The sequence below is a fragment of the Apteryx mantelli genome, chromosome 14, assembly GCF_036417845.1.
Source record: "Apteryx mantelli isolate bAptMan1 chromosome 14, bAptMan1.hap1, whole genome shotgun sequence".
In the NCBI taxonomy this organism is placed as follows: Eukaryota; Metazoa; Chordata; class Aves; order Apterygiformes; family Apterygidae; genus Apteryx; species Apteryx mantelli.
Window position 1 is genome coordinate 2123204 of NC_089991.1, and position 124807 is coordinate 2248010.

The window sequence follows — 124807 nt, forward strand, 5'->3', positions numbered from 1 at the left end:
GGGTGCTGAACGGGGTGCATCAAAAGCAGCATGACCCCTCATAAAAAGGGACTATGACAATCCAGGGCTGCAAATCTTTTGCTCCATATCTTTTCAAAAATTAGAAACGTTGTGGCTTTGAGAAGAAGGAAAAGTGATTCTGAAATAGCAATTCATATAATTATGAACACAATGTTTGTGGACAGGATTCTACTTGTCACAAGTGTTTATTTTCTGTTCAATAGCAGGAAAGGTAATAAAGATCTAACAGAAGAAAGCCCTGAAGCTGAACACAATGCCAAGCAAAGGAACGAAGATCCTGTTTCTAAGGGGAACCAAGTCCTGAATAGGAGTAGAGACGGCACGAATGACCTAGATGACATCACGTCCAAGAAAGTAGGTAGATGACCATGAAAGGAACAATTGTTTCTTCACTGTGACAGTTATTAATATCACATATACTGTTGTGGACACTTTTATTCATGGCTTTTATGCCAGTAATATTCTTTCACAGATAACTCTGAGTCAATTTTTTTTCAGTAGGTAACAGTTAAAGTCCTGACAAATTGGTATACTGATCATAAATGGTGGTATTTAAGTCCTGTCTGGTTTTATTCAAATTCCTCCTCCCACAGACTTATCTTCACCATGTCATCGGGGATGGGATGTACTGAAATAAGCAGCAGAATTGGTTATGTGTTTCCTTGCAAGACCAGCTCCTGTGCAGGAGCTGACTCACAATTTAACACTCAGATCTGGTCTGAAAATCTGTAAAAATTCATTACGACTGGTAGTCTAAATTAGAAATGTGTTTTACAAGAACTGGCAGCAGTTTCTACTGCTGCACTACATTTATCTATTCACTTCCATATATGCAGAGAATAAAGTCAGCTTGGATATAGTTGGATTACAGTTCTACTAATAGAAATATGGTATCTTGGAAGAGTAATATGTAGCTTTGAAGAATTTTTTTTTTTTTCTGTAGAAACCTGGCCATATTCCATCTCAGGTAATTACAATCTGCCTTCCTGAAATTCTTCCTGCTGTGGATGTGGTGATATTTTTCATTGCACGTTGTTGAGACTGCTGCTCCTGTTCACGTCAGCATTGGCTGATTTCCATAAAAGCTGATACATTTGTTCTCCCATTCGGATCTCTGGGCCTTTTTCCATATTAACACTTCTGTATCACTTGGCCTCCCTCACTTGGTTTACTACACAGGATAATTTGGCTTACCTGAATCTCCTGTGAAATCCCCTTTTTCTGCGTAGATTACAAATGAAATTTCAGTCAGTTCTTATAAAGTTTAGTACGACAGAGCTGTGACTTCATGCTCATGTCTTAGAGCATAACCATTGTAATCATGTCATAATCTTTATTCTAGTTTATTCTTAACTCTGATTGGAAGCTTTCTGAGCTAGGGACTGTATCTCCAGTTTAAGATGATTACTTGCTCTTCAGAGTTTGAGAATTAAGTATACTTTGGAAAATCCTTCCATTGTTTTTCCTTCCTAGAAGCTTACAATTATTTTAAAAGTCTAAAATTTGGTAGAGATGGTGTGAGGAAAACCCATTCTCTTTAAGTAATTTGAATTCTCTTTGGCAGTAACAGAGTTTTCTGTGTTCTTTTCCCCTTTGCAGATGGAACTCATCTCGAGCCTCCAATCAAAACTGCAGACCCTGTGGGAAGAAAGGGAGCTTGTCCTCTCCGAAACCAAGGAGTATGCACAGCGTGGCAAAGAGCTTGAGGCAATGGTGCAGGACGTCTGCAAGCCCAATGAGTTTGAGCGCTACATGATGTTCATTGGTGACCTGGAGAAGGTCGTGAGTCTGTTGCTCTGTTTGTCTAGCCGTCTTGCCCGGGTCCAGAATGCCATGAGGAAGATTGATGGAAATACAGATGCTGAGGAGAAGGTGAGTGACAAGAGAATTTAATTTGTTTTGTTCACCTCTTTCAAGGTGGCACTATGCTTGCCTCGTTTGTCTGACAAATGGATAAATTATACTTAAATCTGAACCAGCCGTTGCTTAGCCAGTTAGTAACAAGCCATATTTCCACAGTTGAAGCAGACCAGGCCTGTGGTAGGGGCAGCTGTGCAGTGTTGGAGAACAGAAGCGGATGTGCTGCATGCAGAGCGTATTCTGTTCTCCAACCCTGCATGAGGTTATGGCAGGAGCAGCAAAACCCTGGAGAGGGTCTGAACTAGAGAGGTGGCTTTTGAATGCTCAAACTGCTCCCTGGGAAGCAGTTCAAAACCTGTGCTTCAGACTTTTTTTTTCCATTGGTAACTTCAGTGTGGTAATTACTACCTTTGAAATCTTATTTCACTTAATAGACTTGTCTTCACTATAGGGAGTAGGAGGAAAGTATTGTTTTAACTTGAGATAAAATTCCCCACAGCTGAACTCAACTAGCCAGTTCTGCTGGAAAATTAGGAATTATCTCATGTCACCAGGAAATCTTTTCAGATCTGAAATATACTTTTTTTTATAGAGAAGACAAGCCCAATTTATCCCCAGAATGATGCATTTCTGCTGTCCTTATTGCTTTTAAACAAGTTTTTCAACACAATGCCTGCTGTGCTAACTTCTCATTCAGAAATCAGAAAAGCACAGAGTTACTACTGGGATTGCATGGAGCTATGCTGCTGCCGATCTCAGGGCGCTAGAGGATTATCGTAGTTCAAATTCAGAAGGCCACTGAAAGAATCCTACCATACGATGCAGTATGGAGACTCAGGATCCACCTGCACTGAAATGTCCGTCATGTTAACGTGAATAATTTTTAGGCAGTATTTTACATTAGCTTTGGCTTTATATTTTGTGGTTTGCGAGGGGAAATTGTTTCTTGAGGGTAATGTTTGTGCTCTTCATAGTAAATACATTAAAATAATTTATTCAATACTTTGAATAACATGCTCAATAAAGACTTGTTTACATGCCATCATTTTTATGAATATCTCCCAATCACTGCAATTGCCCCAATGTTAGCAAAACCAGGAGTTCCAGTCTTTAAGTCCAACTGCCATTTTCAGCATACATATGGTTACAATAGCTCTGTGCCGGTCTTATTGACATGGTCCTGAAACTGGGAATTTTCTGACAGTGCTATCCCTACAAAAATCCTTACAGCTGAAACAGAACTAGCTAAAATGTGAAAGGTATTAAAATCCTGTAGAACAGGCAAGGCTTGATTCTTGTGGATTTGTTTAAAAGAAACCTTTGATGAACAGTTACCGTCCGTATCAGGGTTGTTGCATTGCATGCAGACTTTAATAGCAGTCATATTCTTTTTAATGTGGCATTGGCACTCTGATCACATGCAGCTCACAAAATACAAAAATTTGTGCCTAAAAGAGCTTCTAATTGAAAAAAAGTGGATACAGGCTACTCTAAAATTACCAGAATTTTAAGTATATTGATTTTTTTTATCCTGAGGACAACATGGAAGAAGTGAGCTTTGATGGGATTTACTGGTGTCTTTACCTTACAAGCCACTGTAAGTGAGTCGTGAGTCATTCAATCTAGAAAAAACTCATGTGGGACACAAAGCTCACAACAGGAAGTAGTTAAACTAAATGGACTGTGGCTTCCAAAAGAAGATCTAGGGTCTGCCAGGAATTATGAGCTTTCATACTGTGATGCTTTGGTTTTTTGTTATTTTTTCCTATTAGCAATCACTGAATGAACGACACAAGCTCTTGTCTAGACAGCGGGAAGATGCAAAAGACCTGAAAGAAAATCTAGATCGTAGGGAAAGAGTGGTTTCTGGTATCCTTGCCAAATACCTGACTGATCAACAGCTCCAGGACTACAGACACTTTGTTCAGGTGAAGACCTCCTTACTGATCGAACAGAAGGACCTCGAAGAGCAGATTAAATTTCTCGAAGAACAATTAGAAAATCTTGAGAAAAGCATCCATCTCTAATACCCAGCAACAGATCATCTACTTTTACACATGGTGATTTGTGACATTTTCCTGGAAATCCATATGTATTCATTGAACTTGGCTCAGTTTGATGAATTCTCGCAATCCTGTTAGTGCCACAGTATTGACAAGTGCTTAGATGATCTAGGCACATGCTGGAAATGCTTTCCCCTTTGCATAGACCAGCTGACAAAATCTTACCGTATGTAGCAGATTGCATTTTGGAAATGACTGATAGGATGTGTTGTTCCTATTAATTTGGCATATTTCCCCCCCGTCTCGTTGTCTGTCCATCTGTTCCCAGATTGACATAATCTCAATAAAACAATGATACAAATATTTTCCTCTTGTGGGTGGGTTGAGTGTTTGAAATGAGAAATGATGTGGGTGTTCGAATCTGAACCGGAGATTAAGTGACGCCATAGTACAATGCTATGGACCATTTCAGTGAAACTCTTGTGCTCATTTAATGTTACTAGTCTATTTTTTATATGTATAGCACACAGTGAAAGAATATACTGTCACGGAAGAAAGCAATCACTTCCTTTGCTCAGTAGCTGCAATCTGTGAGTCCTTCCTGGCTTCGTGTGACCCAGGTAGGCTGCTCGGTAGCAAGTCTTACAAGGGCAGAAAACAACGGCGGTCTTCACTGGCACAGACCGCGAAGAACTGACTAATGACGAAGCCAGCTTAAGGGAACACTTCTCAGACTGATAAGCTCTGCACTTACTCCTGCACAGTCTATTTGCAAAGTCCTTGCTATTCTTTCAAAGTGTTTGTTTTTCAGACAACGCCTTAAGGGTTTTGTTTTTAAGAAGTTTTCAGTTGTCAGCATTCATGATAAATTCTGACCATGAGGAAAAAACCCTGCTGTAGCTGAGGTAAGTAGGAAGAGGGGAGGAAACCATTCAGTTTCAATGAGACTTTATAATCTGTGAAGGAAGAAAATAGATTAATAATCCCTTGGCAAAAACCTTTTAAAATAATGTGTGTTGAGTCAAATCTAAAATGTCGCCATATTTAAAATTTGAGGGAGGGTGTGTATTTTAAAACAGGTATTCAGTGAGAAGGATGTTCTGCCTGTGGTACACACATCCGGACCATGAATAAGAAGGCTGCTAATCTAAGGTGTCTGCCGCAGGCGAAGCACGTTTTCGTCGTTCCATAACATTAGACGTTACCAAGAAATGTTTTACTGGCAGTGCGTGTCTTGCACTACATTAAGTATCGTCGTTACTGAAAGAAATTGCCCTCCTCTCCTCCCACCTCTGGCCTTTCGCTCCCACCCTGCGGCACCTTCTCTTTTGGGCTTGCACAAGCCTTAAGTAAGCGCCCAGTGACCCACCCTGGGAAACTGACGTAGGTTTAAACTAACAGTCTGGGTTAATTTTAACCCCGATTACATTCTTCATCTCAGTTTACCCACTGGGCAACATGAATGAACTGATCAAGAAACGATAGCATAAGGAAAGGAGGCCTTCGTGCACTTGCTTTTTGCTTCTACACGAGGGACGTGTGCTAAGGGTAAATGCAGCGGGGAAAACCGGAGGGCCGATGTCCCCGAACTGCCAGGCCTCCCGGGGCCGCACAAAGCTAGCCGTAACCTGCAGCTCTCCGTTCCCCCTGCCTCTCCCCCAGCCTCGCATTCCCCGGGTTCTCGTGTTTCCTCCCCGCCGTCGGCATTTGCTGCCTGCCAGCAGCTTCGTCACCCAGCTGGCTGCGAGCGCCTGCTGCGAGAGGCAACGGTGCGGCTCTCGCCCCCGGGCGCTGCGTGACGATGCGGGGACGGACACCTGGCCAGGCGTGGGGGGCGTCAGCTGCTCCGCGTTTGCCTGCAGCAGAAACCGATGGTTTGCTAGATGCTGGCCAGACTCCAACAAATTTGAACCCAAACAAGCATTTGTTCGGTGGCTGCGGAGCTTCGGTTTGCGCATTCGTATGGAGGTGGTGGTATCTGCAGCCCTGCTCGCATTCAGAGAGAAGCAGCGTGGTGTGGTGCACTCCAAACAAGGCTCTGAAGAGCCTGTCTTCGCTTCAGAAGCCTGTGTCTTACCGTGTCGTATCACTAAGTATATTTTTGATAAGTTGTGCAGGTGGATGGTATATAGCAAAAAGTAGCACGAATATTATTATTTGTTCCAGTGACCTGAACAAAATAGATTTTGTTTATAAACAGGGGTTTCATATGTAAATCTGAAAGTTGCCGTTCAAGAATGGTCTTAAAATAACAGAAGTGATGCTAACTAAATCAATGGAGAATTCAAAATGTTAAATGTGAGCTACGTTAAATGAGCTATCTGCATTATTTGAGAAGCCGGACTTGCAGGTGCACTCTGTGACGCTCTCCTTCCAAAAGCTTCCCTTTTATACAGGAATGTTTAGCTGCATGGCCATGTTCCCTTAGTTTAACTTCATTTATTAGAATGAATAAAGGTTTGCAGTCGCTAATGTGGCTAAGGAATAATATAGTGCATCAGGGTCAGCCGACACTGCTGCAAAATCAGGAGTCTCTCCTAGGAGACTGATGTAAACACATGGTCCTTCTCCCAGCTGAGGAAAACTAACCCGATGAAAGTAGATGTTTGGTATTGAAATGAATGCTTGCCTTTGAAGGGCAGGATGGGTCCGTGTTGTTTAGTTTCTCTTATCTTTAGGTCTCTTGTGTCATGGGGAAGGTTTTCACCACTTCTACCGCACTGGCATTCCCAGGCAGCTCTGGTTTAGCATCTTTCCAAGTGCCAAACTTATTGTTCAAGTATGCTGCAATGTGCAAAATTTAGAAATAATTTTTACTCTATTTTCTTGTGTATGTGCTCCTTATTCCTTTGTTACAAGTTTGAATTTCAGGCAAAGCGAAAAATGGACACGGGACGAAACTAGAACCTCTTTGCTGGCAAGCGGAAACCACCTTTCAAAAGCCCCAGCAGGTCTGGAGGTCAGGTGGGTCGAGATTTTAGTGCTGATTATTCGTTATTGATTTATGACCAGCGGGCCAAGCCCAGGATAACGGCGGTAGCTCACATTGGGCCTAAGTCACGTGCAGCGTGCCTGGCACACCTGCATGCTGGAGCGTGGGCTTCCAAAATTGCAGTTTGATGTGCAAATACAAATAATGATTTAGTCTGATCCCATCTCAAGAGCTTTATAGAGGACCCTCTTTAACAGCTAGGAGCAGCCCTGGGTACTTCCGATACCGAAGAAAGACTCTTCAGTTCCTCAAAATCGCAGCTGTGACCTGCCAGAGGAGCGGACGCTTTGCTCAGTGGAGACGTGTTAGCCTCTCCTGCGGGCAGCGTGCCGCGGTACCGGCGCGCGGTGTGCTGGGGAGGACGTCCCGCTGCCCCTCATCAGTGCTGCGAGAGGGGACCACCCAGATCCTCCAAGGGGGGGGGTTGTCAGCGTACGTTGTTCACTTAAAAATCTTTCTCCAACGCAGATCTCGCCGATCTCGGAGCGGCCAGGGCAGTGCAGTGCCTCGACCGCGCGTGTCCTCGGCTCTGCTTGGCGAGCTCGGTCCCCAAGCCGAATAACCGGTGTCCTTCCAGCACGGCCACGTTCCCGTCTGTGCTGCGAAGTCCTGCGGGGAGCAAGGGGCTGGCACGAAGGAAGCTTTGAAAACAGACCCGCGCGGAAAAGGTGAGAGAGGCTCAGGTTTCCGCTATGCTTTGGCAGAAGGTGTCATCCTGTTGATTCATGAGCGTTGTCATGGCAGATATCTACTACCTTCCTAAAGAGCAAAGCTTTTACGGGAATGCTGTGATCCCACACTGCTCCCTGCAGTTGTTGTCTAGCCCCCTATGTAGGCAGGAGACTGAAACGTGATACCTGAGCTGTAAGTGCTCATAGGGAAGCAAGGAAATCTCGCAGGCGTAGCGATGGTGGAGCTGAAACCCTTGCAGTGCTCGTACGTTATTGCTGCCACCACCACCCCTCGTTAACCTGCCGGCCGGGCCTGGCGTTTCCCTCACGCGTGACTCCTCCAGCAACGACAGCGCGGTTCCTCTGCCGAGCACGTGCAGACCAGGGAAGCCTTAACGCCCTGACCTGCTTTCCAGCTGCCGTTCAAGCCCTGGGAAGCTGGCGGTTTGCAGTGCTTCGGCGCCTTGGCAGCTTCCCAGTGCTGAGACCTGCTGGGCCACTTCTCAGGCGAGCAGGAGTCGGGGGCGTGGGGGAATGCAAGGAACGAACAAGCTCCGGGGAGCGATCCCGCTGCTGCCAGCCCCGACCCGGCCGTGCCGGGGGCTTGCCGTGCCGTCTGCGAGCCCGATACTTTGCAGCATCCTGGTAGGAGGTAACCTGACCCTCCACCAAGAGCAGCAGAGACCCGAAGTGAGGTGTCTGGACGAATTAATTGCAGCTCCACCCAGCAGAATACAAAATAAGAGTGCCCAGGAGAAGGGAAAAGGTAAAATAAAATGTTAGAAATTAGAGCTTTCCCTCGGGAATGCTGGCTGTATGGAGGCTAATGCGATTTCGGGAATTATATCTGTAAGTGGTTTGGCCTTCCACGCGCAAGAAATGTGGGGGAAGAAACTGCAGTAGCTTATGTTCTGCTAAGCAAAAGCAGGTGGGCCTGATCTCCGAATAAAAAGATACCTTTTACTGCTTAGAGCCAGCGAGATTAGCAAACATTATAGGCGTGGGACGGAGCGAGTGGTCAGCGGAAATAGAACATGCATCATGTCCCTTTGGCAGCGTCTTGGCAGGAACTGCTGGGACTGTAAAAGCAGCGGCTCGTTTAGGCTTTGATTCAACACCCACTGGAATGTGTGGGAGTCGCTGCTGGATCGGGGGCTGCGTTTCAGCTGCTCAGGCACCGAACTGAAAGGTTTTTTTTTTAACCCAGGCCTCATTGCTTCGCTGGGGTGTTATGCTGTGGGACTTTTGCATGTGGAGCTAATTAAGGGTGTAGGGGCTGATGTAAATGTAATCTGCAAAAGATCTATCTGGTGCTTGGGAGAGCTGTGTTTAATAAGTAGGGGGATGTTCTCTCTGCTTTGGGAATTCATGGCAACCATCTGAATAAAATTTTAAAAATAAACTCGGAGCAGCGCTGCAAAGCTAATCTTCAATGTCCTGAAGGGAGCCCACGTATACATTAGAGGATAAGCAGGCAGTGCGAATCGCGCAGCCTCTGGGTTTAACAAAACGCACTCAGGAAGCAGCACATGAATTTCTCTGTTAAACAAAAAGTCAGAAGCATTCAAGGTTACAAGGGAGAATGTAAAATGTCACATGAGCCGTGAAGCTGAGACATCTCAGATAAATCCACTGAGAGAAAATACAGGTTGAAGTGGTTGTCTTGATTTAGAGAATGACACTTCTAAAAATGTACATAAATAGCCAGGTGTCTTTCTAATAGGCTTCAGCCGATGAAAGAAGAGCAAGAACGTTCCAAACTACCTGAAAAAGCAGCCACTTATGAACCAATCCCTCGGGAAATCCCGGCCCAGCATGGCAAGGCTGGTGGCTCCAGCATCTCTTTCGGTGGCCCAGGTAGCTCCTCTCTCCTGACCTCGAGGTAAGCGTCACCAAACGTCACAACGAGAGGCTTGAGCTGGAGGTGGGACACAAACCGGCCTGGGCCTCCCTCTCCGAAGGGCCCCAGGCTCCCCGCAGTTGGGAGCGGCGTGCAGACGGACGGCCGCGGCGGGAGGCGCAAGCCGGGCTGGCAGCGGCCCCCGCACGGGAACCTGGGCTTGGATCAGCCTTCGCCCAGCCGTACGGACAGGGGGGGACTGCCCACGGAAGAGCGGGGGAAGAAAGCAGCGCAAAAGCTAACGTGGTGACCAAGGCTACACGTATCACCGCGATCTTTCTTTGCGAGCGTATCGGCGAGTCGCGCCGGTACGGCCAAGCTGAGGGCACCCGCTCCACGCAGGAAAACCCAGCCAGCGGCGCTGCCCTTTGCAGAGGGGAAGACGGCGTGCGGGGACGCATCGCCCCACGGGAGCCGCAGCGCCCGGGAAGTCCCGTGCCGTGGTGCGCCCCTTCCCTCTGCTCCCCTCTGCACCTCCACGCTCTTCCAAAAATGCTGCTTTTGGAGCAAAGCGCAGGTGCTCTGACCTCCGTGCCCGCATTGCTGGCTATTAGGGATGCAGAAATTGGAGGCAGAGGAATGAAAGACGGGCAGGGTGAAAGGGCTGCCTCCGCGACAACGCTGGTCTGGCTTCGACTGGAAACGCCTGGTTTTTGGAGGTTTGAGCTATGCCTCTGCCTGGCGCCGACACAACGCAGGAACGCTGCCTCGGGGGGGAAAGCTGCACGCTGCCGGGACCTGATCCGTGCAGGGAAGGTGTTGCACCTACCCGCGCAGGCACATCACCTCTTTCTTCAGCGTAGCGAGGCAAAAGGCTGCAGCTCTGGAAGGGCAGCAGCCCCCCAGGCCGCGTTTGCCGCGGGCACGAGGTGGTGCATCGCGGAGCACCGGGCGCTTGGGCGTGGGAGCGCTGAGCCGGGGTCGGTGGCTGCGGGACGAGGAGCCACGTGGGAGCTGCGAGCCTGGGGACAGGCCGGCTGCAGACCTGCGGTGGTTAGAGAAATCACCGAGCCCTGGTCTAGCTCAGAGAGCGCAGCCAGTTGCGTCAGTAAGTCCTGTCCCAGCCGGCATCCTGGGTAGATCCCTTCAGGCTGACCAGAAACTTTTTTTGGTATATTTTTATTCTACTGGAGGAGCTGGTGCAAGTTCTACATACAGAAACACTCATTTCCTCGTATAATCTGCATTTCCATCAGAAGTGTTCGTTGATACAGCTTTACCAAAAAAACACTTTGAGGTGCCATTGGGGTTTTTGTCCCTTTAGGGGAGGTAAGGCCAGACTGCGTAAGACGGGGTCTGCGCCACGTGCTGCCACCGCAGATCCGTATCAGAAGTCTTTGCAGGTGTGACAGTGTTGATCAATGGAACGAGTTTGGGGAGAGCAAATATTAGAGCAGTTTATCTTTCTCTAAACGCTTTTGTTTGAACTGCTCCGGGTTATTTGGCAATGACGCTCTTTCACTGTTGGCAGCTACATCGGCGTTGGAAAGCGTCTCCTGGTGCAACTTTCCTGCCGATGATCTCCAGAAGGACGAGCCGGTGACCAGCCACCCGCGTTTCAAGCTACTGGCATTTGGTGCTGTTCTGGTTCGAGGCTGCACGTTCTTGTCCCTCTTGTTCAGGGCTGTCACCACCGCTGTCGCAACACGGCTTTGCCGGCTGGTTACGGGTTTCCTTGGCTTGTAAGGCCAGGGAGGGAATATGAGAGGAGAGGTAGGAAGGGGGAAGCGTGACTTTGGCTGTAGCTTTTCCCTCTGGGGCTAACAACTAGTCCTTGGGTGTTAGATGCTGTTTTTCTAGCAGTAGGACGCGCTTTAACGCACTCTTTACAGGCAGTAGCAGAAGCTGAGCCCAGTACAAGGGCTAAATGTGCTTAACGATTTGCTTTGTTTTATTCTCTTTATAAACTAGCGAACTGAACTCCGGAGCTGCGCTAGTCAGTGAATGTTCCTCATTACGGTGCGGAGCTTTTGACCTGGGTCTTTCTGCTTCGTCCCCGCAGCCCTCCCTCCGCAGCAAACAACGCGCTGTTTGCGCCCGCGCTATGTACGGGCCAAATCCACCATAATAACCTCTTAATTTGGAGCGTCCCACACCAGTACGCATCACTGGAAAAAGCAGCAACTGCCATGTTGTCATTTTACTCGGATTAACATGCAAATCAGGAGCAAATGCATGCAAGGAATGTAGGTCACAGGGGAAACGCGCTGCGCAGGAGCAGGGAAGGGCCACGGGCAGGTCAGGGGACTTTCCGAAGGGCTTCTCCGCCCCCGCGGCTCCCCTCGGGCCCCTTTGCGGCAGGAGTTTCGCAGCAGCTCCTTGCCGGACCCTGGTTTTGCAACGGGCCCTTTCCCCAGGGAGGTTCGGAACGCAGGCGCCGCCGGGAGCCGCGGCCCCCACGAACGTCAGCACCTCCTCGTGCGTAACGCGGGGTCAGCGCTCCCCGCAACGTCTCGCCTCCTGGCAGGGCGGCAGCCTGGGGCCAAAATCCCGCAAGGACGCTTCCGCAGGACGGGAGCGGCCTTTGCCGGGACTCGCGGAGCGGAGACGCTTTCGGGAAGGGCGCGGAGACGGTGCAAAGAGCGATTCGAACCCGGGGCGCGATGGCGTTGCCACCTTCTGATCAAACAGCCCGCAGGACAAAGTCTGTCCTTGCCCGCGTGACCGCGGCTCGCAGCTTGTTTGCAGACCTCCTCCTCGGGACTGCGGGGCGGATTTTTGAGCCGAGATGCTTCAGAAATAGTCGTGCTGAGGAATGGACAAACCGAGTTATCTTTAGAAGGACAGACGGAGCCAGGGTCAGACAAACATTAGCTTTGCTGATCTCTGACGCTGCTAAGCTAAAACACAAGCCAGTTTTGTTTGTGTAGGCGCTCCGCTGAAGGCAGAACATTCACAAGCTATGGATGACTCTGCTCACCATGCCTACACGTCTATAAAAAAGTTATCTTGAATTCTGCTTTTTTTTTTTTTTGAATATCACTAATAACCATGCTCTTTAAAAAAGACAAGGCAACCAGGCTGATAGTTTCCATTTTACAGCAGGAAAACTGAGATACGGCAAGTAGGTCGGCTAGTGACCACGGCAAAATACAGCCCAGAGCTGCCCAGCCGGACTGTAGGCTCAAAAGGCGGCGTTTGCCCAACGCAGCCTCGGCCCAGGGCAGCCCCCACAGCCCCTGCTCTAATATTTCTATGAAAACACTACGTGGAAGTGCCCTGGACCAAGTTTCACAGCTGTCATTCATTCGTGTGAAAGCACTACTGGGTTCAGCTGCATTTGGCCTTAAAACAGCGAAATGTAGGGAGAATTAATTAAGCTGATGGATTCGTAAAACAAAATCAGCCTTAGGCTCTGCCAGGAAAACGCTTCTGATTTGCTGAGCATCCTGTACGCTGTCCCCTTGGGAGCGTGAACTGGGACATACAGAAACTGAGCCCAGAAAAGCCAGAGACTGGTTTTACTCCAAATTAAAAGTAAGACACTTTCTCGCAAAGTTACAGCGGCTCCTCCGCAGTCGCTCTGGGTACTTGTTCACACCCGCCGCCGAGCAGCACTGGGCACACGCATTGCAGCCTGCCTGAATATTAGCTTTTCCTTACTCCGGGGGAGGAACGAGCTGAGTCATGGCGCTGCCCACCCCACCCGCGGGCCCAGCGCCGCCAGCTCCCGCCAGCCTCGCGCGCCGGCCCTGGGGCGACCGCGCCGCCGACACCGGCTCTCCGCTGCTGCCGCCCCTGCGGGTCAGGCCGGCTGCTCCCGAGCAAACGCAGCAAGTTTTTGCAGTGAAGTTTTTCCCTCAGCTGCAACTTCTTGCTTTTGCTCTGACACAGCAGCGCAGGATCAATGAAACCTTCTCCCTTCTTTCCTCAGGGTGAAGTCACAGACACCAACCTCCATCCTTGTACTTTGCCTCCTATGCAAGCAGGAAAAGCAGCACCAAAAAAATCCAGCTGCCTTAGTTGAATAGGTATTAAGCATTTATCCATAACTAAAGAAGAAACCTCAAAATAAGACGGAGTCAAACCAGAGATTCCCAATCCATGCAGAAACAGAAAGCTTTAGCTACGTGGTGTTGGTGCCGCTGTTGTTCCAGAAGTGACACGAATGCACACGCACGCCTGTTTGGTTTCAGCAGCTAGAGCAAGAGCGTTTAATGGCAGTAGAGTTGGAAAGGATTTTTAAAACAGAGCAACAGATTTTTTCCGGAACTCCGAGCCGACACAGTGCAACACGAATAGAGGTTTAAAACAACCACACCGACCAATGGTCCCACCAACAGCTAAGCAGCAAATGGGATTTTTTTTTTTTTTCTTCTCCAGATACAGAAATCATGAGGTCCTTGATCATTAGCATTTGCCTGACAACCGGATTAGTTCAATACGGAAGCGGACAGATGCAGAATAACCACCGTCCTCCGAGAGCGGCAGCGTCAGGCCCCTCCTGGGTCCATGATCGCTCTTGGATGGAAGGAGGCTCCTCTGGGGAGGTCACCGAGGGCATTTCAGGAGCCACAACGCACGTCGCAGAGCCTTTCAGAGCAGCCAGTCACAGGCAAAACAAGGAAGTACCAGGCTTAATTCCAGGCTGAAGAAATACATTCCTGAAGTCACCGACTTGGAAAGAAGAGCGAGCATGCAAATAGCGTTTCGGGACGGAAACCTGAACACCCGATGGGGACCGAGACAGCAGAGCGAACACAGGATCACTGTTGCCTTCATCACCCCCGATTCGTACAATTTTTAAACGTTTCTTAAGAGAGAAAACGTGGCAGTTTAGCAGACTGCTTACAGGAGTCAGACAGCTTCTTTTCTTACCTCTGCCTCTACAGTTCAGATTAATTTTAACCAAATAATAATTAAAAAAAATCTTATTGGAAATGTTTCACTTAATCTCAAGTTCGCATGCTTTTTGGAGCTACATGTAGTATCATACATAAAACAACTATGTTATACAATACAAAAGAAGAAGAAATGCAAGTTTTAGGTCAATGATCCATGCTGTTGAGATTCACATTGCTTTAAGAAGTCATGCAGACATTCTACTACAAAACACCTAACGTGAAGCCCAACTTTTATAAATACTTACTGTAAACAGGCCCAAACTAAAGCTTAAGGCTTATAAGAAAAGAAGGAGAAAAAAAAAAAAAGACATACAAGCCTAATTTTTTTTTCCAGTTGGGTATTCTGATATTTGTACTCTGAAGGATTCATTTTCTAGATGTTCACCTCAGTTTTCCACTATCAAATATCACGTTTTTATTCAGTTCTATTTAAGTGATTGAACTTCTGTCAAGTCTATAAAAAGTTCACAGTATCATCAAGGTACGTGGTTAGTACCACCTGGTCAGAAAGTCTTTCAAGGAGAAGAAAGAAAACAAAAATGGAAAAACCCACCCAACAACAACAACATAAGGCTAACCTAGCTTTCCAGCTGAGGTAGACAGGTTATAGCGTTTTGAGCGATGAGAGGTTTGGTTTGTTTGTTTTTTAAACTCTTCATCTAATCAAATGCTTTAGGCAACATTTAGGATAGTCATGTTAGTATTTCCAACAGTGAGAAACTTTGTTCTGAAAAAGTTAAATACTACACATTTTTTAAATAGAAATATTCCTCTTCTGTTACCAAAATAACCAGAAACATCATAGAAAACTATGCAACTTTCCTCTAATAAGTTAAGCCTGCTATATAAAAAGCCATTTCAAAGTACCTGGCTAGAAGCTTGCTGTTCACAGTGTAAAACATACAATTCTTTACCCCACTTTTGCTTTCCAGCTGAGGAACACAGGTGAAGGCGGCTGTACCTTAAGCATTTTAACCTGTCCACACACAGAGAGGTGGTTCTACTTCTGCAACCATTAGGTATAAAGTTTGCTCTCTCCACGAATACAATACGAATACAGCATTTATAAGGGTACGTGACGTTCTCCGGGCTCCCTTTCTACGCGCTTCTGCAGAGCAGGTTTCACCCAGTGGCCTTTGGGGCCAGACCTGATCACCGACTTAGTTAAACATCTGAAAAGAGAGACAGAAGAAATCCAAGCGCTTCCATGAAAACCAAGAAAACCAAGGCCGCGGCTGCCCTCGCTAGGCGACGGGGATTTCGCCGAGGCCGAGGCTAGTGGCCGAAGAACAGCTCGGACACGGGCCTGCGCTTGACCGCCAGCTCCTCCTGCTCCTCCTCCACCATCTCGCAGAGGGACGAGTAGGAGGGGAAGCTCCCTCTGGTCTTGGGCTTCTTCCTCGGGCCCGTGGAGGCAGCAAGGAGCTTGTTTAAGGATGACGGCTTCCTCAAACCCTTGGTGAGATCGTAGAAAGCCATGTCATCCGATATGACGCCAAGGAAAGTGCTGGTGGAGCTCAGGATAGAGGCAGCGATCTTGGCGTTCTTCCTGATGGGCAGGGAGGGTCCCGCGGCGCTGTGGAGGTCGGGGTCGCCCAGCAGGTGCCTCACTGCGAAGGAGGCCCCGTCCTGCAGGTACTGGTGGGGCTTCTTCCCGCTGTAGTCCCTCAGGTTGGTCTTGGCGTTGTAGCTCCGCACCAGCATGGTGATGATCTCCTCGCGGCCGTGCATGGCGGCCACGTGGAGCGCCGTGTAGCCGCCGTAGGACTTGGCGTTGACGTTGACGTGGCCGCCGGCCTTGGCCGCCACCTCGATGATCTTGCCGGCCATGTCGCAGTTGCCACACTTGGCGGCCCAGTGCAGGGCGGTGAAGCCCGACATGAAGTCCCGGCGGGCGGCCAGGCCGGCGTCGCCCAGCAGCAGCCCGTGCAGCTCCGACGACCACCGCCCGCCGGCGGCCTTCACCAGCCACCGGTGCTCGGCCTCCTCCAGCGGCACCGCTGCCGTCTCCTCGCCCGCCCGCTGGCTCTTGGGCGCCCGCCGCAGCGGGGGCGAGCGGGGCGCGGGCTCGGCGGGGGCCGGTGGTGGAGGCGGCGGCGGTGGTTGCGGGGGGCAGCGCACGGGCAGCATGCAGGGCTTGGCCGGCGGGTCGCGGCGGGCCGGCGGGTCGCGCCAGGCGGCGGGCAGCGGCGCCTCGCCGCCCTCGCTCTGGAAGCGGCCGCGCAGCTCGGACACGGCGCCCGGCGAGGGCAGCTCGTCCGGGGGGGCGGGCGAGAGCCGCCCCCCGCCGCCGCCGCCGCCGCCGCCCGCCGCCTCCATGGCGGCGCCCCCGCGCAGCGCCTTGCGCAGCACCACGAACTTGGCGCCGTCGCGCTCCTTCACCACGGCCACGGCGTTGACGGCCGCCTTGAAGCGCTGCCGCCGCGCCGCCCGCTCCGCCGGCTCCGCCGCCGCCTCCAGCAGCGGCCTGAAGCGGCTCAGCAGCTCCGCGTTGCGCGCCCGCCCGCCGCGCTCGCGCAGGAAGCCCAGCACGGCCGCGCCGAGCTCCTCCATCGCGCCCCCCCCCTCCATCCGTCCGCCCGCCCGTCCGTGCGTCCGTCCGTCCGTCCCTGCGCGGGCAGGAGGAGGCGGCGGCGGAGGTGAGCGCCGCGTCCCCGCCGTGTCCCCGCCCCGGCCCCGGCCCCGCCCGGCGCGGAGGAGGCTGCTCGCGGCCCCCGGGGGCTCCGCGCCCCCCCCCCCGACGCCTCCGCGCTCCCCGCCCGGCGCTTCCCCCCCCCCCCGCGCGGCCAAACTTGCTCCTTTCGGGCGGATTCGCCTTTTGCGCCGCCTTCGCCGCGGCGGGTCGGGGGTCCGCGCGGGCGGCCCCGTGAAAAGGCGGTTTTGCAAAATTTTTATTCCCTCCCCGCTGGAGCGGGACCGTCTCGGGCGCGGCGCAGCCTGTGAAACGCGGGGCTGAGCTCGCCCGCTCGCTCGCTCGCTCGCTGCCTTAATTTTGCAGGTAATTGGGGAAAAGGTGCGTCTCGAGGCTCGCAAGCGCCGGCTAATTGGAAATGCCTCGCGCAGGGTCAGATGTTTCAGTCACTTATTCCTGTGCCGACTTTCTAAAATAATTCTTTTTTTTGTTTCCGTATCAAATAATTGATATGGTTTTAGGTATAAACCAGTTTGCAAAGTTACGTCTCTGTTTTCCAAGAGGCTTCTGTTTTTCTGCAGGAACGTTGAATCAATCGTGATTCTTCTGGGTTACAAAGTTTCTTATCTGAAAATAAGTCAAAAGATACGTGGGTGGGTCAATGTTTTGAAATATATTTGAAATATTATATATGCATATTGTATATATATTAATACCTGTTATCTCTAATTATCCACAATGTATATGTATGTGTATATATGCATCTACATACATGATGAATTCTCTACAACATACCTACATGCATGTACATCTAACAGGGCTTTATAAAGACAAGCTTTGTAACTGTGCTGCCATATCAATTACTTCTACTTAAGCATTGCTTTTTACATGATTATTATTCTCAATCATATAGAAAAAAATATCTGACAAGTGTCTTTCCCCAGGGGGAAGGCTGGGTCTGAAGATCTCCTGCAAAGATGACGTTCAGCCCTGCAAACATGTTTTCTCCTCGGCTCGGTGTTGCAACTGAGATCACAAAATTGATTCTTGACTGACTGAACAGTTTGTCTAGGAAAACAGCAAGAGACTGAACACGGAGCGAACAGAGCCGGTGTGATATGGAGACAGATAAAAGCGACTGTCTGTGCGAGGATGCATGGGAAAAAAGACTTGTGCTTTGCTTTCACTGTCTTACAGCTCGAATAAAATGGAGTATCAGCCTGTGCCAAAGTCTCCATTTTGAAAGCGGTTCAGGTTGCAGCAATCCCCGGGCAGCGCACCTCTCCCCCTTCCCCGTGGCGCGGACCTGCTTCCTGCCTCTGCACCTCCAGTGCTGGTGGTGGGAGAGCCTCTGCCCACGGGTTGCTCCGAGTCTTCCCTCGGCGGTCGTTCCCCCTCCTCTCCCCATCTTTGTTCAAATCTCCTCTAAAAAGCTATTTTATTTCTTGATAACAAGCTGGCGCTGAGCCAGTTCCTCAAAATCACTTTGCCGCTCTAAGGTTCTTTCACTTAATGGTGTGTTATCTTCGTGCTGCCTGTAGCAATTCAGTATTTCTACGTGAGCTGCACACCTCTCATTACTGCCTCCTTACACTGTGCGTGCGGTAACCTCACCCTCCGTTGAGGCAGCCGCTTGTGTGTAGTGTTTCCCTGTATTAGCAATGCTTCCCAGCTTATGGCATCTCCGCACTCCTGCCTTGCCTGCTGTAGAGCGCTAATAACGAGCCGGCACCCAAAACTTAATTGCTGTGCTTGCTTTCGATGTTGATTTCTTTTCCTTGCTAGAATCTATTGCAGGCATAAGAAAGACTCAGCAGTCCATGATTTTTTGCATTGCAAATGTTCTGCTAAACCCTAGGACTAAAGTTCCTCCCTGCAAATGAGCAGGAGAAGGGAAAATAATTCAGAAAAACAGGTTTTTAAAATAACGTTTCCTTATTTTACGAGCGTTAAGGGAGAAGCTGGTCCTGTTGTTTGAATTGGTTCACGTCCAGCGGGGCCTGTCCTCGGGCTCCCCTCGGCGCCGAGGACCGCGCGACTCCAGCAGGGCGTTTCTGTGGGTGCTCGCGGTGAGGTGCTGCGCACCCTCCCTGCTAGGACAGCCCCGAGGAAGGCGTCAGCCCCCCGAGCCCTTGTGCCCACCGTGGCTCCCGCGGGGGTGTCAGATGCCCCCCCTGTTTTATCCCCACCTGGCAGGTCTCTTGCTGAGGGGTCTCGATGCACCAGGCCCCCGGGAAGCGCTCAAGGAGGCAGCCACTGAGCCCCCCCTCCACAGGGGCAGGACCTGCCGCCGAGCTCCGAGCCCTTCTCCGGGGGCTCGCGTTGGGTCGGAGGCCTGGAGGAGAGGTGTCGCTGAGGCTGTTCCCGCAGCAGGTCCTGGCGTTCCCCGCGGTGACACAGCGGAAGGGCACGTCCCCAGGAGGTCACAGCAGAGGAAGGAGGATGCGTACGAGTGCACCGCGTGCCGCGTCCTCCAGCGTGAACTGGTTGCTCTGGTTTAACTGCCCTGACGCAACCAGCTCTTTGCCCAGGTAATTTTCCAGCCCCGCATCCGAGCACCTGCACCACCTGCAATTTGCTAGCGCTGGGTGATCCACGCCGGGCAGCGGTGCTCCCCTTTGCCGCCGCTCAGTCACTGCCAGCCTGCACCCTTTCTCTGGTGACATCCTCTGGTTGCCCACCTCTCCGGCCAGGAGTTTGGTTTCGGAGCTAGCGCTGTGCCAAGCACGAGGGCGCAGGATCCCAGCTGAGCTCCTCGTGGTTTACGGACAGCCGGCCTCACTCCGATCCGATCGCGTGGCAGAACTTATGCCACTCCGATGGATTGGATTGCTACAGATAATAAATAAGCCTGGAGCATTGTGGGAGTTATGCTCATCCGCCATCTGAAATTTCCAGCCTTAAAAATTATGAGAAACTTTACCTCTTTTTTTTCCTGTTTTACGAAAAACCTAAAAAGCAAGTGGTTTTTGTGGAGCTATTCACAGAATACTGTGGGCTGCTTCTCAGGAGGTTTCCAGCCAACTGTTATATGTCTTGATATTTCTAATTTATGGGCTGGGACAAAAACAATGTACAGAAACCCACGATTAGATTAATTTACTACAACTTTTTTTTTTTTTTAAACACAAATATTGCAGTTTGCTAGTTCCATTTCATAAGCCCTAGAGAGTCGGCCTCTGCTTTGAACTATATGACCGAGAAATCTTGCAATCTTTGGAGCTATCTGCACTACGATGCAGCAAACTGCACGCAGAGAGCCCGGGGCACGGTGCCACCCCCTCGGGGAGGAAGATAAGGGTTCGTGTCTGTGACTGTTCACACAAAACACAGCCAGGGAAGAAGGTGGGAGATGGAGCCATGTGTCCAGCCGTAGCAAAGAAGTTTCTGTTGACACTTTAAAGCCGGAGGAGAAGGTTCCCCAGGTGCTGCTCCTTCCCCAGGATTCCCTCAGAGCCGTAGGGAAGGCACGGTGCCATGCTGGGAGGACAGGGGGACGCACGGGAAGGGTCCCAGCCGGACTAAAGGCTGCTGCTTTGCAGACAGGTGAGGCTCAGGTGGTAGTGACTATAGCCGGGGTTTCTACCCCAAGGAAAGACTGGTTTTCCCTGCAGTGAAACCGGGATTCCCAGCACAAACAGAATGACAAGGGCCGTGGCTTTCCAGCTTCCTTGTTGATGTTTTCCTGCGGAGCACAGAGCGCGCATTGTGAAGGAAAAGAGCTCTTCCTTTGTTCCAGGGAGAAATGCCGCAACCTTCCGTGGATAAACAGCTGAGCAAAACCCTGCGAAGGGGGTGCGGGTGCGTGCGTGCGTGCGGGTGGGTGGGGAGGGGAATATTTGCAGATAAATGTGTTATCTGATGAATGAGCAAGGCTCGGCTGAAACTCGGGGCCCTCAGTAACCGGTTCAAAGGATGGCATTCGCGTGCAGTTTTCTGCGTAACTCGGAGTTTGTATGTATTAAACCTACTGCTCGTTTCTCACGGGGGTTGCAAGGTCTGGTTCTCGTCCCCCTCCCCAACACCCCCTGGTTTTCGGATGGTACCAGTGAACTCGATGGGACTGTTGACAGGGCAATGCAAACCTGGCATGCGTTACAGTGAGGTAATACGGCCCGCGAACATTAGGAGGCAGGGAAATTTGGGGGTCTATTTCCAGCCATCTTATTCACGTTCCCTGTGACCACTCCTTGTGCACAGGGGAAAAGGACCTACAGCTTCCACTGAGTTTACTTGCAATTTAGCGACAGCACTTCTTCAGAAAAGCCTTGTAAGTCCTCAACGTTATCAGTATAACCAATAACAAGGATAATAAGGTGCTTGGTGGCAGCGCTACTAAAAGAATAACTGTGAAACCATTTGATTTCTGAAAATCCCCATCAGGACATATTGCAAGAAAGGAATGCAAAAAAAGCAGTTGTCAGAAAGCTGCCTTCTCTGATCTGTGTTGGAAGATGCGAAGGAGATCCGTTTATCTGCACCACCTCGATTTGAAGAGCAAGGATTTTACTCAGCCCTGAAAGATGCAGCCATTTCCAGACAGGCTTGGTTTTGCTACGGTATTCCCATGGCGGGTAGGATTGTCCCTTGCTCCGTGTGGAGTAGAAGGGCCTGGGATAGCACTCGTTTCTCTCTACCGGTGTTGTCTGTACCGCGGGTCACAAGCTGAGGAAGAAGACAGCCTCTAGTGAACTGTACTGTACTGCTGCAGTGCCACCATTCGCGCAACGAAGGGCATTTGCCTTTCCCGAGCACAGAGTGGTTCCAGGGACACAAATGTGTCACTGCAGCCCATTATATTCCCTGCCTGGGCTCCTTGCTGTGTGTGCAGAAAATTTAGAGCCCATCCCTAAATACACTGTGGATTTAGCAGGTACAAATATTCCAAAGGAGTTTAAAATCCTTGCAAGAGCATCCAGCTGACTTCACTGTATTCATTTAATTCCTGAGTCATTAGGAATAATTTGCATAACAACAGCTGTCTTAGCAGCTGAAGGAGCCACCAGATCCAATTCTTTTCTCTTGAACCAGTTTTTAGGGATCTGAAGCTTTCGAAATTGGCAGGTTTGCCTTTGAATTGGTATTAGAGACAGCGTGCTCTTTGGAATAATGAGGTGTTTAAAGTGACTCTGAGCCTTTACACAGCGCTCCCTCGTCACGGAGACCTGCCCCATGCAGGCGGCGCTGCTAATGGGCAAAGGGAGAGAAGACTCCAACCACACAAGGTCTCAGCAGCGCAGCTGAACCAGAGAGCCAAGAGACAGCGGTGTGTAGCTTGATCTGCTGCAGTGTCTCAGGATTTCCTTTATGCCTTGAATCTCCGCATCCGACCTGAGGCTCAGAGAAACCAATAGCAGCCTGGGAATCCTCTTCTCTGAGCCTTATGTTGTGTTCTGCTCCTTGTTGTCAGGGAAAAGAGCTCTTAATGAATATAAGGCAATCACATCTCCCCAAAGTACACGGTATAATGGCATTTAAGCATGTGTTTAAACTTTAAAACTTTGTTTATACTGTGGTGGGAGCTAGAGACCTTTGGTACGATCACAAACAGCAAGTAAGGGAGAAGATAGAAGGTAATATGGAGTGCATCTCGTAGAGTTTTACGGTGAAGTATAAATTTTGTTTTAATTTGGTGGCTGAGTAAATGTCTTTAAATACCTGATTTAGGGACTGTGCTTTCTGTGGGTGAAGAATACATAGGAACTGGAATATTGGGTATCTCTCCTTGGATTTTTCATTGATTTGATGGGTGACCCTCATTGTCTGTGTGTTTAACTATAGAGGGGATTGTGGATCTCCTCCAAGATGTACATAAAAGGCCTGCAGTTTTTCCTAGGACTGCTGTGAACCCACATCAGGGAAATTGCCTCTTCTTTTAATGACTGTATTTCTGGGAGGAGGTCAGCTGGGGTCCAGTGGGATCAAATTCCACATGCTCCTCTGGAGCGTGGTGACACCCAGCATGTCTTGCACACCATGAAGTGAGATTACCATCCCACATCTAGCACAACCTGGACAAGCTCAGGTTAGGAACCAGTTCTTGGCGGACAATCCTCACCATCAGCAATGACAAAGACGGGACAGCAGCTTCTGCCCATATGTGAGGAGGGCAGCAGAGCACCAAGCCTGTGACCTTGCTCAAATTGTCCTGATTCTTCAGCACTCCCTATAGCTAGTTCATGCTCTGGCTGGAGAAGCAGCTCTGGAAATGGTATTCGAGAAGCAGTTCAGCTGAGTAGGTGTCTGTCCCGTAGAGATGACAGAGAGAGATTTGAGTTTATGTGTACAAAGCTGCTGAGATGTTTTCTAGATGGCAGATATTTGTGAGACCTCAGTGGCCTTAGGAATTACAGTAACCATTGCCCTTTTGTTCAGACAGTAGCTTTGCTCTGACCCTCGTGTAATCAGCTGTAAGAGGGCCTGCCCTTCGCAGGGGGCTAAAAGTGCTTCTCGGCAGTCCTTTCTCCACGTGGTGTCACTGTTGGGGGGAAGCAGTGTTTGCTCTTAGCCCAGACTTGACTTTCCAGTTCAAAGTATGCATTGCTCCTGGACAGAGGATGGGGAGAGCGGGGAAAGCCTGAGGCAGAAACAGGACAGCAGACGTGTTATTAGGGATATGGGACCAGCGTAGCGACTGGGCTGCATGACAAAGTAAACGCGTGGCTCTGCTGAGCTGTTCCTTGGTAGGCACACTGCAGCAGAGGGCACCAGAAAGCAAGGAAAAGCTTTGCTCTGTGCTAATAGCTTGTAAAATACCAATTGCTTCATGGGATAACAAGGAGAGGCTGCTGGTGGTGGGGTTGGCTTTGGGTGGGAAGGAACGATGAAGAAAGACCTGACAGTCCTCTGTTGCGTGCTTCAACTTGCTGTAAACGCCGTGCAATGTAATGGCTAGTTGCTTTCATGGCATCCTGGCTCAGACTGGCGCCTGACTGCAGCTTTCTGGTAACTCCTGTGAGTGACACTTCCCCTTAATGCAGAGGCGCTGCTGCCCTGCGGTATCTCATGCCCTTCCAGAACAGGGAACTCCTGAAAATTTCTTGCGATGGGGAAGCTGCTGTCCGCATAGCTGTGCGCATCACCTGAACCACTCTTTTGCGTGACTCCCGTGCTCCTGCCGAGTGCCGCTGCGCCTGCTGCTTCTGAGCTAGGGCTGGTGCTTCCTCCGCTCGCAGTGAACCTCCAGGCTTTCCCGCACGGAGAGCGACGCGCGCCGCGCAGCCGTCGCGCGGCCTCTTCCAGCCCCGGGGATGCTGCCGGTGCGACGCGTGCTCGTCGCTCGCCCCGCGGCCGCGCACCCGCTGCCTGCCCTGAACGGCCGGAATAGGCTGTGGAGGGGGGGGATGAGACCTCGGGAAGGGTGCGAGGGGACCCCGAGGGGAGACTTTTTGTATGGGGGGACCCGAGGGGAGGCTATGGGAGGACGAGACCTCGGGGAGGCTGAGAGGGGATGGCACCGGGGGGGGGTGTCCTTGAGGGGAGGATTTTCGTGGGGGGGACCCTGATGGCCGGCTCTGCGAGGGGACCCGGGGGGGCTGCGAGGGGACGGGACCCCCAGGGGAGGCCCTGTAAGGGGACAGGACCCCCAGAGAAGCTCAGCGAGGGACCTGAGTCCGGTCCTGCGAGGGCACCTGGGGGGGGGCGACTGTGAGAGGACAGGACACCCAGGGAGGCTCCGTGAGGGGACCCTGAGGGGGGCCGTGAGGGGGTCGGGGGCAGCTGTGAGGGGACCCTGATGGCGGCTCTACCAGGGCACCGAGGTCGGTCCTGCGAGGGGACCCTAATGGCGGCTCTGTGAGGGGCCCAAGGCCAGTCCTGCGAGGGGGTCTGGGGGGCAACTGTGTGGGGACGGGACCCCCAGGGCAGCTCCATGAGGGGACCCTGGGGGGGGGCTGCGAGGGGACCCTGATGGCGGCTCTGCCAGGGCACTGAGGTTGGTCTCACGAGGGGACCCTGATGGTGGCTCTGTGAGGAGCCCGAGGCCGGTCCTGCGAGGGGGTCTGGGGGGCGACTGTGAGGGGACGGGACCCCCAGGGCAGCTCTGTGAGGGGACCCCGGGGGGCTGCGAGGGGTGCGAGGCCGGTGCCGTGAGGGGACCCTAAATGGCGGCTCCGCCAGGGCGCCGAGGCCGGTGCCGCGAGGGGAGCCGGAGCGGCGGCTCCGCCTGGACGCCGAGCCCCGTCTCCCGCGGCCCCCGAGCGCGCGCGGCGCCTCCGCCCCTGCCCCTGCCCCTGCCCCTGCCCCTGCCGGGGGCCGCCGGCGCCGTGGGCCGGGCCGGGCCGGGCCGGGCCGGGCGGCGCGGGGGCGGCTCCGCGGCGGCGGGGGCGGCTCCGCGGCGGCGGCGGGGAGTCTCCAGGAAGTGGCCATATTGGATCCATTGAGCGCAGGCAGCCGCGGCGGCGCCGAGCCGGGCTCCGAGCGCCGGGGCCGCGCCAGCCCGGCCATGGCCGCCACCGACCTGGAGCGCTTCTCCGTGAGCACCGGGGCCGCCGCGGGCAGGGGGGGGGAGCCGCGGGGGGGGGGGCGGCGGAGGCCGCCGGGCTGCGGGGAGCGGGGGAGGCCGCCGCGGGCGCGGGGAGCGGCTCGAGGCCGGCGCCGGCGCTGCGGGTGTCGCGGCGCCCTCGCGAAGGGCGCAGCGAGGCGGAAAGCGGTCGGGCAGGACCTTCCTCGGCGAAAAGCCGAAAGGGCAGAAATAGGACAATATCGTCCACCGAGCGCCGGCATCCGAACGCTCAAAAAAAAAACAAAAACCACCCAGCGGGTCGCAAAAGCCGAGCTGGCCGAAATCGGTGCCGGCTTAAAGCTGCCCGTTGTCACAGCCTTAAAACCTTCTGCTGGTGTTCGCAGGCTTGTTCCCGTTAAAGGCAGGTTAGCGGTGCGCGCTGCAGCCTTTCCCCCCTCAAAGCGTTTTTACCGCGTTCAACGGCAAAGCTCCCGCGGGTCGGAAGCGTGTCCGGCGGGATATTGCTGGATAAACGGGAAGGGCAGCGGTGGTTGCCTGGATTATAGGCATGCGGGCGAGCCCCGGCTACTGTTTGCTCTGCAAACTGCTTTTTTTGCCAGGAATCCCGGGCTCTGCTTCGCTCCTCTGAATCCTGGCGCAAAAGTCGCCAGCTCGAGAATGAATTTGCAAAACCGAGTTGCTTAAAAAAAGTACGTAAAGGAAAAGCGATTGCTGGTCTTCCTTCAGAGAGCGAATGCTGCTGGACTCCGGGGAGAGGGGATTAGGGTAAAGCGTAAGGGGCTGAGAACGGAAACGCCGTAACTGCGCCTGTCTCGCTGCAGCGCTTCCCCGTGCAAGTATTTCGGCACGGTACAAACGCAGTAATGTTAATGTTAATGCCTGCTGCATACGTGAACCTGTTACATGAACCAAACCATCGCATAGCTTGGGAGAAAACAGAATTTAATCTTGTGGGTTTTTTCGGTGTGGGTACTTCAGTGCTTGGTGTATTTACTTCAATACCCTGTCACTTTTATTAAAAAACAAAAACAAAAAACCCCCCAAAAAACCAAAGATGCTTGGCTTCCATTTGGGCACTGAAGGGAAATGGCCAGAGATCCACAAGACTTTAGTGCCCAACTCCATTAAGAGAAAATCCACATACTTTGTTTTTATGTAGCTATGGTGGGCTCCTAGGGATTTGGAGGCCCGGGCGATTTCTCTGCTGATCTCTGCCTTTGGTATAATTTCCCTCGCTGCTTGGGTCAGTGGATCTGGCAGACGTGGGCAGGAGAGCAGGAGTCTCGTTCGCGGTGGATGTAGGGCAGAGCGCTACCCCAGGTGCTCCGTTTCCTTCATCCTCCGCGCGCGTCTCGGCTCTGGCGCCCTTCCTCCAGCAGTCTGACGGAAACCTCTCGATTAAAGTGTTCCGCGTTACTCTCTCTGCAGGGTTTACAGCTTTCTTGGCGTCGCTTTGTATCTCTCTGTGCCTCCCTTTCCAGAACCTAAAGTCTGGGTGGGAATAGCTTGCTACTGCCAAGAAGAAGTGAAGAAAAATTCATTCATTTCTTTCTTTCTTTTTTTTTTTAACCAGCTGTTTGTATCTGCGGTGGGAAGTTGTGCTGAAGGAGGTTTTGATAGACAATAGCTCATGCTCGTCATATTGGTTAAGCTATTTATACATGTCCAGCTGATGCTGACATCCTGGAACGTTAGCGACCCTTAGGTTTGTAATGTGTTTTCAGACCTTCCCAGATACATACTTCCCTTGTGCAGTACTCCAGAATGCCTTGTCTCGGCACAATAAAGTCCCCTTGAAGTGCTGCTGTTGGAAATGACCAACAAAAGCGAATGAGAGGAAACTCGCCCATAGAAAGCTGCCTTTAAGGCAGCAGAATTGCACCAGCGGTGCTCAAGAGTGCCTTTGTGTTTGTGAATGTAGTGCTTGTGAGAGAGATTGGCTTCAGCCCCTGGAGGCTGAAGTTCTCTGCTGGTCTGCCCGGAGAAAGAGGCTCACCGTTGCTGCCTTCGAGACCTGGCCTGCAGGCGTCAATTCTAGGTACACGAGGCAAGTTGTCTTCATTACAGTTACCACCAGGGTGGAAAGAAAGCTGACAGAGCAGCTGGCTCATGCTGTGGGTATCTCTTCTCGGTCTCCGTCCAGTTTGCTAACAGCTAACCTCATATGAAGTCATTGCTTTCTGTTATCTGGGATATGTATATGGGAGCCTGGTTCGATTATGAAATACTTTATCATCAAAGCTAAGAGCTGCTCCATCGCCTGTTCTGGACAGTCCTGAGCTAGCACATGTGACTGTGCTGGAGCAGACACTGGGGGTATTAGCAAGCGTGTTGGTATGTTGAGTGGGTAACGGCCCAACCACCGCGTACAGGCAGAAGCCAGAAAATGCATGAAATGCAGCAGGGAAATGCAGAAGCTCTGGAGGAAGCTAGAACAGCTGGAGGTGGAAGAAGTAGGGGAGAAAGAACTGAAGAAGCATATGGGAATGAATGGGATGACGGCTGGGACAGACTATAGGATGGCTTTGTTTTTGGGAGGCTCTTTCAAACCTCAAAGTCTCTTGCTTACTCTCTTTTTAAACCAAACCCAGCAACCTCCCACAGCTCTTGAAGATCTGGATTAACCCACCCTCTGACTCTAGAGTCGCTTTGGCTCTAATTTATTTAGCTGCATGCTTCCAGATACATGGATGTGAGGAGGATCTGCTGTCCTCAGCCTTAATGGTAAATTCGTACCTCAGACCACCCTTATGCCATAAGCTTTGAAGATGTCACAGCTGGTGGGTTTGCGCGAGTGTTGTGACTTGTGCACAGGCAAGGGGTTCGTGAAGATCAGTGGAGAGAGGACCGAGTCCCCGCACATAGCTGCAGGGGAGCCGTGGTTTCAGGGTGGCTGTCTCTGTGCGGTCCTGGAGAGACGTCTCTTCGTGTTAGTGACTGATAACTAGACTTCTACTGGTGGCTTTTCTATAATCTGACGCTTCTTAGAAGATCTTGCCAGGAAAAACACCAGTTTGTGCAGAGGAAAGTTGAATAACATCTTCCTCCCCGGGAAAAGACGGAGCTGTTTTCGGCAGCAGGCTGCAGAGCCGAGCGTGGGGGTCCAGCCGGTTCCGGCAGCGACGTGCGAGCGTTCCCTGTCGGAGAAGCCTGTTCGCACACCTCTGCCATCCCGTGAGCTGCTCCTGGCTTTGGGGGAGGAGGGCGACCTTTGGGCTGTGTCCATGCTCTCACCATAACTGCCCGAGTCTTGCAGAACTTCATGCATTTCTACTGCTGCCGTTTTCTGTAAATTTGTGTTTTCTCTTATTGACTACAGGGCCCAAACTTCCCCCCCTTGCGAAGGGGTCGGTGTTGCGTCTTAGTCCATTGAATGGTGGACAAGGAGGAGCGGGCTGAGCATGGCTCTGTGTGCTGCGTTGAGGGCTGAGTGGCTGCCAGAAATCTTGACTGCAGGTCCCAAACCTAGGCTTACATTTTCTTTTGATCAAACTTCAAAGAAAAATGTTTCCATGGCTCAGATCTGGTGGAAATCTGGTTTCATTTGGATTCAGACATTCGCACTGCCCTGTTTTCTGCCCAGCTGGCTACGCTGTTTAAAAGTTCCAGGATGAAATTTCCTTGTCTTTTTTTTTTTTTTTTCTCAATGTGATTATTTTACCTTTAGCTTTATGATGGATTTTCACTTGGAAAAATCCAAGTTATCCCCCATGTAGTGTAAAGCAGAAGTAACAGATTTTTCTCTGAGCTGGTAATATGCACCAGGAAGTGGGCACAGCGGGAGCAGCTCTTTCCCTCAGAGCCCTGGCCAGCTCTTCTGCCTGGAGCGTATGCTTTTTTGGGAAGGAAGGTTGGGGAAATGGTCTTCCACTGGAGCGGACAGACTGGTGGCTGCCTCTCCTGACCCTGCCGTCCCTCCCCAGGAGGCTCTCCTGGGCTCACGCAGGAAGCCAGCTCTGACTCTTTCAACCGCAGGACCAATTAGCTGAACCACAGCCCATTGCAGTTAAACACACATTTTGAATGAGTGTGCTGGGAACAAATGTTACCCTGAAAAAGATTCTGTATTTTTTCCTTCCCCGCTGTGGTGCAGTTGCTGTCGGTGAATCCAGAGCGTCTCTTCCTCTCGCAACAGAGATGCAACATGTTGTTCTGCGTGGGAGCTCCAGAGCTCCTCTTAACCGCTCGTAATCGCGGCGAGCGCGGAGGCAGTGGGTGGAGGGACGTGAGCTGGCGAATACTGAAGCCCTGTGTGCCCTCTAGATCGGCAAAACAAATGAAAGCCTGAAGAATAACTCTCTTTCCAGAGGCCGGCACGGTGTCAGGATTCATCGTCAGTGCTGTGGTGACAGCTGTCAGCGAATCTGCAGCATTACTGGAAGGCCAAAAGCTCCCCAAATATTATCTTCTGTAGGAGAATATCGGTACTGTTGCCAGCTGCAGTGAAAGGCGCTGGCCGTCTCCGCGTGCCCCTGCTGTCCCCGTTCCAGTAATCTCGAGGCGCCTCCATGCAAACTAAGTGCTCAGTATCTCTCAGCACGAGGCTGTTTGTATCTGTAGCAGCGACTGTCATGCTCCTCTCGTCTTTCTTTCTCATGCTCCTTTGGCTCCGAGGTTGGGAGGGGACGAAATAGCATGAAACTGAATTGGCTTTTCCCGGTTGCACAATTAAGCGGAGGCATTTGGGAGGCCATGGAATGGAGGGAAAGGTACAGAGCGCCAGCGGGCTGCTTCCACCGCCGCCTACGTGGGCGGGGGTATATTCACGTGGTTAACTTGGTTGTCCAGAACGTGACCTGGGCCTGTTCAGGGATGGGAGAAGCTGCCCTGTTGGCTTCAAATCAGCTGCAACCCTTAGAAATGATGGTGTCCTGTCCTGTATTTATGTTTCGATGAGCTGGGGCCAGTGCATTCATGCACAGCCTGCGTGTCTCTAACGTTCCCCACATCTATGCAGCTGCAGCAAGCTCGGTGTTTATATCTGAAGCTTTGCCTTTGTATTCACATATCATAAAAGTGTCGGAGGCAGCGGATGGGTAGGAGAGCCCATCTCTGCTCACAGAGCAGCTAGAGAGCGGAGGAAAAAATCCCAAAGCCCAGGGCTCCTCCTCAGTCCAGGCCATGATGTGCTTTACCTTCAGAGCCTCCTTCTCTGGCATCAGCAGCCTCGCTTGGCTTTGACATGTGACCTTTTGGATGGAAAAAGGTGGAGCCAGACTGGTGGCCAGCACCCTCCAAATCCAAAAATTGTGTGAGAGTAGAGATTTTCAGAGGGATGGGGACAGCTGTGTTAGTGAGAACTGCTGCTTCTCAGATATATCCCCAGTCATCGCTCTCAGCTTGCAGGCTGACCACGGCCGGTGGGGTCAGTGTTTTGGAGGCTTGACTTTGTTTAGATGTTGAGATTTCTTTGTGAAGCCAAAAAGCGCCCGTCTCCCACACACATGAAATTCCAGAGATGTCAGACAGCTCGAGAGAGGTTCCCATGGAGCACCCTGCCTTCGGGCCAGAAATGGAAAGCTCTTACCCTCTCCGACTCGCGCAGCTTCAAAACCAGATTGTTTCTCCCAGAGCAAGGGAGTCTCTGCTGGGTTTCTGTCAAGGTATCTGGGCCTGCTCCCACCCTCTCCCGAGCTCCTGTATCAGGTGCTGCAGTAAGTTCATGCCACCACTACATTACATGGGCAGAGAAACATGCAGGATATGTTGCTGCAACTGGGAGGCAGGACACATGCTTCGGCTTGGCTGGGAGCTCAGGCCGGGTGCGTTCGTGTCTGCCTGCCGAAGGCTGTACGGGCATGTCTTAAACTGCGTTGGGCATTGAACCCTGTTCGACAGTAGGAGCTCCCGCCGGCGCAGGAACGGCACCGCGCGCAGGTCGGAGGGGACCTCTGGAGGCCTCTTGCCCGGTCCCTGCTTAAAGCAGGCTGCTCTGGGCCGTGGCTCCTAATCCGATGTGATCCTGTCTTTCAGCTCTGCTGCAGCACAAGCCTGGCCTGGGAGAGGAGTGCCGGAGCTGGCCGCCCAGGAGCGCCCCTTCCCTGCCTTCCGCAGCGTAGCCGTTTTCAACTCGTGTTGTTGAATGTAGGTTTGTTCTGTAGCTTCACACGGACCGTGTAGTCCTTTCAGCTCCTCCTCTGCTATGTTAATTTTTCAGATAGAGATTTTCTTTTCTTTTTCAGTTGCCTCGAGTCTTCAGATTAACGGTGTTTTGTATTAATACACTCTGAGGCTTTCTGGAGGCCTGGGTTAATAGGATATATAGTAGTCAGCTTATTAGCATGATGACTCTGGTTTAGCTCGTGGAGCTGGGTGGCTGTGGTATGTAAAGCTGCTCTTCCTGGTGTCTTCCAGGCAGTATCCAAAAGAGACTTGTCCAGAAGCTGGAAGTGCAGTTTGTAGAGATGCCGTGACATGGTTGTATGAACAAATTGGAAAAAAGTATACAGAGGTGACCAAGACTCTTGGGTTCTCATTATATCATATCTATTCCCTCGCCTAAAATTATACGGAATAATAGTATTTATTGTAATCAGGCAATAAATTCGGGAAATGTATGTGGGAATTAGCCATGTTTATTTTAAGCGGTAACTAAAACAAATAATCTCGGTGGCTGATATCCAGCGTGGGTTGTTCAGCCGCTGGGTAACGTGGTGGAGATCCAGACCCTTTTGTCCTCTTTGCCATTTCTTTTACACTGCCCCAAGCCTTTTCCACGGCACTCCTTGGGGATAGGCACTAAACTTCCCTCGTGGCTTTGTCCCGCAACTCTACGTATTTGCCTCGGTAGACCCAGGAAGCACGTCTCCCCTTCTATAAACGTGCTCCTCCTGGGGAAGGATGGATGGTGGGGAAGGGAGGAGTTACTGCTGGTCAGATCGGATGGACGCAAGCTGGGAAAGCATCTGCTGCCCTGGGTGAACTTGGGAAAGTCTCTTAGTGCATAAGGCGATAAGATCAGTCTCTCGTCAGGGGATTGTGACGTTTCATTAAATTAGAAGCCTAAGCGTATTCTGAATAAAAAGGTTTGGAAAGAAATGAACTGGGGTAATCCGGTGTGGTTCTGTCTGTCTGTATGTTGGGTTCTTTTTAAAAAGACTGAAGGAAGAGCTGTGTTTGTGTTTTGGACTTTGCTTTCTTGCTTTTGAATAGCTCTTGGGGGAGTGGAATTCTCAGGCTGCCGAAACGCTGAACTTTCTCATCCTTTAAGGTCACTTTGGAGGAAATGTCTCTCATTTTTGGTTCCATAGTTTGCTCTGTTTTCACCAACTTTCCTCATTCTCAAAGGCAAACATTCACATTTGCAAAGGATTGCTGTACATAATGCCTGACAAATCCTGTTTGCTCCTTTAGCAAAAAGAATTTAGCAAACTCTTATCCAGGAGTTCTCTGATAGGGACAAAATGCCTCTTTAATCCTTTCTTAATTAATGTGATTAGACCTCACAAATGCTATAGGGAAATGGCTAAATAACAGATTATGACAAGAAAGCACATGGAATTTTGCTTTCAGTGGAAAAGCTTAGAGAGGAATTTAAGCCAGAAACAGTCAGTCTGTTTGCAGAAAATTAAAATTTATGTTGCATTCACAGGTTTTGAATGTATCATCTTGGATGTAAGATGAGAAGCTCTATGCTCCCTTCAGAACCTCAGCTCTGAAAGTGAGCAAAAATTGCTGCTCTAAGACTGTGACAGTGCGTTTGATTCCTTAGATTTTATTTTTTATTTTTTGAAGGAAGTCTGATGAGACTCTGGAGCAAGTGTCTGCAGCTCAGCTGTTTGCTCACAAGCGCTGAAGCGAGCAGCCTGGTGCAGGAAGGGAATACATGGAATATACGAGTGTTCAGGGACTGCTCCGCGTCTGGCTTACGGCTGGGATGTCAGTACAAGGTGCGCCCTAGAAATCGGCGCAGCGTTTTGGCACCAGCAGCTTGGGTACAGGGAGGTTCACCTGCGGAGTCCTGCCCTCAGCAGGGGCTCTGCTCCCTCACTCGCATCCCTGCCCCTTCCCGGGGCTCGGTGACCCCCGAGCGCCTTCGGCACGCCAGGTTTTACACGCGTGCCGCAGGGCGCTTCCTCCCTGAGAGCAGCCTGCGTGGACATGCGAGATGCTGTGAGACACCGGCACGGGGCTGGTGGGGTTTTTTCGTTTTGAAGATGCTGAGCACGTGCTCTTCCCAGTGTCATCACCAGTCTCGGGGTTTATGGATATCTTTAAAAACGAGGCCAAAAGCTTTCAAGCAAGGCATCGCTTCAGGCAACGTAGCCTTTAGCTGGCAGTACAGGATGGGCAAGGGGGAGCAGCTCAGTTTCTGAGTCTCCTTGCCTCTGAAATTTTAAGTGGCTTTATTTTTATTTGGCGTGTCTTGGTGGTGGCTCTATATCTGGCTTCTTCAGTGATGTTTCTCCCCGCTCGGGCTGCAGCTGGAAGCCGGAGAGATGCTGAATAAAGGCCCGAGTGTTCTGGGAAAATTCTTGGCATTCTTACCAAAGCGGTCTAAAGGGGGGCTGGGAATTGTTTTGTCAGCGTGAGGTTTTTTCCTGGGGGAGAGCGTAGCATGGGCTGGGAGCTCGTGGTTGTGAGCGTGCAGCGGCTGCGGGCTGGCTGAAACGGTGCCCTGGACGTGGAGGGATGGCTCGGACGTGGGTGCTGCGCTCCGGTGTGCTGTAGGTCGGAAAAGAGGAGTTGGCTGCGGTAGAGAGGACTTGGCCCTGCCGTTGCCCAGGGAGTGGAGAGCAGCGTCAGGCATCGCTGTTTTGCAGCTCGCAGCTCTCCAGGGCAGCCGCGGTGAGGGGACCAGTGTTGCCCTCTGCACAGGCGGGCTGCTTGCACCACCTCCCAGGCGGCCCGGAGACTGGCCACGTAGCACCACGCAGAGCCGACCGGGGCGAAAGGGAACAGAAGCTGAAATACAGCAGGCCACTGTCATAAGACGAGTGATAAATCAGCATAAACCCCAAATCTAAAGTTCTTATCTTTTTTTTTTTTTTTTTTTTTTCCTTCCCCTCTGCCTGTTATTAAAATTCCAGATCCCAGTTGTGGAGCGCTTAAACACATGATTAAGATTAACTGAAAACCTCGAGGCTTGAATATGTGCTTGCACTTTGCAAATGTGCTTGAAACTTGGCGGCGTTTAGGTGTGACAACTTTGCTGTAAAAGGCGTTAAGATCCCTAGGACAGGCCCTCGCTGAAGGGGTTTCCTTTCGTCTTCAGTGCCAAGGGGACCCGCGAGGTTGTGGATGTGCGTTGAAGCCCGTTGTGCTTGCTGTGCTCAGCAGCTTCTGGCTGTTGTTAAACAGCCCTGAATCCTCTCTCGTTACCTCTTTTATGCCATCGCTTTCTGTTTAGTAGGCTGCAAAGCGGAAGCTCGTTCAGCAATGCTGGAATTCATCTTCTAATAGTTCTTAGCTCGTGAGCACAAGAAAAATAGTATTGTAATGCGTGAGAGTGTCTATTTTGAGTGTTGCTAGCATCGTAACGGTGCTTTTCAAATGTCAGATCGGGTGTTGCTGTTACTTCCCCTCGACGGCTAAGCTTGGCGAAATCAGCGTTTTCTCTGTGAAATTTTGAGTCTGTACTTGCTGCCGTTTCATTGCAAATGTCAAGTGACATTTGTTTCGAGAGCATTCAGAGATGGGGTAGGATCTTCTGAAAGGGGAGACTTGCCAGATTTTTGCTGCATCGGTACCGAAACCAGGCCAAACCCCGAGGTGCGCCTGCTTGGACGAATAAGCTGAGTTGTTCTTCTGTCAGCGTTTGCCAGAAGGTCTCTAAGCAGGTGCTTGACTGCTCTGTGACTCAGTTTACTCAGGAAACGAGGATGAAGCTATGAGCACCTCTGCAGAAGTGGTGCGTTTGGGGCAGGCCCCTCTCAGCATCATGCGTGCAGATCTGTTGGGGTCGTGTCGGGGCTTCCCTTCTGTGGAGGGTGATGCTGCTGAAGGGAAGGTGACTTGGTGCTGGCAGCGCGTCTCCACGCTGGTGCTCCTGCGGGCCGCCCAAACGGCAGGCTGCGGGTGCACAGGTCCACGACGGAGACGGCCTCTGTCCTGGAGGATGCTGCTGGCGGCCCGACTCTTCTTCTGGGGTTACCCCTCCCACAGCAACTGAACCTCATCGAGTTTTTCTTGAGCCTCCCTGAAGTCTCCAGCCCTGGACGGACTGGGTGCTGAAGCAGACCCCTCTGCATTCAGTTCAGTAGTGGTTTTGCGGGCGGTTCGACCTGCCCTGCCGCCAAGACCGCCCCGTCTGACGGTGGGGCAGGGCAAGGTCCGCGCTGGCGGTGGTGCTAATTGAGGTGCCCGCGTTCCTGAGTTCGTACGCGAGACCAGTTTGCTTTACTTGGATTTAATAAGCAGCCAAGTCTCATCCAGTTCTTTCTCTGCTCAGCTGCAAATGAAACCCCTTGTATCAGGGCTGCAAAGTTCCCCGTTTCCAGGCGTTTTCATGCAGGGGACAGGGGAACAGCATCTTTGGAATGCCATGGCTGTCAGCGCTAATCCGTGCGGATGGCGGACTGGAAAGCAAGAAGGTGAAGTCATCGCTGCGTGACTCACACGAGGGCCAGCTGTGCCAGGTGCTGAGCCGGCCGTCTGCAGAGCGCTGCCGCTCCGTCCCCGCTGGCGCCGGCCGTGCCAAACGCCGGGGACCGTGCGGAGCCGGCCCGCAGCGAGGCCTCCCGCTTGGAGAGAGAGGTCCCGCGTCATTCTGGTCAGGGGACTGCGATCTGCTAGCAGCGCTGCTAGCCGTGGGTTTTTTTTTCCCCTTTGTGTTTTAATTTGATTGCAAGTTTGAGGAGCTGGGGTCCGTCTCTGCATTCTGCGTTTTGCAGAGTACCTGGCGAACCGATCCACGGCTCCGTGTCTGCACGTACTGCTGCAGAGCAAAATACTGTGCCTGTGGATGTATGCGGTACTGTAGAGCTCCTGGTGAGTACTGGGGTGAAGATAAATGACTGCACCCCGACTGGAGGTGCGCCCGTGCTGCAGAATCCTGGTGAATTTAGCCTTATTTAAGCTTGAGATGTCATCCCGGATTGAGAAGTTTATAAACCAAAAATTTGCCTTAGCAGTGGGAGCTGAAGCACTATGGTAAAAAATGCTGTGCAGAGGTTGTGTGTTGTTGCCTCTTACTATTTCGTAAGTACGCGTGGGGAAAAAAGTAAAAAAACCAAGTCTGAGGAGAGAGGAACACGAAATGCCGCTGCCTTCAAGGGGCTGTGCCTCATCCCCTGCGCGTCGGCCGGGCATCTGGGAACCGGTTAGACCCCCCGGAGCTGGCGACGTGAAACTGTGGAGGTGCCGAAGGCGCTGTTCTGGCGTGCCAAATACCTTTGGGATGAAGCTTATCGCTCAGACGTAAGCCCTTTTTATTTAGCCAAAAAAAAAAAAAAAAGAAAGAAAGAAAAGGACTCCATTTCTCCTCCTTTTTTCCCTTAGCTGTTCTGCTTTGGAAAATTTCAGCCGTTTATCTTGGTCACTGATGTTTTGGAGGGCCGTAGAAGAGGGAAGAGTCACTGTAGACACAGGAGAGTGCTGTGTTATCTAATCCCTTAGGGTATAAACCCAGGAGTCCTTGCTTAACTCATGTTTTTGCTGAGAAACAGCAATGTGATTTGGGGGTTTTGCTCCTGGTTTCGCAGAACGTGTTCACAAGCTGCTCGTGTGCTGGTAAGTCTGTTGTAGCAGGATCTAAGATTTGGGTTAGAACTCCCATCATGCCAAATTCTTAATTGGAAAAAACGGTTATCAGCATCTAGGATTGTGGCATTTGCTTATATGTTTGCTTTCACCTGTTGCATTCAGGAAGACAAAACTGAGTGGTGTCTCAAGCAGAAATGACAAGCATACGTCAGCAAAGAGTGTTCCTTGCTGAGACGAATGTAAAAAATTATATTTCTCAATATCTAGCTGTGTGGGTTTTTTTATTATTGCTACTTTTGTTTTATTTTGCTTTTAAGCAAGTGATGCCAGGATGGTCTCTTATCTCCCAGTTCCAGTCTGCTCGTACTGCTCCCAGCACGCAAGCAAGGAGAAACGGGCTATCGAGCAGGGTCAGCTTCCCTGCTCCGCACCAGGACCCCGCTGGGAGACTTGTGGCTAAGGAGCAGCTGCACGTGGAACCGGTCGCCTTGCTCCCGGCTGCCCTAGCGCGTCCCGCTGCTGCAGCGCCCCGCGCGGGGCTGGGGCTGGGGTGATGCTGAAGGATGCGGCGCCGGAGGTGGGAGCCCTGGTGGGGCCGTGCCCGGTCCTGCAGCCGGCGGGCTGAGGCGCGAGAGCGTCTCACGGCCATGCCGGAGCAGGCGGCGCGGGGTCCGTGCTGCGGGAGCGCACCGGCACGTGAATTCCCACGCCGGCAATGCGGGGCTGCCACGTCCCCCGGCCGGGGTGGCGTGCTGCAGCGTCCTTCAAGGGCTGGGTTTCTAGGTCGGCTTTCGGCTCCCGTGGTGCTCGGCATTGCGGGGCGCTCCGTGTTGCCGAGGGCGTCTCCTTCTTTTCGCTTTAGCGCCGGAGCGTTTCGGTGCCCTTCGAGGCGTCCCGTGACGGGACCGTCACAGCAGAGCTGCAGTCGATTTCCTTTGGGAGGCCGCTGCCTGCTCGCTGCGGCCGTGGCCCCGGGCGCCCTTGGCGCGTGTTGCCGGGACGGACTTGGCAGCTCAGCCAGGCCAGCGCATCTGCGGCAGGCTTAAAATGTTTAACTGACTTTGGGTTTGTTAATAAACTCCGCTCTTGAACTTTTGATGGTTTGTTTCCCACCAGTTTGTACATTCTTATTACAAATTATCCCCTTGCATCTCTGGCTCAAGCCCTGAGGACTAGCTCAAGGCACGGGAGACCTTCAAAGAACGTGCTCAAAGGCTTGGAGTCGAATCGTGGTAGTCGCCCTTCGCGGGATGCCACTAACGCTGGAGGAGGGGGCGCTTCGGGCTGTGGCAGCCGGTTGCGGTGGGAATCTGCGCTCGCTCGGAGCCATCGCAAGCTCTTAGAGGTTTCGCAATGTGGTAATTAAATGGACTGCTCCTGATCCTCGGGAGCCTCTTGGTTACTCCCGGTGCCAGGATGGGGCCTCGCCTGGTGGGATGGGAGAGTCGCGAGGCCAAAGAGTGACTCCTGAGGGTACTGGCGTTGCAGAAAGCTGGTGCGACTAGTAAGGACAGGGCAGGGCTGCGTTTGCAGTGCCACTGTGATCATTCCCGCCCGACTCTGCCATGTTTTCAGCCTGTTCCCATCCTGCAGGGCAGTCGCGCTCCTGGCCGGGTCCGGCAGCACCGCTGGTGGCAGAGGCAAACGCGCGACCTCCTTGGCTCTGAGCGCAAATGTGAAAAAAGTCCTGCTGAAATTCTTGGCTTTTGCAAAAACCTTGTTGCTGCCTTACTGCTGCCCGCGTTTATTGTAGCACTTATATTCTGGGTTGGTTATTTATACTGAGCTCTTCAGCATGGCTGGCTGGCTTCTGCTGATGCTTTGAAGCCCTCAGTAGGCAATTGATGATTTTTATTTTTTTTTAAGGTCATTTTTTATATGACATTGTTGTCTTTATTACCAGATGAACCATGTCAAGCTGTCCTTGAACTAGCCTGGAGGAGCAGGAGCTCACTGAAAGCGGGTTGTTCATTTTGGGGCGAGACGCGTAAATTGGTTGCAGGAACTGGCCGCGGTGGTCACTGCTCGGGGCTGGGAGCAGCTTCCTCCCCAGAGCAAGTCTGCACGTCAAGCAGCACAAGCGAGCGGGGCTCTACGCAGACGCGTCGACTGCGTGCTCAGGGCTCTCGAGTTTGTAAATTCGATGGATTCAGTGGTGTGGGGGGACTAAAATAATGTTTTTCTCTGCTCTCTGTGCTTTACAGTAGTTGCTGCCGTTGTTTGTCCTAACACAACAACAATAGCAAATTCCTTTGGTAGCTGAGTGGCAGCTCAGTGCACTGTAAGCAGAGCAAATGGTTTTCTGCTTTGGTATCAGCAGCGTCTTGGACGTGAACCAGATTATTATCACTGCTTACAAAAATAAAAGGAAACTGTGCATTTCAAGGTCGTTGACAAAAATATTTCACTGAAGTTTGGCTCTTTGGCTTAGCGGTTTGAAGAGATGATGTGCAGCTTTGAGTAAATGTATTCTTGTCCCATAATGAGCAGCAGCTAAACACTGAAGAGGGAAAAGAAAATAAAGCCCTGTGCAAATGCATTTGGGTTTTCTCCTGCCGGAGCATGACTGAGTTTTCAATTTAGCCTAGCCTAGCTGGAGCCTATTTTAAAATCCCGAACAGTGGTGCTGCCTGTTGCCTAGAAACATCTTCCAAGCCTCGGAGCACTCTCCTGCTAATCATAGCCATAGGCAGGCTTTATTTATTTCCTTTCCAAAATGTCACTGCAGACTTGTGTTTTTGTTTGCTTGTTTTTGTGTTTATTATTTAAAATAATAATAATAAAAAAAAAAAGTGTAGCTATCAAACCCAGTGACTTTCTGTGGGAACGATTTGCTTGGCTGTCGCTGCATTGCAGTGCCGGCAACTGGTATTTTGAGCTCTGTAACATGGCTTGGAGGGGCAGGAGAGGGGAAAGAGAAGTTGGAGTTGAGCGGATGGGGTGAGGGCCTCGAGGAGCCTCACCTGAGCTCCTCTAATGCTGCTCCTGAGCCAGGCAGCGGCCTGGGAGCCTCCTGGTCCTCGTCGCGGCCCTCCCAGTCTCCGTAAAAGTGCACATTTGAGGCTTCTGTGTTTTTGAAGCCCTTTTCAAGCCATTTGGTGTTTGTGTAAACGCTCGGCCTCAGCAAAACCTTAATTGACTTGGTGTCTCCCGCAGGAAAACTTTAAATGATGGCTATTTCCGCTTAGTTAATGAGAAGGATCGATCCTTATGTAATGAAACAAAATTGATTGCAAGAGCCCAGTTACGATTCGATTGTGCTTCTGTCCAGGGAGGCCCGTGGGAGAGCGCTGCCCTAATTTCATCGGAAAGCTGATAACAAATGCTAATCAGGACAGCCAAAATAATTGTGTTTCATGCATAGTAGCTGCCCCGGCTATTTACAAATTGTTCTTGTGATTTAAATCATTTATTTGACAAAATTGAGAATGTTTGTTTGTTTGTTTGTTTGTCCAAAGGCAGAATTAAAGGAAGCTTTGACTGAAGATGCGGTTGAATACGTTCATATTTTGTTTAGGGTCTTGTCGCAGGCATAAACAGATATGCAAAGCGTATCTCTCTATTTCTTTTATTTTCCTCATGGGATGTTATTTTCCCTACTTCCTCTCCCTCTTGGGAATTAATTTAAAGTTCGACAGCCAGCTAAATCTCTTCTCAGGCTATGCTTCTGTAGTCTCACCTTCTTAGTACTGGCCATTAAGGCCAAACTGTGGGGGACAGACAGAAGAACCTGAGCCAAACGAAAGGTAGATGCTTTCTCCATCCCCCTCTTCCCCGTGTACTGGTGATTAAGGAACACAGGTTTATTCACCGAAGAAACCACAAGGGTAAATGAATCGTGCTCTGAAGTCATGTCTGCTTCTCCCTGGAAGGCTAAAGGTACGCTGGAGGCGGTTTGTGAGCGCAGCGGTCTCGTCCCTTGGTTCGGACCGCGCTGTTCAGCTGTGCAGAGAGGTGGCCAAATCTGATGAAACAGCCGTGCAAATCCACTCTCCTGTTCTTAACCGCTAGAAGCAGAAATGACCTGTTCTGTTGGCTCCTGTCTCTTGGATTTTATGGATGATCTTAGTCTGCCTTTCCTTATAAACAGGGCATAAATCCTCCTCCCACCCTCAGTCATCCTCCAGCTGCACTTGACCTGGTTATCCCGGGCGAGTTTGATCCTTTTACATCCCGCACCCAGGCTGGACTCGTCTGGGTCAGTCTTTCCTTCTCCCTTTGCCGCGCAGCAGAGCAGGTCTGGCTCTGCCTGCCCCTTGCTCGGCGTTGTTGGCTGATGGTGCGTGGCAGGGATGAGGGATGTGCCCATCCTTCTGCAAGGATTGGTGGGACCGGAGCGTTCCTAGTAACTGTCCCATGTGAAGTCCTGGGGCCAAATTTGGTCCCTGCCGAAACAAACTTGAGCTGAAAGAGGCGTGAGTAGCCGCGGCAGCTTGCAGGGGAGATCCTGGGTGAGCTGCTGGAGAAAGTGCCCGTGGGCAGCCCACGTGCCCGGTGCAGGAGCTCCTGCGCGTGCACCATGGGGGCAGCCCAGCAGCGTCCCTGGGAGCCCCGCGTCCGTGGGCTGTGCGTTTGCGCTCCTCCCTTCCCCCTGTGCGAGAGTTTGCTCTTTGCCTTCTGTGGGAGCTGAGTTTTTTGTTTGTTTTGAGTTTTTTTGGGGGGGGAGGGTTGGTTTTCCTGAAGGCCATCGCAGGAGGGTGAAGTTGAGGGCAGACCCATTCTAGCTGCGCAGACCGGTACTTCCTTGCACATCAGCCCCTCTCTGATTTGCGACGGGAGGTGTCTCAGACTTTGCCTGTTGTTCCTTGCACGTTTATCGTCTTAAATGAAGCTTCCAGTATAGGTGATCAGCTCCATCCTCCTGCGGGGGAAGGAGGAGACAGCAGGAAGGGCGAAGCACGTGGGGGAGGCAGGAACAGGAACAGCAGAAGCATGGTGCAAACCACCGTGGTCGCAGATGGTAAAGCCAGAGGGTTCCTTTGGCTCTCCACGCAACCAGCACCCCTTGAAGCGCGGCTGAACAGAGCAAAAATGCTTACGGCAATAGTGAAGGAAAAAAGATCAAGTACTCGGAGGAAAATGCAGATTCTGTCTAGCTGAATTCAGTGCTGGAGGATTTAAGAAAATAAAATAAAAGAGAGGGAGGAGAAATGAGTGATAAAACACACGGCGGTGGTTTTCTTTGTTAATCTCTCCCAGCTGCACAAAGTTGGAGCTCATGCTAATATTTTCTTTCCTTTGTAGCCTGATAGCTTGGTTCTGGCTCCAGGATAATTTCCCATTAAGATCAACATTTTTCTCTTTTCTGTTGCCGGTGGCTGCCAAGGTGTTTGAGATGTGGCGTCTCAGAAGACGAGCTCCCATGGGTGGTGCTAGGGTTTGCCTCGGTGGCCCTGCAGTACCCGGGGAGGGTGGTTATTTCTTGGACTTGGTGGTGCCTCTTATGCCTCCCTGCACTAACTGCTGAACTGCTGTGCTGTCTTTACCAGAACGAAGAGAAGAGGAACCTTGCCCTGGGGGGCCATGTTGGATTCGACAGCCTCCCCGATCAGCTGGTCAGCAAGTCTGTCACGCAAGGCTTCAGCTTCAACATCCTCTGCGTGGGTGAGCACGGTACTCTGCAAATAGGGGTGGGCTGAACCGGCGACGCTGTGAGTTGGGACTAGGAGCTGTGGTGTGTCCTGCTGTGACACAGGCCTCGACGGTGACTTTAAGCAAACCAGAAGTACCTAACTGTTCAAAAATGCCTATTGGTTTTGGTGAACTTGAACTCTCTGGGCTTTGGTATTTCTGAGGTGTGACTAGTGACTATTGGACGCTCATTGCCCAAAGTTAGGGAGAGTTTTGGTAAAGGTTCTAATATAGCAACTTTCTGCTTTAAGTGAGGGAGAGGGAGGGCAGCGTGTGCAGGACTGTGCAGCTCTGCAAGTGAGCTGAGCTACCCGTGCAGGCAGGGAGCTGCACAGAGAGGCAGGGAGGTCGAATGGCCTCAGCTCTCGGCCCTGAAGAAGGATGAGGACACCAAGTGACTGAGCCTTGTGGGTCACACCAGGAGAGCTGCTGTAGCTCAGTGAGGCGTTGCTCATTTCCTTGGCCGTAATAGCTTTGCGACAGGAAGGGCTAAGGGAAGAGTGCATGGGGCAAGTTAAATATTTCCCTTTGCAAATGGGGGTAGCTGATGTGAGCTGCTTCTCGGTGATTACAGTGTCTTAGTAGATGCAGTCAGTGGCCATGTGTTAGCTGACTGGTGTGGGTGGTAACTCGATCGTTTCTGAACATAAGCCTGTGCCCTAAAGCTAGAGATAAGTGGTTAGTACCTGAGCTGTGCCTGGTTGGTGCTTTCCCAGGAATTTGGGGACAGGTGGGTCAACAGGCTTGAAATAAGACCATCTCTGTGCTAGGAAAGAGTGTGTGGGGGAGGGTTCCTGTTTGTATTGATTATAAAATATTTGTCTTGAGGACTGTCAGAAGGTGCAAGAGGCAGACTTTAAAATAATTCCATTATATCCTTTTCTTTAAATTTTGGTATTGGCATGATTTAGCAGGTGATGCTGGCTAGAGTGCTAGAAACTAATTCCTTGCAGTGATGGGACGTGCATTATTTTTTACTTTGCCTGATTCTTGTTTTTCATATGAGGTTGTAAGTGTTGTAACCTGCTAGACCAGTAGAAATAATTCCAGATATAGCAGTTCTCTACCTGGCACTCGTTCTGCCTGAACAGGAAATGGCTTTCTGTAGATTGCATGGTGAAATCCTGATAATTTTAGGTGCTTGTACATAAGTTGGTTTTACACATCCAAACCACAAGTAAAACCATGTGTGAAATCAAAGTTTAAGCTCCAGCACTTATGGGCTTCTTCCTCAGGAGAAGGGTAACTGCAGCAGAAGACAATATGTGTCTAACTGGTGCCATTCTTGGGGACACGAGAACAGATAGTCCTGCATTTTCATCTGGCCATACAATGTGTGAAACCCTGGAAGATATTACTGCATTCTTTTTTTTTTTTTTGGACAACAGAAAAAAAACTTCGTACCATTGTTTGCCAGTTCCCGCTCCCAACTGTGCCCAAAACTGAACAGGAGAATGTGGCTTTTATCAGTAATAAGTTCTCCATATGACTTTCCTTTTAGACAAACATAGATCACCAGGCTGTTTTTGTTTTCTTGCATGATACTTAACCACAGCTGGTAGGACACAGTGTGTGCCTCTGCCCTGTTCTGAGCACCATGTGGTATTTATTTTCTGGTGAAGAGCAGAATCTGCTGTGCTTGGAGATGGGGAAAAAAACAAACCCTTGGTAGCTGGCATGGCAGCGCTCTCAAATAGAAACTTGCTCATCTTCCTGTTTTCCAGTCTACGCATCTGTTGTAGCACTCCTCAGAGGCTGTCCGAGCTCCCAGGAGCCTGGCGAGGGGGCCCTGGTCAGCTGAGTAGAAGTAGTGGCTATCTGTAGGAAATATGCAGGGGAGCAGAAGGCCATTTTCCTGTATTTTGTTTGTCTTCACTCCCTTGGCCAATAGTGCTGTATCTAATGAATGAGACATTTAAATGGGGCCCCTTGTAGGCCAATCTGGAAAATATCAGAGGCTCATTTACTTACCAGGAGCAGCAGTTCAAAGCCTTTCTGGCTCGCAGACAGCCTGTAAGTCAAGTATTCTGGGAGAGAACTTGGTTGGTGATGCATCCCAGGTGTCCTTCAATGGCATAGGAATAGGGGGCCTATAGACAGGAAACTTTTTCTAATCTTGCCTCTACCAGTTCTCAGAGGAATATACCAAGGTTAACTCTGCTGTCCCCATTTGACTCCATGTTCTCTGCCCCTGCATATCTTAGAGGTTCCACTCAGCAGAAATTTCTCCTACCACCAGAAAGATGAAGATGCCTTGGAAGGGCCCTGCTTCAGTGCTCCAGGAAGGTATTTTCCCCTAGACGATGTTCTTGTCTCCCCTTGGTCTATGTGGCATGAAGAGTCATGGGACAACAGGGATGAAGAAAGGAATGAAGCAGAAATACTTAAGAGAAACTCCAAAAATCAAGAGCATTAATGAGATGAAACCATCTGTGTTGCAAACACCATCATCTCCGGGCCGGGTTGCAAGATCTCCCCGTGCAGCTGGAACCCTTCAAAACACAGCAGCACCTCTTGCTCTTTGTCAGACAGCCTTTGTCTCACTGAGGTTGTTTGGATGCCTGCCAGCTCGTCCCTGGTGTGAAGGAAGAGCTTGCTGCTCGTCCCCTCCCGTTCGGCTGGTTCTGCTTGCTGCATGGGTTCCCAGTGGCCTTAACGGCCCAGAGACAGGATTTCCCACCTCCTGCTGTCTGTGACGTGTCTGTGCAACGGGGCTGCCTTGGACAGTTTGTGTATGCGGAGGCAGATCTCAGCGGCTCAGCGTGCCCTGTGTTGGAGCTTGCTTTGAGCTTGAAATGAAGAAAACTTCTACCTGGTGCTCACTGGTGTGTGTTTCTTCTTATCAGGCTGCCCACCGTAAAGGGCTTCCTTTCTGCCTGGGGCTCGCCAGGCTGTGTGCTAAGTTTTCTGTGCACACGCAGCTATGTCTTTCTCTTTGAACATGCACCACGTTTTCTTTCCCTGGTGCCCTGACCTACATTTCCTCCAAACTTCACCCTTTGATAGGTCCCATGTTTCCCCCCGGCAGGAGAGCGAGCGGGCAGTGGAGACAGCTTCAGCCCCGCTGCTGAGGGCAGGGCTGTGCTTTACAGAGAGGAGTGCAAGAGAGCTGCAGAGCTGACTTGGCGTAGCTGCTGTGCGGGCGGAGGGGGACGGGGTTACGGCAGGATGGGAGGCTTTAGCCCTTTGACACTTATTAATGGCACATGTGGGACTACAGGAATAGGACTGTAGAAGAGGGACAAGCAGCTTTATGGCTTCCAGGCAGACCAAAGTTCAGCTGCCCAGTGGGATCGTGAAACCTTCATCCAGCATCTTCCCAACTGTGGAAAGGATATTTTCAGTCTGGTGGCAAGTGGTCCTGGCAGGTTCAGAGCTGTCTGCCTGTTTCTCTGCACGCAGTGAAAGAGGTACCCAGATTCCCGCTTCACACAGGGTCTCCTCTCTCCAAAAAGACAAGTTGCCAGAGACTTTGGCAAAGTAAGGCAAAGAGAGAAAGTGGTAAAGAAACCTGTGAAAATACATGCAGAAAAGAGTGAGAAGAAATCTTGCTGGCAGAATTTCCTGCCCCCTCCAAAGTGCACTGAACACATGTCTCTTTGCGCTGATCTGCAGTATTAGCTGGAGCTATCGCTCCGGGATAGCTGACAGCTGAGCCAAATAGTCCTTGTCAATAGGAGCAGCTGAGTTTTACTCCACCTCATCTGAAGACTCAAAACGCTCCTCTAAATTGTGCTCTCCCCAGCTTCTCTGGTGCAGGATCCCAAGCAAGGTCAGGGTCAGCAGAGAGGAAAGTAGCATCTTACTCTGTCCTCACCTCCCCAGAGAAGATCATACACCAAAGTGCTCTGTGTTAACTTTGCATTAAGCATGGGAGGCCTTCAAGAATGCTGTTACCTTTATGATGATTATATCTGTCTGGCTGCAGGGGATTTGTAATAACCTTTCACAATATAATTTAGTTTTGCTCTGTAATTAATGCTCTTTGAAGTACCTGTGACAAATTCATGCTGCTGTGAATTGATGACTCCTCCTTCCTAGGTGAGACTGGCATTGGGAAATCCACACTAATGAATACACTCTTCAACACCACGTTCGAGACGGAGGAAGCCAGTCATTATGAGAGCGCAGTTTGCTTGCGGCCACGGACCTACGACCTGCAGGAGAGCAACGTTCACCTGAAATTAACAATTGTGGATGCGGTTGGATTCGGAGACCAGATAAATAAAGATGAAAGGCAGGTCACGTGCCATCTGCTTGGCATTTCTGGGCTGGCCTCTGGTGCTTAGGCAGGAACTGTCTGCAGCTCCGCTGGCACTACTGCAGAGAAGGAGTCTGTGTTTCTGTGAATGTGGTATCCCTGTGGGGCGGCTCTGGTGCTGGGGTCTTCACGTAGAAGGAGTTGGGTGAGGAGCTGAAGAGAGGTGGGGAGGTCACAGGAGGTCTTTTTAGCAGAGAATGGTGTCTTCCAGGACCACAAGCAGTTAACCAGCTGTCCTCAGTGCAGGGTTGGGAATCATCTGTTCTGACAGTGATTGGTTTCTCTGGAGCTGTCTCATTTAATTACACAGACATCTTGTTCAAGCCCCAGGTAAAGGCTTTCTAGGACTCCAAGGTTCTCTCCTTGGTCATTTTGCATTGCTACAGCCAGATGGCTCACCCCTGAGACCTGGGCAAAGTCTGATCTCTGGAAATAGTCATCTTTCCATGCTTCAGCTCCACTGTCGTTAGGCCTTGCAGTACAGTCTCGGGAAAGTCCAGCAACCTTTGGATTATAAAGTCTAGGTGTAAATGCCACACTTTTCCTTTTGGAAGGCTAAATTTTTTATGCCTGTTGTAACTATTTTTTTAAATGTTATCATGGTATGTCTAGGAGAGTTCATTAAACCTTCAAACTGTTTAATCCTGAGTTCCAGTATTTGGATTGCTAATGGCATATTTTTAGTTACAGGCCGATAGTTGAGTACATTGATACGCAGTTTGAAAACTATTTACAAGAAGAGCTGAAAATCCGTCGTTCTCTCTTCAACTATCATGACACAAGGATCCATGTCTGCCTGTACTTCATCACTCCAACTGGACACTCGCTCAAGTCCTTGGACCTGGTAACAATGAAGAAGCTGGATAGCAAGGTAAGGGATTGGAGACTGAGGTCACCCTTTTTGATAGCATTGATGCTTCTGTTAATATTGCTTGTCGTGTGGAAGGCTCTGTTCCTTCTGTGTAAGTATCAGACTATTTCCTGCACAGTAGCTGAGCAGCTCTTAGGACTCTGGTAAAACTGAGTCTGCCCTGATGGCTGCTGAGGTCCTGTGCGTGTTTTCTCAGTGGCTTTCCTCAAAAATGCCGGGTGAAAAACCTGTTTCAAGCTAACTGCGAAAAGTCTTTCTCGAGTGTCTGTTGCTGTAATGACCTTATCCAGATTAGTCCATGCTCCTCAAAGCCTTCAGCTGCATCTTTGTTAGCTCTTATCTGCAGGTATGCAGGTGGGGATGGGTTTCAGCTCCTACAGTTTTATTGTGGAAACTGCAGAACCACCTCTGCTGTCCTGACCCATCTTCAGGGACGGGGCACTGAGAGCAACCGAAACAGTACACTTCCCAAGGTGGTGACCTATATAGAGGAGACAAGGGCTGACGAGAAGTGCTGACTGCATGCTGGTGCGTAGGGAGTGCGTGAGCTGTCACTGCTGGTAGTGCCAGAACCAGCCTGCTCTGATGATCAGGACATCATGGTATCTTCTGAAAATGTAAATATGGCAAGAAACTCTCAAGGTCATAGGAATCCTAAAAATGGGTCAGTGAGAGAGAGGTCTTGCTGGGGATCGTTTCTCTGTGCGCAAGCCATTGCTGCCTTAGGGGGCAGTGGATTACTTCACCAGCTGACTGCTGACATTTGTGCGTCTTGGAGGAGGTTTCTGACACACTTTTGATTGTTCTAGTTGGCTTCCAGGGAGCTGGAGGCAGGCTTCAAAGGTCACTACTGCCAGCATCCTCTCTGCTGTCTTGCCTTTCTTAGCAGGAATTTTTTGTCCTGAAGAGCAGTGTTTTAGCAGCAAGATGGTTCCTTTCAGACTGGTGGATGCTCATCAGTTTATAACTAGTCTTATGTGGGGGGCAGGCAAGGCAGCTGGGACCCTGCAGTAGCTGAGGACCCCCTGAACCCCCTTAGAGATTGCTCCCTTCTCTGGTTCTTGTCTGCACCGGCCCTATTGGACTTTCCTGGTTGGTAGAGTTCCCCCTTGCGAGTCCCCTGCTGCTGGCCCTTACCACCCAGGGACAGTCGGCCTCCTTTTACTTGGCTCCTCTCCAGAATAGACACTGGCTTCCCATTGCAGTGGCCTGTTTGTAACCATGGTGGCTGTTACACTGACTTCATCAGGCATCTGAAAACTTTCCCTTAATAAACTCTGGCTCTTGGCATAGTGCCAGCATTACATGTTCTCAGAAATATGTTTGGAAGAAAGCTTTTGCATGATTCCCCTTGGTGCTGGTGGTCTGACAAAGCTTTCCTCTTCCTTTCCTTCTGCATTCCCTACTTTTCACATCTCCCCATGGCCTTCTTTAATGTGGTCCTTGGATAATACCAAAATAAATCCTTTGTACTTGTGCAGGGATGGGAACTTTGTGCACACACAAGCTTTTTTGTATTTCTAAACTTCCGCTTGATTAGTTGTCTCTGAAGTCATTTTATCCCTTTGATTATCTCTCTTTTTTTACCACACTGTAAGAACATCTTGGCTTTCATGGTGTGTTGGCCTAGCACAAGCATGTACTTCTAAGTGAATAAGCAAGTGGAGACCACTGATCTTTTGTGTGTGTGTGTGTGTGTGTGTGTTAGGGGAATTATGTTGCTTGTCTCCATTGGTGTCATTGCAGGACTTCAAGGTACTTTCCAGGCATTTCTTAAAGATCTTTTCAGGGCTGTGCTATGCTCCTTAACCCAACATGTTCAGGCTTGGAGACCAGCACATGTGCAGCGTGAAGTGGGGCTTACGCAAAGCCCAGTCAGCTCTCTGTCTCCAGCTCTGTATCAGAGTAGGGACATACAAGGGGTGACCGTGTTCCAGCAGAGAGGTGAGGTGCACTGACCCATGTCTGCAGTCATGTGAGCCCACCTGAACCTGGCTTTCCTCTGGGAAGTTTTACTCTGCTAATGGCCCCTGTTTTACAGTTGAAGAATGTGACCCAGAGGGCGAAAGCTGTAAAAAAGGCAATGCTTTGCTTTATGCTCTGCTGGCTTGTGTTCTGAGACTAGTTTAACAGGGGGTTTGTAGGAACCTGGTCCAGCTGTATCTTTGCTTTGCCACACCAGTGGCATGGTATCAGGCAGATTTTTGAATCTATGTAATGAGTTCAATAATGAATCTTGCTTTAAGTGTGAATTTTTACAAAATCCCTTTGGGGTAAAGCTGTTTTTTAAACAAAGTCTTCCACCGTGCTGTAATGCAGTGTTTGTTTGGCTGAGCTCATGAACAGCTGCTGTCTAGAGTACTTAATTGCATCCAGAGAGCCAGAAACATCTTCCGAAATGGGTTCTAGGTAAATAAAGGGTGTCTGGCTGTTAAACGGGAGATATGTATGACCTAACAGGGATTGGTTTTCCATAGGGTGTAATTTGGGAAAAAGAGGGGATAAGGTAAGATAAATTGCCTCTGTACCAGATCTGTTAATTTAAAACACAGCCCTGCCCTGGAAAATGACTGCGTAACTGTGCTGTCGTGATGTCCTGGGGCTCACTGTGTGTTGTCCCTGGGTGGTTTCCCGTCGGCATGTGCTGTTTACAAGCTGCTGCTAATTGCTTGCCCTCTGTGAGCTGAAACATCCTAGTGGGTCACTGGCCAGTGGGGATTCTTCAGGCCAGTTCATGCCTTTCCTGCTTCATTTCCAAGGTACGATTTGCAGTGGTACTTCTGCATCGGTTGGCTTCGCTGGGACTAGCATTTGGGAACACTTTGGAGATGGGGAGAGGGGGGAAATCTGGTTGTGTTTCCCAGGATGAAAATGCATATCGTCTTATTTACCGACTGACTTCTTTGAACATGTTCTATCAAGTCTTATTTTTTTTGAGATGAGAAACAACTCTGTGGTCAGAATGAATTGAGAAGAGTTGCATTTTATATATGCAACTATATATGTATATAAGTTCACTTTCTTGCACTGCAACTTGAAGCACAAACATCCTCTGGTCATAATTCCAGCTCCAGCAAAGACTTCCAGGACATAAAGACTGACTTTTTATGGGGACACCACATGCCTATCAGATTCAGTGGGATAACAGCCCAGTGGTTAGCTTCATCACTTTGTTACCAGCTCTTTAAATTGAGAATGAGGCTCTTCTGCCATGAGATGCAAGAATATTGCTCTGGGATTTTTGCCTGCAACCCAGGGTAAACTTTATTGGTGTAGAAGTAAGAGTGGAGAATAAACCCCTGCCAGTTCTAGCATTATTTCCATTGCACTGGCCTTTTAAAACATGTTCAGAAAAGAGACAAGATGGTGAATTTCATTCTATAGTTAACTGTGTGCCAGTTTGTTGGACACTGATGCAACCTGCCATAGATTGTGGCCTTTGTGTGTGGAAGTGGGTGTGTGGAAGCTGCTTTAGAGGGGGAGGATGCAGACAAGCAGTTCAGGTCAAGTCAGGAATGTTTCATGTTTCATTTGTTTCTTGTTTCCAAACTTTCCAGTCTTTTTATTATAAAGGGATGAGCTAATTCTATACTTGGATGGATTTTAGGTACCAGTGCTCAAAGTCAGAGAATGGAAAAAAACACGATATTTGAAAAGAACAAGATATTTATATGGTGCTTTGTGTATCACTTGTTAATGACAGCGTTCCAGCTTGTGGATTTCCAAGGCATATATGACACCAAAAGAAAAATAATAACAATAATTTAAAAAATTAAGGACTCTTATAAAGGGAGAAGAGAGAAGAAGGATGCAGATGTATGTTCCACCTTTCATCCAGATGTCCTGAAAGACTCAGCAGTCTTGGGAAGCTGGAATTAAGCTTCAAGAAGGTGGTATGGTCAGCATAGCTGGATTCCTGATAGGTTTCTGATGTATATCTCTCCCCCTTTTTAGAGCAGCTGCACATATTTTTGCCAGGTGCCAGGAAAAGACAGAAGAATCCAGGACAAATTCAGCTGAAAAATCAGAGCCTATTGAGATTTTCTGCTGTTAGCTAATTGTTGGCATTTTTGTTGGTTTTGGCCACTGATTGCTGGAAGTGCAACAACTTGCAAAGCTCTTTTGGGTGCTGAACTCTGCGATAGCCGATTCTGCCTGTCTTGCCTTTTCAAAGCACAAGGAAGCTGGTTAGAAGGGACTTGAGCCAACCTCGGTTTGCACCTTCTCTGAGCAATGCCAGGGCCTAGGAAAACACAGGGGGGAAGCAGCTGTGATCCCAGAGCCTGCTTCCTCCCTACTGCTGGGAAGGACGTGCTGAGCTGCCGGGTCCTGCCGCTCGCTGTAAGCAGAGCTGAGCTGCTTTTGGAAGAGGAGGGCTTTCTGGGCTTGCCGGCTGCCTCAGCTCCTTTGGTGCCTCTGAAGGTAAAGAACAAGCCCGTTCTGGGTGAGGAGACCCTGGTGCTCCCTGTCAGCAGTGCCGAGTCCTGACTTGGTTCCCAGGTCTCGTCCTTCCCATGGGGGTGTTTGGGAAGGTGGAGGGGGGTGGAAGCTCAGCTGAAAAGGGGCTCAGATCGCCTGTCATGCTCGGTTGTCAGCGTTTGGCGAGAAGTGCTGGTGCCTTTCTCCATGCAGATGCTGCTCCCAAGAGAGGCCAGATCTATAGCTGGGAAAAATAAGGAATTCATCCTCTCGGTGCTCGTGTAGCACGGCAGCATTGCTTCACTTTGTGCAGGAGGCTCTTTGGGCCCATACCTGCAAAATTCTTTCGGTGCCTCTCTCCCAGGAGGAGTCTGAAACCATTAGTGTAGCTGCCAGCTCCAGGGCATCCAGAGATGGTGCCTGAAGGAGAACTGAAACTGCCTGCTGCCAGCCACCCGGCCAGCACTGGGCTTGCCCGCCGTGCGTGCCGTGAGCCGCAGGGCTGGGGCGAGCGGGGGCTCGCAGGCCGAGCCTGGGCCGCCGGGGAGGCAGCCTGGTGTTGCTCGCTCGCACGAGCGTGACTGTTGCTTGCAAAAGTCATGTAGGCAACAGGCAAACCGGGTTTGGGGGCAACAGGCGAACCCAGATGCTTTTCTTTTGGAAAGAGTAAATGCTCTTCTGTTCGGTGAGTGCTAAACCAGAGGGGGGGGAAAGCAAGAGGTGTGGAAAAACACTGAGCTACAAAGAGAGAGCTTGAGTGGGGAAAGCAAGCTCGTTTATTTTAATGGGCACCCGTTGGAGACCAAATGGCTGTTATGAATTTCAGCTCTGTAGGACGAAAAGCGTTGGCTGTGGGGAAATGTTAGATGACAAATCAGACTCTCCCGTCGTTTGCCCGAGTTCTCGAGTTTTCCTGCTCTGGATCTGGATGCTGTTCAGACAGCCGAGTGCTGCTGTTTGTTTAAGCAGCGGTTAGCAGCCTTGCACTTGACTTTTCTGGGCGTAGCAGCGTTGTTCAATAGAGCTTCCTGGGACAGGTGCTGCTCCCAGCAAGCCTTTCCGGGAGCCGAGCTGCTGCGCTCCTGTTCTGGCCCGCCGGAGTCGGAGGCAGGCCGAGGGCTCGTGTTTCTGCCTTCACCATCCCAGCTGGCCCTGGACTTCGTGTGGTCCAGCTGCTCCAGGATGGTCTGTTAAACCTCTCCTTATACCTCAGGCCGCTTGCGCTCTGCTCCCCCTCCGAACTCTGCATCTCCCGAGAAGAAAGCAAGTCACGTCCTCTCCCCGGCTCTCTCCAAATGAACGTGCACGTTCCCACTGCCTCCTCCTGTGCCCAGCTCTGGGGAGAGAAGGGGCCTTTCCTGCCCTGCCGGTCCTTGGGTGCAGTCCCTGGTGAGCAGCATCCTTCCTGATGGATGCGGGCTCGGACACGGTCCGCGGTGAGCAGCGTCCCTCCTGACGGATGCAGGCCGCGGGTGAGCAGCTTTTGTGCCTTGTGACTGCTGATGCAAAACCAAAGCCGAGCAACAACAGCGTGAAAACAAATCTGCTACCGGCTCTGTGGCGCCCTGCACCTTTCCCTGGTGGTTCGTGTAATCGGCACAGCGTGTAGGAGCCGCGATTCTCGCAGCGAGGCTCGGGGAGTCCTCGGAAAGGCTCCGCAGCCGCTGTGAAAGCGTCCGAGACATCCCCGCTCTTTCTTTTTAAGCATGGGAAGGTTTCGCATCGTCTTGCTGCAGTGTTTCATCCTTGCGCTTGTCTTCTCAAACGGCCTTTCGGCACAGCCTGTGGATCTGGATAGGCGACAGCTCGAGAGGTGGCAGTTGTAATGTCTCTGCCTCGGTTGAAGTGTGCAACGAAACGCATAGGCGAGAGCAGAGGCTTTGGTCTGTTCATTGCGTGTGTGTATTGCAGGGTGTTTGTCTTCAGTTTATCTGGAAGTCTCGCAGCCAAATTACGGTCCTGGAAAACTCTTCCCTCTAGTGTTCAGCTGGGCCGGTGCTGCAGCTCGTGCGCAAAGCGTGGCACCTCGGGCGGCGTTCGGGCGGGCGAAGCGGCCGCCCCGGCAGGGCCCGGGCCGTGGGGACGGCGCCCAGCCTGCAGCAGAGCCCCGCGGAGCTGCCTCCCTGGCTCTGCCGCTCACCTGCTTGTTTCTCCTTCCTCCTGCTGCAGGTGAACATCATCCCGATCATAGCCAAAGCAGACACCATCTCCAAGAGCGAGCTGCACAAGTTCAAGATTAAAATAATGAGCGAGCTGGTCAGTAATGGTGTGCAGATCTACCAGTTCCCCACGGATGACGAAGCGGTTGCTGAGATCAACTCCGTGATGAATGTGAGTAGCGCTGCCAATTGCATTGCCTCCAGAAGTTGTGACAGATTAAACTGCTGCACAAAAATGCGTTTGAAAGGCAAGTTTCATTGGGATTGTCTAGACACTAAATCTGCTTGAAAGTTGAGCTGTGGATCTGGCAGACACCTAAGGCTATTGCATACAGAATTAATTAAAATGTGACTCTTATTTAATCTCTCTGGGATCTCTGGAGACACTCAGCTCAGCTCTAATATTTATTTTATTTAATTTTTTAAAAATACTTTCTTCTAAAATTCACACTTTTTCTACTTTTAGGCTACTTTTCATTTGAGGATGGAGAAACTTTGAATGAGAAATGTATAGTTAAGCTTTACTTTAGCCTTCTGATTTAAGGAGGCTAAACAGAGAGAACCTAATGTAAATAAAGAAAAATTGTTAGACTTGGTTATTTTGCCTCTTTAAAATTCAAAGACCAAATTCAGACCTGGTTTAAGCATCTGAAAAACTCTTTCAATTTTTAGAATTTGTCCCTATCTCTCAAATTGGAGTTTAGCTACTGGAATAGAAATAGCTGGAATGATTTCCTATTAACTTTTTAAAATATAAAATGGGTTTTTTCATTAAAAGGAACCTTTTCCTGCATAGCTGTTTCTGATTAAATGCTTTGGGTTTTCTCTTTCAACCCCTTTGGGTGTTTTTTCTTGTTTTGTTTTTGGCTATTGAAAGTTTAAAAAAACCCAAATGTTTTGGGGTCAGTTAGGTATGTACTTTCACTCTGATAGTTCTTATTAGCTGAGTTCATGGGCTGCTGAAAAATTTCGAGGATACAAGTTGTGTGTATGAGGGAGAAAAAAAGAAACCACGTTTGCTTTTTTTCTCCATCAAAATATTTGTGGCCGCTCCTCCACCCACCGGTTCCCCACTTGCGAGTTTGTTTCCTCCTGAACGCCGAGGCTTTCGTCCGCCTCGTCCCGCTGAACTCGGTGGGAGACGGAGTGAAGCCTGTCCTGGGGCCAAAGCAGAGGAACGGCGCCTTGCGGGGCGGGAGCGAGCCTGGGACGGGGCCGTCTCGCGGAGGGGGAGGCAGGCTCGCTGCAGCGGCCGGGGCAGTTCCCGCTCCGCGGCTTTCCGCTGCCGCCGCAGAGGAAGGCAGCGATGACGTGAGGGAGGAATGGAGACCGAAGCATGTGTTCCTGATTGAAGTTTGCCTTGCAGCAAGATGGCAGGGCTTGGGGAAGGGGGGAGCTTTCTAGATGAAGAAATACTCAGACGTTTCCGCCTGCGCTGGAGGACTGGGAGGGAGCAGTACGTGTATTCGTGAACCTTGCGGACGCGCTCGAAGAGCCGTGCGCCTGCTCCCCTGGCTCCTTCCCTGCACTAAACGAAGCTGAGGACGTTGCCCTGCGGACGATGCCCTATTTCCTACCTGTGCTCGATGCTTTGCAGCCTTACAGAGCAACGAGCACATGTTGTATCCCACAAATGTCCCGTCCGATGCCCACACACGAATCGCCGTGCCAAGGGCTGTTTGCGGCTGCCTTTGCTTGTGCTCTCTGCAAGGCAGCGAGTGCCCACTCCTGATGCGTGCAGAGACCACAGGTACAAGAACGACCTGACGTGCGGCTAGAGGGAGATTCGTGAGGATCGTGGCTTTCCCGCAGTGTTTCCCCGGCCCGTTCAGTCGCCAAGCCAGCGCTGCCAGCGAGCTGCTGTGCTGCGCTGTGGCCCCGTGCTGCTCCCTGCCGCAGCATCCCGGTCCGCAGCAGAGCCTGTCTGCGTGCCGAGGGCTGGAGATTCGGGGCTTCGGGGGAAAGACCGTTTTGAAGTGGATTCTGTGCCTGGGCGCAGAGGAGCTGGCGGTCGGGCTGATGCCTGAGAGGGACGAGCCCCTGCCCTGAGTCCCCGCGTGGGTTGTGTTTCAGGCTAACCTGCCCTTCGCCGTGGTTGGCAGCACAGAGGAGGTGAAGGTGGGGAACAAGCTGGTGAGAGCTCGGCAGTACCCCTGGGGCGTGGTGCAAGGTAAGGCCCCGCGCGCCGGCTGCAAACCTCCCCCTGGGCGCCCGCGCGTGGGCCCGCGCCCTCCCCACCCGTGTGGGCGCACGAAGGCGTCCCGTGGGCGCGGAGGTGCCTGCCTGCGGGGCCGGTCTGTAGCCTGGGCCCTTCGGCCCTCCTGCTTCTTGCTGAGTTTGTGCTGCAGCAGGAAGCTTTTCCTGAAACGTCTGTCTCCGCGTTTTCCTCGCGTGGGGATGCGGTGGGAGAACTGTCCCTGCCCGCTCTGCCGTGGGCACCCCGTGGCCCCTCGCTCAGCACCGCGGTAAGGCACCAGGTCCTGTGCAGCCTTTTTTGGGCTGGCCAGTCTTCCCTTTGAATTCCCATTAGTACCAGTGCCTCCGATATGTTGTCGGGGCCCTGTGCAGACTCCCACCGTCAGCAGGGAGCCTCGGCACCCGGAAGGCTTTTGTTACCTCGGCCTCGCGTTCAGGCCCTTGGGAGGTGAATTTGGAGTTATTCTGTACGCGCGTTTGTGCTTCTCCCCTCCCTCTCGTGTGTGCAGTCGGCTGACTTTTCGCTTTGATTCAATCAGTTGAGAATGAAAATCACTGTGACTTTGTGAAACTGAGAGAAATGCTGATTCGAGTCAACATGGAGGATCTTCGGGAGCAGACTCACACCCGCCACTACGAGCTGTACCGGAGGTGCAAGCTGGAGGAGATGGGCTTCAAGGACACGGATCCAGACAGCCAGCCGTTCAGGTGAGTGGGCTGCATGTTTAGCAGCAGTTTAGAGCAACAGTTGGGCATTGACACCTGAAGAAAATGGGAAGTTTGGAGGCCGTACCCCGATGCTGGGCTGCCATATACTAGCACTGGTTTTGAACTTTGCTTCTGGCTTTGGTGTTGTTGCCTGCTTGCCTGTTTGTCTTTAAGCAACACAGACAGGCGTGCATTTCCCTATCCCTAAGTCACTGGTGTCCAAAGAGTCTGGAGTTGGTTTGCTTTCTTACCCAGCCTCCAGGAAACATACGAGACCAAAAGAAAGGAATTCTTGGGCGAACTCCAGCGGAAAGAGGAAGAAATGAGACAAATGTTTGTTAACAAAGTCAAGGAGACGGAGGCAGAGCTGAAGGAGAAGGAGAGAGAGGTGGGTGCGCCAAAAACCTGCGAGAAGAGCCCAAAATACACAGTCAGCCATAGGATCTGGGTCTGGGCAACGTATGAATCCTCTAAAGCACGTGCAGATGTTGTGCAGACCTTGTTAGCCAAAGCACAGACGCATATCTTCCCCTGCTCGGAGGAGGGGACACAGGGTAATGCTTTCAAAAGAGCATTGCTGATTTGGGTGCCCCCGAAACAATCATCTTCCCCTTTGCGCGATGTGTGCAAGGCTAAGCTGCTGTTTGATCAGCGAAGGGCAAGGCAGAGTGTCTCGGTGAGCAGTTATGTCATATCAACTTAACCCTTGAAGACTTAACGGACAGCGGAGTAAATGGGGCAGCTAGGCTGGATTCCTCAAGCTCAGTGGTGTGAAGCCATGGGCAGCTGCTGCAACTGGAAATAGGCTGACCCTCCTCAAACCGGTGAGGAATGGGAGAGCCCACCGTGTCCCCAGCCCCGTGGCAGGGCTGAGGACTGAGCTGAGCATCTCTGTGCCCTGTCCTGGGCTCGCTCTTTCTCCTGCTTTGATATGTGGCGACAGGCAGAGCTGAATTTGTGTCTTCGCCACTTTGGTGAAACTGCCGCAACCGTTGCATGTTGCAGAGGCCCTGGCTGCCTGGTGCCCCGTCAGCTAGGTTGGATCTCTGTAGCGTGGTGGGGTCGTGTGTGGGACCTGTGATTACACTGCCGGGGGAGCAGGGCTGAGGGGGCGCAGCCTGGCAGGTGTAGTGGATGCCATAATCTGAGAGCCTTTCTCCTGCCAGCTGCATGAGAAATTTGAGCACTTGAAGAGGATACACCAGGAGGAGAAGAGGAAGGTGGAGGAGAAGAGGAGGGAGCTGGAGGAAGAGATGAATGCCTTCAACAGGCGGAAAGTAGCGGTGGAAACCTTGCAGTCCCAATCCTTGCAGGCTACCTCACAGCAGCCGCTGAAGAAGGACAAAGACAAGAAAAAGTAAGTGATCTAACTCAAATCATTCTCCTTTGCCACTGGGTGTATTTTCAGCTGCTTTTTTCAATTGCTTGGACAGCAATCGGAAAAGTGGATTTTAGAGTCGTGTTTGTGCCACCCTTCTGACTCTCTGCCTAAAGGAAGGGAGAGATGGGGCCCTCCTGTGCGCAGGCACCGCCCTGGAGAAGCTGTGGTGGCTGTAAATGGGCTTCTCAATTCTGGGACGTTCTCCAGAGGCTTAGAGTCTGGCGATATTTGTTCCTGCCGCTGCGATAGCCAGCTCGAGGGCCTGCGGGAATGGTTTGCTCCTGGAGGCAGACAGGAAGGTGGCTGGAAATAAGCTTCATCATCTCCCCAGCAGAGAGAAGTGGGAGACTGTCCTGACACAATTTTAGTGTCTTCTAGGTGTGGTCCCCCGCTGTGCACCACCTTACTGTGACCTGTAGCTTTGGGGCCCTCTTTGTAGGGTGCTATTACTTTATTTTTTAGAGGCAGAGCTATGAAGAAGGAAACAAAGCAGCTTAGAATGAAGATGCATTGGAGATTCGTTAGGGCTCCGTGTGAAATAGGGCTCTGAGATACAGTTCTGCTTATTCTGAGTTGCTGAGAAAGCTGTTTTCCCCTAAAGGAGGAATTCTTATCTTAGCTTGCTGCAAGTAGCATCTTAACTGACGTTGCTGAAGCCGGTAGGACTGTGGAGCGAGGGTATGTAAATAATGCTCCTTCAGCTATCTGGTTGTGAAATGATAGAGCAGGGATGGGGAAAACAGATTTAAAAAAAAGGGGGAGGATAATCCTGCGTCTATTCAAGTCAGTCTTCAAAAAAACACTTGTTTGGGAACAAATTGGGAAGGGAACCATCATGCAGACTGGTAGCTGTTATTCCAGCAGGGTTTTTTTTTTTTTGGTTCCTTCCCCTGGCACAAAGACACCTAAGTGTTCAGATTACAATCTATCAAATCCAGAACAGCTAGCAGCAATGCTGTCTGATCGTTTTAATGATGAAAAGAAAAAGAACATCAAGAGCAATAACACCGTGGGTTTACTCTTGACAGCACAGCATTCGGCATCGTGTTGCTGATGAGATCTTGTGCTCTGTCATTTCTCTGAAGCGAACTGTAGTACCGGAGCAGCTTGTTCTGCGTACTGACATGCCACTAATTTGTTTCTTCTTATGGGAGATAACAGTATGTGTTTTACATATTTGCTTGGAATGTAAATGTGTTGGTGTTAAATACGGTACCAAAACACCCTTTTCTCCACATCTGTCAACATGTGCAGAATCCAAAATAGCTTGTAAAATACTGTGCTGAAAATAGGGTTTATTCCTGTTAAATTCACATACGAATTAGGGGCTGGATACTGAGGCAGTCTGGGGCCCGGATCTGCTCGCAGGACCTGAGCGTGCCGAATTGCAAGCTTGAACTCGAGCGAGCGATGCAGGGCAACGGGACTCTTCAGCAGCGATGTGCTAAATGTGCGCTGGCCGGGCGGAAAGGTTGCAGCTTCCTGTCTGCCCCGTCTGTCTGCAACAGAAATAGGCTTCCTGCGCTTCGCTGGTTTTAGCCTACCTGCAGATGCAATTCCAAGCACTTTTCCCGTTCTGGGCTGTGCCACTGGGTTAAAGGCTGGCCGCAGTCTGAAACAGGACCGTGAAAAGGCAACGGTGGCAGTGCGTTAGGGAGAGGATGGAGCGCAGCTCCGCGGGGCGAAACGTTCCTCGTGCCGTGGTGGGAGGCTCTTTGGGTGCCCAGCGCTGTCGGGGAGGGCAGCTCTGAGACTGCTGTTACTGGGAATAAAATAATAGATGAAGGCAAGAGGACGGTTCTGGACTGGGTTTCTGTACGACCCTGGCGGTTTGCTGGGGAGACGGCTGCGAGGAAATAAAAATGCAGCCAGTTACAAAAGCGGCGTTTGGGGGTTTGTGCTCGAGCAGGATAACTAAAATCATAACCAGGAATTCTCAGGATGGCTCCTCTTGCTTTGCACTGCCAGTGGTTTTGCACTGACCTCGCAGATCGCGTTGGCGCGAGCAGGATGCGCGAGCTGGGCATCAGCATCCTGCCTGGCCTTCCTAACGGGATGCTCGGGAGCGCCGGACGGGAAGCGGGCTGGGGTTTGGGTGGTTTTAGCAGGCGGCAGGCAGTGACCTCCACCAGAAGCGGCAGCAGAGCAGACGGTGCCCCAGTGCCCGGCGAGCCGGGAGCTCTCCGGAGGTGCCCCAGCGCTGGGGAGGCTGGGCAGAGCGTGGAGGCGGCCGCCACAGGCCGGCGCTTTACGGACCCGAATGCATCCTTCGGGTGCTGGTGGGGGCGCGGGGCAGAGCTGGGTTTGCACCGAGCGGCGGAGACGCGGGTCTGCTGCTCTGCATCGGCGTGCCGGGAGAGCGCGGTGGGCTTTGCACCCGCGCGGGGCTGCAAATGCGGGGAGCAGGAGTAAAGATAGTGGTGTTTGGTGGGGAGGTAATTTTCCATGTTTTGGTATTAAAAAAGGTAGTTGAATCTCTTATCTCATGTTTCAGCATAGGGATTTTAGTAGCTTTTTTTTTTTTTTTTTAAAAAAGCTACTAAAATAAATCAAAAAGGGAGATGGGAGAATTGCGGGAGCTGAGGGGGAAGAACACGTTTGCTGAGGTTGTGTGTTGTGCGTGCTGGTGCCGGTGCCGACGGGGCGCTTGCTCTGTCCGGTGGGTCTGCAGGCGCCAGCCGTGCTCCAGGTGCCTTCTGTGCGTGGCCTTTTTCTGTAACGTGTTTCACTACATTTTGCTTTTGTTTAATTTTCATAACTTTAATTCATGCTTTTTTGTTTTTGTTTTGTTTCTTTCAGTTAATCACACACAGACTTTCAGGCCAAGAGCGGACTTGGTACTTTCGTGTGTTAAGTTGCTTGCGTTTCCCACCTTGTGATCCTTCTGTCATAACAGTGTGTGAGTGGACCAAAGTGAAAGAGAAAATGAGCATCTTCCGTGCTGGCAGTGTAACGACTTGCTGTTAACTTATCAGTAGGTTTTAAGGAAGTAAACTTACCGCATAACTTTTCTTTTCTTTTTGTTTAAACAAAGTCAACTAATCCCAAAAGCGAGGAGCAGCTCTGTTCTAAACCTAGCGATTAAGCAGCCATGTATAAGGTGACCATAACTGTCTGAGCTCCTCTTACCCACTGGCTAAATCCTTGCTTTCTAGATTATTTTTCCTGGCTCAGGTGAGTGCTGGAGACCTGGCTTGGCCTTTCCCCTCGGTCCCCTCGCACACCTTCCCCTGTACGCGCGCAGCTCTGGGGAGAGGTCTGAGGAATGCTGAAACGTTTATTTTTCTAACAAAATTCTTGATCTGAATAAGTTTAGAACGGGTGAAAAACCCAGTGCTTAGAACTTCTGCCCTGGGAATCATCGTCTGAGTAACCTTCATTCCAGTAATTATATATTTTAATCCTGAATTTCTCTAAACACTTTCTATGTCATGTATAATTATATATAGAGAGAGTGGTTAATAAAATTCGTGTGACAATGTTTTGATTTTTCTTTACAGCTAAAGTAGAACATTTAATTAGGAAGATTTTTCATAGGAGTTTGTTGTTGTATAATGTGGAATTGCAGGATTTGTGTAACTTCACTTGTCATTTACCAGTGTGTTTTACTGTTGTGGAAAAACTATTTAATCGGTCGTCTTTACTTTTAGATTGTTCAAAACAAACAGAAAAAGGCATCTGTAAACGTGTGCCTAACAAGGAGAATCCCCTGATATTGAGAACTATGCACAGTATTTATGCTGATATTTATGCTGATGCCCTATGTTCCTCTTAAAAGGTGTTTTCTGGAACACGTCTGTCGTGCAGAGCCATGCTTTCCTGGGCAGCTGAGCGCACAGGAATAATTAGGATCAATATTACTTTCTTCTGCTCCAACCGTTCTGTGGTGAGGCAGGACAATAACGGGATAGAGACTCACCAGCTATGTTGTTAAGGAAAAATAGGTAGATCCAATTCCATCAGATAATGGGCTAAAAGGAAGCAAATGTGTTAGTACCCATGTAGTGTGTTTAGAGTTTATAAAAACACTGGCTGGCTAAGTGTTAGTTGTGAGTGTGTGCATTTTTATTTACTTATTAATGTTATAGGGCTTCTCTTTTTTTTTAATATTTGTCTTTAATATGTTAGCAAATTCCTTATTTGACTTTTAAATAGAGGTGCACAGCTTTGCATCTGAGCCTTTACAGGTCTGTTTGAAGGCAGCGTTTTGCTGGATTGTAAGATGAGGTTCTCTAACTTGCATATCCCATTAAAGCAGCTCTTTTTATATATATAAATATATACTCAGGTGTTGAACTGTTTTCATATGGACATTGGCCTTTTATATGGATATACTGAAAATCATGTCAGTGTTGCTTGATGCTTGTATGAAAGAACCTCATGAAAATGTCACAGGTACATTTTAGAACAGACCATTTTTTTAAAGAGTAAAAAATTATGCGCACTTAAGAGTCTGCTGAAAGCTGAACACTTAATTTTTAAGGCTGTGCCTCTAAGCTAGATATATTATAAAGAGTACTTGTCAGTTGTTAGGGGGGTTAATGCGTTTTTCTAAGAGAAGCATACAAGGAACGCAAGGTCTTGTTACATACAAGAAGACGATGCAAAATCGGGGACTAAAGCCCGCTCGCGTGGCAGGTGAGGAGCGCGGTTTGGGTTCTTACTCATGGGAAACTCTGCACTAATCACATGAGTAAGTGCCCTGCTTTCCCTCGCGCGGGCCAACGTTGCGGGAGGCTGGAATAAAATCCCCAGCGACAACCCGGCGCGTGCCAGCGGCTGCGTCGCCGTCGCGCTTCCAGGCGATAGTTTTCTCCTGATCCCGTGCTGCTGCCAGCGACATCTATGCAAATAGTTTCTTTCTGACCTGGCTCATCAGAGAGAGATTTTTTTTCCCCACTAGAATAGCTGGTAGTTAAGAGTAACGATAGCAGTGAAAGAGTAAAAACTTCAAAATCCATGGGCATTGTGGAGAAATTCCCAGCTATTTCTGATGAAGACGCTCAGAATGTATGTAACTATTTTAATGATGACTATTATATATGCATTGACTTTGTGACGGACATCCTTTTCCATGTAGTGTTTTGTCGACCTTAACTTCATTACGGCCACTCAGCTCTTTAGAGCAGTTAACCCTTTCCCCAACAGGACTGAGGGGTGGTGGTGGTTGTTGTTTTTTCATTTCTCTAGTACTTGATTTTTTTTTTCCCTTTTGGGCTGAGATGAGATTAAATATGTGGTATATAGGGTAGTTCTGTATCTTACTGTTATTTAACAAGTTATGGATACGCTGCGATGCTAATCTCACTGCAGTCTGAAGACCTACGTGCTGTAGGCTATAAGAAGTGAAAGAGAAATACCCTTCAGACATAACTGAAGCTGTTCAGTTGCACATCGTCCAGCTCTTTTATACATGTATCTGTAAAAGGTTGGTATTAATGGGAAAAACTGTCTTTTTTTTCTTTCTTTTTTAATCATGTAAACATTCACCACCATGTATGTTGTCTGCTTTCATATTTACGATGTGCTTTGAAGGGCCGCGCGGCGCCGGGCGCAGCAGATCCCGCCGCGAGGCGCAGACGGGGCGGCTGGGCTGGGAGGAAGCCCGGGCGCTCGGGAGCCGCCGCGGAGGAGACGGCTCGCCCTTCGCCGCGGGTCAGGGCGCTTGGTTTTGTTCTGCTTTGTTTTTTGGTTCTTTTTTTTTTGACTTTCAGTTCTTTCCACTCACTTTGTACTTTTTTTTTTTTCTTTCATTAAATCTCACATTTATTTTGAGTTTTGTGGTGTCATTTATTTAGCAGTGGGTTTCCCCTGTTATCTAGTGGATCTCTATTGCAATGATAACGTGCGGTGGTTGAAAGCTTCCCTGGATCGCGGCAGTTCCTGCGTGACCTCTGGGAGGCTTCCAAAATAAAATAGGGACCGTCGCCTCATGCCGGATGTGGGCACAGCACCTCATCTCCGGTCCGGGGAGAAATTCGGCGGCGGCGGTTCGGGGAGGTTGGCTGATGGAGGTTTACCTGGCTTTGGTGCGTGTCCTGTGGGGCATTGCTGCCTATTTGGTGTATCTAGTCTCTCTCCGATTTTGGTTTGCCACCGGACTGTGAGATCGATCCGTCCTTGGACAGGACGGAGCGGAAGGGGGAGTCTGGCGGATGCGCAGCCTCTGCTGAAGCCGTGCTGCCGACCGAAGCGGGTTCTGCGCCCCCCCCGTTGCAAGAGCAAAAACAAGTCGGTGGTGCCGGCCGCCTCCGAAAACTCGTTAGAAACGAGAGGGCTGTGCCGGTGCTGCAGGAGTTGGTTTGTGCAAGAGGGATCTTTGCTTTTTACGTTTAAAATGCAGCTTGTTTCAAAGGCGGGGGGCGGTTCTGCTCGCCTGGTGCGCAGCCCGTTCCCGTCGCTTGAGCCCCTTGCGCTTTTGACGGATAAGCCTTGCTAGGGACGAGCAGTTGATGCCAAGCGGTCTCTCTGAAATGCTTTGCAACTCTTTCCCTCCAAATACTTTTAAAACCAAATGTTATAGGAGACCAGAGAAGAGGGAGCGCGTCCAGGTACATGAGAACTAGCAGGGAACACGTAAGGGGGCAGAGCAGCTGCTCCTCTGAAAGATGGGGCACGTGGTCAGCTGGGGCAACGTACCTTGTCACTGCTTCTCTACGGGAGTGATGTTAAGATTATTCATTCATTAATGTGCGTATAAAGCTCCTAAAATTGCTTGCAGAGGGATGAGAAATGCAAAATAGTATTACTAAAAACATTCCTGCAGTGAGGTGGATAAAAACACTCCTGCAGCGAGGTGGATGCTCTCCTTCTTCTACCGCTTCTGAAGAAGCGGGGCCTTGACGGGGGGCTGCCGGTCCCGATTGGCCGCGGTCGAGGCGAAAGTGGGGCGGACGGGAGACGGAGGCTGCTCCGCGCCTCTTCCCACAGCACGTCTCCGTAATCCCCGATTTCTCAGGTGCTCTCTTCCAGCACTCCTTCCTCGTTAAAACTGTAGATCACCCCTCCGGTTACCAATTCCAAACAAGAGCTTGGCTGCTATAAAAGCTTCCCCACGCTGGGATGGTTTAAAGGCAGATATGTCTCCTACGTACCCCACCCCGCAGGTTATCAGGCGGCATACGATGGAGTTGTACTTTGACCTTTCATGCTGTCTACACTGAATGTAAATAACTGAAAGTTAAGTATTGATTCTCTTTTGTTCTTTCTGTAGCTTTTTTAGTCTTCCCGGTGCGTGCTCCATAACATCAGGAAGACATGTTAATTAGAAGATTTATTAAGGCCAAAACATCTCATGCAGAAGAAATTAATTGGTGCTTTCACCTTAATGCTTGCAATATATTGCACAGAAGAGATTATATAGCAAGGACTAAGACGCGTTGTGTCTCTCGATTGGGAAAAGTTGGCTTGATCAGGTTTCTTGATAAAGTTGAAATCTAAGCTACTTGCCAAAAGATAAATTGCTAATTCAGGCGGCTGCATGGCTTGCACTTAACCCAAGACACTAATCTCGGGGTGAGAACCCACGCAAAGTGTTTAACACTGTGACCAAACTGCCAAGCGGAAGAGGAGCAACGTGGCATGAGCGCGAGACCAGTTTTCAGCTCGCTGCGGAAACTGTTGTCGTAATGGGATTTTCGTTTGCTCCTCTCCTCGCTGTGGCTTGGGATCGTAACGGGAACCTTTTAATGGCCTTAACCAACCATCCCGGCATTCACTAGCAATAACTCGCTATTAGCTTTCCCCTGGAGACTTACGGCTTCCGTAACCAAAATCTCCCAACCCTTCACGTGTTCCGTTTTCGTAGGGATAACGCACGTGCCTTGGCTTAACCCCCCTTCCCAAAGTTCCCTGCCCGGCTCTCGGATGCCGGGCGGCTCTGCCTCACCGGGCCGCACTCCTCCCGCTGTGCCGGCTGTGCGCGCGGTGGTAGCGGAGCCCGGCGAAAGGACGACGAAATGCCGTTTGTTAATGGAGGGGAAGCAGTTTGCAGCCGGAGACTCGGAGTTCCTGGCTGTGGGGTCTGTATTTGTAACAGATGGGCTTCCCGGTAGGCAAATGCCTGTTAAAAAGGGGGGAAAAAAAAGCAAAGAAAAAAGCAGTCATATCTGTGCCCCTCCCTAACTTTGCACAGGAATACAGTGAAGCCATATGGTTTTGGTTTTGGTTTAAAACTTGTAAACTAATCGCAGGAATGACCTGCTTGTACCAAAGTCACGTTTAATAAAAACAAAACTGACTTGTTAAATGAACGTATGTCAAAAACACGTTTCGTACATTAAATATGTTTGCTGTCCGAGTTCACAACGCTCGCTGTTATTCCAGTTTCCCATTACTGTGTGTATTTGGGTGTAAAATGCTCCCTTGGCTGCGGCATGCGCCGGCGCAGCTCTGCGCCCCGCGGCACGGCCGGGGCGCGGGGAAAACCCGTCCTCGGCAGGACCTGCCCCGCGTGGCGGAGCCGGGTCCCGCTGAGGACGGGGCGGGCTGGAGTTGTGACCCGTGTGACCGGAGCCCCCAAGGAGCCCCGGGTTTGCGGAGAGGAGGCAGGGCAGCGCGCAGGCGCTGGGGCCAGAGCGAGCTCCTGCCCTCGGGGGCTTCCTAGGGGCCGGGCGCTGAAACCTCGCGCTGCCCTCGCCGTAAGTTGGACCGTGGAAACGCGCCCGAGCGCAACAGGTACGTAGCCTGGAAACCTCCAAATCGGGCTCTCGGGAGCGGCGTCGGGGGCCGACCGGACTTTCGGCGGGGATGAGCTTGGCGCTGCACGTCCGCCTCCTCCAGCTCCGCGTTCGGCGCGTTTGCTGGGACCCGCGGCAGCCGGCGCCCAGCGGCTGAGCCGTGCCACGATGCCTTTTGCTTTCTCCTTAAGGACTCTGTTTCACACCCGTGCGCGTTCTCTTTTAAGGCAAAGCAATCCGATTCCGGTGGCGACACTTCAATCCGGGGTGGTCGAGTTAGACTCCCAGCCGGGCAGGCGTTTTGGGAATAAAAGCTTTTTTCCGAATGTCTCGGAAGATCTGATTAAGCTCTGTTCGGCGCCGTGACCGCAGCGGTCAGGGCCACGTAGGGGCTTCGACGCGCTCGCCACGCTAAGGAGGAACGCGGGGGGTTGCCGAAATCTGCCACGAGCTAACGCATCGCCCCGCGTAACCGTCCCTTTCTGCGTTCTGAAAGACTCGAACCGTAAGTACTGCTCAAACGGGATTAAAACCAGTCAAGGCGTTTACAGGTGACCCCGCAAGTGAGATGCCAAGGTGGCCCCAAGGACTGAGCACGCCAAAGGCTTTCCGCTTGTCGCAGCGCCAGGCGGGGCGGTGGCAGACGGGATGCGCTGAGCCGGGCTGCGTCGCTGTCTGGCTTCTGCATGGGCCGCTTTCTTTGGAAACCTGCAATACAGCAGATGGCTAACGGTGAAGGTTGCTCTTCCCTCTGCTGTTTTCTTGTATCCTGGTCAATTCTCTGACCATAGAAGCAGCTTCATTTGGGCAGCCGTAGATATAAATGGAGCCTCCTTTTAGGCCACCCACACGCTGTAAGTAATGGCTAAAAAGTCAGGGTTATTATTTGAAATACTCTGGTGAATACTGGTCCGAATTAAGGTGTCTCTTTCCTTGAATGTAGCTGTTTTAATGCGACTTGCTTTAACTTTCCACGGTATGTGTTTCATGAACGAGAAACGTGGGGGTTGGGGTGACTCGGGTCTGGGTGTCAGTGTTTCTGCAGGTGATTTAATGCTTGTTTCACATCCGTGTTTTGGTTGACTCCAAATCTCAGCATCGATGTACAGCGACGGTGTCGGTCAGAAAACTTCCTGAAGGACAAAACAATTCCTTGGATATTTACTGTAGGCGACTTGCAGTGCAATTGCGGGTTTGCTTACGCGGTGGTGGCAACTGCAGGCATCTGAGAGCCTGCAACAGCCAAAGGCGTCCCCTTCCGAGCGCTGCACCTCACCGGGATTTTAGCAGTCCGCCTGCTTTTGGCGGAGGTGATGCCCAGCCGCCGCACCGTCCACGCTCGTGGTGCTCGTAATGGGCGAGCGGGGCCGCAAATCTTAAATATCTGATGAAAGCAGCTTTCCTTTGGGAACATTATTGAAAAATCCTCAGATCCGAGTTTGTTGCAGGCCTGTCTGAAAGCTTCAGCTACTCCCCCGATTTGCAAGGTGAAGGTTTTCCCTGGAAATTGGCAGCCAAAACAGGGTGGAAGGGTTGCGGGAAGCGATGCTTCTAACCCGCTGCGGCCGAGCAGAAGCGTTGGGTTTGGTGGCTCCTTTCTCGAGCTCCAGCACGGGTGGAGGGGCGCGGAGGGGGCTGCGCGGGATCGGGGGGAGCGGGAAGGCGCCGGGTTTTGCCGCTCACCTTCCAGCGCTGCTCCTGCCCTCGGCCCTGTCCTGGGAAGTCCTGCACTGAGCTCATCCTCGAGAACGAAACCCCAACGCGATGCGCGCTTGTGAGCCCTGACCACGCCGATCCGCAGAAGTTTGGAGCAGGAGGTTTGGTCGTGGTTTCCAACACGCGTCATCCAGCTGAAGGGCAAGAAACCATATGCAGGGGCTCGGAGCTGGAGGAGATGAGCTGCTGCGCGCAGCGAGACGGTACAAAGCTGCAGCACGTTAAAGGCCACGTGTGCAGCTTTGCTGCTAAGTCATCGGCTAATGCAGCCGGTGAAGGTGCTTAAGATGGGGCGTAAGAAAGGAGGGGAAGCAAAAGAGAAGTAGACATGACCCACCCTGGCGTCCCGCAAGGACCTCTGGTGTCTGCTTGCAGCTGGAGTCCTAAAGGAGGGTGCTGCGAACGCGCGGACTGAGGCTGTGTTTTATTTAACGAACGCTCCAAAAGACGCCTTGCTGCCTCCAAAAGTCGCAGCTTGTGACAGCAAAGGCAGGTGCCGCGCGGCGGGAGGGAAGAGCCCCGCCACAAAACGAAAACCTCCCCCCGGTGCTCGGGCAGGATCAGTAAGCAGCATCCGAGCAGGCCGCTGCCTGGCCCGCAGGCGCCTCCTAAACCTCGTCTGGTCTAAACGAGCGCCCCGAGTCTGGCTCCCAGCAGTGAGCGTGGTGCCAGCACAGCTCCCCCATGCAGCGCACAGTTTGCAATAGCTCTGACTTTGCTCGCCGCCCTCCTTGGGTTTCAGTGCTGCTCCAGATCCCATCAGCTCATCCCTGTAATCTGCACTTAAGCCTTTAGTATTGAGCGCTTCTTTTTGGAACGCTAAAGCACGGCTTTCTTCGCAGTTTAAAAAGAAAAGCTTGGCTTTCTCCCTGCAGCCACGCAACACCCGCTTTTCTCAGTGCCGGTTCCGGCAACAGCTAGTGCAATACTTTGGGAAGTCGTCTCTGCTGTCAGAGCCGCGCGGGACAGCAGTCCTGCACGACCCAAAGCTCAGGAATTTCGCTCCTAGAAGGTGGGACAAGGAACCAGGAGAAGGAGGGCCAGAAACTTTCTTCCCGCACGGATGCGCGCTGCTGCCTAGCAGAGCAAGGGATGTTAGAACAAGGCACTTGGGCATCTGAGCCCTCGCTCCCGTCTCGTCCCTGTCCCATTTACTCACCCTATGTCATTGAGACGTCCGCTCGGCATTTAGCCGACGCAGGTCTGTATGAAAACCTTGTCTTTCTGTGCGAGGACTTGCAGGTGGCGGGTTGCTACCTGGACAGTATTGTTTGGATTATACCTTCAAACTGTTAGAACAAAACAGCTTAAAAATGCTGGCCCTATTGGGGAAAAAAAAGTTTTTTTAAATTAACCTTTATTAAAAAAAAGTGTAAGGCTGGTTTTAAAAGTGCAGTAGAGACTTCGACAGACTACAAAGGTCAGTTTAACTGTTTTGCTATGGAAATTAGCTGTTAACAAAAACTAATTTTGGGGGCAGGGGGAATTAGTTAAAGGCATTTTGCATGGTCCTGTCTGGCAAGACAAAACAAAAAACCTGCACAGCACAAGCTGGTGTGCGAGGGCCGCGCGAGAAGGCTTTTCCCGCAGCACGTAGGAGTTTGCGCTGGGTCTTTAGTAGTTAACCAGGCAGGAGCACAGCCCCCAGACCCCAGGACCGCAGGCTAAGGCCTTAGGAAAAACTGCAAGTTTGGGCTCCTGGTCTTTTCACTATTAAATCAAAACCTTGGTCCCACCTGGGACTTCTTCGTATGGAACCAGCAGTGGAAGCTGCCCCTTCCTCGATGGTAGCTCCTCTTTCATCTCCCGTGGGGTAAATCAGATTCGCTTTGACAGGAGAACAATGCAACGAGCTGGATGAAATGCTGAATCTGGCACGTTTCATCACAACTATTAAAAAAAAAAAACAAAAAACAAAACAACCCCACTCCAAGGCCTTTGGTTCTCTCTGGTGCAGTATGTAGCCCTCTGCTGAACTGATCCCTGAGTTGTAGGATTGCGAGTCCCTCCTCTCCCCAACTTTCTGTACTTAAATGATGTTAAAGACTGGGGGTAGCAAACACTATTTAGGAAGGATATGGAAGATAACACCGTGTTGTCGTTATCCTCTGAAAAAACAAAGCAGTCCTTTTGCTCTGTTGCGTCGGCTCTTCTGTTCGCCGGGACGTCCTGGTTCTGCAGTCGCTGCTTCCGAGGCAGGAAAGTTTCCGCTAGTCCCTTTCCAGCGGCTGTAAGGGAGGACACGGGGAGCTGCCTTCTCCAGGCCTCAGCTGAGGGCACAAGCTGCCCGCGCTCCCCCTCCCGCTATCCGCTCCCCCGTCCTCACTGTACAGGTGCCTGAACCCATCATAGTATTCATCTGTCTCCATGGCGTCATCAGGAATTTGGGCTGCAGGAGGTGTGAAAGCTGCTGAAACCGGCTGGCTTACGGTGACCCTCAGCCTCGCTTGATGGGAATTCTCCCATTCAGAAGAGGAATGGCAGGGTAACCTTGCCGTGGGATGGGCCTGGATGGCTTGACTGATGGGATAAAAAATATAAATAGCATTGGATGGCTGCAAGCGCATTAGCTCTTGATCCACAAGCTCCTTGCAGTGGATGAACTTGGTGCTGTTAACCTGTAAGGAAAATACAGATTCTTTGTAAGCTCGTGACAAATTACTCTCTGTTCTGGCCAGTGCTCCCATAACTGTGTAACTGGAGAGAGAGGGGAGGGACAGGCTATACGGGAGTCAATAGGTCCATCTTAGCCCTGATGCAAAACACCGGAGCAGGAGATCCTGGGCTACTACACGAAAGGTGGGCAAGCTCTCCCTCTCCTTTGATGAGGCTATGACAGCCAGGAGTGACAGAGGAAGGCTAGGTTATCTGAGCCAAATTCAAGGCCAGAAGATGAATCTATGGTAAGTGGGCAACCCAGGTCTTTTGCCTTCTAGGTATACGATCTATTGAAAAGCATGTGTTTTGTGGAACGAGAGAAAAGTTTAAAGAAGCAGAGCTGACCTTTAACATGTACGTCATTGGAAGCCAAACTGATTATATTTTAAAGCAATGTAACTGCACTGAGAAGTCCTTGCAGTCCTCAGTGAGAACCTGAGGACAAAATGGGTGGGCAGATTTTTAGGTGTTCTCAGACACTCCCGTTGTGGGAGAATCTCCTCCCTGTTCAGGAGACCGGGAGCTGTCTGCGGCCAAGCTCTTTTGGAAACCTCCCTTCCCTGCCAAAGGGAAGGCCCTTTCCCCAGTCCCAGCCCCCAACTGCAGTTTTATTTCCGCTTCCATTCGCACTAGCAAGGCCTGCAGCAAAGGCAGAACATGGACACGCTTCTCGGAAGTCTGCTGAAGTGCAATGTTGGTTGTAAATCCAATTTATCAATTAATTTATTGATGTCCTGGCCTCAGATTTGTGATCAAAGGCCATTTTGACTCCTACCTGTGCTTTTTTTAGCAGATCAGTAATGACAGGAAACCAATCAGGAGTCAGCCTCTCCAGCTCCAAGGTGATGATCACCAAAGCCAATGTGGAGCCCTTAAACTGCAATAGTTGGTGGCACGCCATACAGTGCTGTAGCTGTTTGGTCAAGAATGCGACATGGCGGGAAGGATTCATCTGAGGCAGCCCGTTTAGTAGATGGGGCCAGTTGGACATCACCATGGCATGGAACTGGAGAGAAGATTAAATATATATATATATATATATATATTTTAAAAAAGCAGAGGTCAGTGAACTTTGTATGTTTTCATATGTTATCAACCAGAAGTACAGACTAATTTTGACTCATATCAGGACGCCTAGAGGGTTTTCCCCCTTTTTTGTGTTTTGTGTTTGTACTTGCCAACCATTGAACTGTTTTTGAGCTTATAATGAATGTAAAAGGTCTGTGTTTCCTAACAATTTCTGAAGTTTCTACGTTATCCAGATTGCTATCTAGGAGATTCAGTCAATTCAGGACAGCAGATACAAATGGAGTATCCCAATAATTATGATTGTACTCTGAATTTACTGAGGAAACAAGCACCTAAGGAGAGGCAGTTCTCACAATCAGCAGCCTGAGATGGCTTAATATTTGCACATTACCATATAAAGGGATCCAGGATGTTTTCCTATCACACGATTTTTGCCTTACTAGCACATGATCGTTTCTTGAAGATGCAGTTTGTTTCTATCAAATATTTAGCAACTGCAATGTGAACTAAGTGCCAGAATGGGATGGTCTAATTGCCTAAAACAAGGGTGAATTATTAGTGGGATGAAAAGGAAAATGGTTTAAGAAGACCTGTGTGTGAAATGTAGCAAAACTGACAGCTTTTTATGTACAGTATTAATAGAGTGGAAAGAGTTAGAAATATTTTTGCAGTGTGTATTAAAAAAATGGCGTATAGCATTATGAGAATCTTTTTAACATCCATTTTAGTTGTCCTTTAAAAATGGGAGTAAATTTTTTTGGAAAAAAAAGAAGAAAGGTTTTAAATATTAGTACATTTAAAGAAATTCACTGTAACATTCTTCAAAAGACTTGCAGATAGCTAAAACCAGGCGGCTTGCAAAGCCTCTTGGGAAGAATGTGTATGTGTGTATGTGCGCGCATCTATGTTTTCTAGTCTTATTTGATAAATGAGCTGTTTCTTTAAATGAAATAATTAATTTAAACTTTGCAAAACTTAGTGCTTACAATGTTTAAGAAATCCATTGGTGTTGCTGTGTAAAGATCCCAGTGAAGCTTATCTAGTATAATTCTTTCCATTCTCAAGATCTCAGCTGGAGAGCGTTTACAACCACTCTGCACTGCGAGCATCTTCACCGATGGTATTACCTGTATTTAAAAAAAAAAAAAAAAAAAAAAAAAAGAAAACCTTAAAAAATAAAGAAGACAACTTCCTACACAGAGCTGTGTGCGTTTCTGTGTATTGCAGAGGGATCTAACAAGCCTGTACACATCCCAAAACGCTACGCAGAGTGCTCAGTGAGGAGCACCGCTCTCCTAGGTAACTCCCATCCTAACCAAGGACTGGCCACGCTCCTCACAGGGCACCTGGCTGCAAACCCAGGCCACTGGGAAGAACGATGGCTGGCGGCTCCCAGGGCCACTGCGAGCCGCCGAAACGCTGCCTCTGTGCTGCAGGTTCGTGCTCACGCTCGCCTGACGAGCTGGGAGGAGGCTTCCTGTTGGCCTGTTCTACAGAGCTGTTTGCGCTTGTCTTGTTTCCTGTGGTCATTGACTTAACTTCTCATTTTTAGCTGAGGGGAAAAGAAGAATAACCTCAAGATAGCACATCTTAAAAAAGGCTCTGAAGAGCATTTCACTGCAGCAGAAATTCAAGGAGAAACGCATGTCTGACTCCAACTCCTAGGTTTCTGGCTGTAACTCACAGCCATTCTTTTTCAAAATGGAATGAAGGAAAGGGGAGAAATGCAATCTGAAATGCTTTTCAAGGACTGTTTGGCTCATGGAAGTCTATCAGTGCATTTCTGACACAAAATTTTAGCTGTAAGCACTGGATAATTATCCTATGCAGTCTCACGCTTACACGTGTGGTTGCTGATTTTGCATGCTCACCTTGAGGTGCGGGCCTGAGTCATTTCCTCAAGACGTTCGGTAACCAGTCTGGACTCCAAGCAGACTCATCTGTTTTAAGCTTCCTCTGAAAAACCTCTGCTCTGTCTTGCCTACCTTACCCTCCCAGGACCTACCAGAACAGAACTACCAATGCTCGTGAGCACAAAACTGTACATGCACACCTTGACTGCACCCCCGAACCAAGCTCTGCTGCAAGCGGTGGATTCTGAAGGGGGAGAAGGGGCAGAGGAGGGAAACAGATCCCCTACAGAAGTAAACACAATCCTTCATCCATCCAAGTCGCAGCTTTTCCAAACAATGATGAAACAGAACTGGAAATGTTGCTGTTATCCCCCTTAGGAATTACTTAGGGTAACCAAGTTCACATGTTTTCATTATGCCCAACTTGTTAAAAGACTTGGCACTACAAATAACTTGAAAACAACCAGAGATGAGTTTAGTGCATTTAAAATTAAACATACAGACCTCATCTTCTTCATTGGTTTTTGCTGCAAGGACGAGGCAGGAAATTGCTATGCACTCAAGATACTTTAATTGGGCCTGAAGGGAGAAGAAGAGAACACTGAGCAGAGAAGATAACAGTCTTGGGGGAAATAACTGCCATTCTACTACAGACACACGAGTTTCAAACTTTCATTTAGGTTACAGTTGCTTCTGAATTAGTTTAGCTGCAGTAAGAGTCATTTGAAGCTGGAAACAGCAAGAAAATACAAAGTGAAACAAAACAAATCCTCTTCTTGCTCCAAATTTTATTAAGGTACCCCACGATTTTGACTAGGCAGTGCCAAGTATCTGCAATGCAGTATTATTCCTCTTCTCAGCTAAGTAAGATATTAATTAATATGCTTTTGCCAAATGCCAGTATAGACCTAAACAGAACTGAGCAGCAAGATTCAACTCTACTCATAACTTTGCTGTCACTTCAATGGCAGAAAAAGAGGGGCCCACAGTTTGGGTAAAAATAGTGGTTTCACAACTGAAATATTAAAAGTGATAGTGAAAATGTTTTCTGTTTAGCAGAGGCAACCGGGTGATAATGAGTTCCTTGTGTTTCTCACAGCATTTGGACTACAATTCCTACAAACACCTCTACTAAGGAGTGTAAATCAGGGGAACCTCAGCACACACTCGAGTCTGTGTGCTTAAAAGCCTTCCCGAGCAAAGATCCCGACTGCTTCCTAAATCTGCTGCCAAACAGCAGTATCTGCTTTGGGTGTAAACTGATTTCATATCCCTTATATGTCCAATCAGTAAGCTAGCCAGGGGAAAAAAAAAAAGCTGATAGAGATTCTCTACCTTTACTGATGCCAGTAACCGGTTAAGGATGCTGATAGCTAAGGCAAATGTTTCAGGGTAAAACTGGAACTGAGAGCTTATTTCTGCAATCCAGAGAACCGCTTTCTCGTAACACAACAGAGAGATATCTGTACCCTGAAGGGAAGAAACAAAGTTAAAAAAAAAAATACAATTAGTCCTTTGATGATTTTGTTAACATATCTCCAAAGGAAGACTCAAATCATTCTAAGTGCTCTAATTAACATTTCAGATGTCTGGAGGCTTGAAATGAAGGAAGTTGTTGGCTGTGTCTACACAGCGAAGGAAAGACCAAACTCCGGAGCGGTTTTGAGCACTTGTGCGTGTTGCCCAGTCAGCCAGGCTCTAGCCTTATATCTTATTTGAAGCCGCATTCAGGAGAGAGGAAAGACTTTAATCTTGCTGCCATTACAACGCCGTAGACGGTCCGTGGCATGCATTCGAACATTAATGTAAGAGTAGCTGAAAGGGCTGAGCAGCCGCACAGAACAGGTAACGTTTACCACTAATTTGCTTAACATTAAGTTTTCACATTATCCATTTTGCTATTTTGCTTTGTTTGGTAATAAAAATACCTTGTAAAAATAGCATTTCTACACTACTGCGAAAAAGGGACGAGGCTTTCAGGGCAGTTTTGTGCATTATTCCATGGATCTGAAGCACCTTACAACAGCAACTGAGCCTCGCTATTTCCACTGTACATGGAAGGACCTTGAGTGTTGTAGCTTCCTATGATAACTGACGGACTCACTTTAACAGCCAGGAACGGGGCTGGTTTCTGTTAGCCCTCACTGAATTCTCTTCTCCCATTTGAACACGTGGAACTCAAAGAAGGAGAGAACTACAAAGTAGTAGAGCACACTTAACTGTAATGTGACATTTTTATTTATGGCTAAAACCCTTGATTTAGAGTCTGCTCTTACCTGCCTGCTCCACCAGCGTTCCCAAAACTGGCTGAGTCAAAACAAAATGCAAAGCATCTCTAAATCATGGTTTAAATGGTGCATAAGATGTAGGATGAGAGAAACACAGACCCTCCTCCCCTCCAGTCCTTAAGCTGAGTCCAGGTAAGATGACTTTTGCATTCAGGTGGACCAGCTGGCAGGACTCGCGCTGCATCCCGCACAGCACCTTAGGTGCTTCCAAAGCGGACAGGGGAGAATACCTTCAGGATGAGGTCCTGGAAAACCGGCACTTTCCAAATCCTAGCCTCGCTGGCCAGGGCGTTCTCCAGGAAGAGGGCAAGCCTCAGGCTCTCCGAAGGGCCGGGGCACTTCATAGCAGCTCTGCGAGCCAGTTTCCCAGGCGGGAGCCGCTGTCAAAAGCGAGGGCAGAGTCGTTAGGCGCCGCCGCCGCCGCCCCCCGAGCGGGCTGCGATCCCCGCGCCCGGCGCCGCCCGCAGGCTGGGCGCTAACTCGGCTCTCGGGGCTGCTCCTGCCCCGTTGCAAGGGGGAAAGAGCAGGTCTGCCGCCCGAAGGAAAACGGGTCAGGCGGCTGAACGACGGCTGAACGACGGCGTGGCCCATTCCCCCCCCCCCCCCCCACACACACACACCCACCCCGGCGTTGCTCGGTCCCGGCCACGCAGCTGCTCTGCAGCTTCCGCGGGAGATGCCCCGCCGGGACTGGGGCGGCTCGGTGATCCCGGCTCAGAGCCTTCCCCGGAGCCCTTTAACCGCCGCGCTGCGCTGCGGGGCCGGACCCCGCTTCCCCCCGACGGCGCCTCCTTACCCGCCCGGGGGGGGCCGCGCCGGGGGTGCGGGCCGCGGCCGGCCGCGCATGGGGGCTCCCGGCAGGGCGGCGGCGGCGGCGGGAGCTCGGCTCTGCCCGGCCCGGCCCGGTTCGGCCCGGTGCTGCGGGAGGGGCGGCAGCGCCCCGGCACGATCGGCGGCTGCGCGCGGCGGGACCCGCCCCGGCTCCGCCCGCCCCGTCCGGGCTCGGCCCGTCCCGTCCCTGCCCCGGCTCGGTCCGCCCCGTCCCGGCTCGGTCCGCCCCGTCCCGTCCCGTCCCGCCCCGTCTGGGCTCGTCCCGCCCCGTCTTGTCCCTGCCCCATCCCGTCCCACCCCCGGTCCCATCCCAGCCCCGTCCCGGCTCAGCGCCGCTTGCTCCGGGGGTCCCCGAGGCGGGCGGGTGGGTGAGTGGGCGCTGGGTGCGAGGGGGCGGCCCTGGCCCACGCCGTGCCGCGAGGGGAGGCAGCCGCTGCCTCCTGGCAGGTTTCGGGGCGAGCTCGTGCCCTCGGCGCCCCGCTGCGCTGCACCGGCGCTGCCAGAGCGCCTCGACTAAACGAGCTCGGCGCAGTCGTAGAACCAAGCCGCCGTCGTGGGAAAAGGCCCGAGCGGGGAGAAGGTCCGTTTCCGCTTTCGTACGGACCGAGCCGCCCGCATCGAGGGCACGAGACGTGCGGCCGCCGACCCACGGCAGGACCGCCTAATGCCAACACGCTTGTCCCGGGAAGGGCCAGCTCGATTCCCAAGGAATGGTTTTACTGCATTCACAGCTTTCCCGGTCTGAGCTGTCTGGTACTTCCAGCGTAAACGTTGTCTCACCCCGCGTGGGTTCATCCTACCCAGGAACGGTCCGGAGGTCCTCCGTCGGTCTGTTAGGCCGAGTCAAACGCCCCGGGATCGGGCTGAAATTCTCACACGGTGAAAACCGTGGTATCCCTCAGCACCTTCCCCAGATCTACCCCTTCCCGACCACCAATCACTGCCTTGGCAAAACCCACTGCCTCTTCTCCTTGCTACGGCCCTATCCAAAATACCATCCTGCTCCGCCCTCGCAGCGCCCCCATACCTGCCAGGAGCTATTTTACTTCCAGCTCCTAACAGGGCGTCTTTGTTCCCGCTTTACAGAGCGCATCCACCACCGCCCCCCTCCTACTTCCAGTTCTGCCGGTGTCTTTGCGTTTTTTGCCGTTTTTTGTTCCCTATCAGGCCTCGCCATCTTTCGTGACTGCTCTCCTTGCCTCTCCCCTTCATCGCAAGTTTTTTTTCATGCAGCATTTTCTACAGGGAGCTGGTTCCCATATTTTATGTTAAATCTTTTCCTATTCCTAGAGCTTAGTCTGCCCACACGTACCTCCCTGTTCTCTCGTCGGGCCTTTGGGTTATACATTTTTGGTGCTAAATGACTCCATTAGTCTAGGAATCTTTGCATACAGTAAAGCACTGAGTAACATCGTGGCACCATACAAGTAGTGAAGCAACTGTATTTTACTTAACACCTTGTCCCGGAGCTTTCTGACTCACTTGTTGACACTTCGGCAGGGGGGTGAGGAAATGGCGGAGTCCTGTCATTACCAGCCTGTTCCCAGCCCTGCAGCACAGGATGACGTGTTTCTTGTATGACATTGGAAGCCTTTCCATAAGCCCCAGATCAATCCTGTCCACATTCTTACTTCCACCTATAGCCCACTGGCAAAAATACACTGCAATTAAAGTGTTACAGCCCTCAGCTTATTTCTGTACTTGTTGCTTATTGCTGCTTATTACTGTTTGGCTTTGGGATGCCAGGCCTCCGCGTTTGGACTAGGGGCAGCGTGGAGAGGGGAGGGACGTGAACAAAGCCCTGTGCCCTGTTATTAGAAGCATTTGGGGGTGCAGAAATAGCTACGGGGTAGTAAGAAACAGATTAGAGAAAGGAGGAAAAGATATAAACTCACTCTCTATGTGGTGAACTCTCTGTGCAGCCCTGTCAGCCCCCCCCAGAGCCCTGTCAGCCCCCCCAGAGCCCCGTCAGTCCCCACAGAGCCCTGTCAACAACCCCAGAGCCCTGTCAGTCCCCACAGAGCCCCGTCAGCCCCCTCAGAGCCCTGTCAACCCTCACAGAGCCCCGTCACCACCCCCGGGGCCTGTCAGCGCCCCTCCCCCGCGAAGGCCTGCGAGCCCCCGGAGCTCTGTGAGCTCCCCGGAGCCTTGGGACTCAGGGGCGAGCGGACAGGGCGGCGGGGGCCGCTCCCCAGCCGCCCCGGAGAAACACCAGCGAGCCGCAATTAGCGCCGGGGACTAAACACCCCGCGGCCCCTTCGCGGTGCCCGTGTCGACCCGCCCCGCCCCGCCGCGCCGCGGCGGCTCGGTCCCCGCCGCCTCCGCCATTGGCTGGGGCGCGGCACCAATGGCGGCGAGCGGGCAGAGCGGGCCCTCCGTGTGCCCGCAAGCCATTGGCTGCGCGGCCTCCGCAGGGCGCGGGGATTGGCTGCGCGGCGAGGGGGTGGGAGGGGAGGGGTCGCCGGGGGCGGGCGCAGGCGCGGGCGCGGGCGCGGGCGCGGGCGCAGGCGCGCTGCTGTTATTGTTCCGTTGTGCCGCCCGGCGGGTGCCTCGCGCCCGGCGCCGCTCCCTGCCCGCGCGCCGCAGCCGCCGCCATCATGCCGGTGAGCCCCGCCGCGGGGAGGGGGCGCGCGGGGGCCGTGTGGAGCGGAGCGGAGCTGAGCTGAGCTACTGCGGCCCGGTGCGGGCAGCGCTCGGTGCCGCGGGCCGCCGCCGGCAGGGCCCCGTCGGGCGGCCCGGGAGCCCGGAGCAGGCCGCGAGGGCTGCGCTGCCCCTCACGGGAGGCCGCGTCCTCCTCGCCGCGGAGCCGCTGCGCGGCCCCGAGCAGGGAGCGCCGCTGTCAGCACAAACCGGGGGGGAGGAGGGAGGGGAGGGGAGGGGAGGGGCGGGGGCTCCCGGTTGCCCGGCGCGGGGGGCCTCTGCCCGGCTCCCGCCGCGGCCGCTGCTGCTTCCCCTTCGTCGCAGCGAGAGGCCCGGGCGGCGTCTCGGCCTGTGCCGGTTCCCCCGGGGAGACCGAGCGCCCGCAGCGACGCGAATGACGGTGCACTGGAGGGGGTGGGGGGGGCGCGTTGTTCATCGTGACTCACTCATTCCGTAGCTGTTTTTGGAAACTCGCTCGCTCCTGTGGAGGTGCAGTAAGGCTCCGGGATCCCTCCTCCGCCGGGGTGAGAGCAGCTGGCTCTCCGCACCTGCCAGAGCAGCAGGAGCCGCTCCTGGCCCTGAGAGGAGTCGAGGCTGCTGGTGGGAGCGGCGTTTGGAAGCGGTTTGCTTCTCGCCGCGGCCCTAGGTAGCTGGCTTGGCAGCAGGTAAATGCTTGGCTGCAGCGCCTAGCGCCAAAGGAGAGGTGTTTTCGTAGTGTCCTAGACTCTACTAGGTGAAATGAGTTGTATATTTATTTCATCGGGAGAAACAAAACATTTGACATCAAATTAATGTATTTGTTGAATTTTAAGTTTAACCATTTGTAAGATTCAAATGCTGAATTAAAAAAAAAAGTCTTTTCTTTCACAAAGTAGTTATAAGCATCAGTTCTGAGACACCACTAATTAAAGCTTGTAACTTAATTGAATTGTTGGCAGGCAAGAAGTTGTTTCCTGAAGAAATTCACAGATGATCTTGAATGTGAAATTATCATCAAGTTTTTTGTGGTCAGTTTCCATGTTAATGAACAGAAGAAAGTTATGTTAACTGAATAAATGTACATTATTCTTTCTGATTTAATTATAAACCAGCTGTGTTTTAAGTCCCTAAGTTCATGATTTTTTTTTGGAGATGTGTGCATCTACTTAAGTTGACACAGCAGTGTGTGTGCTTGAACACGCAGGCGAGTCAAATGCAGTGCCAGGTGTGACAGTCTGTGTGTGCGTGTGTGTTCTTAACAATTGTAGATCAACAAGCCTGAGAAGCTGGACAAGCCGGAGAGCTGCGATAATGTGAAGGTTGTTGTCCGATGCCGGCCTCTGAATGAACGAGAGAAAGCTACAGGCTACAAAATGGCGGTCAACGTAGATGAAATGAGAGGAACTATAACTGTTCATAAAACAGACTCATCCAATGAGCCTCCCAAGACATTTACATTTGACACGGTTTTTGGACCAGAGAGTAAACAGCTGGATGTCTATAACTTAACTGCAAGACCTATTATTGACTCTGTCCTAGAAGGATACAATGGTAAGTCCTGTGTTGTTTTAAGTCAAGGATCCCATCTTGTATTCTTTCTATTATTAGAGTTCCTGCTGATCTTATTGGGAATTTCCCCAAGCAGAGGCTGTAGCCCTGTCTTGTTTCTATTGTGGCCTCTAACTTAAAATACCCTGACTGCAGAAGGTACTTGCAGGTCTCTACCCACAGTGGTTGTACATACTATAATTGTTAACAGTGGGAGATCAGTATGAGTGAGAATCAGCTAAGGTCAATTAACTATGTTTTTTCATTTTGTATATTCTGTTTGCAAAAGATATACATTTTATTTCATTATCAGAATTCTCGGGGGCACTTAAGTTTCAGTAGCCAAGCAGCTGCCGTGGTCCTGCAATAACTAGGTATGCATACCAGACTTGTACGTAAAATTGCTGCATTTTCTTCTCTAAACTTTGCTGTTTCAAACTAAGATGACTAGTTAGATACATCTGCTCTACCCCACAAATAATCAGCTGCTTATTACCACTGGGAAGAGTGTGACCACTGTGTGTGTGTGTGTTATGCATGTCAATGTACCTTGTAAGGGAAAGGAGATGGCAGTAAGGAAGTAATTATTACTTTCCGTAACAGTATGCTATAAGCAACAATAAATTACAAACCTTTTAAAGGTTTGTGTAAGATACGTAATCTGCTCTTGTACTAACGTACCCAGGTTTCAGCTGATGTAAAATTCATCTTCTCTGAACCATAGATGCCTGTACTTCATGAGCTGTACTTAGTGTCAATCGAAAGAGAAGTCTGCTTAGTTTTCAGCAGTGCTAGGCCCAATTTGAGAAGCAGTGTATTTCTGGAGTGCCTGGGCCTGGAATCTCAGATTTCCGTGATGTCTTCCTGTGCAGACTATCTAGCCTGAGTTGTAGCTGCACCTGCAGGTTCAGAACTGGGCTTGTAACGTGGCCTGCATTATAGAAGCCTCGCGTTGTTTCCTCTGTGGCTTAGTGTACTAGAAATAGCTGGTTTTGCATTTAGCATATAATTCCTCTAATTGAGTGTGTTATTAATTGGGCTTGTCTTAATTATTTGTGTGTGAAACAGTGTACTTGCACTCTATTCTTTAATCACTCTGCACAGTTTTAAAATGAGCGGGCTTTGTTTCTTAAATATCTTGCAGGCTGGATAAAGCAGTGGCTCAGCTCTGTTTGCTGTGGTTGTCCAGCATTTTTATTTCTCCTAGCCTTTGTACAGTAGCTACTAGAGAAGCTGACAAGTTTTAACTCTATAAAACTAGAGGTTTAAGTGATATCAAGCAAAGAAGTGATGAGGTAAAACAGCAGAGTTAGCAGCTTCTAAGAGTTTATTACCAGTATCTCTCTTTTTGTACTTCAGGCACTATTTTTGCATATGGGCAGACTGGAACAGGCAAAACTTTCACCATGGAAGGGGTCCGAGCAGTTCCTGAGCTTAGAGGAATTATTCCCAATTCCTTTGCCCATATATTTGGTCACATTGCCAAGGCAGAAGGGGATACAAGGTAAATGTTTTCTCTTTACTGCTTCTGTCTTTTGTTCATGCACCGGTGGTAGAATCCCTGACCATGACAACGGCAACTGAAATTCTACCTCTGCCCCAGCTGAAAGACTCCTACTTCAGCAATCTTTGACTGGGTAGCAGGACTGTATCAGTATATTGCTGCTTTTTCTTTGCACTGTGTGTTTGTGTATGTTGGGCTTCAACAAATGCTGAAGGTCTCTCACCCACCTATTTATCTTCAGGTTTTTGGTTCGTGTGTCTTACCTGGAAATTTACAATGAAGAAGTGCGAGATCTGCTAGGAAAAGACCAGACACAGAGGTTAGAGGTGAGCCTGCTGCTCTCAGTCTCTGATGCTTGTCTGTTTTAAAATCAGTGAGCGATATTACATTTTTAAAGATCAGAGACAGCCCTTGAAGGAGAAGGAGTGGGAGGTTGAGCTCCTCAGCACAGTATTACTTTTTTAGAGATGCAGTAGCTGGATCTCTAAAAGCCAAGTCCCTTGACTTCTGAATCCTTTCCCTTTGGTCAGTTGTGTAGCGAGAAACTGTCTCTTTCATTTGAGTGCATGCAGTTCCATTCCAGATGTCCCTGGCAATGTTTCTAGAAACTAGAGGGTGTGATTTGAAGTCACTATTTGCCACCAGGGGAAACCAGTGGAATATTGTCTTGCATGACTCTTAGTCACTCTGATTCAGAGCACTGGAGTGGTTTATATCCAAACAAGAACCTGGAGGAGTAAATTACTGTATTGTTACAGTGCCATTGAAAACTGCTCTTCAGGGCTCTCCCAGGAATGCTCCATCTAAACTATTTCTCTCTTAGGTTAAAGAGAGACCTGATGTGGGAGTTTATATCAAAGACCTATCAGCCTATGTCGTAAACAATGCAGATGATATGGACAGAATCATGACTCTGGGCCACAAAAACCGTACGTAGCATTGCTGTGGGCAGGGTTTTAGCTCCACTGTGTCAGACTGCATTACAGGGTGAAGAGTTGGTTGGGAGACCCCAGTAAGAGGTTTTGCTCCTAGTCCTAATACAGGAAAGCTTTCTCAGCTGAGCAGAACAAAAAGGATCTCTCTTCCTGAACCCCTTTTGAGCAGGGATAGGTAAAGAACGCTGGGGTCTCCCACCTCAGCCAGCCCCAGTGGGGGCATGGCGAAGGCGACTGCCGTACAGCAATGTCAGTGAGCAGCGCTGGGCTGATAGTGTTCTGGTTCTTTTCCTCTTCCAGCTCTGATCAGGATGAACAACAGCTAGCTTAGTGTTGTGCTGTGATTAGGAAGTGGTTTGTGTTAGTTAAGCCCAGATCCTTTTACAGACTAAAGTTCTGACTTATTGTCACTCCTGGCACGGATTTTCTCAAAATACAGCTGTTTCCAGGGATCAGCTGGAAACACCTTAGGCTGTTGGTCTTTGTAGTTTTAAAAAGAAACAAATGGGAACTCCCACTGCTTTTGGGATGGGAGCTTGGTGCATGCATGAAACTACAGCAGGCAATAATGCTTCTGCTAGTGCAGACTGGACATGTGCTGCAACTTCAAAGCCCAAGAATACAGTTTGCTGCTGAGTTGGAGCATCCCTTTTCTGTCCTCTGAAAAACAGGGTTGGGCAAAGAGGCAGAGACAAGTGACTTTGACAGCAGGAGTGTTAGGGGAGCGTGTGATTCTTTCTGCAGACGTCATTGCTCTTTCTCTTCCTCTCAAATAAAGGTTCTGTTGGTGCCACAAATATGAATGAGCACAGCTCCCGTTCGCATGCCATCTTCACCATCACCATTGAGTGCAGCGAGAAGGGGGTTGATGGAAATATGCATGTTCGCATGGGCAAACTGCACCTCGTTGATCTTGCTGTAAGTAGGAGCAGCCAGATCTGCCGTAATGCGGATGTGGTGGGTGTGACTGCTCATTTAATCATGGTACAAGGCTCTGGCCTTACAGGCTGAGTAAAGAGCATGTCCCCTGTCTCACTGGTAAAGCCCAGACTTCTGTTTGACACTTGACTTGTGGAGTACTCACTCAGGGCTTTAAACCAGAGCTGTACCAGGAAAAAGCTTTAGTGCTACTAGAGCTTTTCCTAATGAAAGGGCTCTTTTACTTCTAAAACTTAATCATCAAACAGATAAACTACACTTAAGAGAGCACTCTGGACAGCAGAACCAGCTCTTTGCAAGAGTATTTTTGTCATTGTAACCGTTCAGAGGGTTGTGACCCTGCAATTTTATGCTCCCAGGCTTGGTCCCTCCCTCCCCTCCTTCACTCACTTTGAACTAGTGTAGCTGTGCTAGCAAAATGTGTCTCTGTAGCCCAAACCTTACACCTGAGCATCCTTCCTTGGAGAAGGTAAAGGAAAGGGGAGGCTAATGGCATTGAATGCCTGCATCTTATCTATTTATTTACATGATGTGCATTTAGGTGGCTCTATTAAACTCCCTATAAAACAATTGCAGTGTTGCTTTTCTCTTCAGCTGCTGATAGCAAAGGTTGGAGACTGCATTTAGCAGCTGCACATGAGGTGTCCCTTAACAACCAGCCTGTTTCTCAGGCAATGCCCCTTGTAGGGCAATATAGCCCTTTTTCCAGTTGCATTAGTTTACTGTAAACAATATAGAATCTGCTGGAATTGAAAGCTTCAGTTAAGACCTGTTTGACTTGTCTGTTTAACCATATCTGATGTAGTTAGCTAGGTCCCTAATAAGAGATGAGGTGGCTGGTGACATGGCTGCCGGCAACACTTCAGTTATAGTTGATCTTGTTTGGAGGAAGGGGGATGGATTAGGGTCTCTCTTGCATTTTTCTTCTGGATCTGCTTCCTGTTACTCCCTCTGCAGGGTTCTGAAAGGCAGGCAAAAACTGGAGCCACAGGCCAGCGATTGAAAGAAGCTACGAAGATCAACCTTTCTCTTTCCACCCTGGGAAATGTCATCTCAGCGCTGGTGGATGGCAAGAGCACTCACGTACCCTACCGCAACTCCAAACTTACACGGCTCCTTCAGGATTCTCTAGGGGGCAACTCCAAAACCATGATGGTAAGCTGAAATGCCCCTACCAGTGTTAGCTGTCAAGTTGTGTTCTTACAGGGAGAGAGATGAATTTGTCATGAAAACAGCCTGTCATTCACCTATTTATTTCAGAGCTCTTCACAGTTGAAAAAAAACCTTGTATGTACTTTTTCTATCCTTTCTCTTTGCCTGTGTACAGAAGAGGCTCTCGGCACAGTGCAAATAAATGCATGTGCATGAGATCAAGTGGAAACTCTATTTGGGTAGGCGAAAGCAACCTTAGTATGGAGGCAGCAGGAAAGTTTGGGAAAGAACAGCACTGAGACTTGCAGAGCTAAGGATAGGTTCCTCTGAAATTACTTGTTCTGGGTGCTGACATTCATGTTGTCTAATACTACTGCCTCCCTCTTCTGTGTGTGACAGTGTGCAAACATTGGTCCAGCAGACTACAATTACGATGAGACTATCAGCACTCTCAGATACGCAAACCGAGCCAAGAACATCAAGAACAAGGCCAGGATTAACGAAGATCCCAAGGATGCTTTGCTCCGCCAGTTTCAAAAAGAAATTGAGGAGCTTAAAAAAAAATTGGAAGAAGGTGAGATTCCCCTTGCTCCTAGTGTTTCTCTCTGTACCAGGGCTCGTTCTGTTTGAGTGTGAAAAATCTCCTCTATTTGAAGACATGCCCTGCAAGTTTGGTAGCTGGTACAGATCACTTCTGGATTTCATTTTGTGACACTGTTCCAGAAGAGGCGTTCCTGTAGCCGAAGAACAGCTCTGAGGGGGCGAGTGTGGCCCAGTCCCAGCGGAGCCCTGGGTTTGCCCACTAGATGGCACTTAGCCCTAGTGTAAGGTGGTAGCTCCTGGGGTAGTTTAGGTGTGCCTGGGCTTTGCCTGGCGAGCCGGAGGGGTCTGGGCACACAGTGTGGGGTTTTAAAAAGCACAGTAATAAAAGGTCAAACATCTTCCTTGTTTGAGGAGGAGGGATGCATTTTTCAGGAGAAAAATGAACCAAATTTGTGGAGTTGGAAGTCTGAAGCACTGCGCAGAAGAATAAGAAGGTGCTTTAAACCCTGGAACTCCTTGGGCTTGTGAGACTATTAATCCATCAGCGTGCAAAGGCTCTGTGAGAGGGATTCTTCCTAAACAGTGTCCTTGGCACAACATCTCTCTGCAGATTTTACCTCCCCCCCCCCCCCCCAAAAAAAAAAAAGCTTTTCCTCCCTGCCAGCAGTACAGAACAGCTGTAGCAGAAACTCCCATGTTGATTGCTGCTTGGAATATTCTCCCATTCAGGAGAAGCAGGAAAGCATCAGTAACTCTTTCTTTGTGGGTTAGGAGCTCGGTATAGCAATTCCCACCCTGGTGGGGTGTGGATGATTTGTTAATTTTAGACTCCAAACTATAGAACAGACAGCCTTGTGGTTGCTAATGGCACTGGGAGGCCTGGGTGTTAAATGCTGGATTTTACTCTGTTTGGCTTCCAAATCCAGCATGAATCATCTCAGCATCATGTCTGCAGTAGCAACAATGATAAAAACATTTGTGAAACTGGCCAGTTTCTCAATTAGCAGCTGTACAGCTTCATGTATACAGCTGTGTGTTTAAGTAGCAAATCTGAGCGAACTTTGCTTATCTGAGCATTTTATCTTCATTTCAATCTGAGATGCAAGAGATTGGGAGATCTTATTAGGAAAACGTTTTAGGTCAGCCCTTCAGTAGTCCAAGGATGCTTTATTTCCAGCTAAAACTGCCCATTTGAGCTTTAACATGTATATATGCTGACTTCACAGCACTGTGTGGCTTGTCTTACTTTTCCTGAGTCATTGCAAGCCTTCTGTCCTCTCAGCAGTTAGTGATTTCTGCAGTGCTCAACAGCTAATGTCAAACCCTGCTGGCTTTAGACAAATGCTACTGTCACAATGCTGAGCTGATGTGTGGTGAAAGAAAGTGCATCAAAAAGCACACTGTTCTGTTTTAGGGGAAGAGATTTCTGGCTCTGAGACCAGTGATTCTGAAGAAGAGGATGATGACGACGATGGGGAGATTGGAGAGGATGGGGAAAAGCGGAAGAAACGACGGGGTAAGGCAATAGAGACTCCTGGCAGCTCTCGGTGCCACCAACCTCCTCTTATCCAGCAGCTGGTGTCAGAAATGGCAGCCAGAGCCAAAGGGACAAAAGTGCAGTTGGAGGGCTGCCCTAGTGCCGCTGCAATTATCATGCCTCTTCTAGAAATGAAGCTATCTGCTGTCACCATAGATGGGCAGCTCCGAGTCTGTGTAGTATCTGCTTCCACTTGGGTAGTTGTGCTTGCGGTAACATCCTCTTACATGGTGATTCCCTGGTTGCTGCAGGGTGGCTGTGTATGCCTTGTTATTTTGATTTCAAACACTTGTATTATGGAACTTCCCCTGCCCACAGAGGTGGGAAGAGAAAGACCCCAAAGATCAATGGTATGTAGATGTGGTTTTTATAACCATGGGAATGGTTGGAGGAGAATTTTAGCTATGGTTTAGGCAAGGGATTCATTTGTCTTATGGATGTAACTGACTCTTCCTTCTAGTGTCCTGTTTCGCATTGCTAGGGGAAAAACTTCACTTCTGGGTGTCTATGTGCTAGCTGAAAAGCTGTATGGGAGCTGCATGTACCTTTCTTGGGAGAACTCTGAAAGTTCCCATGGGAAAGTTTTGCTTTGTCCTACACCTGTGTTAAACTATTGCATAGTATCTAGACCGCAAGGGATGCTGCTGAACGTAGAACTGCAGGTCACTATGTGACATGAAAATCCAGAAGGAGCTGTGGCTTCCAGGGAGCCTGCTCTGCCCTGGAACCTCCCTGGTGTCTCTTTACAGGCAGTAGAGAAGTTGTGCTCAGTGCTAGGCCTCAACTTCCAGCTTCTTTACTATGCTAATTTCAACAAACTGCCTTCCTGTCCTGAAGCACCTACATCTGTTTAAACAGCATTCCTGTATTAGATACAGTTTCTTCATTTTGATATCTGTCCAAGCAGAGTCATAAATGACCTCTGTCAGAGGGTCCTTTGCTGGCCACTGCCTTTGGTATTAGTTGTAACACAACTTTTGCTACTTCCCTACCCCCTGTATTTTCTAACAGCAAAAGGTTCACCCCTGTCTCTGTCAAGAAAACCCCCCACCCAATCCTTCGAAGAACAGACCATCCTCAAAATGGTACTTGAAATGAGTAGAGGACAGATAGCTCTGACTTACTCAACTTTCAAAAAAGCTTCTCTAGTTGAGTTCCCTAAGTAAGGGCAGTGTTCAGCAGAAGTGTGCTCAGTAAGTGTCCTTTTGTAAATTGATTCTGCCTTCTAGAGGGAAGAGTGCATAGTGCTGTGTATGTAGGACTGGGAAGGACTCCTGGTCACCGAATCCTCTGCTGCTGATGTCCGTGGACTTTTCCAGTGTGATTTGGTTTTCTGAGCTGTTGCTTACGATGGAAACAGCCTTGGCATGTCGTTTAAAGTTATAGGCTGGTTAAGATGGGTTTTAACTGAACTGTCTTTCTGAGCATGCTATTTTGTGCTGGTAAATGGTGGCTTTGCAAGCTGAGTCTGGGAGGGATCCTAGCAAATGCTTCCTTATGGAAACATGTGCCTTTTTGAACCAGTTTGCTGCCTTTCTGGGTTTCTTTCCTTTAGAACTAACTTCCATCTGCATGTTTCTTCTTCTCTGGGGGTTTTTCTGTGGGGCTCATCTCTGTTTTCCAGGCAGTAGCAGCAGCAGTAGTTCAGACTCCACATGCTCTGTCATAGAGAAACCTCTGGATAAGTCCTTCACTAGTGAGTGGGAGCTCTTAAGTCCTTTAAGCTTTGGTCTTTTCATAATCTGCGCACTCCATTTTGCAATGCCACACTCTTCCCCTGCTGTGTCTATTGGAAGGATAAACCTGAATTTATAACTTGGCTAAAGCATGCTTTTCCTTTGCTGCTTCCACGCTTGAAACAGTAGTTTAACATGCACATTGTCAGCTAAACACTTGAGAGGATATGAAGCAATTTAGTATGTTGCTTGAACAGGTCTTAAAGAAAATCAGGGAATAGTATGTTTAAAAAAACAAAACACAACACACACTGCTTGCAACTTCTATGTTTTAAACATTCCCTCCTTTAAAATGTCAGGAAAGAAGCCTGAGTGAACTCTTTCATGGGAGATGCTACAATATGAGCATATAAGGAAGCACAACCCATTCTGTATGTCCAGTTGACTGTTTTCCCAATTAGGTTCGGAGAGAATGAGTGTAACAGTCAACAACGATAAAGCTATGTTAGCTTTATACGTGCAGGGAAAACTCGAACATTTTGTTAATGGGCTTTACTTTGGCAGACTTTTACCGAAGGAAAAAAAGGTTTAACTACCCGACTACATTAAGTGCTTGGCCACTGTCAGGCTTAGTTCACAAGGGAACAAGGAGTCGGGATTCTGGGCTACCTGTGGGGGAAGTCTAGACTGCTGCTCATTACAGATGAAGCTTTGTCCCTTTAGAAGCCCTACAACTGATTAGGGATGGCTTTTGGAGAGGAGGGGAGGAAAAAAAAAATAAGTAAATCAAATCCCAGGCCTTGGCTTGTAGGAACTTAGCCACTGTTGCAGTTCCCTTGTATAGACACTGTCCACCCTCCCTGTGCTAGGTGTGGAGAGTCTGGAAAGTCTTGCTATTTAGTTATACTTCAATAGAAGTTATACTGGCCTCATTAGTGGAAACTGTCAGCTAAGAGAAAGTGTGGTAGCAGTCAAGAAGGTTCAGAGCTTAAGGGAGACCTTTGGTGGGTCATATTATTGTAGGCTTGGAATCCTGCTTGCTTCAAATTTGTTCTTTCTAAGTTTGCTTGGAACCTGAGTATTTGGATGAGGACAGTTAATAGCAAACTGCTGGCTGATGTGGCAATGGCTGGATCAGTCCGTCTCCCATAAGTTGGTGGAGTGAGCTCCATTGTGGAAATTGCATTGGGCTCTTGATGATTAGAAGTGTGGCTGTCTTATGTACTTTGGGATATTAACTGTCCTCATGCGTGCCCTTTTTGCATGTGGTGTCTTTCATCATCCTTTCCCTACTGTTGTTGCACTTGCTTGAATAATAAAAACTGGCTATATACCTCTATGGAAGCATCAGTTACTGCAAATTAACCTACTAATATCCTCCTGTATAATTAAATAGAGAAATCTTGTGCTGAGACTGTGTGTGCAATTGTCATATAACTTGCAAAGAATTGGCTCGGAAACTTGGTTAAAACTTAGAACAAGTTCTCTGTATGCTGAGATTTAAAGGTAATCTAACAGAATTGGCTACCTTGGAAAAAATCCTAGGTTTCCTATTCAAGAAGAAATCTACCATCTTTGATTGTTTCTTAGGGCATGATCTTTGCGGCAGGCTCATAATGTTACATTTAGATTCTGCATTGCATTGAAATGGGCAGGAGAATGCAGGAGTGAACTGAAGATTATCCTGGATTGCAAAGCATTTTTCTTTAGTACAGAAAACTTCTCTGCTTGAGCGTAAAATCATGATGCATTGTTTGCTGTAATGGAATCTTATTTCTTAGTGATGATGATTCTGTTTACTACTCTAGAAATATGCATATAAAATAATGCTGTTCTGATGCTGATGATCTTTGTTCAAAGTGATCAATCAATAACATATTTTCTCTTTCCTCCCCTTTTCATACATATGCTGCCTCTCTGCGATTTGCTTTCTACTTCCTCTTAATGCAAGATCAAACAGGTTGGTGTAATTGATTTCTACCTCCCTATGATACAGCTACAGAGCTTGTTAAAGGGCCTTACAACTATATCTAGTTTACATTTTCTCTCCCAAAATTGTGAATATATAGGTCTGTGTGTTGACAGGTAAGAAGCCTTCATCTAACTTATCTCTTTATATGAGGATCTCTGCACAGCTCTCTTCTCAGAAAGCCAAGACTTTAGAAGCTGCTTGTCCAAAGAGGAACTGGTGAGATCTTCACCACAGATCCAGAAATAAGTGCTTATTATCTGGCTAAGACATTGTTTGCTATAGTGCTGAAGTCCTTACCTTGCCACAAAACTCAATATATTCTCTTGCATGTGTCCATGAACACACGCACATGCATGTTTACAAATACTGGCACACCTTTGACCCTCTGCTGAAGGTCATGTATGTATATAAATAAAGTTGAATGCCATGAAGAAAATGGTGTGGAGGGAAGGGAGCCTTTTATTGAACAAAACCTTTTCTTCAAGTGCATTTTAAGCATGCTGGATATTTCACTGGAAAACAGCCCCTTTGTAGTAGATGACTTCTGTTAGCTTCTAGGCACTTGGATAATATGGGGTGTATTTCTTACCTCTGGGGAAGAGCAAAACGAAGGATTCATCTCTGTAGTGAATAAAGGGGAATTTGAGAATTCCACATAAGCTGTGCTCCCTCTCACTCCAAGTAACTCCCAAGGAGCTCTGTGTTCACCTGCCCTGGGGACTTTTGCAATTACAATAAAAGCTGATTCAAGACTTGTGGGATGATTTCTGAGAGGCAACTTCAATCTTTGTTCCAAAATCCCCAGCTGTTTGGAAGCAGCCCTTCAGGCTGATAGGTTCAGTGAGTTGCTCTGGCCGCTTCCACTGTAACCCCAATGAGATGTACCTGGTTTGCTTTACCGGTAGTTACATTTTAAAGACTTGGTTGATAAGTCACAGCAAATCTCGCTGCTTTCAAATCTGTGGGTAGTCACTGTTACATAGATCAGACACCATCTAAAAGCTTTCTCCTACTGCTTGTCATTTCATAGAGCTTCTCTGAATTTCCCTGGTCTCTGTAATTTCACAGTAATATGTTCTTAGAATATCTGCTTTCTTACTGTGCAATAGATGATAACCCCATAAGGAGGACAACGAACAAGCATATTTGAAGGGAGAGAGGAAGAAAAATGCTTATCTGAAACTTGAAAAGTAACTCTTGCTAGCCTAAATTTTTGTAGATGTAACTTGAGGCAATATTCTATTTTCCTTCATTTGGCCCTAAACTATGCAGATTAGAACACCTGAGTTTCCAGCTCAGGCTTATTTTTAGGCAGGCTTCTCTGTAGGCAGTGTTCCTTCTCCACAAGAGTTTGTTCTTCATGTGACTGTTCTTGGGGATTCATTTTATATAGAAAATAGATATTCTGTTACTAGTTAGATTACTTTCTAGTTATTGTTATATATTATTGGTTTATATAAAACAACTTTCTGCTATATAATAATTATATATGTTTATATATAAATATATAAAAGTTATATACTGTTACTCCTGTGTAGGAACTAGTGACAATTGGGCAGAGTTACAATGGCATTTGAAACACTCAGGGACTCTAAGCTGGGTACAGCTTCTGAGTTCTGATGTCTAATTAAATTGTTGTTAAATGCAATTATCAGCTGTGAAATAAAAAGAAGTTGCTTTGATACAGAGGTTGTCTTATCTGTGAAATAACTTATTCTCCCTGTCTCTTTCAAAGGCAAAAAGAAAGTTTCCCCTGATAAGATGGTAGAGATGCAAGCAAAGATCGAAGAGGAGAGAAAAGCTCTTGAAACTAAGCTTGATATGGAAGAAGAAGAAAGAAACAAAGCCAGAGCAGAACTGGAGAAGAGAGAAAAAGACTTGCTTAAAGCTCAGTGAGTATCTTGCTCTGAGCAATTTGTGCAGTGTTGTGGATTTTTTCCTTAATCCCCAAAGTAGCTGTGGATATGTAGCCGTAATAAATAGTTTTTATAAACTGAACATCAGCACTTGCTATTATCAGAGTGAAAGAGGAGCTTCCTTTGCGCTTTCAGAGATTAGAGCAGATGTAAAAGACAGAAGCTTTATTCTTCTGCCACAAACTTCATCTAGTAGAGAGAAATGGCCTAGAAACTTAAATGAACCCTTTAAACTTTGGAGACGTGGGAAGAGTAGCAATACTGTTTTACTGCTTGATCAATGGACAGCAGCTCTGTAGCAAGTCAGGCTTCCTGCAGCACGCTGTTGCAAGAGGGGATTCCCTTTACGTGTAGGGGTTCTCCACACTGAAGCTGAAAAGCTGCTGAGATCCCACTGTGGCCCATGCAGCTGGGGCAGTCCCCTCAAGAGAGGTTCCTCAAACCACAGCCAGCGTTCCTGGCTTGCCCCTCAGCTGCCCTGCCTTGACCCCTGTTCGCTTGCTTCCCTGCCACTAAGTCCTGATGCAGCCTGTGTGGCTGCCTCTGGGCTTTGCTGTGCTGGCTGGGCCCTGGCAGAGGGAGTCCTGGGGAGGAGGTGCCCCAGGTAACCTGAGGATAACGCTGGTGCCTGGCAGCCCCTCGCAGAGGGGAATTGCAGCAGGAGAGACTCGTCTGCTGACCTGGTCCCATAAAAGCGATGGGAGCTGGAGCTCAGGGAACTTCCTGCACTTGCTTGCACTGCCTCACCCCCACTTAAAGCCTCGGCAGCAAGACAAGCTTTTCCAGCCCGGTGAATGCTGCTCTCTGTGCTGTAAAACTGATTCGGGCCTGACTGCCTTGGAAGCACCATAGAATAGGATACATTTGGCTTTAACATATCTTTCTCTCTCCAGACAAGAGCACCAATCCCTGTTGGAGAAACTGTCTGCATTGGAGAAGAAGGTGATTGTAGGAGGTGTGGACTTGCTGGCAAAAGCAGAGGAACAAGAGAAACTTCTAGAAGAATCAAATATGGAGCTGGAAGAACGAAGGAAGAGAGCAGAGCAGCTTCGCAAGGAGCTTGAGGAGAAGGAGGTGGGGTGTACACTGTAGCTGTTGGAAACAGCAGTGATGGAAGGGCATGCCATCTCATGTGTCAGCATTATTCATGTGGGTAAATGTGGCTCTGCTCTGCAAGCAAAGCAGAAGCTAACTGCTTTGGAGGCCACCAACATCTGGGAGGGTATTGGCAGTGCTCACATGTAGGTCAGTGACTCGTAGCACTGAGATTGCTGTGGGTGTGAGCCAGCCTGGCTACGCCAGGTCTCCGTGCCTTGGCAAAGGCTTTTTCAAGTCTTTCTCCTGTTTATACTATTGCATATAGCTTTTTTAGATTGTGTTAATGTGTGGATGTCTGTGCTAAATCTTGCACACAGCAAGAACGCTTGGACATAGAGGAGAAGTACACCAGCCTCCAGGAAGAAGCACAGGGGAAAACTAAAAAGCTGAAGAAAGTCTGGACCATGCTTATGGCTGCAAAGTCAGAGGTCAGTATCTGAAGTGCTCAGCTCATGCTGACCTGAGTGACTAAAGCTGGGAAGAGTTAAGCCCTTGGCTTTGCAACTCTGCAAAAGACTGTCTCAGGTTTGGAAATGTCTCTGCTTTCCCTTTAGTTTACGTAATTCAAAAAGGGCTAACTGAGCCTAGTAACAGAGCTGTACAAGGGCACATTGTGGAGCTTTTCTCCAAGCCATGCTGGTGCCGGGGAGAGTATGGGGGAGACCATGAGACATTCGGGGAGAAACACTGGTTATTTCTGAACAAAGCAAACTGTCTGCTGGCAGCCTGATCTCCTGCTCTATGCAACTGCCCGAATGCTCCTCTGCTCTTAGCTCTCCTTCCTTCCTGCCTGTTGCCCTCTTTCTCTCTTCCTCTATGATGCTGGGTCGATGTCCTTTGGCTAGTATCTAGTATCCCTGTTTTACTAAAAAGTGCTTTTTGTCTTTGGCATCATAGAGACTTTCTTTGATCTTGCCAAGGACGTAACTTGTCTGCACACTCTTGATCTGTTCTTAGCTGGTGCAGAGCTTGGATTGGCAGATGATCAATTTATTTTTAATGAAACCGAGAACTTTATGCCATTTTAAACCTTCTCTCAGCTGGAATGTTTCAGGTGGTTTATTTTTTCAGAGACAAGTATTCTAGTACTTATAGTCAATTTTGCTTTTATTTCACAAAAACCTCATGCAAGCAAAAGACTTTTCATGCTGTTACTATATCTTAAGCTAGCTCTGACTCCTCTTAAAGGCCTGGCTTGTTGTCTGCAGATGGCAGATTTGCAGCAAGAGCACCAGAGAGAAATTGAAGGATTACTGGAGAATATTCGGCAGCTGAGCAGGGAGCTTCGTCTTCAGATGCTTATCATAGACAACTTCATTCCTCAGGACTACCAGGTAAAGATGAAGAATATAAGCCTTTGATGTAGGCTTATGCTACGTGCACTGAACCCTCTGGCTTTTATATAACCTGGAGCGGTCAAAGCTGTTCTTGAACAGTTTGTCCAGGCTTTTGGGTTGTATGTTTTGGGAGATGCATCTGGAGGATAGATAATGCAAATCTGACAATTACTCTTCCAACTTCTTCCTAGGAAATGATTGAAAACTATGTTCACTGGAATGAAGACATTGGGGAATGGCAACTGGTAAGCAAGCTGACTGAATCATGTGCAAGTTAATGTGAGCCCAAACTCTTGAGGAATTTAACTGAGGCCAAAAATACATTCATATAGCTGTGCACAGAGTTGTAATATACACAATGGATTTTAATAACGGGTCTCTTTTTCTTCAAGAAATGTGTTGCATATACAGGAAACAACATGAGGAAACAGACTCCTGTCCTGGATAAAAAGGAAAAAGATGTGAGTGACTATTCCTAAGCATGTATTGAACTGTGGAGGTCTAAGTTCTGCTATCAGTTGTGCCTATTTAAATATCTATGCCTATTTATAGGAAGCTTGTCTAATTTGAATTTTTCTTCTTTTAAAGAGATGAGTGTTTTTCTAGTGTTATGGAAGAACTGTTGCTTGCAGTGTATAAAATGTTTCTGATGGTTTTTCTTTCCTTAGCCCTTTGAAGTGGACCTTTCCCATGTTTACCTAGCTTACACAGAAGAAAGCCTGAGACAGTCTTTGATGAAGCTGGAGAGACCAAGGACTTCAAAAGGAAGATCCAGGCCCAAAACTGGTAGAAGGTGAAGAACTTTGGGGTATCAGTATGTAATGGGGTATTTACACTGGGGATAGCCTAAGTTTACGCGTGCAAACTTAACAAGCAAATGTTTGAAGGCTTTTGATTAATGAGAAGACAAAATGCTAAAATGCTGCACGATGTGAAGTTTACTAATGCCAAGTATAACAGAACTGAGCTGAAATGTCTTTACTGAGGTAAAATCATGTCCAGAAAGACTTGTCTGTGGGGAGTCTTCTGATGTCCTTTGCCACATCCCCCTCTTCTGGCTTCTTGTTCTCTGGATTAGTTTAACAAGTGACACATTCACAGTGTATATATGGTAATTATTGGAAAGTAATATGCTGTTGGGGAGATTTCAATGTGAGCTTTAGTTTTGTTTTTGGTCAGTGCTTATTTAAAAGTTAATGCTGTGTGGTTTTGATTTGGAATCTGTCTGGTCCTTGTCTTTCCTGGACAGCCTGGTGATGTATGTGCCGTTTTGTTTTTTTTCCCCTTTCTTTTCTGCTCTCCAAACAGAAAACGTTCTGCAAAGCCAGGAGCTGTCATTGACTCACTGCTGCAATAGGTGTGACGGATTCGGAATTGCTGTAAAAATCAGTGAGTGTGTAAGGCTTGGCCAGAATATGGAACCCAAAAGAGTAGGCACAGTTTGACAAAGTGGCCATGAAATCCATGCCTTGCTGGTATGGAGCTTTATTTAAAAAACATTTTTCCTTAGTTGCCCATGTACTGTATGTTATATTAACATAATGTTAAACTGGTATATATGGTGGTTGTGAAATTCTGTGTTAAACAATTGTGTTGTGCAGGGAAACTATTGTTGGCAATCCCTGTCAAAGTGTATAGAAAGCAAGGTTCTAGATGTGTGTTTAAGTGCTAGACATGCTAGCCCAAAATGGCTGGTTAAAATTTAAAGCTGGTAAATCTGATTTATGTTCTGCTTTGCACATAGAAACTGGCAGCTTTCACTGTTTTCTTCTGTTGCACTGTTCTGTGTGTTTGAATGTGGTTGCTGCAAACCTATGAGTTAACTTGATTTGAGCATCAAACCCTTTTATTTAAATATTCCTCATTGTAGCTATGAGCCTGATCATTTTGTGTATGAAATACATGTCACTTTTTATCCCTTCATCTGCGGTTTTACTAGACAGCAGTTGTGTCAGACTTCTGGGAAGGGACAGTGTTCTGTTTCAGTGCAACAAGTATGTCAAGTTGTGCTTTTTTTTTTTGTTTTGCCTACTTGTGTGTAATCTCCTCGCACTGCAGAGAATGACCTTTGAGGCAAAGGCAAGAAAATACATTTTGTTCTCCTCCTCCTTTTAAGGCTGTGTTGCAGCATTGCTCTGGCTGCTTTTCACACTTCTGACTGAGCTGGCAAACTTTTAATTTATGTGAATTGTTTTGCTGTAATCTGGACAGCAGAGATTCATTAAAGAGAATGCTCTGTTGCTAAAGTCTAGATTCATCTTGGGGACACTGAGCTTTACGGTTCCATTTTCTCATCCCTGACGCAAAGAGCACTGGACCAGTGCTCTATAAACTGAAGATGAATTTGACTCTCCTATTTTAAAATGGGCATGAATTGTCCCTTTTCCCCAGAATCGTAACATCCTCTGAAATAGCTGATGCTGTCCATGTCCCTGTGTAGACTGTATCATCTATTTCTGGCTATGCTTTGAGGAAACAATTCTGGTCTCTCTTAACCATCTATTTATGGTGGCTGCTCATGTTCTTTTATATTTATGCTGCTAATACACATAACACTTAATTACTCTTGTGTCATGGAGAAAATGCATCTCCTTTGGATTGTGTGTTATATAACTAATGCTAGAACATATCAGTTGCAGGTATCCTAACAGTTCCCATACCAGTGTGGTGTTAATTAGCTATAACTTCCCTGTAATCTTATTGTTACCTAGAGTTTAAAAAGCTATGATACTGACACGAAAAACTGAGTCCGTAAGCATGACATGATGAAGAACAGGAGAAGTCCTTGGGCACACTGAGTTTTTGCTAGTAGCCACGTTTGCAGTTACTGGAACACTCCTGTGAAGTACTCTACAGTAGTTAAAGAAGTCCATATCCTCTTCTTGCTATTGCGATGCTTAATGGGGTGCACTGTGTGCGTCTGTGACAGCTGGGAATTGTCATTTGATGAGTAAAGCTGTTCTTTTCATAGCACCTTTCATTCAGGAGATGCTTTCAGTGCTATTCTAAACCAATTCTAGGCTTTTTCTTGTTTTTTAAAATATATATTTTTTCAGGGTTGTGAACTAAGAGGAGAACATCTGCCCTCTATCATGTGTGGAGGGGAAAAAGGTCTGGCTTTGTCACCTAAATTCATAAAAGATGCAAGTACAAATACTGTCTTTTTTTATAGCATAGCATTTAAGAGAAATACTCAATTTCTGTTTAAACTGTAGCTGATGTTACTCTTGAAGAGCTGATCTTATTTTGAATGTGCTTGGATAAGGTTAAGATATCAAATATTATGTGTTTGTCATAAAACAGACTGAAAATGACTCAAACACTGCTCTTTGTCTTAAGAATTTCTTATGCAGGTTCATGGTCCAAGCAGATAAATGCATAATTTTGGTCTGTATCAGTTCTCGGAACCAGGGATAGTTGTTGTATTTCATTGTGTTATGCCTTGCTGTGTTAAGATCCCTTGTTGAAGGATCTGTTTTTCAGGGGATTTCTCCTGACCTGTGCTTTCAAAAACAAACTGTAGTAAATTGTCCTTTTACTTGGCAGATCATCAGTGACTTAGATGTCACTGTGAACCATGACACTGAGTTCAGAATATTTAAAAAATTATAAAGGTGTATGCTGATCTTTTTGATTTAATTCATTTTACAGTTCTGCTGCTGAAAACAGTAGTACTCTAGGTATAATTGAGAGGGTCTTGGGGCAGGGAGAATGTGCTTAAAGAAAAAAGCTTGCTTGCACACACTTTGGAGAGATTGGCTGGGATTTCATGTTAGAGGCTTGTTTTGGAGAACACATCATTTGCTCCTGCAAGAATATACTTTTTTTTAAGTGGAACACTACCATGGCCGTGCTGAAGACTATCAGCTTTGGCTTATCTTTTAACTGTGTTGGGTTTTGTTTATTTTTGTTTGTTTTTTGTTTTTTTTTCCTCGCCTGGGAATTTTCTTTTTAAATCAGAGAGCCTGGCTTGGAGGCTTACTGTATGGGCCTCTCTGTATCCGTGGATAGTCTGTGAATGCCTAATGTGCCCGTAACATGTTTTAAAAAGGAATGGCTTTGGTTTGTTTGGGCTTTTCTAATGACTTGGCCAATACAGCCATTCTGATTTCAGCTCAGTAGTTGCTCTGTAGTATTTCTCAATATCATATTAACTTGCATATATATACACACCCATATATATGTACACACATAATGGTATATACCCACCTTCCCATCTTGCTACGAGAAGTTCCCTTTCGTTCCAGAACATCAACCTTAACATTGAATTTTTCTGCATTTATGTTATTTAATGTTGTTCTAAATGAATTATTTCATATTTAACTTGTTCCTGATTTTTTTTTCTTTGTTTAAGAGGAGGGGAAAACTGTCCTTAGTGCCTTTCACTAACTTGCATTGTCTGCACACATCCTAATTTTCACCTTTCTCAGCAGCTCTGTTTAACTGGTTCTGTATATAGGAAAAACTACTAGTCTGTTTGTATAATTTGTCTTCCTATTTATTGGTTTTCTAACTGTTTATTTCTGATTATTCTTAGTTTTCTGATAAATTCATTATACTGTATATATCAGTATTGTGTCCTTGGAGCATGTTCATACCATAAAATAAAATTCTTGATTCCTAGTTCCATCTTTCTTCATGTTTTTCAATTTTATGCATATAGCCTCTTTCTAACCCAGTGAAAGTTGGGAGAAATGTTAAGAAGGGTAGATGAAATTGCCTGTGTAGCTCTAACATGTAGCACTTACTGGAGAAGTTCGGAGAAGTGTGGTTATCCTCATCCAAGCATCTGAATGTTTTCCAGATGTTAGTGGAGCTGGTTGCCTCTGGAGAGAAGAAGGAATAAGTCCATATTTTTACAGATGCAAATGCAGTCATCCTACTTGTGTAGTCTGATATCCTGCATAAATGAAACTATATAAACTTCATCTGGTAGTTGTCACCTCAAGTTTAACTCCTGGCAGTGCTTCCTCTCTGGGTCAGGCTTCTCGCGTGCTGCTGAAACAAATCCATCGTTGTCAGCCGGGTGAGTTTGGGGAGTGCGTGGGACCCCGTTGCCAAGCCCCGGGCAGTGGGGCTCCCGTGCCTCGGCGGGGCGACTGGGTGCCCCACCGTGGGAGAGGGAGAGGTGGGCTGGAGAGAACAGGGCAGGAGTGGGTTTTTGCAGGCCTCCGGACAAGATCAGTGGGGCGAGGCCAGGAGACGGGTTAGTTGGAGCTGATGCGCCCTTTGTTCAAGCTCCAGGCTTGTCCTGAGCAAGCCTTGGGGAACGGTGTGCGAACCTGCAGAGACGGTCTGGCCGGGGAGAGCCCAAGGGAGCCAGAGCACTGAGAGCAACGTCTTGTCCACTGAAATGCGGCCAGTGCTGCTCGTGTTCCCGCTTCTTACATGTGGGCACTGCTGACGGGGAGAGGATTTTCACACAGCTTTGGTTTTTAATTGTCTTTGTGGTGCTTGGCAGGCCTGTCACTTCCTGTATTAGTGCAGCTGGTGTGAAGTTACCTGAGGTGATTAGAAATGCTCAGCTCTGTTTCCTCCGCTGCATAACCTGTATTGATCTGCATTGCGTTTCTTCCTTTAGAAGAGAGCTCTCAGCCTGCTCATACAGTAGGTAACTTTTTTTTTTTGTGGTCTGCAGATAATTTTGCAGCTCTGTTGAGAGTACTCTGACTCAGTTGATGCACTAACCAAACCCTGCACAGTTCTGGGACTTTCCAGAACCCTCTCCCACGCTATGCCAAAATAAGTTGCAGACTGATAGACACCTCAATACCTGTAAGACTCCAGTCACCTATTGCTGGAGACAGACTTAAACCACAACCCAGCTCTGCTGAAGGCTGGAGGTGTCTCTTCAAATAGGCAGCTTTGCTCCCTGTCACTATTTCTCTTAAACTCCCATTATTTTTGGAGCCTCTTTACTCCTGGGCTGGGAAATGCCATGCCAGACTGTAAATCAAGGGTGTACTGAGGGTCTGCTTAGCTAAGGACTCCCTAAACCCAGTGCTAATTGCAGCTTGAAAGAATTGGCATCTCCCTTCTCATCTTTAGCACACATTTCCGAGCTGGTAGTGTGAGAAAGTAGGTCCTAGTCTTAGGCCCTGTTTGTGGCCAGCCTTCTCTCAGATGAGCAGAGCTGGCTTCTCTTGAGCTTTCTCTCTGCTTGGTCCTGGTCTCCTTGTGGTAATATAAGCTACGTTACATAGCAGGACAAATTCCTCCTTCCTGCAGCTTGGGACTCCTTCCTTCACCCAGGCCATTCACATTTCTTGCAACTTATATCACAAAATAACAAAATCTCGTGTGAGTTTTCTTTTCTGACTTCATAGTTTAAACTCCTAACTTCTAAGGCCTCGATTGCCCAATACCTGTAGGAAATTGACTGCTCAATTCTCTGGTGCCAGCACTGACTGTGCACCATGGTTTCAAACCTGGTCACAGACTTGTCCCTATCCACCAAAGTGGATAGAAAATGCCCATCCTTTCTTCCCTGCCCTGCAGTTTCCCTCCTCTGCAGTTGCCCTGTCCCCCCTGGTTCTGGACCAGCCTCAGTCCCAGCTTTGGCTACCCTCCTTTTGGACCCTTAGCAACTCCCTGGCTCTGTACGAGGCCTCCAGATGTGCAGCTTTCCCTGGTCCCACAGGGGATGTGGTTGGGAGGGAGGTGAGAGAGGCAGAGCACGTGTGTCAGGGAAGCCAGGGGCTCCTTGACTCTCTGGGGCTACTGTCTGCCAGCTCCCGCAGTCTTGTGCTGCGAGCTGCATCTGACACCTTTGAGCTCGCAAAGGCACTCTCATGCTGTACAGATGCTGGCCAAGAAACACTGTATGCAATGTTAGCAAACTTAGTCCAAAAATATATTTATTTAAAAATAGATATAAATAATCTCTGAAAATACAGTGTCATTACAGTAGGAAACAAGGTGTTTTCACTTCAGAATCTATTGTCTTTTGCTAATCGTTGGAGGAGTCTGTTTAGGTCCAGTAGAAAATTTTTCAGTGAAGTAGTGTTGCCCGCCACTGGACAGCGTGCCTGCAATAGGGAAAAAAGACAGTGGAACCATTAATATGCTTGCTGAGGGATTTGATTTACTAGCATGGTCTTGACTGCTAGCTCGTGGCAAGGTAGAGACCTTTATGAAGCCACTATGAAGAGGACTGAGTGGTGCAAAGCTGTGAAATGCTGAGTAATTCACTGAAAATGCAGTGTGCTCAAAACTGAGAGTTGCTGAAAAGTAGCAGAGTCCAAGCAAATGGCAAAATGCCTGACTGAGCTGTGTTTGTGTGAAATTTCCATGAAAGTGAAAATGGTGATGAAGGGAAAAGTTAGATGTGCAGGAAGGTGTGAAACACCAGTGCTGTATGGCCTGGTTTGGTTTCTATTGCAATAGAAGATCTGAGCTGAGATCCTGTGGGGCTGAGTGCTGCAGATGCTGTGCAGCAAAGTGCCTTACCTTGAAGTCTGTGCTCGACCTTCTTACAAGATGCAGTAAGTTGAGGGAAATGCCTTCTAACTGCCTGTAGCAGCTTTTGCCCTCCAAAGCAACTGTTGAGGCTTTGCATAAGATCTCGATTTCGTCATCTTTCTGGAAGAAGATAAATGTGGCTTTTATAGACGCTTCCCAGGAAATAAGACTACCTGTCCATGTAGTACAGACACAATTTCATTAGCAGTAGATTAAAACAGTGCAAATCCTCCACTTCCATTCTGAATGGCAGGTGGAGAGTACAGCCCTTGATGTCAAAACCTAGCCTAAAGCTCCCTAGGTGTGTGTGTGCACATGTAGATTGCTCCTGTCTGCTGGCCTGCAATTCCTGGGCTCTGGAGCCAAGAAGGAGGGTGCTGCCATGCATCCGCTGTTGTGAAAAAAGTCGAGAGAAAGTTCAGTGCCAGAGATGAGCATCCATGCGTGTTGTCATGGGTGCTGCAGGAATGAATGTCCTCCCTGGCCCCTGGGGGAGCCGGGAACTACAGAAGCAGACCCTGTGCTGTGAGAAACTTGTTTCCTTTGAGGTCTTGGACAGATAAACCTGCCCTCACCTTTCGTTGGGTGCTCAGAGGCAAGGTGTGGCGTTGTGCAGCCTGTAGCTGCAGGTGGTGGCTCTGTGCAGCTGGCCAGATCAACTACATGTGTGCTGCCCCACAGTGAGCATCCTTGCCACTGATGTGAGTGCAAATGGGTGGTAGGCTAGCAGACTTCTCTGCCTTACTTCCCATACAAGAATAATAAAAAATCCACAGGAAGAGTTGCTTCCTTCAAGTGCTCTGAATTGATGAAGTCCCATACCAGCGTTATGTCAAAGATGAGGTAATAAGAAAAGTGCCTTCAGTAGTAAAAACTATTCAGTTTTCTTCAGTTTTCTGGTAGGACTTTTCAAATACAGTTCTCCAGAAATGAGAATTAGCAGATGATGGCTATGTCTGGTCAGACTTCTTCAGTTTTCACCCAAATGACACCTTTAAGCAATTTGCCAGCCTGTTCTCCCTGCAGCTCTTGCTAGCTACTTTGTTCCTTAGCCTAGCTGCTTGTCTGCCTCGCGGGGCCATGCGCGGGACTGCGGGGAGCATCTCATGCCTCATGCCAGTACAGCTAGCTTCTGGAGACGGTACTTACTGAGTTTAGGGATGTGGCGTGTGACGTCGTGTGCAAGTTTTCTTGCCTGCTGATGGCATCAAGCTGGATACAAAAGAGAAGATTGGTTTGTTAGCTCGTTCTGCATCTTTGGGAGCGTGGCAGCATCTGAGGATGTCAGGTAGCATGGCAGGTGACTGGCAGTTATTACCTGAACCATCAAAGTGTTTGTCCGAGAGGAAGCGGTTATTTTATGCTACTAAAAGATAAAGGGAACCTCGCACAACACAGTGCAGAGGTGCTAAGCTGAAAAGTCCAATGACTCTAAGTACAGGCAGACTTTAGGAAAAGTGTCCCCTTCCTGCATCAAGGTTGCCTGCTCTATCCCTGCTCTGCTCTCTCTCCAGACAGAGCCTGTAGGACCTTGGCTGTCCCCCTTTCCCTCAATCTCTACTGTGTTGCTAGTCAGGAGAGCCATCCAGTGCCTTCCTGATAGCCTGACCCTGCTCAGATCCCCATGGGAGGGAGGCCAGCCCACGTGGGGCCAGGGCCCCTCGGCGCCCCACGCACCCCTGCAGCAGGAGGCTAGAGCATCGGCTTTCTGTGAAAACAGGAACTGTAGTGCTGGGGAGCTTGGCTTAGGCAGCAATTTTCAAAGAAGAAATAGACTGTATTATCTGCTATTAGATCTTCTGCTAGCTAAAGAGCCTTCCTTCAGATAAGTGGAGCTAAAGAGGGATAGTATGTCTAACCAGAACTCGAGATGCAGTGATAGGCATGTGTGGGTGTGTGAGAGACAGTGTGACACACGGCTCCAAGGCAAGGGAAGAATTTCCTCTCTTCCTTTTTGAAAAGCTTTTTTAAAAGAAAAAAAAAAAGCTAACATAAGTGCCTGTTCCTGCATGCCTCCCTGATCTCCCTCTTCCCTGTGAGCTAGGTCAGCTGGGTCACCCCAGGTGGGGCTGGGAACAGAAGCCGCTACCAGCATTTAGCACTAGCTGCTTTGGGCCGAGGGTGAGGTGCGTGTGTAGAAAGGAGCACTGCCGCAGAGCAGGGCGGTGCGGGAGCTCCTTCGGTCCCCGGGGCTGGGGCATCCTGCCTGTGCCTGACCCCAACGCGACCTACGGTCGCCGGCAGACAGCGCTGCCTCGGCTGGGGACAGCCTCGTGGAAGGACTGTGCAAGAGCAGGGAGCACTGGCAGTTGAATGACCTGTCTCTCATGCTGAGCTGCTCTCCAGCAAAGCAATAAGCACGCACGTTTGTTATCGTCCTTTGGAGATTGGTGATGGTTTGTTTTGTTTTGTTTTTAATCCAGTTTCTCCCAGAAGAAAGGAGAGAGAAGGCTTCAATTCTGCATTCTTGTTGCCCCATGCTTTCCCTTGGCCCCAAGTAGAGCCTCTCCCAAATACCTATAATGACCATTTATTGTTTCTGAACAAAGATGACTGAGTTTTTCTTTCTTACCTTATGATCTGCAAAAATATTTGTCACGTTCATCTCGTCACAGGAAGCCTTTATCAAGGAACAAAACAGAGGAGAAGTAAGACTAGAGAAATCAGTAACTCGGATCCACCCTGACATGCGCGTTTGTACTCCTTCCCCCCCACCCAAGGCTCTCGGCTCACCTCAGGGCATTACTGAAAGATGCAATGTGGTTTGCTAAGACCAGCTCAGCCCCTTTTTTTGACTCAGCATTGCTTTTACCAAGCCTGGCAAAGCAATCCATCCCTCCCATCAGTCAGTGAAAGACTGAGCCGTGCAAATAATACATACCTTCATATCTAAGATGTTCTTCAGCATCCTGATGTTCTCGTTCAGAAAGTTTGAGCTCTTCTGTAGTGCGGCCTTGTGGCTGTAGCAGGCTAACAAGCAAAAGAAGGTTAGCAGGACCGGGAACTTAATACTCATGGCCTGGTTGTGCTGAACCACCTCACTTCACAATTTCTGGATATTTTGGTGATCTGTACCTGTATGTGCTTTTCTGGAAGGAACATCTCTATTTATGGCTGTAAAATTGCTGAACCCATGGGAAAAACTTATTGTTCCTTTATCTGCACTTTCCAAAGTTGTTACTATCCAATTAGGACAACAGTTTTTCTGTAAAAGTCTAGATTTTCTTCTGATCTTGCATTACGTTTCAACATAGGAAATTTCCACCCTTCAGATAACACTGGTAGGAGTCAGGTCACGTAAGAAGAAAAAGTATGTAAACTACCCAATTATGTCTTCTCCCTTTCTCAGCATTCCAAGACTTTTTCTGAATTGTGAGGTTAAAGTGTATCAGGTCCAAATTAGGACCATGGATCTGATGGCGCTTAAATAATGGAGCTTCACTTTGTCTCTAAATACCCTGTAAGTTCTTCTGTTGTTCAGTTGTCATTTCATTTGAATATCTCCAAATCATGCAAAGCGTTGTTCATCTGCATACCATTTTCTGTCTACAATGTTATCTTAACCTGCGCCCAGAGAGAAACGGAAAGCTGTGGTACAATGCCATGGCTGGGGCCCTCACCTGCAGCATGGGCAACTTCTTTGGTAGAAACGGGTTGTCACCATCTCTCCTGGGCTGGGTGGATTTATGGAAACCAGGGGCCCTTCTGGCCAAATGGGCTCCCTGAAAAAGACAGTGTAAAACTGCCTTTGTGAATCCTGCAGGGACTTAGGTGTGAGGCAGTGAGAAGCTCAGAGCTAGTGAGGGATGGTGGTCCTGTGCTTACCCAGCCCTGCAGACTGTGATGCACGGGGAGATCAGATGCTTGCACAGTGCGACGGGGTTGTGCGACTCTACGTTCCACCATCAGAGGACCTCTGTCTCAAGGACCTGGAGGCCACCGTGGTCCTTCCTGCCTGATTGGTGAAAGAGGCTAGTAGAGACGAACACAATGGTCTCTGCTGGCACCATCAACCAGTGCTGTCTCAGGAAATAATACTGAGAAATTAGCTGAGCTGGGAAAGTTTGGAGTTTTGTAATAACTAATAGGTATTTTTCTAACTCAAATAGCAACTTACAATCAGATGCTTGATAAGAGTTTGAGAGTGCTTTATTAATTCAGGAGCAGCCAGACTGAGAGTAATTTTGCTTCTCTAATTATGAAATGCCCCAGATGAAGTTAGTGCCACTGACTCAGAAAGACCTTTGAAAGGGATTTGCCACCGGAATGCTGCGAGGTTTCCTACTTGCATCTTTCTCGATGGAAAGTAGATAAGCGCGTGTGTTACGGTTCAGCAGGAGACTGCTGCCGTGTCAGTGTTTCTGTTGATCGCAGGCGCGGGGACAGAGATGGGGTTGAGCTGTAACAGTTGCCGTTCGCTACGCTCCCAGCGGGGCAGGCGCAGGCAGATGGGGCCGGGCAAGCGCTGTGCTGAGCTCCTCGCCATGATGCCTGGAGTGCCGCGTTTGCGAGGCCGTAGGGACCTGCCCTGCTGAGGCAGCACTCGTGCAAATTGCAGCCCCGTGGGGTGGTGCAAAGGCAGCTCAGCACCCGACGCTGTGCATGCGCACACAGTCACGTTGGTGCCTTGGATGTGAGCAGGACTGTGGATCTCATCCGTCCTGCTAACAGAAGAGGAACCCCTGTCTGCCTTCACTTGTGCCAGCACTGGGCTGAGCTGTGCTCCACGCTTGGGTTTTGCCGCTATAGCTGCGCTAGCTAGGAGCTTAGGCAAAAATCCCTCCACCTCTGTGCCCTCGCCTGGATGCTGTGCTACCTGAACTGCAGAGCTGCAGGTGATGGACCTTTGCTGGTACCTCAGGGGCTCCCTGGCCAGAATAAGCTGAGCTCAGGCAGATTTACCAGTGGGAGAAAGGGAAGCTGCCACCCACCTGGACGGGCGCTGGGGAAACCCTTGTTCAGCTGCAGAGTTGTCCTCCCCATCGAGGGTCAGCTCGGGTCCATGCATGTTCCTGAGCTGCGTCTAAGGAAGGAGCCGAGACAACCAAAGCCCGGTTAGTGAGGTACAGGAGGGGATGGCGCGTTTCTTAGGGCAACTGGAGAGTCTGTCCTGGGATGGCTCATGGAAAGAAGGTCCATGCCTGAAGTAGATGAAACTGAGAAGGGGCCTGAGCTGCTGGTGCTCCCAGTGCTGGGCTGCGTGGCACAGGCCAGTCGGCGCTCTGCAGGTGCTGAGCGCCTGGTGCGCGCACAGTAATTTCCCTGGTGATCGCAGTGGAAAGCTCTGAAACTGGAATGTACATCTCTGCTAAATTGACAGAAAAAGGTAACCTTTAAACTAGTCAGGTTGAATCACAATGGAAAACTGCATCACTTGTGCAGTAACAAAGTCATCGGTGAAAAAGTAATTCCCATGTCCTTTCCTGCCAGGAGGATGCAGCAGATAAAACTGATTGCCGAGAGCCGCGTCCCCCACGTGCAGTCCCCGTTTCTACCAGTACGTTCTCAGCGCTGCCAGGCCCTGAACCACCGCGTGGCTCGACACGGTAGAGTTTCATTTCTAGCCTTGGGCTCTGATAGGGATCCACGGCACGGCGCTCTGCTAGGAGCCCAGAGCGGGGAGGAACCGCTGCCTCACCCTCACCCTGCTGTTGCAGGTGGCCACGTACAGTGTGTGCCCATTAATGAATTAATTGAGCTCCCTTCTTAAGTCAGTGATTTCCCATCCCGCTGCTGCCATGGCAATCTGATCCAGCCCCTTCGTCCTACCTGGCCCTCCCTCCCTCCCAGGTGTCTAGGACCCTTCCTCTAGTTACCAGTCTGTATGTATTTATGACAATTTATACACGTTTGTGTTTGTGATAATGTTACCCTTTAGCATAAATTGGTTTTCATCTCTCTTGTAAGTATAAGGACCTTCTTTTCCTTCATTTTCCTCCCCCTGAGCGGTGAGAGCAGGAGCTATGCTCCTTCTCAGCCTTTATTTTTCTGGGATAAATGTACTGGAATTTTGATCTCCCTGTGTAAGATGGGCAGAGAGGAGCTGTGTGGCCTCTGCTCTTTCATGGTGCAGCTCACCTTTCCGGGCTTTGGAAAGCTTGTGTCCCCAGTCACGCTAATTCCTTGTATAAAATCCTAATGGCGCTGACCCTTCCTCCTCTCTACTGGAAGCCCTTCGTCTGAAATGTCAGAAAGTGCACGACATTCTTACAGCTCCCCTGAAGAGTACAAAAAGCACTTTTCCTCTGTTCTTAGGCACATGGTAAAACATGACAGCACCACCTCCCAGGAGGGAGCTGAACCGCAAGCACAAGCAGCACGCTCCTGTGTTTTGGGGAAGAGTTAATATTTCAGACGGGAATAGTCCTAGCACCTACAGTCAAAAAAATGCAAGCCGGAGACAGTGCCGCCCCTTTCACACTCCTTTTGCTCCGTGCTTGAGGGTTAGCCCTCTTGTAGTCCTCCGAGCAATGCTTGTCTCCGCGTGAGGGAGACGGGAATGACACTGGGAGCGTCAACCAGGAGAACTGGGCTGAGGTGTCACAGGTTTCCTCCTCCTGAAAAGCTGTCTTACTGAAAAAAGGGTACTTGATTTGTAAAGGTGCCCTGGATCCTTCTCAGTTGCCCTTTTTCCTCCCGTGTCCCCGAGCATGGCTGAGCGCTGAGTAACTGCTGCGTGGGGGCCGCAGCCTGGCTCTGCAGCGCGCACCAGGGCAGGGTTGGTGTCCGTCCTTGGAGCTGCGCGACAGCCTCGAGCTGGCTCCACGTAGGCTCCTCCAGCCTGGGGGAGATGCCGGCGTGGGCTCCGGGAGCCACCCTGGCTGTGCAGCTCCCCACGCTGCTCGCCGGCTGAGCTGCCCCAGGGGTCCCCACGCTGGGATCTCCCTCCTGGGCTTGGCTGTTTCTGGGCCAGGGCTCCCAGGGAAAGCTGCAGCCACCACTCCGTGGCAGGGCCGTCGGCTCAGCCGTCTCAGGCTTTCTTTGGCCCAAACAGAAACAGCTCAAGGACAGCAGCTGAGAAAGATCTGAAAGCGGGTGCCTCAGCGTTGTCCAAGGCCTAGGCAGGGGGGTACGACGGAGGAGGGAAGCGTTCAGCTTCCCAGGAGGGATTTGAATGAGCTTTCAGCATCGTGTGAGTTAACGTCCCTAGGCTCTGCGCCACGGAGGCAGAGGTGGACCTGTTCATCGCAGTTTGTGAGGGGAGAGGACTATAGGTGTAACAAACCGCCCAAGGTAAATTCAGGCTGGAAATGGGTGAAAGTATCTGGCAATTACAGGGTGATGTTCTGAAGTTTTCATTGAATCAGAGAAGAGAGGTGTCTTGGCATTTAATGTGTTACTTGCCGCATCTGATATTGCTGCTAATAACGCCTTGCATTTATCCGGAGTAAATTCAAAGGCTGGGATTAACACCCCATCACACATATTTGTAAAAGCCAGTTTCCTGCATGTGTACATGCCGCTGCCTATGCCCGAACAGGTGCTCATCCCATGAGCCGGTCTCTGCCGCATCCCTAACATCACCCATCTGCTCGACGCACCTCCCCTCGGAGCACTGCAGCTTTTCTGCCCTCTCCCCGCGTCTCTACCTTCTCCGACTCAGGTTCTTGTCTTCCATCCTTCTCTCATGCTCCTGTTTCACACTCAGGATCACCCCAAACCACAGTCTGTTCCCTGTATCACTTTCCTTCGTGATGGCCCCACTGCACAAGACCATCTCACCGATGAGGCATCTCATCCAACCTCTTCTAACTGCTCCCTTCGCCTCCTATTTTCCCAATTCCAGGTTCCCTGACCCTGTGCTCTTTCCTGGCCCTCCAAATTTCTGTAATCTCCCCCTTTCTTAAAAGGCTGGCACCATGGCGTAGGTAGGACTGCTGACACCTCCAGCTGCTGGAAGCCACCAAGCCCAGGGCCATCACCGGGCCCGTGGGGAGCTCCGGCAGCTGAGCTGCCTTCACGACGCCAGCCGTCGCGATCAGGAGACCTGTGCTTGGCCAGATGGTGCCTTCTGTTTTCTTGAAAACTAGTCCTCATAGTGGACTTTGTACATTTGCTATATATTGTGCCAAGAAATACCGGCCTCTCTTTTCCCCTTGTCTCATACTGCCAGAACGAGGAGACGGGACCTTGACGTTTTTAATTAGCTTCTCAAAATAAGAAAAGGGGAATCAGCAGCATAAATCATTGACTCAGAGAACACGTCATTCGTAGTTTATTGCTTAAGCCCGGAGACAGTTTTATAATTTCAGTGCAAAGTTGAAATGAAAAAAATATTAAGATGTCCAAATACATGATAATTTGAATATATTAACTCTGTTGTAATACAAATATTTTAAATATATGGAAGAACAATAAATTATGAGTCAGCACACGTTCATTTGTTGTCTTGGAAAGGCAATAAGGCAATAACAGTTCCCTAAGAACGAGGTAGCAGTATTTTAAATATGGACTACATTTCATAGAATTACTATTATATAAGTTAAAAATAAAACACTTATTCTGAATATTGGCTTTGTCCTTTTGTTAGATCCCAACTGAAGAAAAGCATATGTTCAAATGCTTTCTATAGCTAGGACTTTTTGGTCTTGAATCTTTAGATTATGCAATATAAAAATAAGTTATTTAAATAAAATACAATAATAAATAAACTCTAGCAATAAGATGCCGTGGAGCAGCTATTAGATCAAAAGTTATCCTACAAACTGTCAATTGTTTTATACAGTCCTAGACTTCACTATTAATAATTTAAAAGCCCACTGACAATATAGAAGACATATCAAAAGTTATGTTAAAAATTAGATATGACAGATATGAAATCTCCCTCCCCTCTTCTTTCCCCCGCTCCCTCCCCCCCGGTTTGCTCTTTTATTCAGCTGTTGCACTTCCTCAGCTTGGAGAAGTAAGCTCGGACCATCTGCTCTCTAATCGGTTGCACTGTCCAAGTCAAATACCGCGGGTTTCCCAGTGCTTGGGGTGGGCGGCAGAAAACCGAGCTTGGCGCTGCGCTGCAGCTGAGTTTTTGCATGCCAGCACCTGCCAATTAATTATCTTCACGGGCTGCTGTAGTAAGTCATTGGTGAAAATACTTCATTTCAGCCTAGATTTTGATCTCTTTAGGGAGAGAAGATAATTATGAAGAAACCTCACTTCATTAAAGAGGAACAGGAAGCAGATAATTTGGTTTTGCTTTTGTTAGTCTCTGCATCAGAAGGTGAATGAGGAAAAATGCAGCAGTGTTCACGGCGGCCCCGTTCAGGAACCCGTGACAGCAGGTAATTAAACGTTCTTCCATATAGCGATGGTTTGGGGAAATCAGGTTTTGCATGTTGTATAGCCTGATCTCTCACAGTTTGGCTTGCCCTGGTAGCCGATATCGCAGCAGAGATGATAGATAGATATATTTCTGCCATACCGATGCGTGAAGGCGATGCTGAGCTCGTCTGTTTGACTGCGCAAGGGTTTTCACTCGGCCTCTCGTAGGCTGAACCACCGAGAGCCAGTGGCTTGATGAGGGAGGCTACGGGATCTGATGGCATAAGATCTTCCGGGCAAGCAAGATGCCAGCCCCTGCTCCTGCCCTAGTCTCACATACAAGACCTCTCATGCAGAGACTGAACGTGTCACAAAATAAACCCTTGGGCTTTAGGCCCGGGGCGCGCTAGGCTCCTGCGAGCAAGAGGACCCTGCGCATTGCAGAGGACAACCAGGTTTAGCGCAGCGGGCCGAGGGGCCCCCCGTTACATCGCGTACCTGGTTGGGTTTGCAGGCAGGTGAATCTAGGAGGGCTGTGTCAAAGCTGAGGAAGTGCACGCAGCGATGAGCGCCGCCAACTCTACGAAACATATTTTAAGAACTACCAGAACTAGGATCTGTTGTTTAAAACCGCCGGCTGCGGTTTTTACTGGGAGGCGTGCTCTTCCCATTTTGCAGGTAATGTGGAGAGCCGTCTGAACACCCCCTGGGTGAAGTTCCCCAGCTCCGGCAGGAAATTCCTCAGGTAGATCTCGTTCTCAGTGGTCAGGGAGCAGCTCTGAGGAAGGGGAAACGTAACCGTGTTAGAGCTCATAACAATATTTAAAAGCTTAATAAAACCAGCTAGCTAACCAACCGCCCAGGGCAGATGTTTTGCTTCTGTTGCATTTGTCTCCCGAACTTAATCGTTATGCAAAGTCAATTCTGTGAAATACCATCACGGAGACGAAAGTGCCAATGAGCTGCTCTCACCCTGCTGCGGCACCTGGCCGAGCGTAAGATTATTTGCTGTCTACAGTGCATCATATTTAATAAATATTACCAGGGAGTTATTTTCAGTTAAGTGTTGTGAGGCTGCTGACCCCAGAGGCTGGGAATTTTTCCTTTTTTGGAGAGGATTCTTGGGGAAAATACCCGGCGGTGGCCTTGCAGTCCTTGCTGGCCAGGCTCAGCAGGCTCGATGCCGGACGGGTGGCTGCGAGCCGGCACCGAGCCGGGGGCTGTGGCCCGGGGTGCCGGCAGCACGTGCCGCTCGGACGCTCCCAGCAGAGCTGGGTTACGGAGCGAGCGTCACCAGAACAGCTTGATTACATCTGCCGGCACGTCCGAGGCCCTGGGGGAGCGTGAGCGGGGCAGCGCGCGCAGCCCGCCCGGGCCCCCGGCCGCTCACCATCTGGCCGTGCAGCGTCCTCAGGTTGGCGACGAACGGCTCGTAGGCGTCCTTGCACTTGGTGACCTTGTCGAGAGCCGTCGCGGCTTGGCACAGTAGCTCCTGCTCGGACAGCTGTTGAACACCGAGGCGACACGAAAACAATTACTAGAAGCAGGTAGTTGTTTTAAGTTGCTGTTACTTGTCTGACTTCTTGGGACTGATGGGGGGTTTCACAATGACTTCCTAAACTGTTATCGTTTTATTTGCCCTTCATTCAGTCTTTTAATCGTAGCCGTGTTAAGCGACTCAGTCCTGTTGCTGTGCACAAAAGCTAATACCTGATACAGCCGGAGAGCAGTTCCGGCGTGACAGCCACAAACGCTGGTCGTAGCCACGAATACTGGTAGGTTACCACGTGACAAGCAGACTGATGAAAGTGGAAACGACTGGAGGCAGACAGTTCAGTGGATTTAGTTATCTAGATTTGTACCAAGTTAGTTCTATTCGATCAATTCCTGCTCGGTGACTAAGAAAAATACCTCTGTTCTGTGGGCTGCCTACAATGTCAGCGAGAGCTCTAGTTATGCCTGTATTTATTATAAATGCGCTTTTTGTGTATATCTCCACATCGCGTTTTACCTTTCGATCCGTGAAGACGACCTGTGCCACCCTGGTGTCATTGCAGGGAATCTGAAGAACAAGATCAGCGAGAAGCGTCATTGCGAGAACTTCCCCCGACGGGGAGATTCAGAACAAAACCGCGCTGTAGGCAGCTTTCGGCGAGGCAGGGTCGGCCCGGCGTTTCGGGGCAACAGCCAAACCCTCGCTCGCCGGTCGCTTAACCCCCTCCTGTCCCCGCAAACGGGACCCGCCTGGCCGCGTCCCGCTCCGGCGCCAGGAGGGAGAGGCAGCGCGGAGCGGTCCCGGCCGGCGCTGGCCCTGCAGAGCCCGCAGCGCGAGCCGGCTTCCAGCAAACCATCCCAAAAATCGGCCCCTTAGGAAAATGGGCAACGGCTTTGCACATCCCAGCTGCCGAGGCGGACCGCCGCCGCCGCTGCCGCACCCCCAGCCCCGTCCCCGCTTGGCGGTCAGGTAGCGCCTAATTCCTGCCCCTTCCCCAACTGTTCCCGCAGCATGGAGACACGAGAGGGGCCACGGCTGCTCCTGAGCACCAAAGAAAGGAGACGCAAACCCCAGGCTGTTCACCCAAAAAGAACCGTAGCTAGAAAAGAGGCAGCAGCGGTGGCCAGCGGCGCCGGTCAGCGCAGGCGTTCGGCCACGGGCCCCCAGGCACGAGGACGGCAGCCAGCGCGGCCCGGCGAGCTAGGGCTCGCTTGCAGGTTCTCAGTCACCCTCTCGATGATGCCCCATGAAGAAAAAAGGTTGCTAGAACCGGGGCTGAAATTATACGTCATCGACTGCCAGTTGTTAGAAATCATTAATAATGTTCCTCTAAGCTGCAAGCAGTGAAAAACATCGGGTGTGCTGATATTTACCTGTGCTCCTGCGTGGAGCTGTTGGATGAGGTGGGTGATCTCTGACAGGCGTAATTTGGGAGAGGTGGTTGCCAGTGGTCTGGAAGAAATTAAATCTATCAGATAGACAAGAGCAAAAACAGTCTTCAGTGGAGCGAACATCCTGTCTCGCCTGGTGAGAACTCTTTAGTGCCCGGTAAGACTTGGTAGTGAAGTCCTCACTGGGTCTGTGCTTGGCAGAGCATTATTTTTATAGCGCAGGCAAGGAAAGACATCGCCATTGACTACCAAATATAGGTTTCTTCCTGTTTTGATCTGGCGATAGACCTACAAGCGGCGTTCTCCCCAAAGAAGGTCATTATGTAATGATAATTGCAAAGTCTTCCCCCCCTTAACCAACCCTATCTTTTATTTGCCTGCCTAGCAAGATCCTAATCGTCTAATTGATAGATTACGAGGTATTGAAATGAAAAATTTAGGGTTTCTGCTGTCTACGGAATACCGTGAACACGTTGCACACCCGAGCAAAGCCCATCATCGCAGGCGTCGACTCCGGCGACAGCCTGCCGTGCCGAGAAGCAGCTCCCGGGGCGCTCCTCGTCCCGCCGGCGGGGAAGCCGTACGGACGACACCGGCGGGAAGCGCCGTCCCGCGGGAGGGCAGCACGACCGCGGCGCCCGTCCCCCTCCACCCGGAGACGTTCACGAGGGTTTGCAGGGAGCCGCTGGGCCTCGCGGGGCGCGATTCCCGCGCGGGCGTCGCATCCCGGGGACCCAGTGCTCCTTCGGGAAACGCGGGTCGTGTTCTCGAGTCGCCGTGCAGCGACGTCGGAGCATCCCTGGGGCTCGTTGCGGGGCCGGCGCAGACCCGTGGCGGTTCCCGGGGCTTTGGGGTGCCATGTCGCGGCCGTTGCCTGCGGGAATGCGCGGGGCCCTGGGGCGACCGGCCCCGTCCGCATCCGCGGCACCCCCAGGCATCGCCCCGGGTAAAAGCTGCTGGAGTCCGGAATAACTGAACCATGTGTAAGAAAAAAAAATTCACATCATTTGACCATACAGGCAGCAAGCTCGAGCGTGCTAAAGTAGCCAAAATCAGATTTGAGAGAAAGAAAGAAAGAAACCTCCACGTTTTTATCAAGATGTTAAACATCTGCAAAGAAACAACAACAACAAAAAAAAGCTCTTGCGCATCAGGGAAGAGCTAGCGGGGGGGATTTTGCGGGCTGTGGGTGTTTGGGTAAGGAGGCCTCGCGCTGCTCGGCAGCACGTACCCCCGCGGCGGCGGCCGGTGGCCCCGCGGCGGCGGCTGGGCAGCTCACACCAGCGCGGCCCCAGGCGAAAGCCGCGGCGAATGCGGCCGTCTCTCTTGCAATTGCTAAACTTGGCTTTTAGGGGGAATTTTGTGGGGGGGAAAATTCAATGTGCCAGAATTGCTTCTTGCCTTCCCAAATTCGCCACTGTGTCTTTTCAAGCGCTGCCCCGGGAGCCCCAGCTCCGCAGTGGTGGCTCGCTGCGGCTCGGCTCCCGCGCGGCCGAGGCCCCGGGCGAGCGCCTGCCCCGCGCCGCCCGCCGCTGCGCTGCCTGTTTGCAGAGTGTCTGGTTTAGTTTAAAAATTGTGGGAAAGTTCAAGTTTAACAAGTTGCTGTCTGATTTTTTTTTTTTTAATGTCAGTAAAGCAAGGGTGTCGCATAGTCTGAACAAGCATTGAATTTTGCATTTCAAATAAATGTCTTCTCATTTGAATGCATTATTTTTATATTAGAAAATATAAAGTTATCATGGCAGAAGAGAGCCAAGGCGTTCTGGTTTTATTGACGTCAGTTGCTTCTGCATGCTTGAAAAATGTCCTTTCCCTGGCATCTCAAGAAAGATGGTATCAAAGCCCAATCACTGGATTTCCTGCAAAATAGCGATGCTAGACCAGATGCTAGATCAGCATCTGCCTCCCGGCTGGCAATGCGGCCCGGTGGGAGCATCCCCGAACGACATCCTCATGCTGGAGCATCCTCACGCTGAAGCATCCCTGCACGGGAGCATCCCTGCACTGGGGCATCCCTGCACGGGAGCATCCCTGAACTGGGGCCTCCCTGCACGGGAGCATCCCTGCACTGGGGCATCCCTGCATGGGAGCATCCCTGAACTGGGGCCTCCCTGCACGGGAGCATCCCTGCACTGGGGCATCCCTGCACGGGAGCATCCCTGAACTGGGGCCTCCCTGCACGGGAGCATCCCTGCACTGGGGCATCCCTGCACGGGAGCATCCCTGCATGGGAGCATCCCCGTGCTGGAGCATCCCCATGCCGCAGCCGGTGGCGACGGCAGGGCACAAACGCAGGCACAGCTGGGCTTCGTGGCCTCTGCTGCCCATGATGGAGCCTGCTCTGCTCGCAGGGGTGACGCCAGCTGGGAGATGCCCAGTGTCCATGCGGATCCGGGCAGCGGTGCCTGTCGGGTACCGGAGAAACCAGCACAAGCATCAGGAAAACGCTAGTGTCAGACGAGCGGTGCACAAAATGCGGCTGCTGCTGCTGGTTTCGAAGCAAATCCAGGCAATCGGGCAAGGCGGCTTGTTTCCGGGGCCGGGGTTTTCCCGCAGCCAGGTGCCGGCGGCTCCGGGTGCCGCTGGCCAGGCAGCACCGGGCACTGCCGCCAGCGCCAAGCCAGCCGTTACGGGCCTGCAGGAAAACGGGGTTTTCAGGCTAATTGAAGCACCTGATGGCAATAAAGCCGGAGCGCCTCGGCCGGACCCTGCCGGGAGGATCGCCCTCGCCTCCCGGCTCTGCGGCAAACCCGAGCAACTGCGGGCCGTCGTTCTAGCCGGGCTGAATTTGCACCTTTCTGGTTAAATCGCCGACCGCCTCGTCTCCCTACCAGCCCTTCACATTGCATCATGCACAGAACAGCTCGGCTTTGCCCCAAATGCCACCTCTGCCGACGGCTCCGAGCACCTTGCCGTAACTCCCCCCTTTCTCAGGCATTGCTGTACCAACGTTTCATTTCTTTTCAGCATTTTTGATGAGCCCCCTCTCGCCAGCTGGCTACGGACTGGGCACCGGTGCTGGACGCATCCGAGTGCAGCGCTGCGCAGCCATCCAGTGCCCGCGTCCGTCCCTGCAGCCGGAGGGGGGGCGAGAAGCAGGGTCGCCATCCGTGAGGTCCAGCAGACGGCCTAACCGGGATGATACGGCATTCGCTTCTCTTTTATACTTGCCGAGTGCTGGATTTTTTGACACCCACCTGCCTGTTTCCAACACTATTACAGCAATTTTTAAGAAATCCTCAGCAAGAAGCCCAAAAAAAAAAAAAATCTCCTTTTTTCAGGCTGCTTGCTCATGGATGCTGGGCCTTGCTTGTAGAAGCTGGTGTGGGAGTTATATAAAACATTTTATAACATGAAAAAAAAGCCCAAATGTGGGTCACCCCATAATGTCTCGCATCAGCACATGCAATATCATCTCTTGAATCAGCGGTTGGGTTTACAAACCGGCTGGGTTTCAGCGCGCGGATTGGAAAGGCGGCAGCTCCAGCTGCTCCCGGCGCCGCCTGGCCCCTCCGAGCCCGACACGCACCAGAGCAGAACGGATGTATATATCCTTTTTCTGCATAAGTCAGGTTACGTAGAATAGGATGAAGCAGGATTAAGGAGAATTTGCATCACATTTCCCGACGCTGCAATCTTGCGATAGAAGCGAAGCAGCGCTGGCTGCTGGCAGCCTCCCAGGGGGCCGTGAACAGCCTGTCATACTGAAATAGATGAGACGCGATAGTTAGTGTGACATTTAGATGCTAACAGAGTTGCATGGAGACATTAAATGATTAAGCTTTCGAAAGCATCGTCTGTATTTATTGGTTTAGTCTGTGGTGTTTGTTTGTAGATAATCACATCTCTTCTTTTTTTTTTTTTTTTCTATTTATTTTTAATTTTTAGGGCATGCAAAAGCTTTCTACCTACAACCATGCCTGCAGGAAGAAAAGGGAACTTCCAAATTAGAAGCTTTGGCAAACATTTGCTCATAGACGAAACACAGTCGTTCTGTAAGTTGCTATTTTATTTCAGGCAAGTCAGAAAATAATTTTGGGAGCAAAGAGGAATTTTCATCCTCTCTGAAGTTTTAAACCCTCAGAGTGCTTTGGGCAAAGCTGTTTCCTTTGCAGCGTTCTCTGAGCACCTGGCACATTAGTTGTACTCCATAATTCCCATTAAAGCCGGCAGAACTTTAAAGTTTTGCTTTTCTGCCATTAGTGTAAGTAAGTAAGGGCCACTTTTAGAAACATGACTCAGTTTCCCTGTTCAGACATGGACGTGTTTAAGGCCATTTCTCTAGTCAAAGGGTTTGTCACCTTGCTGCCTAAGTGCGGATAATCAGACCAAAAACAGTTTATGATGTTGCTGAAGACATGAATGATGGGGCAATGATGGGGAGGGGAAATGATTTTTGGTTTGTCTACCCATATGAAATCATTTATAAACGCCTTAGTTTCTCAGCATGCTTGACGTACTAAGGAAGGCCGCTTAGTGCTCTCCGCTCTTCCTCCCCACCTGGTCCAAGTTATCGTTTTTTTTTTTTAAACCACACTGTGATCACAGAATCACAGAAGGGTTGAGGTTGGCAGGGACCTCTGGAGATCATCCAGTCCAACCCCCCTGCTCAAGCAGGGTCACCTAGAGCACGTTGCACAGGATCGCGTCCAGGCAGGTTCTGAATATCTCCAGAGAAGGAGACTCCACCACCTCTCGGGGCAACCTGTTCCAGTGCTCTGTCACCCTCACAGTGAAAAAGTTTTTTTCCTCATGTTCAGATGGAAGTGTCTGTGTTTCAGTTTGTGCCTGTTGTCTCGCGTCCTGTCACTGGGCACCACTGAAGAGTCTGGCTCCATCCTCTCGACACCCTCCCTTCAGATACTTGTACACATTGATAAGATCTCCTCTCAGCCTTCTCTTCTCCAGGCTAAACAGGCCCAGCTCTCTCAGCCTTTCCTCATAAGAGAGATGCTCCAGTCCCCTAATCATCTTTGTGGCCCTTCGCTGGACTCTCTCCAGTAGTGCCACATCCCTCTTGTACTGGGGAGCCCGGAACTGGACACAGTACTCTAGATGGGGCCTCTCCCCTCATCTACCCAGCCTGTCATTCCATCATAGAAGGCTATATCAGATTGGTTATGTGTGATTTCCCCTTGGTGAAGCCATGCTGACTACTCCTGATCACCTTCTTATCCTTCATGTGCTTAGAGATGGCCTCCAGGATGAGCTGCTCCATCACCTTTCCAGGGATGGAGGTGAGGCTGACTGGCCTGGAGTTCCCTGGGTCCTTCTTCCTACCCTTTTTCAAGATTGGGGTGACACTGGCTTTCTTCCAGTCCTCAGGCACCTCTCCTGGTCTCCATGACCTTTCAAAGATGATTGAGAGTGGCCTAGCAGCTCCCTCAGCACTCATGGGTGCATCCCATCAGGGCCCATGGACTTGTGGATGTCAAGTTTTCCTTAATGATTTCTAACCTCATCCTCCTCCACTGAGGGAAAGGCTTCCTTCCTCCAGACTTTCTTCATGATCTCTAGGATCTGGGATGCCTGGTCTTAGCAGTAAAGACTGAAGCAGAGAAGGCGTTCAGTAACTCTGCCTTCTCTGTATGGTTCGTCACCAGGGCCCCTGCCCCATTCAGTAGCGTTGTCTTGAACAGCAACTATTCCTCAGTAGTTACTGCTAGCACAAAGAGAGGGGGGGAAAAAGGGTGCCACGGAATGAGGAGTTTCACGTTTTTTTTGTTTAACCTGCTCTTGACTCAACTAGCATCGTCCCCACTCTGGTCACCCAGTGTAGCCCGAGGAAGCAGCTTGCAGCACACGGTGGTGGCTGCGGCGGGGACGGCTCGTGCCGCGCTGTTTGGCTCCTCCAGCCCCCAGCCCAGCTGTGGAAGACAAGAAGAACAAATCTGCGTCAGCCGGGGCTCAGGGTCCTCCCGCCAGCTCGGTATCCTCCCGCCAGCGCTGGCCAGGGGAAACCGCTTAAGGACGGGGCTAAGGCCAAGGCTAAGAATATTCTCCCGTTTTATGGCCAGCAGTAAGTCAGGGCTCGCCTGAGCCAGCAGGTTCCCCTAGCCCATGAGCCGCAATGGACACTAAGGCATCTAGCCCATTATTTTGTTTAGTCTGGTTTAAAAGCTATTCATAATTTTTCCCTTAGAAGTGGATTTTTAAATTACAGATTTTCTTTTGTTCCACAGGAGACGGGCTGTGGGGCGGGGGACCCGTGGCGGTGCGGGACTTTATGGCTGGAGACGAGCAGAGGAGTCGCCCAAGCTGCGCCGTGCTCAGAGGCATCTGCAAGGAAACCTGTTGCTGGCGTCTCTGGCAGAAGCCAGGCTCGCCCTAGCCAGCCTCCAGGGTATTTTCCAGGCTGCTCCCGTGCTCACAGGGCGTTCGGCGCTCTCGGCACGGCTCGGGCTCGGCCGGCTTGGCTAGGACGTTGCCCGCTTGTCTTTCCACCCTTGGGTTTCGTCCTCTGCTTGCAGCGAAGCCCCACGCGGCATCCGCGACGCCCCGCCGGTGCCGCACGCCCGGCGTCGACGCACGCCGGCCCCATTGCGCCGCAGGGCAGGAAATCGCCGGCAGCGCCGGGATCCCCTTGACGCAGCGCCGGGGGTGGCTGACTGCGCCGATCTCTAACAGCGCCCGTTTCCTGTGGGTAGCGCGGAGGAAAGAGGCAGAAGAGGCAGCGCTGGAGCGCGGCGGCCCCCCCCGGCCGCGGCAATCCGTGTCTGAGCACTGCTGCGCTCAGCGCACGTCAGCATCCTGCCGCCGGGGGGGCGTTGGACCCTTTTTTTAATCTTAACTCTCCCCAAGGCGCCCATGAGCGGCGGAAGCTCGTGGAAGTATCTCTGATTTCTCCTACACTTGGTTTACTGGAGATACCACCATCGCTATTTCTCCCCCCGCCTCCGGGCCGTCCCAAACCCGGGGGGGGCGGCTGCAGTAAGTCCCTTTTCCATGCAGTTAGCAATAAAGCAGGACTCTGGAATGATGCTTTCCACTTATGTGAGGGAAGAGGGATTATTCACATGGAAGGTGTGAGAAAACCATCATGTGGATTTGGTTTATTTTGATGCTGACACTTTACATATGAGCAGGAACAGTTTCCCACCGGACTTTCTATTTTTTCCACGTTTTGGCAAAAAGTTTAATTCTCAAGGTTGGGGGTGGGAGGGGTGAAAATAAACCTCTTTGCAGTCGGGGAACAGAGCAAAAGGACTGGCTTGGGCAAAAATATACCTGCAGTGTTTTACGGAGCACTTTCGAACCATGGCTCTAACTCAAAAAAAAAAAAAAAAAAAAAAAGCATGGAATTCATATGGGTACGGGAGCTGATTCGGAAGATAATGTAATTCTTCATGAACTCAGATGTATGTGTCACGTTAAAATTAATAAGTAGTATAGGAAATTTCGAAAATTCAAAGTCTATTTTTTCTGTTGATTATATCTTTAAGAAAATTCCCCTTCAGGAAGTAGTACTAGAGTCAGTGAAGCTTCTTTGTTAAAACTGCAAACGTAATGCATGTTAGTAGCATTTTCCTCTGTCTTCGCTCTTCCCCTCCCCCCAGTTCGGCTCTAATTGCCTTTTCAGGAGCTTGGTGAAAGGGCGCAATAGCTCTGCAGTCCCATTCATTCATTCATTCAGTCATCGTTGGGCGGTTTACCTGGTGACTGATGCAACTTCGATCCCTTACACTTTTAGAAAACTCAGGTGGAAATACTTATTTCAAGTGCTCAGTTTCTGGCATAGTTACAGGCACCTACTGCCAAGTCCACATACCTTTCTGGTCACATACTAGTCTCAAGAACATTAGCTATAAGGATGAAGAGTTAGACCTGGGGTTCTGCCTTCGTTTTTCACGCTGTTTGTATTTTTGGTGCAGATTTTTTCTAGACACTTTAAACAGGTGGTGCCCGTGGCATTACTTTATAAAGCGAAGAGCTCTACAGAGGCTCCCTGCGGCTCCAGAAGGCCGAGCGAAGGGCTCAGCGCCGCGCTGCAGCGGCCGGGTCCGGCCGGGCTCCTCCAGCGCCGCAGCAGGCCTGGGGCCGGGCCCTGTCCATGGTGCTTATCCCGCGCCGGCGCACGCCCGCGCCTCGCCCTCGCCACCAAGGCAGCTTCACCAACACTCCTACTGCTCTCCTGGGACCACGACCTAGCTTGCGGTTGGAAACTGCCCTTAGTCACTGGGGAAACACATGAAAAAGGGATTCCCACCTTGCAATGCAAAAGGAAGGCGGAAGGCAAAGTGCAATGGTCCCAGGCTCATTCCTTTGTTTTCCAAAGAAGAATGTTCTGAAGTTACTCACTTTTTTTCACAGTGGTTTAAAGATTTTTCCTTGGGAATTGAACTTTGGTGATAGATTGTCTGCTAGGACATAAAGAGCCGTAAAACCAGCTCCTGTTTGTGGACTTGCATCTACAATTCAGGGTAGAATAGGTGTCCCCGTACTTGGTTACCAAGTAACATAAGCCCAGAAACTGCATCTGTCAAGGTCTGCCTGACTTCAGAGGTGGCACGTTGCTGAGATGACCAGATCCTCTGCAATTTATTGGCTCTCTACTGCAATTCTAATTTGAGTGGCTGGTTCCCTTTGCTCTGCAGGGCCATGAGGTGTTGCTGTGCCAAGGGAAAGAGTTCATAAAGAGTTGTAAGTGGCGCAGCTGTTCAGCAAGCATTATCACAACTCCTTATCTGACACACAGATTAAGACTCCAAGGCATTTTTCCT

At 49.8% G+C, this 124807-nt stretch overlaps 6 protein-coding genes and 1 long non-coding RNA gene across 8 annotated transcripts in view; 4 read left to right on the forward strand and 3 right to left on the reverse strand.

The window, feature by feature from the left end:
- The window catches only part of SHROOM1 (shroom family member 1), a 13176-nt gene extending 8931 nt beyond the window's left edge, over nucleotides 1-4245 (forward strand). Inside the window, exons 4-6 of the mRNA XM_067304956.1 lie at nucleotides 225-375; nucleotides 1621-1893; nucleotides 3654-4245. Coding sequence (XP_067161057.1) covers nucleotides 225-375; nucleotides 1621-1893; nucleotides 3654-3908 — 679 coding nt within the window. The 3' untranslated portion in view covers nucleotides 3909-4245. The remainder of the gene's footprint in view (nucleotides 1-224; nucleotides 376-1620; nucleotides 1894-3653) is intronic.
- Nucleotides 4246-13396: 9151 nt separating this feature from the next.
- SOWAHA (sosondowah ankyrin repeat domain family member A) lies at nucleotides 13397-16914 on the reverse strand. The gene has a single exon (XM_013945866.2). The coding sequence runs from the start codon at nucleotides 16860-16862 to the stop codon at nucleotides 15567-15569; it is 1296 nt and encodes a 431-aa protein (XP_013801320.2). The 5' UTR covers nucleotides 16863-16914; the 3' UTR covers nucleotides 13397-15566.
- A 168-nt stretch (nucleotides 16915-17082) lies between these two features.
- Nucleotides 17083-18146, forward strand: LOC106487264 (uncharacterized). The gene is made up of 2 exons (XR_010885619.1): nucleotides 17083-17289; nucleotides 17868-18146. It is a non-coding gene; the product is annotated as an uncharacterized lncRNA (long non-coding RNA).
- Nucleotides 18147-25292: 7146 nt separating this feature from the next.
- On the forward strand, nucleotides 25293-64431 carry SEPTIN8 (septin 8). Its single transcript, XM_067304942.1, has 10 exons — nucleotides 25293-25396; nucleotides 42520-42634; nucleotides 46703-46898; nucleotides 47607-47793; nucleotides 54382-54543; nucleotides 56445-56541; nucleotides 57107-57275; nucleotides 57531-57663; nucleotides 58442-58632; nucleotides 61456-64431. Exons 1-10 carry the CDS (start codon nucleotides 25367-25369, stop codon nucleotides 61457-61459), a joined length of 1284 nt encoding a protein of 427 aa, XP_067161043.1. The 5' UTR covers nucleotides 25293-25366; the 3' UTR covers nucleotides 61460-64431.
- Nucleotides 64432-65946: 1515 nt separating this feature from the next.
- Nucleotides 65947-77733, reverse strand: CCNI2 (cyclin I family member 2). Of its 2 annotated transcripts, XR_010885649.1 has the most exons (8): nucleotides 77675-77733; nucleotides 77109-77258; nucleotides 75926-76060; nucleotides 75095-75169; nucleotides 73724-73864; nucleotides 72484-72714; nucleotides 70210-71668; nucleotides 65947-69184 (listed from the first exon to the last, which is right to left on the reverse strand). XR_010885649.1 is itself a non-coding variant. In XM_067304943.1 (7 exons), the coding sequence occupies exons 2-7, from the start codon at nucleotides 77220-77222 to the stop codon at nucleotides 71261-71263; spliced, it is 1104 nt and encodes a 367-aa protein (XP_067161044.1). In that variant the 5' UTR covers nucleotides 77223-77258; nucleotides 77675-77733; the 3' UTR covers nucleotides 65947-71260. The 2 variants fall into 2 exon arrangements, 1 of the variants encoding a protein (XP_067161044.1); XM_067304943.1 differs by having other exon boundaries at nucleotides 65947-71668.
- A 2573-nt stretch (nucleotides 77734-80306) lies between these two features.
- On the forward strand, nucleotides 80307-101147 carry KIF3A (kinesin family member 3A). The gene is made up of 18 exons (XM_067305055.1): nucleotides 80307-80312; nucleotides 81597-81879; nucleotides 83236-83380; nucleotides 83622-83706; nucleotides 84204-84309; nucleotides 85094-85233; nucleotides 86212-86409; nucleotides 86806-86980; nucleotides 88364-88465; nucleotides 92114-92122; nucleotides 93870-94026; nucleotides 94944-95124; nucleotides 95466-95576; nucleotides 96357-96482; nucleotides 96677-96730; nucleotides 96878-96946; nucleotides 97154-97278; nucleotides 97794-101147. Exons 1-18 carry the CDS (start codon nucleotides 80307-80309, stop codon nucleotides 97840-97842), a joined length of 2121 nt encoding a protein of 706 aa, XP_067161156.1. The 3' UTR covers nucleotides 97843-101147.
- Nucleotides 101148-103414: 2267 nt separating this feature from the next.
- Nucleotides 103415-106962, reverse strand: IL4 (interleukin 4). Its single transcript, XM_067305056.1, has 4 exons — nucleotides 106828-106962; nucleotides 106519-106566; nucleotides 103935-104066; nucleotides 103415-103513 (listed from the first exon to the last, which is right to left on the reverse strand). Exons 1-4 carry the CDS (start codon nucleotides 106960-106962, stop codon nucleotides 103415-103417), a joined length of 414 nt encoding a protein of 137 aa, XP_067161157.1.
- Nucleotides 106963-124807: the final 17845 nt, after the last annotated feature.

Coding starts and splice junctions, on each gene's coding strand:
- SOWAHA (XM_013945866.2), bottom strand. CDS start 16,862: ATGGAGGGGGGGGGCGCGATGGAGGAGCTCGGCGCGGCCGTGCTGGGC.
- SEPTIN8 (XM_067304942.1), top strand. CDS start 25,367: ATGGCCGCCACCGACCTGGAGCGCTTCTCC. Junction 25,397..42,519: donor CCGACCTGGAGCGCTTCTCC/GTGAGCACCGGG, acceptor TGTCTTTACCAG/AACGAAGAGAAGAGGAACCT. Junction 56,542..57,106: donor CCCCTGGGGCGTGGTGCAAG/GTAAGGCCCCGC, acceptor TGATTCAATCAG/TTGAGAATGAAAATCACTGT.
- CCNI2 (XM_067304943.1), bottom strand. CDS start 77,222: ATGAAGTGCCCCGGCCCTTCGGAGAGCCTGAGGCTTGCCCTCTTCCTG. Junction 72,715..73,723: donor CAATGGATTTCTTAAACATT/GTAAGCACTAAG, acceptor TCTTCTCTCCAG/TTCCATGCCATGGTGATGTC. Junction 71,669..72,483: donor ATCTGCTAAAAAAAGCACAG/GTAGGAGTCAAA, acceptor TTTTCCTTACAG/GTTAACAGCACCAAGTTCAT.
- KIF3A (XM_067305055.1), top strand. Junction 94,027..94,943: donor AAAGACTTGCTTAAAGCTCA/GTGAGTATCTTG, acceptor TTCTCTCTCCAG/ACAAGAGCACCAATCCCTGT. Junction 95,577..96,356: donor TTATGGCTGCAAAGTCAGAG/GTCAGTATCTGA, acceptor TGTTGTCTGCAG/ATGGCAGATTTGCAGCAAGA.
- IL4 (XM_067305056.1), bottom strand. CDS start 106,962: ATGAGTATTAAGTTCCCGGTCCTGCTAACCTTCTTTTGCTTGTTAGCC. Junction 106,567..106,827: donor AGAACATCTTAGATATGAAG/GTATGTATTATT, acceptor TCCTTGATAAAG/GCTTCCTGTGACGAGATGAA. Junction 103,514..103,934: donor GGTCGAGCACAGACTTCAAG/GTAAGGCACTTT, acceptor TCCCTATTGCAG/GCACGCTGTCCAGTGGCGGG.